The sequence below is a fragment of the Eurosta solidaginis genome, chromosome 5 (genome assembly GCF_040869045.1).
Source record: "Eurosta solidaginis isolate ZX-2024a chromosome 5, ASM4086904v1, whole genome shotgun sequence".
Classification (NCBI taxonomy): Eukaryota; Metazoa; Arthropoda; class Insecta; order Diptera; family Tephritidae; genus Eurosta; species Eurosta solidaginis.
The window spans coordinates 210,507,293-210,651,471 of NC_090323.1; the positions used below are offsets into that span (position 1 = coordinate 210,507,293).

General features: G+C 37.8%; 2 protein-coding genes across 10 annotated transcripts in view; both read right to left on the bottom strand.

The window, feature by feature from the left end:
- Positions 1 to 211: 211 nt before the first annotated feature.
- LOC137252361 (uncharacterized) lies at positions 212 to 70,600 on the bottom strand. Of its 9 annotated transcripts, none has more exons than XM_067787927.1 (7): positions 40,662 to 41,521; positions 23,100 to 23,253; positions 18,406 to 18,573; positions 15,685 to 16,023; positions 11,837 to 12,308; positions 8,578 to 8,899; positions 469 to 6,836 (listed from the first exon to the last, which is right to left on the bottom strand). In XM_067787927.1, exons 3-7 carry the CDS (start codon positions 18,509 to 18,511, stop codon positions 5,592 to 5,594), a joined length of 2,484 nt encoding a protein of 827 aa, XP_067644028.1. In that variant the 5' UTR covers positions 18,512 to 18,573; positions 23,100 to 23,253; positions 40,662 to 41,521; the 3' UTR covers positions 469 to 5,591. The 9 variants fall into 9 exon arrangements, with proteins under 9 accessions (XP_067644034.1, XP_067644028.1, XP_067644030.1 ...); XM_067787929.1 differs by lacking the exons at positions 23,100 to 23,253; positions 40,662 to 41,521 and adding exons at positions 32,169 to 32,302; positions 32,376 to 33,140; XM_067787930.1 differs by lacking the exons at positions 23,100 to 23,253; positions 40,662 to 41,521 and adding an exon at positions 70,313 to 70,600.
- Positions 70,601 to 94,910: 24,310 nt separating this feature from the next.
- Positions 94,911 to 144,179, bottom strand: part of ImpE1 (Ecdysone-inducible gene E1) — a 169,017-nt gene continuing 119,748 nt past the window's right edge. The window contains exons 5-8 of the mRNA XM_067787938.1: positions 98,786 to 103,069; positions 98,525 to 98,721; positions 97,069 to 97,600; positions 94,911 to 96,994 (exon numbers count right to left, since the gene is read on the bottom strand). Of these exons, the coding sequence (XP_067644039.1) occupies positions 96,924 to 96,994; positions 97,069 to 97,600; positions 98,525 to 98,721; positions 98,786 to 103,069 (5,084 nt within the window). The 3' untranslated portion in view covers positions 94,911 to 96,923. The remainder of the gene's footprint in view (positions 96,995 to 97,068; positions 97,601 to 98,524; positions 98,722 to 98,785; positions 103,070 to 144,179) is intronic.

The window sequence follows — 144,179 nt, forward strand, 5'->3', positions numbered from 1 at the left end:
GAGATATCGCCGTAAAGATGGACCAGGGGTGACTCTAGAATGCGTTTGCACAATATGGGCATCAAACGAAAGGTGTTAATGAGTATTTTAAAAGGGAGTGGGCCTTAGTTCTATAGGTGGACGCTGTTTCGAGATATCGTCATAAAGGTGGTCCAGGGGTGACTCTAGAATATGTTTGTACGATATGGGTATCAAATGAAAGGTGTTAATGAGTATTTTAAAAGGGAGTAATCCTTAGTTCCATAGGTGGTCGCCTTTTCGAAATATCGCCATAAATGTGGACCAGGGGTGACTCTAGAATGCGTTTGTACGATATGGATATCAAATTAAAGGTATTAATGAGTATTTTAAAAGGGAGTAATCCTTAGTTCCATAGGTGGACGCCGTTTCGAGATATCGCCATAAAGGTGGACCAGGGGTGACCCTAGAATTTGTTTGTACAATATGGGTATCAAAAGAAAGGTGTTAATGAGTATTTTAAAAGGGAGTAATCCTTAGTTCCATAGGTGGACGCCGTTTCGAGATATCGCCATAAAGGTGGACCAGGGGTGACCCTAGAATTTGTTTGTACAATATGGGTATCAAAAGAAAGGTGTTAATGAGTATTTTAAAAGGGTGTGGGGCTTAGTTCTATAGGTGGACACCTTTTCGGAATATCGCCACAAAGGTGGACCAGGGGTGACTCTAGAATGTGTTTGTACGATATGGGTATCAAATTAAAGGTATTAATGAGGGTTTTAAAAGGGAGTGGTGGTTGTTGTATAGGTTGGCGCATTTTCGAGATATCGCCATAAAGGTGGACCAGGGGTGACCCTAGAATTTGTTTGTACAATATGGGCATCAAAAGAAAGGTGATAATGAGTATTTTAAAAGGGTGTATTCCTTAGTTCCATAGGTGGACGCCGTTTCGAGATATCGCCATAAAGGTGGAGCAGGGGTGACCCTAGAATTTGTTTGTACAATATGGGTATCAAAAGAAAGGTGTTAATGAGTATTTTAAAAGGGTGTGGGGCTTAGTTCTATAGGTGGACGCCTTTTCGAGATATCGCCATAAAGGTGGACCAGGGGTGACTCTAGAATGAGTTTGTACGATATGGGTATCAAATTAAAGGTATTAATGAGAGTTTTAAAAGGGAGTGGTGGTAGTCGTATATGTGAAGGCGTTTTCCAGATATCGACCAAAATGTGGACTAGGGTGACCCAGAACATTATCGGTTGGATACCGCTAATTTATTTATATATGTAATACCTGGCAAGATTTTAAGGGTGTTTTATTTCGCCCTGCATAACTTTTTCATTTTCTTCTACTTAATATGGTAGGTGTCACAACCATTTTATAAAGTTTTTTCTAAAGTTATATTTCGCGTCAATAAAACAATCCAATTACCTTACCATGTTTCATCCCTTTTTTCGTATTTGGTATAGAATTATGGCATTTTTTTCATTTTTCGCAATTTTCGATATCGAAAAAGTGGGCGTGGTCATAGTCGGATTTCGTTCATTTTTCATACCAAGGTAAAGTGGGGTCAGATAAGTACGTGAACTGAGTTTAGTAAAGATATATCGATTTTTGCTCAAGTTATCGTGTTAACGGCCATGCGGAAGGACAGACGGACGACTGTGTATAAAAACTGGGCGTGGCATCAACCGATTTCGCCCATTTTCACAGAAAACAGTTAAAGCCATAAAATCTATGCCCCTACCAAATTTCAAAAGGATTGGTTAATTTTTGTTCGATTTATGGCATTAAAAGTATCCTAGACAAATTAAATGAAAAAGGGCGGAGCCACGCCCATTTTTAAATTTTCTTTTATTTTTGTATTTTGTTGCACCATATCATTACTGGAGTTGAATCTTGACATAATTTACTTATATACTGTAAAGATATTAAATTTTTTGTTAAAATTTTACTTTAAAAAAATTATTTTTTTTTAAAAGTGGGCGTGGTCCTTCTCCGATTTTGCTAATTTTTATTAAGCGTACATACAGTAATAAGAGTAACGTTGCTGCCAAATTTCATCATGATATCTTCAACGACTGCCAAATTACAGCTTGCAAAAGTTTTAAATTACCTTCTTTAAAAAGTGGGCGGTGCCACGTCCATTGTCCTAAATTTTACTAATTTTATATTTTGCGTCATAAGTTCAACTCATCTACCAAGTTTCGTCGCTTTATCGGTCTTTTGTAATGAATTATCGCATTTTTTCGGTTTTTCGAAATTTTCGATATCGAAAAAGTGGGCGTGGTTATAGTCCGATATCGTTCATTTTAAATAGCGATCTGAGATGAGTGCTCAGGAACCTACATACCAAATTTCATCAAGATACCTCAAAATTTACTCAAGTTATCGTGTTAACGGACGGACGGACGGACGGACATGGCTCAATCAAATTTTTTTTCGATCCTGATTATTTTGATATATGGAAGTCGATATCTATCTCGATTCCTTTATATATGTACAACCAACCGTTATCCAATCAAACTTAATTACTCTGTGAGCTCTGCTCAACTGAGTATAAAAAAAAACACAGCTATTGTTACTACAATGTGACAATTAAATTGAACAATGAGTGAAAACTGCAATTTCCGGTATTGCAAATTCACACTTTAACTTTATTTGCCAAATTTTTTCGTTTGCAATTTGGCTTCCCATCAATTTATAATGACATAGCATGTGAAAAAACACAAAATGAAATGGATTGTCAAATACTCTAACACAAAATTTTAGCCTGGGTTTTAACAACGCACAGCTTTGTCGACTTCGAAACAAACGATTTTAATTTTAAAATGCTCAACCCGAAATCAGTACAAACTAATTATCAGCAACATTAGAGATCCGAAGTGACTTGTTATGAACGAGCAGAAGTACTTGTGTCACCCTAGTTATTTCCATAATTATGTGCCAAATTTAGCGAGTCTGCTTCAATTCAAAGTATATGCTATCCGGAGCGGTCTAGGATTAAACTAAATACAAATATTGCTGATAAAAGGATAAACAGCGAATCAACAACGATAACATCGAATTTGGGTAAGTCTTGGAGATAGTTGGCTCCTATATAGTTGCATAGTGCTTTTAATAATAATAGTAAAATATATATATAAAATAATCTATCAGCACTGGCTTAACGCGGCTTTGTCAGTTAAAATCATCTCAATCCAATCTCAATTAAAGTTTTCAAAAAAATTCGAGAAAAATTTTCGAACATTTCGAACCATCAATTTCAGCCCAACAAAGTACTAGTTAAAGTTCTCCCAAAATGTGCATTGTTTTTTTATAATTTTCTTTCGCGTGTTTCAGATTTTCTTCCATAAAAAATAATGTCTTTCACACTTTATATCAATGCGAATCTGGAGAGGCACATTGTCCGACTAAAATTGATTAAGCTACAAAACTGCATACTGAAACAAATTTAAGAACCCCAAATAAAAAGTTCGAAATTTTCGTAACAGTTACTCCAATTTTATAGTTTTTTCGAACAAGTTTTTGAGAATGGTTTGCATTGTTTAAGTTACAAAATTCATAGAAGTTTTTTTCTTAGAATATCGAAAAAAAAAGAATTTAACTGACGAAATTAGATAAAAAGTGCCATTGGTATTTTTCTGTTCGCTGCTGTATGTATACTAGGGTTATCCTTAAAATTAAAATGAACGATTGTTTCAGTCTGACCTCTTCAAACGGTAAGGCAATAGTCAATGATGTAATATATATATTTTGGTCCTTATTGGAGAGAGTTAAGGCGTGTCAAAAAGGGTGATAGTTAAAATCGCCCTGTAACGAGTGATTAATTTATTTCAATATTTTTTTTTTACCTAAGACCAAGTTTATACATGCCCTAATAAACCCTTAATAGAAAATCTTGGCGTTACATATGTATCATCCCTATGAACTTGGTTATTAGCTGTAAAATTTTCACGCTTTTCTTTTATTTCGTGCTTCCATTTAGAGATAACAACCTAAGAAATCGGCATCTCTAAAATTTGTTCCGATTATCGAAAGAAAAAATGTATATGGAAAATCTAGTTATTTAATTACTGATTAAAAGTTAAGTATGAAAATAAAGATAATCTGGTTATATGGTCTAATACCCAAAATGTTATAAAATTAGATTTGGGGCCTCATGCCCTATTATGAAACGAGCGTTCGTTTCTCCTCAGAGACGAATCGCTGGTGTATTTGTACTATGTATTATTAGGCCTGGAGGCGCTGTGCTCCTTGTGTAGATCTATTGCACTACGTAAAACGATGGTAACATATTATTTGACTATTGCTTTCGCCTCAAGGTCGAACGAAAATGATAGACAACACCATTGCTAGTGAAGGCGGATCGTTGCCTCAGCGGGTTAGGGGGTCAGAATATACCCGCGGTAGGTATGCCTTTCGTAAAAGGCGACTAAAATACCAGATTGAAGGGGCAGTGTAGCGCAACCCTTCAGGTTGCCAGCGCAATATATAGCTTCTCCAAACCCAATTGTGAACCTCACCTATCCGCGGCGAATCCTGTTCACTAACGGACGAGGCTCTGGCGACCCCAAGCTCCTCATGGAACTTGTAGGTGGGGAGGGAGGGATGGCCTGAAGGTTTAACGTGGCCATGTAAATCGTTCCAGATATGGTCGGGCTAGCATCTTAATAGTGCTGTGTTACCGGAGCGTACCGGATCTGTATCCGGCAAAGGACCATCACATCGATAACAGTCCTCAAAGCCTTCGGGGAGCAACCTTATCGCTACAACAACAACAACAACAAGACCGTTCGTTCGTCTGAGCTATCGTTTCGCAATACAGAATGAAGCCCTTAATTTTAATTATTCATAATAAAACTTTTTAAAATCACATCCAAATTTCATTCAAAATTGGCGGCATTTCGCAATTTTGTGCTCCACGCTTAACCGTCTCCAGTTAAGACCAAAGTTTACATATTAAAGTATCGATTATAATATGTACTATCGATTTTAACCTTTTCGATACTATTGGGACAATATGTCCCACTTTCATGTTATATGTTATACATTTGATCGTGGTAATAATTATCAAGGGTTTAGAGTGAACACATTGGTAGTTAGATTTTTAGGTACCACCCTAATGTATACTCAAATAATGATATCATTGTTCTACAACATTACAGAATTTCAGGGCCTCAAGAGAAGATGTTCCATAACATTAGTAATACATGTTTATCTTAATATTTGCATGTAACTGTAAAACTCCTAGAAATGCGCTAGTTGTTAGAAAAGTTTAAGATTTAGCAATTCAAAGAAAGGATAAATAGTATCATATAACTGTAGACTACATACTAATTTTCATATTTACTTAGATATGTGAAAAAAATGCCATACTACAGCTAGTCCTTCAGCTAGCCTTCATCTTTCTATAAAAAATATGCTTTCAAGTTAACATCTAAAATATTTCTGAACTTAATTAATAAAGCTAATGTAGGTATACCGTGTTGTATACAGTAAAAATAAAAAAGAAGATACTTAGTCCAAACAGTTAGTTCTTTCACCTGCCACGTTGGAAGGCAGTCCACAAAGATCACTTGGGCTTTCGTGTTGTACTAATTTTGAACGCCGCCACAGGCAAAAGTACTTTTCGCTAAGCACATGAACAATATTTCTTAACAAAACTATCCTTTATACAATGTGAATCTTTTGCATACGAGTCCAAACGACTTATCTCGCCAGTAAAGTTAACATCTTCAGTCTTTGTATTATAACGTAACGTAACCTCAAAATTTGCGTTGTTTGGTTTCGTTACCAATTGCAGACGATATACATCCAAATCACCACCATCTATCGGCTCTTTCGGCCGAAAAGCTGCATTTGCACGATACGCACTTACCACATTTCTCAAATATAAATTACGACATAACTTTTTCATGGTACCGTTTCTAAATTCCATAACCAACTTATTTATATAGTTAACTGCTAATGTGCCCAACTTTTGTACGACATTCGTTTTTTGGTTAACCTTATCATATGGTATACATGTACACCAGTGCTCTGCAATTGCTGCATCGTCACACGAACGACCCAATGGTACAGGTTCCAATAAAGTTTGACAATTGGGACAAGCCTCCGGGCGGCTCAAAACACTCGCCCTATCATTCTTCGCAACGCGTTCCGTTAAATTGAGAAAATGCTTTAGCGTCATGTGTAGATCATAAGGTGTGGTTAAACGATTTTTATTCACACTTAATGCATTTACAAAACTGGGATATTTTTGTTTGAGATATTGTGGCAGCCATATAAAAATGAATGGTAAACGTTCTTCCATATGACCCGAAGGCGTTGCACGTGCGCGCCCAAAACGTAAACCATGATCGCTAAAGAACACAACAGTCATGCGTTCGAGTATGCCTGATTTTGATAAACGTTCTAAGTAGCCAAGCATAACGGTATCCATTGATGATGCATCACTCAGATCATTATGACTAAACGAATTTGCCCAAAAGAGTCCAAAGAGTGGATCATCTTTGTAGCGTGTTGCAAATTCGATGGCATAATCGAGTACGAATTGCGCTGATTGCTGATAGCCAAGACAGAATGTGAGACCAGATTTAATGGTTTTAGATAATTTGTGTTCTGCAGCAAGTTGAAATGGTCGCAGATAATAGTCAACAGGTGGTTTCATAAAACCAACTTTAAAATAGTTGAATGTGCTAATTTCAGCTGCATCTTCACCATAACCTGTCACATAGCCGTGTTCGCGAAATGTTTTCCAGATTAAACTGCACTTATCTAAGGCACCCTTAACATAAGGAGAACATTTAGTGTTGGTTATAGTTTTATTGTAACCAGCAAGTAAAGCCATCAAATTTGGAAATGTATTGTCGTCTATCTAAAAAAAAGCAGAAAAATTATTTAATTACATATTTACATCCATATGAGTAGGTTAGGTTAGGTTAGGTGGTAGCTGCCCTAATAAGGGGAGCTCACTTGGACAACATGAAGTCCGTTGTGATACCACATGCAATAAAATAACGGTGACGTAGATATATGTAGCTACTTGAGACACCGATCTCAATTTTGGATAAATCATCTGGAGATCCAAGTGAGTCGCGACCGAAGTACTTTTGCCTAGTTTTGGCAAAAGCTGAGCAATCAAGCATAACGTGATTTGGTGATACAGCTGCAGCAGGATGGAGTTTCCAGTATATTGAGATGTACCGCATGGATACCCATGGGACAGTGCTCTGTCAAAACCCCAATGACCATTGATAGGTGAGCCTTAGTGAACCCTATTATTTCAGCAGACCCCCTGCTATCCACTTTCGGCCAGAAGACGTGGTGTTCGCCCAACGTTTGCTGAGCTGACTCGAGGCTCAGCTATGACCAGCGGAATCCCGAAAACCCTATAGCCATTTTCATCCGGTTCAGTTGTACCGATGCGGGCTAAGAGAACCGCCTGACAGTTACCCGGGATATCACTATGGCCCGGGACTCAGATAATCTTAATTGTAAAATAATTCGATGCAATCGCAAGCGAGGTCAGGCACTCCCAGAAAACCCTCGATCGCACTGTAGTTGAGCTCAAGGCCCTGATAGCCGCTTGGCTATCAGAGTAGATGTCCATATGAGTATAGTCATATAGATAAGTGTAAAGTTTGTTTAGACTCTGTCCGAATTTGCCAGCGCGATCCCTAAATGTGTACTGACATCCAACTTTAGTTGGCAAGTCTCACCTGGTACTAGGGTCCAGCGTAATGACTTCCAGATATATCATTCTCCTCTAACACCTAGATCATTTTTATCAAAGTTCAATGCCCCTGCGGGTGAAGTCAAACAAGTCAGCCGTGACCTCGCGATGACCGAGCTTCTGAAGCAATTTTCAGTTTCCCAACATATGGCTCACTTCTGCCTTTCCTGGATGGTATTACTCTTAGGATAGAAATCGTCGCTAGTGAAGTAAATTTCGGCTCACCTGAATATCTATAAAATGAGATTAAAATAAGAACCCACAGCTCCTGAAAATGCTTTTAAAAAGGATCCCCATTATCTCAGCATAGACCTTGACCTATTTAGTAGGTCCCTCGTCCTCTGACTGTTGTGATTCGGCCATAATTGCTTGGTTATCTTCCAGGTGTCCGAAGAGTAACAGTTGGAGACTGCTAACTCCTTGAATCTGCTATAAATGATTATTCTGATTGATATAAGTGGACGATGCATCTTGATCGACTCCGCAGCCACTAGCAATGCCCCTGCCACTGCAGGTTCGTCTGGCTTTTCGTTGCCTTCGATGTTCCTGTGACCACGTACCAATATGAGGGTTATGTTTGCGAAGTTAGCTGCGGCTTGAAGCGACCTCTTGCAGCTGCTGACAGCTTTAGACGACGTGATGGGAGAGTTAAGCGCCATGAGCGCTGCTTGACTATCTGAGTAAATGCACACCACTATAGATGTAGGCGATTCACAAGAGTCTAATATTTGTTGTAAGGTCTTATTTTTTAATTTCTTTGCAATGTAAAATTTGATGAAATCATAGTGCTTACGACGAATAGCACATGCAAGGAATAAGAAATCTAGTGCAGTATGTAGTATAAATATAAGCTCCTCTCGTTTTAAAGGCTTCCTGTACGTACCTTATTGTAGCCAGTTAGCTCAAACCAATCATTATCATACAGATATTGCGCTGTCTGCGGCATAGATCTTATCAAATTGACGCGCGATATACTGTCAATACCGATCATAAGTATGCTCGGAGGTTTAGTGTCTGATTGTTTAGTGCGCTTATCATCCTTCTCTTTCCAACTTTTCAAACGCTTAATAACTTCAGAACGTTCGGGTATTAACGGATGCCCATTTTTATATACATTACGCTTATTGGAATCGCATAGTACTAAAATGCTCTCGATTTCCGCAGGAAGAGAAACGTTTTTATTGAAAGGAACACATTTACCAAGTCTAAAATTATAAAAAAAGAAAGAAAAATATGCAGTGTCGTATAGAAACTAAAAAAAAACCTAGTATGTAATACTATTTACTGTATCAAACTTCTTTAAATAAACAAGAGTTAAAAAAACGTCCAAAAAGGCGCAAATCCGAGACTAATACACGGCGCAAATGGATCGAATCAATGCGTTGAGATCAGCCGTGACGCTTATTATGCAGAGTACAAAGTACTTTGTTGAGCTATTGGTAAAAAGGGAGTATATAATCTTTGCGAACTATATTTTGGGGGCTTAAGAATTTCAGATCTGAGGAACTGCTGATTTACTTATTAGTATTGACTGTCAAACTACGAATATATTCGGAGGTGGAACGACTTGTGGGGGCACCTGAAGGCTAAATTAACAACTAAGAGCTTATACGAAGAGAAAGTTGTATTGTTCACTAGCAATTTAAAAAATATTAGAGAATAGGAAAATTATCAAGTTTTCTTATACATCTCGGCACAAAGTTTCTTCCAGGGCGGGTACTGCCTAACAGACTCTTTTCCCCATGGCAGTTTTGTACTAGTAAGCACAAAAATTATTAGTATTCCCAAATAAAGGAATACTAGTAATATCTTGGCACGATATACCTCCAAAGTAAATGTGGGCCAAGCTTCTCTGCCAATTTCGTCGTGCTACTTTTTAAACTTTCTCGGCTATCTTTTCCCTATTTGCCCAGTATTTGTTTGAAGGACGGATCTATATTTCAGTAATGGACTATCTCAGCATGAGTTCATAAGTTTTTTTTTTTTTTTTATTTATGTGAAAGATTTTGGGATAAAGCACTGCTTAAGATTCCTGAGATAGGTCAATTTTGAAGAAAAATACTCTGGCGTCAAACGTTCTTCAAAAAAGTTCTGCGATGCGGCGTTTTAGCATTAGTGGCCGAGATAAGATCATTTTCCCCTCAGTCTTCGATAAAATCAGCAAATATCTACTGTTTTAACACGCTCGACTATGTGCAATGTGGGTGCATAAGTGTCACGACTAGGTATGGCTAAATAAAAAAACTAGTCGATTAAGTAATCGATAATCCTTGCATTACTGGGGAATAATCGATCAATCAAATTTTTTTCTTTATAATAATTTTTTTAAATATGATTATAAAACCAGTAGACTCGCTCACGGTGTTCCACCTGAAATTTTATTTGTCTGCAAGATTTTAAATGTATTAAGATCCGTCTTCTCCTCGGCGGTCAACCCAGCGTCAGTTCATTTCACGTGCACTTCACGAAGCGCTCATTGGCGGGCATATGCCACTTGTGATGTTTGAAACGTGATGTGTATAAGTTTCACTTGTCCAGGGTCTAGCCACCTAGTGATGTTGTAGTGATTATAACAAGCTGGATCGGTTGCATGCTAAGCAGCAGTAGAATACCTTCGAATGGGGTCTATATGTGGCCACGAAAGCAGTAAACAGAGGAACGTTGTAGGGCGGGTTATTGCTTTATCATGAATATGACTTTTTTTTGGAATAGCGTGGTCTCTGGTCAAATTATGGAAATTTAAATATTACTCTAGGAAAAAAAAAACTACCTACATCAACATTACTAAGTTGAGTCAGGCTTGGAGCGTGAGATATTTTTGCGGTAGCTTGCTGTTCTAGACAACTACTGCATTAATGATTCCAAAAAATATTGTGGAGAATGTTAGCATCACTATGCTGTTAGAAAATAATCACAACAACAAAAGCAGCAATCAGCCACACTTATGTACATGTACACATTAAAGCAAGCAGCCACACTTACATATGTACAAGGTAACGAAAAATATTTCATACACATAACCAGCAGCTTGAAGCAGAGACATTATTTCACACACATATATATATCACATACATGCATATAGCTAAATAACGAAGTATGTGATACAACTGTTCCAAAAAGCAATGTCGTGAAAAGAGACCTTAGAAGAAATGTGTGAACGAGGCAACAGAGAGTATAGAAATCAGCGCAAGCTGAGTGGAGAGCACATTACTTGAATTGGAAAGTTGGTAGGAAAGGAGATATTATTAGTCAATCAATTGCGCTCCACATTATATTTTTACTTCTCATAAATATTTTTGCAATTTCTATGTCAAAATTTAAAAATCAAACTTTAATAAGAATATATCTTTATATAAGGAGACATTTTTCGCTGATTTTTGTCCATTTACACAGAGGAAGTGCTTAGAATTTTTTTATTTTCTTTTTATTTTCTCCTTTTCTTACGTTTTCTTACATTTTCTCGGCGTCTTAACCTATCTGTTAAGTTTTACGCTTGTAGCTGAATGAGAACTTACATAAAAATCAATCCCAAAATTCCCTCCGCCCCGTTTGATTTTTCTAAATATCTCAGTCCATGCGTCGCCCAGCGAAACTTTTTGTATTGTGTCATCGGCTGTCATCGACCTCTGAATTAAGCTCTAAATGTTTAGCCTCTAGCTCATCGAGAAGTTACTTATAACCCGGTTTCAAATTTCCAAATTATTATCTAATTTTTTCAAACGTTGCCCCCCCTAACGGAATTTTTTTCTCCTTTTGTTCTTTTGTCACGGTGTCTTAACCTGTCTCTTAGATTTCATGTTTGTAGATCAATGACAAGTTATTTTAAAATCGATCTAAAAACACCAAATTTTTCAATTCTTATCTAAATATTTCGATCCGTGCGCCACCAAACGGATTTGTTTCCTTTTCTTGCATTGTCACGGTGTTCTAACCTATGTGTAAAGTTTCACGTTTGTAACTCAATGAGAAGTTACTTAAAAATCGATTGCAAGATTTGTATGAAAAGCGGACAAACATTCAACCGACCTAATATAAAGGAAGTAAACAATCGATTATTTTCGATCAAATGGTTAACCGTTGACGTCCTTAGACGATAAAGAAATGCTCTATAAAAACTTAAACTTTGTCAAAAGTTGACTTACCTATAACCATCATCTGCCTTCTCCCCACTTCCATTACGATTTACAGACTGATAACAGCATTTTACACGCCCCGATTTACTGTAAGTTTTTATCAGGCTCTCTTCTATTTGTAGCACATATTCGCGTGATGTTTGATTGAAGGCAACTGTTGTTAAGGGTTTCTTATTCGAGCATGGCTTATATTTTTCACGTTTAAAATATTGCATTATATCTGGTGAATGTACGTCGATATCAGGAATACGGCATGCATCACTCCAAACAAGATAACCTGCGGGTGGTCGTAGGATTTTATTTGTATTATTATTTAAAGTGTTAGTAATATAAACATCGTCAAACGAATTTGTAGTATTTTTTGTATTTAAGTCAACGTTTGATTTTTTAGTGGCCTTTTGCATCAGTGCTGCAGGTGATGGACGTTTTGGCTCGAAAACGGCTGGTGATGTCATTTTTTGGTCAATCAATTTCTCAAATGCTGTTTTGGTCCATACATATTTATGTACAAATTCATAGGCATTTGTTTGTTATATCCGGTCATACACATTCACGGACGATTTGGACAGCACACAAAAATGCAAGTGGCAAGGATACGTGGCATCGTGCATTAGAGCAAGTAAAACAATAACAAAACGATATAAAAACGTTGACGAATTAAAGTTGAATATTCCACACAGTTGGAATAAGGTTCCAATAAAGTCATGCAAATTAAACAAAAACAAGAAAAACAAATACAAAACTAATTAAATAAACAACAAACAAAATTGGACAAAACAATTTAAACATAAACATAACATACATGCAAGTTTTTATTTATTATATATTAGGCTAATTATTAAAAAAAAAACACATAATTTTAAAAACTAAATCATAATAATTCTATTAATAATAATATTAATATTGTTGGTATTTAATTTGTTAAAAGGGCCGTACAATTGTACTAACCGGGTGTTCCGGATAGCAGATTCCAAGGATAAAACTTCATTCTAGAATGGCTCTTAAACTCATACTCTTATTTTAATTTTCCGCCTAAACGATTTGAAATAAGCTAACTTTAGTTAATACATATAAATACATACATTCAACCAGTGCCGTATTAACCCTCAACGGGGTCCTAGGCAACCATCAATTTGGGGGCCCTTTTTCACGTCCGCTCCCTTCTTTTTTCGATTAAAAAATACAAATTTATATCTTTTATAATTTGATTGTCACAATGTAATTATATCAATAAAATTACTATCTACATTTTAAACATTTGATTCTTTTTAATTGGGAGAAGGATCGTTCGCAGAACAATTTCTTATCATTAGTGTTAAAAAAATCCGAAGAGCTATTTCTGTGTTAGGAAATACATCGGCTAATTGATCTTCCATTAGAATCTTATGCAAATGACTATAAGTTTTTTGTGCATCAGTGTATCTGGAGTTCACGTAACTGTGGAATTGTTTCATTTCAATGAAAATTTCTTGCAACTCTCTACAATAAAAAATAACTAGGTTATTTATAACTTCGTGGAGGTCTCCATCACTTAGAGAAAAATTGATGAGCAATGCAAATCTCTCTGAAACTTCCATATACTTTCACTGTGAAGATTGTCGATGATTTCGAGGAAATCTTTGGTCCTAAAATCATCGCGAGGCGAAAATTCTACTTCTGGAGCATTTCCGTCATTAGGTTTTTTTTTCTACCGCGAGTACGTTTTACGATTTCTGTATAACCAGGTAATAATTGTTTCGTTTTTTCCTCGAAATTATTGAACTTTTCCCTAAACTAAAACTCTCTTTTAAAGATCCACACAAAAAAGCACACGTTTTCAAATCTGATTTTTCACTTTGTAATGACTTACTCACTGAACGCATAGCAGTCAAAATAGAGTTGAAGACTTTTACACCCTCTGTTCCAAAAATAAGCGAAATTTTTCAAATTAAAAACAACCAGTGTATATTTTGAGATAATTCTTTTTTATTATTCAATATACTCTCCTTTTACTTCGATACATTTCTTTGCACGCTAAAACAAATTCTCTAATGAGTCGGAAATGCCCTTTTTAGGAACCTTGTCTAATGAGTCGAAAATATCCTTTTTAGGAACCTTGTCTAGTTCGTCTGTCGTCGCCTTTTGAATACGGTCAATTGAGTTTTATTTATTTGAATAAAAATTATTTTCAGTTCTGATAATATTTTTCTTTCACTCTCTAGAATTTTATGTTTGTAAAAAAATTTTAGAAGTCTTGTTCATTTTTCGGGGGCCCCCTAAAATCGGGGGCCCCAGGCAACTGCCTATTCTACCTACTTGTTAATCCGGCCCTGTATGCAACTAGTATTAATAACGGACCTGATACTGTTTACCAACAAGACCAAAATATCACATTTTCGACTGTCTTCTCTAAATGATAATGTCCTCACTCCGTCTAGGAGAGTTAAGTATCTAGGCGCCGATATAGACAGCAATCGTAGACCATGTTTGCACATAAACTAATTTACAATAAACTTTTTAATTCAAAAATAAACTTATATAATACATATCTCAATGAGAAAGCGGGTTTTTGTATTCTTTGAAATCGTTTGTTATCCCTGAAAAACCGAGCTGCTTTTCTGGTTAACCGTTTTATGAAATGTCTTGTAATGGGCTACTTTATAATTCTAAGTGTTGAATTTCTGGCGCAAAGTTAATTCAAGTCCCACTATGCTCGGCCATCTTCGTACTTAGTTAAAAATTATTTATTCAATAGATGCTTAGTTTATGGCAGTGGTGTGGACCTCTTATATGTAGGTCTCGCTTATAATTTGTTTAATTCAACAAGGGTCCAGTAGAGCGTGAAGAAAGATTCACATTTTGATTATAGGAGTTCAATGGGTAGAAATCAGGTGCCCTTCTCACAGCATTAACTGTGGAAGGCTGATTGTTGGCATCCGTGAGGATGCAGGCGCTTGTGATCACCGTGAAACTTTACCTTTGGTTATCTTTTGTTATAAATAAATTTCATAATAAAATTAGAAATAAATATTAACACATAGTCATAGTAAAAAAAAAAAAAATTGGTTCTAAATTAGGTTGGTATAAGAGCACGGCGGCCGCCGTGGTGTGATGGTAGCGCGCTCCGCCTACCACACCGAAGATCCTGGGTTCCCGCCCCGGGCAAAGTAAACATAAAAAATTTTAGAAACAAGGTCTTTGAATTAGAAGAAAATCTTTCTAAGCGGTGTCGCCCGTCGGCAGTGTTTGGAACGCACGCCGAGTGTATTTCTGCCATGAAAAGCTCGCAGTGAAAACTCATCTGCCTTGCAGATGCCGCTCGGAGTTGGCATACAATGAGTAGGTCCCGACCCGCCATTTTGTAGGAAACATTAAAAAGGAGCACGACCCAAATTGGAAGAGAAGCTCTGCCTAAGATCTATTCGGAGGTTATCGCGCCTTACATTTATTATTTTTTTATAAGAGCAGAAGCATAAATAACACTTTAGTAAATATTGACTTTTGTCGACTACTAACTGTAATCTGAAGCACCGTATATTTATATGTACATTTGGGTCGGACAGGGTATACATATGAAAATTTTTTTAGTAGGTCATGAAAAAAACCTTAAAAATCAAAGTCGAAAAAAAGTCAAAAACAAAGTTAATATACTCTGTGAGCTCTGCTCAGCTGAGTATAAAAATGAAATTTCGCATGCGTAATGGAACTACTTTTTCCTGAGCACAAATCCTATCGAAAAATCGATGGCGCGATATCGGTTAATAAATCGACCCAGTCTAATGTACATACATACTAGCTATACCTTTCATTGTGTGGTGTTGTTAACAAAGTATATACATATAAGTGAACATTTCTGAGCCACCTGTGCGTATACGTACCTGTCATGCCCGGCACATGTGAATAATGTAACACGGGAATGCGATCATCTGTATAATCGCCAATGTGCATCGTACCACTCAAATATAATATGAACATGATGAATGTGAACAAAAATAATAATTGTTTACGCCTTAACAATCGATATGACCAATTCAATAATTTATTAGTAGATTGTTTATCCGGTTTTCGTGTGTTTGTGTCTTGTAGCGGAGTTTGCTGCAAACAATTTGAAAAGGCGTTCTTCAAGTGATTTTGCCATATCGTGACTATTTTTGGTGGTGATGCCATTGCATCTGTTGATTTTGTTGTGTTGACATTTGACAGTAAGTTTTCTCGTTCTATAATAATACGAATTTTAAATCGTGTTTAGCTTTAAAGTACTTAAATGTATGATTATGAATTTTTAATTAGAAACAATTTATAAACACGCAAGCATGTTACGTGTGCAGACACGGAGACATGCATGTATGTACATATGTATGTGCATATATTACGCTGATCCCTGCAGAGAATGCGGCAGAAAGCCACGCATAGCGACAGTTTTGCACTTTAGGTTTAATGACTACCGCCGAACTTGTGCTAATCGAATGGAGCGTGGGACACTTGGCTGTCATTCTTATACCAACATGGCTTAAGTCTGAGCAATATGTATTTGAATTAATCAATAAACGGAAGCGACTATTTCAGAACTACCTACAACGGAACCAGTTAAGAACGCGTTCTAAAGTTCTGCAAAGAGGATATCACAATGTTAAAAGTGTTACGACTTGACTGACCCTGTGAGGGCAGAGAATAAGAACAATAACCGAGAGACAGTGGTATCCAAGGAGTTTATAAGCGCAATACAAAGCTTTATAATTTCAGAGCTTCAGCAACCCAATTGTCAACCTTACCTACGCGAGTGGAATTCTGTAAGTAATATGAATGGGGGCGGGATGACCTAGAAGGTTTAATGCGGTCATAGGACTTTGAGGATATTTACCTGCAATGGGAGAAGGGAGGAGGATAATATGGCCTTGTGACATGTACTACAGTGATCAGAAGGAGGGAGCGCAAGACCTAGTGGTTGTTGTTGTTGTAGCGTTAAGGTCAATCCCCGAAGGTCTTGGGGACTGTTATCGAGGTTGATAGTCCTTTGTCGGATATAGATCCGGTACGTTTCGGCACGCCGGACCTAGTCATGTTTTTTTGTGGTTTTGTTTTGGGAGACAGTCTTCGCAATAAAGTACTGTCGCTTTTGGCTGTAAAGCTATAAGTGAACATCTCTATGCAATCCGTTAAAAGGGCGCTTAGGTTTCAACGGATGATTAGCGGGAATGCACGATTAAAATTGCGCTTTGGTCTTAGGTCTTAAGGTCAGAAAATTCATCTTCCACGGTGCCAACGAGTTGAGGCTAATCGATTCCGCTGCTACCCGAAATATGGTGATCTGTAGTACATACCAGGTTTCAATATACAAAGATACACCAAGCTTATTACCTGTCTCTGGAACAAAAAAACACAATCAATGGCAGTTATAGCACCAGTGCCCTGAATGTCCATACTCCTATGGATTTCAAATGCCGACACGGAATAAAATTAAGGATTGAGAAGTCTTCAGGGCGACTTCTTATCATGGAATTTCTCAAATCTCATGATTAAGAATTATTATTCTTGTCAACAAGTACTATATTGGCCTGAGTAGGCAAAGTTAAAGTAAATCCTTCCTCAGACAAACAAAAATCATGCTCTACAACTGTATGTATCATATGTCCTGATGTATGGGTCGGACTCATGTACGATGTCGACGGATAATAGGATGGCCGTTAAGGTATTCGAGAGAAATTTTCTCCGGAAGATTAAAGGCACTTCCCTTTATATCAAATGGTGGGCACAAAAAAGAGGTCTAATAATGACCTGTATGACTTTTACGCAGATATGAAGACGAATGCAACGAATAAAAGCTTTCGCTGTTTTGGTTATATAGAGCGAATGGATGACGACACTGCCACACATAAAAGCTCTCCTAACGACACCTGTATTTGGCAGTGGAGGAAGGAAGGCACCTCATACCTAGTGGTTGGGAGAGACAGTGGCGGAGGTCATGATTCCTTTAATAATGATGATGATTGAAGTTCAAGAAAAAACTCTGTTCGTTATGTAACGGCTTTAAGAGCAAGTAAAAAAAAGTGTAAACAAAAGTCAGCTGTTTAACCATTTTTCATGTATTAACGATAGATTTTTGGGATTTGTTCTACACAAGTCAATAAACCTCACAAAATGTGACTTTGAGTTACATTAAAAAAATAAATAAATGTAAGGCGCGATAACCTCCGAAGAGATTTTAGGCGGAGCTTCTCTCCCAATTTGCATCGTGCTCCTTTTGATTTTTCTTACAAATTGGTGGGACGGGACCTACTTGTTTTATGCCGACTTCGAACGGCATCTGTAAAGCAGATGAGTTTTCACTGAGAGCTTTCCATGGGAGAAATACACTCGGAGTGATTGCCAAACACCGCTGAGGGGCGACCCCGCTTAGAAAAATTTTCTTCTAATTGAAAAAACTTGTTTCTAAAATTTATATGTTGCTTTGCCCGGGGCGTGAACCCAGGATCTTCGATGTGGATGACAGAGCACGGTACCATCACACCACGGCGGTACTCCAAGTTAGTTTGAGTTACATTAGTGTAGAGAAAAAAGTGCGATATATATAAGTACATACACAAAATATCAGTATTTACCTTCCTGTTCAGATGTATACTTTTTCTCTGTTAAGTGCTGTCGAGTTTCATCTGCACTTCCAACCAATTGAGGCTTACTGGAATATGTAGTCTTATTGATCGACATTTCGACTTTTTTATTTGATTCATATATTATTCGTACGTGTCACATTATTACTAGTCTTCAATCTGAAAATCAATAGTGGATTTTTAAGAGATATTTTTAGATATTGTAAATGTATATGCATATTAGGGTGGCCCTTATAAACTAATTTGTAAAGTCTCAAAATGTAATACCAAGACAAAAAATATTACATATTAATTTTCATCTCGGGTGGTGACATTAAATGGGTGCCGCGCGAGGATTAAAGCTAAAATATTACTATGGAGACTCAAAAAATTTAAATTATTTCTATTGTTGTCGGTGGGAAGTGTTATCCTTATTACTTAACCTTTGAAAACATTTTTAAAGCATTTTTTTATTTTGGTAAAAATTTAAAAAAACACGAGACATATTGACGGTCAAGGCTACAGCTGTTTCAATTAATACCATGTTAATCTTATCAGAGACCTCTATTCATGTCTTTCAGGTGAAAAGGTGGCCGTGAGGAAGAATTACTGGAGAAAACGTGCTTAAGCTAAACTAGCGCCAATAAATATCACACTCACTTAATCTTCACTTAGGTTAGAGCGTACATCTACACTGGGCTCTCTGTCCCATACGATTAAAGTCAATGAGTTGGCAAAGGAGTGAGCAGTAAGTCATGCATATGTGATATACGCCAAAATCGAATTGACAATAAAAAGGTGGCATGAGCTGCGTATAATTCCTACAGAAAAAAAGGCAGACAGTCATGCAAAGCAACAGTTTCGCACTACAGGTTCAATGATTGCCTCTGAACAATTTCTAATCGGATGAAAATCGGGGCAGTTGGTAGCCACATTTACAACAACAGAGCTGAAGTGTGAGTTATAGGTGATTCAATTATTTATTCAAAGGCTTTGAGTATTTCCTAACCAACTACGACTGATCCAGTTAAGAACGCATTCAAAAGGTTCTCAAATTAGTTAATTTCCATCTCGTCAGTTGAAAGCACTGCAAGGGGACAAAAACAGAACTAGTACTGTCTCTTAATGAGATAGTTGTACCCTAGTTAGGATCCAGTGCAATTGGCAGCACACTGCAAACCTAGAACCAAAGAAATTTATATTGTAAGAATAGGTGGAAATATAATTATTTGGTGGTGAGGTGGTTTTGTCATTTTGTATGGTAGTACAATTTAAAATTTTAAATTGACTGCAATGGCAAGCATGTAATCAATTAAATCGTTTTCGCGTTTATCTTTTTTAAATGAATTTACAGGGATTCAAGCGTTTGATAAGAGCAATACACAGCTTTATAGCTCCAAATATTCCGCAACCCAATTGTCAACCTTACCTACGCGAGGGGAATCCTGTTACAAATGTGAATGTATCATACAAATATTTAGCAGGCGAGGCTCTGGCGATCTCACGTTCCTCATGGAATCAGTGGGTGGGAAGGCGGGATGGCCTAGAAGATTTAATGTGGTCATATTAATCGTTCCCGAGATGGTTGTGCTAGTACCTTAATGGTGATTTGTTAACGGAACGTACCTATCTATATCCGGAAAAGGACCATCAACATCGAAAACACCCCCCAAAAGCCTTCGAGGATGTCTTTATAGTTAATACAACAACAAAAAGAAAAACAAATGAATTTACAATATTAAACAAACGCTCGCCGAGTTCCTTAAGTTTTTCTTTGCGTTTTGCGCAAAATTTAATGTTTGTTTTTGCTCTCTGATTACTTTCTGAATTTTGACTTCTAATATCAGACTTCTGAAACTTAACTTCTGAATTTTGATTTCTGAATTTTTGTGTCTGAGTTGTGACTTCTGAATTGTGGCTTTCTGAAAAAAGAGTTCTGACTAATGTTTTCTGAAAAAATGTGTTTCTGAATTTCTGTTTTCTGGATTTTTGGGAGAACCCTTAAGATGAACAGCAACTAAAGTATCTCCGATAAAAATGTATCATTTTTGGTATTAAATTAGCAATTCTGGTAATCGTGTCTAGCAGGCATAAAAAAGTTGTGTGAAAGAGGTTTTACTCGAAGAGTTAATACTCTTGAACATGTTCGAGTATTGGTGTGCACTGTTATCAATCCATTTGATAACAATTTCATTGACGAGTAGCGTAATATTTATATACATTATAGCCCATACGGAGGTATCTGTCGACCGCGCGGACGTACATTCATGTCCCTCCAATTTAGCTCTGAGTGAATAAAGTGATGACACCTACGGCTGCGTATAGAAATTTAATTATATTACTTGGTAACTATTAGAGATATACTACGCCGATAAACACCGCCGCCGAGTGTGAAACATATCGTCACGGCGGCGCACTATAGAAAATAAAGCCCAGTTTCTGCTTAAAAACCAATAAATTTTTTGTTTCTAATATTATGTTCTAAAACACATATATAGAATACGGCATATAGTTTCAAATGGAACGTAATTTATTATGCCTTAATTTAAAACCATACCTTAAAAGATAAAACAAATTCAAAATTATTAAAAGTATACAATATTTATTTTTTAAAAATGAATACTATTATTTTATGCCTACAAAAACAAAATATCAAATAGTACATGAAAATACAGGTCACTTTAAATAATAAAAACATAAAAAAATGGTGATTGAAATTGAACACAGATTAATTAATTAATTGTAATGTTTACTATGTCTGTCTTCATGAAGTTCCTTCACGTTTTTAGTATACAGTTTTCTAATGCTGGTTATGTAAGGATCTGAAGTATAAAGAAGAGTATGAAATACGTCTTCGTTTGTAGCGGATTTTGATCATTTTCTAGCATGATTTAAACGAAATTTTTTATAATTCTTATAACGGGATTCTTGTACATCTTCCGAAAGTTGACCAATAGGAAGTACTGCAAAATGCTTTATGACACACTTTCTCCATGAATCAAAACTCTGTGATCTGAAGATGGCATGTAGTGTTATTCATAATTGCTCACATATACCCTGGAAGTCTCCATAGCATAACTGCCAAATTTTTCAGCATTTATCATTGAAAGAGCTTGCAGAATTATGTAAATCGTTTAATCAAATTTATATCCACTCCTGTAATTTCAGCAAAAAAATTTCAGCAATGAAAAATTATTCTGGAAATATTGCCGTCATTAGTACTACCACTTACTTGCCTTGGTTTGTCGATGATCAATCCTAGCTCTTCACGGAAACGCCTTTGTGCCAGGGTTTTCTTCTCTTGCTTTAGTCCTTTTTTTCTTCGCTTGTGGATCACCATGTTTGGAAAGACAGATTATAGGAAATATGTAAAATCATTTCCATACAACAAATCTAGGCGTGTAAAGTAGACAGTCCATATTAATAAGAACCTTCATTTTCAGGCCTAGCAGTCACTTTAGTCAAATCGTTCATTTGTCCCGTAGTACAAATATTGTGCTTTCGTTAAATCCAAGTCAATAAATACGCTCAATGCTTTTTCACCGCAAACATTTTTGTCTGCTTTGTGTCTTCTATGAGGTCTTATTTTCACTGTCAGCAAACCTTAATGTTTCCAGAAGTTTAGCTTCTGTTCCTTCTCCTATCGAACGTAACCCTTGAAGATATGCATTATAGACGTTTTCAAATCCATATTAATTAAGTAGCATTGTATTTTTTCTTCTTTTACTGGATTCTGACAAATCTGGATAAGATACGCACGGTCTCCCACGTTTTCCAGAAGAAGTAGATGGTGTGGAGTCGGTTGTAACATCTTCAGATTTCGGTAAAGTTACTGAATATTCTGATTCTAACCAATTACTGTTTTTCATTAAAAATGTATCGTTTTTCCGTGAAGCTTCTGCCCATCGCTTATTAAAAGTATGAATAATATGTCTTTGAAAATCACTGAGGATGAAACATACGTTGTCTTCAGATACATGATAATTTTCTTTTAAAACTGTTGTTAATGCCTCCAATGATTTTCCTCCTTCGATATACGAAAGTATTATTTCACGTTTAAAACACTTGAAAGTAGAAATTTTGAAGGGACTACAAAACACGTAGTTATTTGTATTCGTAACAATTACACTTCTGTTAATTCACTAATATTGTGTTCTGTTTATATACTAATATGAAATATGGGGGTAGTGCGTTGAAACAAAGGGTATTTTGGAAATTCCGTTATAATTGCTTTTAACCTCGTTAATTTCCCACCTAAGGTGTACATTCATAAGTACTCCGTCAACAAAATTTCGACTTGTAGGTATATTATGCAAAAATGCACTTAATACTTTACTTTTTTATTGTTTTAAATAGGATTCAACGCTCAATGTCACACGGGAGAACTGGAAAATTTATTGATAAAAAATAGGTATTTTACATAGCAATAATATATTTCCGCCCACTGAAATTCAAAAATGTAGGTAAAACTGCATTTAGTGTTTTTGTTATGATGTTTGAAAAGATAATGCTTTAGTGTTTTTTATTGTTAAAAGCTGTATTCAACCCTCACGGTCACTCGAGAAAACTGGGATTTTTATTGAGAAGAAAGAAGAATCATTCAGCGCTGTTCTCTGGTGTGCAACTTGTTTATTAATATTTTCACACGCAACATGAGTGCAAAAGAGATAAACTTCCTAATATCAATAAAAAATTATAAAACTTACCGCAAACTATTGATGTACACAGCAACATTTAAAACCCCAATAGATAGCGAGCGGTTTTCCGTTTTCTGACTTATATCACATTTTTACTAGTTACTCCGAAAATCGCAAATTTCCGCAGCTTTTTTTCATTTGATTATGTTTGTGGATAGCTAGGCTATAAATCAGCATAAAATGGAAAGCGTGGGTAAACGTGGACAACTGTCAAAAGACTCGATGAACTTTAAACAACTTTTTTTCACCATATTTTATTTTGCAATTTTGTAAACATAAACATAATATTAAAAACATATTAGTTGTTTCGTATTCTTGAAAAAAACGAGGTTTCCAGAAATATATAATACATCATACCTTTTCATGTAACGTATAACATTGAAATCAATTTGAAAGTGATGAAGGGAATGGGCTTAACATGGACGTCCGTCAAAACTTAAAGTTTGTGATATTGTAAAAAAATCAATAATTTTCCGATATTATAGTCTAGTTTGGTCCTTAAACTACTGATTGAAATAAAAAAAAGGATGCCAGTAGCGACCATTTTTAATCAGCAGTTGTTCTACGATTTTCCATAGTGCGGCGGCGGCATTCGGTGCGTTAGTATATTTTCTGCTCAATTAAGATTGTGTAGGCCGTTTATTGTTCATGTCGAAAATTGGTCCGATACGGTCGAAAGGGGTATCAACGCATCACTGCCCTTCAAAAGTTATTTAAAAAATAAAACCATACCAACTCAACTCGGTTTTTACATCACCGAATTCACCAAGGTATTAAAACAAAACACTAAAAGAAAAGTTATATAATACATTTAGTGCTCACTTCGCATAACTTTTTCAGAAAATTAAAAAAGAACAATGAATTCAAATAAAATGGCCCAACCCAAACAACAAGTTATCCAAAAAAGGCGCAGATTTTTTCAAAATATCTATGTGCCGATTGGCTAAAAAAATAAGCTTAATCGGTGATGCAAATCCTTTAGTAGGTTCCAGGGGTTTAAGTACTCCTTTGAAATGATTCTCACTTCATACCTAAGTTGAAGATATACATATGTAAGTATGAGAAAACTATAATGCGAAACTATAAAATAGCGTCTGAAATAATAATTTAGATTTTCACACTTCATCATTCAACACCCGAGTTTCCTAGTTTTACATTTCTTAACTGAAACTACGCGGTCATCCATAGTAAACACTTATATCATAACGCCTATAAATCTTAACATCTTTTAACTTAAAATTGGTGGACTTTTGTTCTAAAATATCGTTTTGATTTAACGAAGACTATTGCGATTAATGTTTCGAACACAAACGTCAGCAAGCTTTGGCCTACATTTGAAAAAAATTATCCAGGATCCTTGTTAAAATTGAAATTATGTAGATGCGAGTAGTTAGTCCCTAACGTTTCATGGTGTTTATATGTGTAGCTTGGCAGCATAGCTCGACAAAAACATCCGTCATGAGTTCGAAGTCGCAGTCCTATAGCTTCTGTGCTGGCATATGGCATATGGCATATGGTGTGAGGGGTAATAGGCGTGGTAGCGACTGGAAGTCGGGTCTAATACTGTTCGTACTTCGGATATTGTAGCTATTGAAAATAGCCGAAAAAACTGGAGGCACTCTTCCGCGCGATCAACAATAGGCCAGCTTTAATGCTAATTGTGAAAACTATGCCACGAGAATCATTACTATTAGTAGACCATTAATAGTGGCCGTAAGTCGTCTTTGTGCATTAGCAACAAGAAGCCACAAACGACTTAATGTAATCGTTTCGACGACGAGTATTAGCAGTTCGCCCTGGACATCTCCTTCGTTGAAACTACCATTTATATGAAAGAGACATACAGACAAAAGTTTGACAATTTTAAGTATTTCTATTTTTTTCAACAGACGCAGCAGTACCAGTCCCAAAGCCGGGATTAGGTTCGAAGCCCCCCTCCGCAAGGAGCTACTACTGAAATTTTTTTAAAAGATCCGCTAGAGTTTAAGGGAAAAATCCCGGATCTTTCCGAAATGCGCCAAACGTCGATTTCTCTAAATACATATAAACCTTCCCCTAAATATTAATATAAATATCAATTTCCAAATAGAAGATTTTTAAAGTAACTAGGCCGGCGTATACAATGGACTCTACGCCGCCGCCGATAAAGTGATTGGCGTAAATCTCTACTACCTATGGCCTCCAGTGTCTGTAAAGCTCAAGCAATTATTGGAAATTTGAACGAAGTAATATTATTAAGCAACAAATAAATATTTCCTAACATACAGAAATAACAAAAACACCGAGTTTAAAGCTCTTTTTTAACTTAACTAAAATCGCAGCTGATGCGCACAGCAAGTCATTGAATACACTGGATCACAAATTCCATTTTTTTTCTGCACCAGGGACGCCATTATGAAATTCCTATGTAAAATCACCCCCTGATTTCGAAAATCAAGGTTATTTTTAATTCTATGGTAACGTTCTTGAGAAGGATCTCGAAAACTTTTTATTTTTTTGCAGATTTGTTTTTTTCCCTCTAAGCTCTGTTTTATAAAAAAAAAATAAGCTCTCATTCCACAAAATCGATGGAGTAATACAAAAGTTATAAGCATTCAAGTAAATACATCCGTTTAATACTTAAGTACCCTACTGGTACATATGTGTTAATATTCGCTAGCTAACTGATATACGAATACTAACACATATGTACCAGTAGGGTACTTAAGTATTAGATGGGAATATTTACATGAATGCTTATAACTTTTGTATTAGTACATCGATTTTGTTAAACGAAAGCTTATTTTTTTTCAATAAAACAGAGCTTAGAGAGAGAAAAAAAAACAAATCTGCAAAAAAGTGAAAAGTTTTCGAGATCCTTCCTCGCAAAGTACAAATTTTTTTATATTTTTACAAAAAAATGGAAAAAATCCGTAATGATTGTTCGTTATCCTTGAATCTTCAGGGCCTAGCAAAAAGTGTTGTATGCACAGTTTACAGACAATTTTATTACCTTTTAAGAGCTTCAAACCGTTTTGGAATTGCTCAATACGTTCTTGACATATATATGATTAAGTGGACCCTTTTTTTTTTGAAAAAACCGTTATACGTAAATATTTCAAAAACGTTACCATAGAATTAAAAATAACCTTTTTTCGAAACCAGGGGGTGATTTTACATAGGAATTTCATAATGGCGCCTCTGGTGCATTTTGGCTGTAAACCAGTGATATTAGTGTGCCCCAAACCTATTCATTGTTTTAACCCTGAAGATTTCCTCTTATTTGTTTTAAACCAATACTTTTTGTGGTTTTTTAGTTTATTTAATTCATGTGAAGTATTTTTAATTTTTTTGGTAATTGATTTAACTTCCAGCGCTGCATCTGCTTAATGACTAAAAGCAAAGCTGCCTCTCAATATAAATGCTGATTCGAAAACAATTATCTATCTTATGCTGTATTCACGTTCGTTGAATAATTATGAGCTTTTCATACCCATGTTCAATTGTGTTTTTTTTTTTTTTTGTTTTGCAGAAAATTTTACAAGATGCTTGTCTCACGCTATATGCTAATTACTTAAAACAAAAATTTTGTAAAATTTATATTTAAATTTGTATATCTAGTATTAACAAATAAATCATACAAGGGTATGGGAAATTTGCTGCCGTAGATTGAAATACTTTGAAAAAAGTAAGTACATTAGACTGGGTCGATTTATTAACCGATATCGCGCCATTGATTTTTCGATAGGAGTTGGGCTCAGGAAAAAAAAAGTTCCACTACCATACCCAAAAAAATAATTTTCTAGCCTGCGAAATTTCATTTTTTTTTACTTTTTTTCGACTTTGATTTTTAAGGTTTTTTTCATTACCTACTAAAAAATTTTCATTTGATTGTAAAATTTTCATGTATACCTTGTCCGACCCAAAAATGTTCGCTAAAAACGTTGGTGTTAACACTTTTTTGAAAAAAAAAAAAATTTCAAAAAACTGTTATCGACAACGTTTTTAGCGGACATTTTTGGGTCATGAAAAGAACCTCAAAAATCAAAGTCGAAAAAAAGTAAAAAAATGAAATTTCGCAGGCCTGAAAATTATTTTTTTTTTGGGTATGCGTAGTTGAATTTTTTTTCCTGAGCCCAAATTCTATCGAAAAATCGATGCCGCGATATCGGTTAACTTTCGTCCATATAAAATGAACCCAGGTTAATGTACATATATAAATATTAGATATTGCTACTAAGAAGAAGCAAATAGTAAAAAAATTCTCGCAAATTTTAAAACTCCAGATATCAATTTATGTCATGATAGTTTTTGAAAATTTTTTAATCGCGACAGCAACTACCAATTACGTCTATCCATTTTTTCTTCGCTGAAATCCTGGCTTTCTTCACATACAGGCTCAGGAAAAAACTGATTAATTCGTGTTTCGTTTTTCACTTCATTTTTATACCTAACGTGCTTTGTACACAGAGTATATTAACTTTGGTAACATAACCGTTGATTGAACAGGTATAAAGGAATCGAGATAGATATATAAATTTGATTAAGCCATGTCCGCCCGTCCACCTGTCCGTCCGTTAACACGATAACTTGAGGAAATATTGAGATAACTTCACCAAATTCGGTATATGAGCTTATCTGGACCTAGAATATATTGGTATTGAAACTGAGTGAAATCGGATGATAACCACGACAACTTTATATATATTTAACACTAGAAGACCCGGCAGACGTTGTCCTGTCATAAATTTGGCCTATCTGCATACATTTTAATAAGCTTTTTCCGTCTGATACCCTCCCCCCTCTTCCCTTTTTCCTAATCCTTTTATTCCTTCATTCCTAATCCTTCTTCCGTCTCATTCTATCTCTTTCTCAATCTCCTTCTCTCTATGCTCTTCTCTCAATTCCTTCTTATTCTTCTGCATCCCTTATTGGGATGTGGTGGTATGTATTTTATTCCAGTCCCAGTCCCAGTCCCACTCCGAGTCTCAGTCCCAGTCCTAGTCCTAATCCCAGTCACAGTCCGTCTCTGGATAATATATTACTCTGTACTAAAGCACTCATCAACACCATTCATTTGATATCCATATTTTATAAACGCTATCTAGGCATTCACTGGCCCACGTTTTGGCCTATATCTCGAGACCCTAGTCACCCAGGGGTATGAAAATTACCCTCTACTAAAGCACTCATCAACAGCTTTCATTTGTTATCCATATTCTATAAACACATTCTAGGGGTACTCGGGTCCACGTTTCGGCCTATATCTCGAGACCCTGTACGTCGATCGCAACCAAACCTATGTAGTAACCACCGCGTGAGGTTTATGCAACTTGTGTGAAAGTTTGAACAAAATCGACCGCCGCATCTTTTCAAACAACGGCGACCAACTAACACACATTTTAGCCTTCCTTTTTATACATATATATAGATTTTTATTTTTCACACTTCACTATAATATTAAAACAAAATGCAGATCTTCGTTACTTTTGAAATTCGGTTTAAAAATTTTACATGGAACAACTAAAGACTCTCCTGAATTAAAAAAAATTTCCTAGTACCTCTAAATCGCGGGCCCCCTCAGAAACCACTTGTGATAAAATCAATTTTACAAATATTTTAATCATAAATAAAAAACCGTTAAACCTATCATAACAAAATTCAGCAGAGAGCTTGTCATTACTATAGAGAACGCTTCGAAGAAAAATTAACGAACTCGGTTAAGGACCACCCACATTTATATAAAAAAAAATGTAAGGAGCGGTAACTTACGAAGAAATTTTAGGCCGAGCTTCTCTTCCAATTTGCGTCGTGCAACTTTTACTTTTCCTACAAATTGGCGGGACGGGACCTACTTGTTTTATGCCGAATCAGAAGGGCATCTGCTAAGGCAGATGAGTTTTTACTGAGAGCTTTTCATAGCAGAAATATACTCGGGGTGCTTGCCAAACACTGCCGAGGGGTGACCCTGCTTATAAAAGTTTTCTTCTAATTGAAAAATATTGTTAAAATTTTGATGTTGCTTTGCCTGGGGCGTGAACCCAGGATCTTCGGTGTGGTAAACAGAGCACGCTTCCACCACACCGGCGGCGGCCACTGAAGAGCGGTTGCTTGGATTAAAAATTGAGGTGATGGCATATCACTGTCCCCATAGGAATTTGTACCTGGTGGCACCCCTAAGCGGCTGGTGGTGCTTAGTTTACGGGCGGCTACAGGTTCTAACTGCACATAAGGTAATTTAAACGAAGCCCTTCTCTCTTACAGCCCTTGGCCAAAGGTGGCTTTTTGGTTATTCGGAGCTAACAGACCTGGGCAGGCCGAACGCTTTCTGCCAGTAGTGACTCCATTGCTTGATATAATATCTAATAAAATGAGGATGTATGAGTCAACTCCTCGTAAAAAAATATGTCTGAGAAAAACTTTTGTACACAAGTCATCTTGCATAGTCGTTGTCAATCAAGTAAGATTGCTGGGAAAGAATACTACACTAAACAGCTGTGAGCCTCGAGGCTTTAAACTAACACTGTGCCCCAAAAAATCAGAAGTAATAAACAAAGAAGAAATAAAATATGTAGTTCATTATTTATGTATATTTCTAGCAATATTTCTTATCATACGAGTATTTCCGTTAATTATGTTTCAAGGCAAACTAACATTTTTATGCATGCGAATATGAGCAGATGTAAAGAAACCTAACACATTAATGAAGTATGGTACATATGTATTTTGATATAAATCCGATATCTACCCATATATATTACAAAATAGGGAAGTATATAATGCTAAGCATACATACGCGGGATACTCTTATATTTCGAAAATTCAAACTCTGACAGAATAAACTTAAAAAAAAAAAAACAAGTAAGGAAGTTTAAGTTCGGGTGAACTCAACATTACATACCTAGCTGTACACTTGAAATGCTGTTGTTTATTTTGTGTGCTTAATAGTGTTACAAGGTTGCGCAATAATACATATGCATATGGTTCTATTCTGATCTAATTTTTCTTCGAGTTATGGAATTATTATTATTATATGAAACATAGAAAATTGCTTAGATATAAAAGAGGCGGTGCCACGCCCATTTTTTTAAATTTGAATTTTTTTCCTATTTATTGTTATAAATCCACTTGGTAAATCAAATACCGTTGATAAAAAATCTATTTTTGCAAGGATAGAGCTTATTTTATTCGTCGACGACCCTTTTAAAAATCTTTTATATAAAAGTGTGCGTGGTCCTTAATCGATTTCGTTAATTCTTCTTCAAAGCATTCCTTATAGTAAAGGCAACCTCTCTGCCGAATTTTGTTACGATAGGTTTAACGGCTTTTGATTTATGATTAATATTTTTAAAATTGATTTTATCAGAATTGGGCGGTGCCACGCCCATTTTAAAATTGTTTTCAAATTTTTATCCAGAGTCTCAATATCCACACGTGAAATTTCAACATTCTAGGTGTATTATTTACTAAATAATCAGGTTTTTTGTGTTTTCCAAAATGTTATATATATAAAAAGTGGGCGTGGTTTTCATCTGATTCCGCTCATGTTCAATACCAATCTATTCTGGGTCCAGATAAGCTAGTGTACCAAATTTGGTGAAGTTATCTTAATATTTACTAAAGTTGTGTTAACGGACAGACAGACGGACGGACGGATGGATGGACATGGCCCAATCAAATTTTTTTTCGATATTCATGATTTTGATATATGGAAGTCTATATCTATCTCGATTCCTTTATACCTGTACAACCAACCGTTATCCAATCAAATTTATAATACCCTGTGTATAAGTACAGCTGGGTATAAAAATTATAACATTTTTTACCCGCTCTTGCTCCAATGATTGGTTTGAATTAGAATAAAATGACTGGTATCAAAAACTGACTCAAGCTGACCCGCTCGTAATTTCGTATCAAATTCGTTTCCATTATGTCACATAACTGATTCGGGGTTGATTAATAAGTGTGTTGTCTAAATCTAACCTAAAATTTTGGGTTCATTTATAAATATATGGGATGCCAGCTAGCAAACGAAAAAAATTGCCAACATGTTGGCAAATGTCAAATTTTCCATGCTGGTGGGCAATAGTCGTTTTCGCTTATTTGGCATTCTAATTGTCAATTCGTAGTCCAAACGTATGGCAAGCTTTTACATTGCTTGGCTTGTATTTGGCCAAAATGACTGACATCAAAAAATGCCTCATACTGTCCCGCTGGTCATTTAGTGTCAACACGTTTCAACTATGTATGTCACATAACTGACCTCGAATTTTATGTTCATGTATAACTGATGCCATCTGGCATCGATGGGAAACAAAGTAAATTGTCAACACGTTGGCAAATGAAGTTTTAATGTAAAACTTGCCATTTTAATGGCATTTCGCAGTCAAAGAAGATGGCGAACGCAATTGACTTCTAAAACCAAGCATTAAACTATGCCAAACGATAAGAATTTAGCCTACATATTGGCAAATGAAGTTTTAATGTCAAATTTGCCATACAGGTGGGCAGTTGTCGTTTTCACTTATTTGTCATTTTAATTGTCCCTCCATAGTCTAAACGGGCGGCAAACCAGATTGTCGTATAATGATAAGCCGTTTACATTTATGCGATAAGGTTTGCGGTCAAATTTTATCTAGTGAAAACCAATAGTGGCGTTTCCATTCTGTCACATAACTGATTAGAGGTTGAATAAACAGTGTGTTGTCTAAATCTAACCTCAAATTTTGGGTTCATTTATAAATTTATGGGATGCCAGCTAGCACACGAAAAAAAAATTTCCAACATGTTGGCAAATGTCATATTTTCCATGCTGGTGAGCAATAGCCGTTTTCACTTAGTTGAGATTTTAATTCGGGAATTCGTAGTCAAACCGAATGGCAAGCTTTTGCCTGTGTTTGGCCAAAATGACTGACATCTAAAAATGCTTCATACTGTCCCGCTGGTTATTTAGTGTCAAATCGTTGCATCTATGTCACATAACTGACCTCAAATTTTGTGTTCATATATAAACTAATGCAATCTTGCATCGATGGAAAACGAAATAAATTGCCAACATATTGGCAAAGGAAGTTTTAATGTTAAATTTGCCATACATACATGTGGGCAGTTGTCATTTTCACTTATTTGTCATTTTAATTGTCACTCCTTAGTCTAAACGGGCGGCATACGAGGTTGACGTTTAATGACAAGCCGCTTTCATTTATGTGACAATGGTTGCGGTCAAATTTTATCTAATGAAAACCAATAGTTACGATTAAAAGTGCGGAAAATGTAAAATATTTGTCTGAGCCAGGGCTTACTCACATTCTTCCAAACTGTCACCAGAATGTAAACCGAATGCCATTGATTGGTATCGTCATATTTTTCTTCTTATTTTTCTACATATTGTGATGTTTTGGGGAGTTTAATCGATAATGATGGTCCTTTGCCGGATATAAATCCGTTATGTTTCGTCATCTTGGAACTTTGTTACTATGTACAGGATGGGCGGCCACTACCTCAGGCTCATTTGTCATGAGCGTTTATTTTTTGACGGGCAAGTTGAGGTGGTTGGTCCGTGAGGATATCACATAGACTTAATGAGTACATTGTGTTGACGGGTAAATGTCCAAACGAAGTCCGTGTGGTATGTCTCAACATAATGGAAACTACCTCTCGCCGCAATTGCATGGAGGATGATAAGGACTTATGTATGCAGGCTATCGCTTACGTCGCACGTATCTTATTTGCCATCACAACGAAACTTCATGTTGCCCAAGTGAACTTAATCTTACCTTCCCCTTGTAGTTGTAAAATTAAATTGATAAAAATTGTATAAAAATGCAATATGGGCGATGGCTTTTCATTTTTCATTATATGCATATTACTCGCGTATCTATATACGTACCTATGTACACATATAATACCTTTTTATATAAATATGTACATACAGCAGCGAACGGAAAAATAGCAGCGGCAATGTGATCGAATTTCGTCAATTATATTCTTCTTTTTCGATATTTTAAGATAAAACTTCTATTATTTTGTAAATGAAACGATGCAAATTGATCTCAAAAACGTTTTCGAAAGAATTCTAAAATTCGAGAAAATTTTACGAAAATTTCGAACTTTTTATTTGGTTTTTTCAAATTTTTTTTCTATGCAGTAGAGCTGTGAGAATCCGCGTATTCGAAGATCTGGATATCCTTATGGATTATCCGTTGATTCGGAAGCATGGATATTCGGTTAATATTCGTTTGTGAAACTATCCGGTTAATAACCGTATTTTCGAATATTGCTTATAACTACACAAAGCTAACAACTACAGTGTTTCAAGTGCACAGGTGGGCATGTAATGTTCGGTTTCACCCAAATTTAGACTTTCTTACTTATTGTATGTATGTATGTATGTATACATTCATAGAACTGTAATAAAACTTATTCAATGTTACCCTGGCCGAAAATGAACTTTCCTATATTCAAAAAAAAAAAAGTTCTCTTTGACTCCTATTTCTGAGCTCGAAAATCCCTCTGATTTTATTTTTTATCCTCTTTTTTCATTTCTCGCTTTTCTTACCTACCCTATGCCGTTATCTTTCATCCTAATTTCTCTCTTCTCTCTGCATTTATCTCTGTCTCTTGCTTTTTGTATTACGACTTCTTTTTGTTTGTAAATAGCATTACAATGTTAACGATAATTATGAAACACACTATACTGTATAATACCTTTATATATTTACATATATGTACATAGCACTTAGCATTTATTTAATTCATTTATTGGTGTAGGTATGTATGTGACGTTCGAAAGCTACGTCACATGCCTGAATGTTTTGGCACGTCAATACATTGCTGAGAATATTTTTTTTTTTTATTATATGTATACTATTTATTTTGAGGGTTTGTGCATTTTATTATCTACAGGTGTACGATTTGCTCATATAAGCAAATTTGTGAGCTAAAATAGAAGTGTCCCAAGAGCAACACAGTTAAACACAGATCGATGAAGCATTCTCAATAAGTCCATCTTCAAAGTATTCCTTTCGGCACCTATAAACTTGTCAGCTTGGGAAGGGAACGACCTACATTCAGTTGGAAAGAAAACCCATTGTTGTCAATTATCGCTAAGAACGAATGACTGGGGCTAGCTTAGGTTAACTTGAACTAAATAAAAATAAATGTAAGGCGCGATAACGTCCGAAGCGATCTAACGCCGAGCTTCTCTTCCAATTTGCGTCATGCTTCTTTTTTTTCCAACAAGTGGGCGGAATGGGACCTACTTGTTTAAATACCATGACTTGTTTTATAAAATGATTTCGCTCTCTTGGTAAATAATAGAAATTTTCTAGGTCCTAACTTAACCTTAGAACCGTGAGTTGGGCACTCAGTGCCCATATTAGGTTTTGATGTTGAATTACTGGGGACCGGGAAGTCCAATTAAATTTTTTTTGCAGACTGATAAATTGTAGAAATGTTTATAAGGTTTTAAAATTCCAGGTGTATAACTGTTAAAATAAAAAAGTAACGGCATTTCATATGGTTCGTTCTCTGTACGTGAATTAGGGAATTCAGTGCCCATAATAATTCTTCATATATTTTGTATGGAAACATATAAATTTCTAACGGATTTTGGAGGATATTCTCCATTTTTATCAGTTCTGCCTAAAAGTTACAAATGAACAGTTTGATTTCATATTTCATAAAAATTTTGTTTGAAATGAGTGACCAAATAGCAGTTTATTTGGCAAACCTACGCCGTGAATTGACTGAAGAAGAAGAGGAAAATCTTGCAAATTATTTCTATGCTCACGAAAACGTTTATGAGGATGGTGGAAACGACCCTACATTTGAAGGCGATGTTGAACCAATACCCAGCGACCAGTCTGACTTTGGAGACGAAAATGCACCGCCCATTCCAGACCACGTTTTGAAGAATATGACCACGAGGAAGCACCACTAGATATGGATCCCACTATAAACGTATATTTTTCAAGTTCATCTATTGGGAGAAACCGTGGAGAAAAATATTGTGGCCAAGGAAGGAACGACCGAACTGTATGGTGGTCAGTGCCAAGTCAAACTGAAGAACGGCAAACAGAAATGGCATTGGAAATGCGCAGACAATCAACGTCCATATGCACGGAAAGATTTGAGTCAAAAAGGGACGCATTCATACGCGTTTTCCCAGTGTCTCTTGTTGAAGGTATTGCTCTTGATACGAATGGGAAAGCTAAAAGAGAAATTGAAGCCCATATGCGTCAAGCAGTTCCAAAAAAATTAAGATATGGTAGGACACGAATGTTGATGAAATATATGCTTTTATTGCAATAATTTTATGATGCTGAAAAAGCAAACTTAGTTCAATCTAAGGATCTTTTTCACAAAATGAACATGCCCTTTTATAGAGCAGTGATGTCATTGTATCGGTTTGAGCAATTGTGCCGCTTTTTACGCTTTGACGATTCCAGGACTCGCGCTGAGAGATTGCGGCACGATAATTTGGCGACTATTCGTCATGTATGGACATTATTCTTGGAGAATTTGACGACACCCTACATTCCATATAAAGAATTGACAATTGGTGAGCATTTACTTTCAACAAGAAACCGATGCAGTTTCCGCCAATATATTCCATCTAATCCTGGAAAATATGGCATAAAAATATTTTGGCTTGTTGACGCAAAAACCAATTATCCGGCTTCAGGAGAGGTATATTTGGGTTCACAGCCTAATGAACAGAGGTCTACTGGCATCGCGCGCAGTCTCGTAATGCGACTCAGTAATCGCTATTTGGACAACTTTTTCACAAGCTACGACTTGGCAGATATATAATTTCAAAACAATTTCATTATTTTTCTTTCCCAGGTAAACACTTTGAAACGACGGTGTGAAACCTGCCGAACTGCTAAAGTCGACAACAAAACAACGGCAGTTTGCCACCATGGTCTTACTCCGACCTGCACCAAACACCATATAAGGACTTGCGAAAAGTGCCACTTCGAAAAATACAATGCCAATGCTGATATTGGCCGGACTCAGATATTGGTGAAGATGAGGACAATATTCCAACAACGTCAACAGCAAATCAAAATGCATCAAAAAGACAGCAGAGAACTTCACCCATTTGAGAGACCCAAAACTTAAACTTTATACGATTTTTACTTTTATATAAAATAAAAAAATATCTGTTTATAAAAAAATAAATATGTTTCATTGAATTATATAAATAAATATGCGAAATATTGGCTTTTTCATAAAAAAAAACCTCTTAAAAGGCTTAAATTTTCATACAAAATACATTACTGGGCACTGAGTGCCCAAGTCACGAGATTAGGTTGTATGGCCATGTCACAGTTCTAAGATTAATTGCTACCTCGAGATCTGGCAACTGTAACTAGTACCTGGAGCCTTAGCTTCGCGAGCGCAGGACACGAACGCAGAACGTACTCAACCGTTTCTTCTTGCAGCTCGCACTTTTTACATCTACTATGGCTGCCGAGACCTAACTCATGTGACACCAAAAGGCAGTGTGCAATTAGTATGCCACTCACTAGCCATAAGACTTTTCTCTTTAAAGATATGAGCAACATTGTAAGTCTAATATCATAGAATTTTTTTGCCACACCCTTCCTGCTTGATGGATCATCTCTTTTAACCAGGAACTCCCCTCCAAACTAGTGAAATTACAGCAAAACATCGGTTAAAATTGACGTAACCATATGAAACAGTATATCCGAGCAAAATTAAGTTAAAGTGGATAATGGATTACGAGCCGGACCCGTGCGCATCTCACGCAACCAATATAAAAATGTCTTATCAAATATCAACAGAAATCAGCTGTTCTATCCATCAATTAAAACTTACAGCTTGCGCTGCCATCTGGCGTATTGAAGCAACTGCCGGTAATGCAGTGCGAATATTCACAATAGTGCCATAGTACAAATAGATTTCTTTGTGTGCTCACAATCGTTTATTTTTCAAAATTTATTTTAATAAAATATAGCTGTACAAAAGCACTACGACCAAAAGAGCGAAAAAGGGACCCGTACATAAAAACAGCAACTAGAAATAATATACATATATGATGATTGGTGACAAACCATACCAAAGCCAATCAATTGGTTTTTGTTTTTCCGCAATATAACTATAAATTATGCAGTTTTTAGTTAGCGAATTTATTCACTTTTTGTAGATTTGTTATTTCTTTTTTTATACGTTTGGCCTATGTGAGTCTTTCTCTGTGTAATTTGTTAATTAATGAAATTATCGGCACGACATTCAATTATTTAAGTTGAATTAAACAAGAATTTGTATGTGTTATCGTTAACAGATACTTCAATTGACATGTAATATATTAACATGTAAAATATAGACAGCTTTTAACTACTAAACATAACATATATACATACATACATTGTAAAAAGTGATTTAATACAGTCATTTGGTTTCCGAAAACAAAAATAAATTTTTTTTATATTCGTTAGAAAAGATCATAACTTATAAAGGCTGTTCACAAATTTTTATATTGAAGTGCAGATCACAATACATATACAAAATTATACCTACAATGAAACTTAAAAAAAAAAAATTTAAATGTTTAAAGAATTTTGATGTATACCTTAATGAATAAATTTTGAAATACAATTTTTCTCAGTGCTATTTTTGAAAAAATTGTTGGTGTCAGTTTGTTAGTGTTAATTTGAATATCATACCGAAGTGCCTTGGCTTCATATGGAAGTGCTTTTTCTTTACACTTTCATATGAATTTTAGACACTTTCAAATGAATCGAATTTTTATGTGAGTGCTATGAAACTTTTTTTTATATTCAAAGTGTGAATTTGTATCTGTGCCTATTCTTCAGGGCAGAACAAACACAAAAGTGCTATAAGTGTATAGGGGCTGAGCAGCTCTGATTATAAAATTTCATAAATTTTTTTCATGTTACTGATATTAGAGGTAAGTTACAAAATTTCACACGGAAATATGTACTAGACTTGTTTCTGAGTTACACTTCCTCACCAGGTAGCTTTTCGGGTACTGAAACTTGAAATGAGGTACCTGTATTCACATCCTTAAAACTAAGGTTAGAGGTTAAACAGCGACAAAATTAGCTTTACCAGAAAAACATAATTTCGTGCTTTTTAAGAAGAGCTACATCAGCTTCATATCGGTCGCAACCGATACAGACAAGTTATTGTTTTACTCTCTGCCGCTGTTCGGTTTCTTACTAATTTTTTAACGACTTTTTATAGACGGGTTACCTGTGTCAACCATTTAATATTTGTTTCATAATAAACCGATGGGACGTCGTTAACAAATCTATAACAAATTGGAAGCACGAAGATAAGAAATCGATAACTTTTTAATAACAAATCAATAAATTTTGCTATATCAATCCATGACACGCCGATAACAACTTGGTAATAATCCAATAAAAAGTCGGCTATTTTTCTATACTTTTTTGATAAGAGATCGGTAAAATTTCGATAAATAATAGATAAATTTTTGACAAAAAATTTAAAACTTTTGGATAGCTAATCGATAGTTTTTTTGATAACAAATCACAAACTTTCCGATAACAACTCATATAAGCGCCAATAACAAATTGATAAAACTGCAATAATAAATCGATAACATTTTTATAACATATCGATCACTTTTTGATAATATCGAAGGCTATTCGATTAATAATCGAAAGCTTTGCGTTAAAAAACCGAGAATACGAGAATCGATATCCCATCACCATTGTTGTCAATAGCAACTTCAAAACAATTCTAACTCATCTATACCGCGTTAATAACATACCTATTGAAACCGCTCCTATTTTTTCCTTCCCAAAAAGGGCCTCATTTTAATATATATTTTTTTTTTTTTTTGAGTCGAAAAATTCCGGGAGATCCCCATCGCATTTTAATGGCTAATCATGCATCCTTTTTATTTTGCGTCGCTTTATCCGTCTTTGGTAATGAATTATCGCACTTTTTGGGTTTTTCGAAATTTTCGATATCGAAAAAGTGGGAGTGGTTGTAGTCCGATTTCGTCCATTTTAAATAGCGATCTGAGATGAGCGTCCAGGAACCTACATACCAAATTTCATCAAGATACCTCGAAATTTACTCAAGTTATCGTGTTTACGGACGGACGGACGGACATGGCTAAATGAATTTCTTTTTTCACCCAGATCAATTTGATATATAGAAGTCTATATCTATCTCGATTAGTTTATGCCGTTACGGATTACCGTTATGCGAACAAAGTTAATATACTCTGTGAGCTCTACTCAGCTGAGTATAATAATAATATTATCCTTAAGAAAAAAATTATCATAATTGTCTACAAACCGCAAATCACCCGAGTTATGAATAGCGTAGGCGATGTACGTTACAATGGATCATCCCTTAGGGGATTCTGGATCAAAAATATGGAATCCGTGACTTCATCTATTCGTTTTGGAATCGGATGAGCACGCAAGGCCGCTGAATGCGGTGATAGGGATATCATCAAGATAGCACATTTAATATTGCTGAAAAAATTGCCACGGATTTGCACGATAGTATAGACATGAAAGTTAAAATCGCAACTTTTCACCACAAAAACCGACAGGGAAAACTGACAACGATACATATTCTCTTATGAGTTCAAAATAATTTTTATTCAGTTAAAAATACAGGAATATTGAGTCACAACTGCATGTAATGGTGTGGTACGCAATAGAAACCATGGGAATTGCTAAGATTTTGTTAATGGAGAGTGACGATAATTCCACCGCAACATTGGCTGCGTTAAAGACGGTTTTTCCTCAAGTATTGGGAGGCAATTCGAGCACAGTAATCTGAACGCAGTTGTGAACCCCAATTTTTTGTATTTTTGGGACTAACCGTAGGGGTACGGTTTTTTGTGGTAGGAAGCTGGTTTTATTTTAGTCAGGGACCATTATTAATTATTTATTTGAAGTGATGGTGGACCAATGGGATTATTGTTTTCGTGTTTGTATTATCCTTCAATTCCGCGGAACTTTTTGAAGCTGTTTTAAATGTATTAAGAAGAGATACCTGATGATGCTCCTATTCTTCACTTCTGCGCTTTCACTTCGATAACGAGGGGATCAAGTCAGTTTTTCAATTGATTTCATCCATTATCTCCTTAAGAATAATTCATTGCAATGTACTCCGCCTACGCGTTTCATATTTTGCGTGAAATGCTTTTTGTAGACAATTATATACATTTTTTTTTTTGCAAGGAAAAACTATTAATTTTATGAAATATAGCTGCTTTTACGAAAACTGCTAGGGACATTCTAACTTTCTTGCCTTAAGTTACCACATAATGAGTTAAGGAATTACTGACTGTACTGTCCGTGGAAATGCCGTAACAGGAAAACAAATTTCGTTGGCTTTTTATTTGACCGTAAGTGTATGTCATTAATTTAGTGCCGCTTGCAAGGCTTTCTGGGCCACTGTGATGCATGAGAAAAACAAATACATACCTACCAAAAGGTCGAACTAAAGCATTGCAAGTCTAGAACAGGAGTCGGTTTTGTCCAAGCGATTCTACTAATGTAGCTGTCGCCGTTAGACTATAATACGACACATTTTAACTTCAATAGGTACCTTCTTGATACTTTTTAATCGGCAAGTCTCTTTAGAATTTATGAAGATAATTCGATTCACTCAATTGACTTTTGTGCAATTTTAATTTTATTTTTGTTGAAACTGCCTAAGCTGTGCTGCAATTTTTCCGTGAATTCACTCTAATTGATATTAATAACAAATTCACTTTATATACATATGTTTAATTTAACCACACATATTCGTATTTATGTGGAACTGCACAAAAAATTTTTAGTTTTTGTTGTATTTTTAGTATGAATAATGGTTTTTATTGATAACGATACGAATTTTATTTCATAATGAAACCTTAAGGCTTCAAATATATTTTTCGCGCTAATAAAGTTACGACAAATTTATTCTATTATCAATGTATATTTTTATTATTTATTAGTCCGCGCGTGTGAAAACAAAACAAACAATTAGATGCAGCCTGTGACCGCAGCACAGAGGAGACTGAATAGCATAAAATAGAATTTGCTATTGGATAGCGATTTTAACGGCGATGATAGCCGACTATGTATGAATGTTATATGTAGGGACTTGAGAGCGTGCAGATTGTTGTAAAAATATATACGTTTGTATATATATGCAAGTGTGTGCATATGTACGTATGTAAATATGAATAGTCTAACGTACATACTAAATAGTATTAAGTAAAATGTGTACTTAATTTGTAATTAGTCAGTTTTTGATTTAAAATAAGTAGTTTGTTGTAATAAAAAGGCGAGACTTAGCCAAGGAACTAAAGGGGCCGGCTTTTTATCATACATATATAAATGTATCCAGATACTAGAGTTCGCTCAGTTGTTCAAATTAAACCACTATAGATGCCACTATACCTTTATTTATTTTTTGTTCCTTTCCCTTCAATTTCTTTTCATTTCCTTTCTTTTCCTCTGGTTTTTTTCCTTTCCTTTCCTTTACTTACCATTCATTTCATTTAATTTTTTTTCTTTCTTTTCCGTTTTTATAAATTTCAATTTGTTTTATTTTATTTTATTTTGTTTTGTCTTATTTTATTTTATTGAATAACATTTTTTTATCTTTATTTTTATCTTTATTTGTTTTACCTTATTTTGTTTTATTTAACTTTTTTATTATATAATGTAATAATTTCATTTTATTTTAATTTTTTTAATTTTTTATGTTTTATTTATTTTTTTATTTTTTTTTTATTTTAATTTATTTTATTTTATTTTTTACTTCATCATGTTTTTTTTATTTTATTTGATTAAATTTTTTTGTTTTATTTTATTTTACTTTAATTTATTTTATATTATTTTATTTTATTTTATTTAATTTTTTATTTTATTATGTTTTTTTTCTTTTATATTATTTTGTTTTTCTTAATTATTTTATTTTATTTTGATTAAATTTTATTTTATTTTTAATATTTAATTTAATTTAATTTTACTATGTTTTGTTTTTTGATTTTATTTGATTTTTTTATTTTGTTTTATTTTATTTTATTTTATTTTATCACATATTTTATTTTGTTTTTCTTTATTGTTTTATTTTATTTTGATAAAATTTTATTTTATTTTTAATATTTAATTTAATTAAATTTTTTAATTTATTACACTTTGTACTTTTATTTTATTTGGTTTTTTATTTTTTTTTTTCATTTTTTTTTAATTTCATTTTATTTATTTTTTTAATTGTATTTTATTTTATTTTATTTTATTTTTTCATTTCAGTTTATTTTATTTTATTTTCTATTTTATCCTTTTTTTTGTTTTATTTTATTTCACTTTATATTATTTTGTTTTATTATATTATTTTGTTTTGTTTTATTTTTTGTAATTCCCTGAATAATAATAAGTTAATTTGTATGGCTGCTGATTTTCCAACACAACTATATGAGTAGTGTGAGTGTAAACATTCTTATAATTTAAAAAGGTGTTTAGAATTTGAAGTAGTGTTATTTTTAAATTTATATTTTAGCGCGACTCATTCAGTCTATGCGAGGTCCTCATACACCGGCCAGTTCAACCTAAAACACGACATGTCGTTTTTTTCATTCAAACTAAGACATTTTGCGACTATTTCCTGAACACTTCGGGATAACCGCAGTAACACTTCAGGAATAAATTAAAGTTTTAGCTTTGTTTCCGAATTAGTTTCGGAATCACATCGAAACTATTTCAGGACCCATTTGCAATGGTTTCAGACCCACTTGGGGATTATTTTAGGTATTATTTCAGAATCATTTTGATACTATCTCGAAACCATTGCAGGACTATTTTCGGAATTATTTCGAGTCCATTCCGAAACCAATTTGGACGAGTTTCAGAATCACTTCGAGACTAGTTTTGGGATAACATCTGATCCATTTTGAAAACATCTTAGGTTCCGAAACAGTTTCGTAATGATCCCAAAAACAATACCGAAGTGATGCTAAAATATGATCCAAAATTTTGTAAAATTTATTTATATAATTTATATCTTTCTATAAATTTTATAAATGTTGCCAAGGTTTGTCCAAATTTGTAATCAGAAAGTTTTTGGCAGGAATGATCCCGCAATAGTCCCAATATAATTGATGTTGCGTATTTATTTAACGAATATTCGTGCAATAAGGTCATAAGGTCCTTTAGTAGCAAATAAATTTAGTTCAATTGGCCTTTTCTATTGAAAGAAGTCAGACAGCAAAACTGAGTTTTAATTTGTTTATATGTATGTATTTAAGCTATGTCAAGCTAAGTAAAATATGAATAAATGGTGTTTTTATTCCCGGTGTGCAATTGTACAAGAGGGTATTATAACTTTGATTGGATAACGGTTGTATGTAATGCATTAATGCATAAAGCAATCGAGATCTAGACCTCCTTATATCAAAATTATCAGGATGCATTTGATGCACACGTTCGTCTAATAACTTGATCAAAAATAAAGATTTATTTATGAAATTCAGTGTATTGGCTTATCTGGGTCAAAATTAAAATGGTTGAAATGGAACGATAGTCAAGCCCACTTTTTCGATATCGAAAATTTCGAAAAAAATTAAAATATTTCCATATTAGGGTTGATTTAATTAATTCGGATTTCGGAAAGTAGGCGCGGCACCGCACAGAAAATTTAAAAGTTTTTAAGCCATAAAAGCGTCGAAGATCTATTGTTTTATTCCTGCCATGTTGCAAGAATTGAACGAATCCAAAAAGTATTCGTACACTTTGCATTACGCAGTCTGCGCTTCTCGGATCATATCCCGACTTATAAAGCTCGTTGCTTATTGACTAACTTAAAATCATTGCAGGACAGGAGGACAATTTTATCGCTGTCGTTCGTTTTCGATTTGTTACGTGGGGTTGTTGACTGCCCTGTGCTCTTGGAGAGGATTTTCTTTAATATACCGGCTAGAGCTCTTCGTGCTTCTGAGTTTTTTCATATTGGTGTTCTTAGGGCTCTTTATGCGCAGAATGCTCCCATTACTAAAGCCTTAATTGAGTTCAATAGAATTTTTAATTTTGTAAGATAGATTTTCTTGTTCGAAAGATGGCTTTCTGAGTATTTTAAATACTTTTTATAAGGAAGGTAATTTATATTAACATTGTTAACTACTTTACACTTTTATAATTAGCCTATAAGATTATTTTTAATTGGCTTAAATAAATAAATAAATAAATAATACTTAAATAGAGTCCAGATTCGAAAAAGCATTGAAAATAAAAATAGGCGTGTTAAAGGGAGAATGCTGGGGAAATTTTGTTTTTCATGGAGCTACCGAGACTCCCTGTCAACCATCAGACACCTGAGGAGTATCCAATTTCTCGCATTTAGCTACTGTGTTATATCACATCTCAAAATCATTGACTTCCAACTAATGATGTGTTCACATCTTGATGAGTCAAGGGCATAGCGTGTAACATGATTGAAAGGTACATTAATCTTGTGCGCCAATCCGGAGTCAAACATGCTGTAAACAACTTACACGTAGCTGATGATTGGAACTATAAGATGTATGGCAAGTTTTTTTCTTATTATAACTAGTGTTTATGTAGCAAAAATCTCGAGTTTCTTAAAATTGATTGCTAATAACAGAGTTGACGTGATCATCACGTATTACGCCAGAGTTGATGACATAACCACGACCAAGATATTAGCTTGTGATAATTGTAAGACGACAACGCAGAGCCCAGGTTCTATAGATGATAGGTCACTATTAAGATCAACACACAGGTCTTCTGTTTTCTCACAGGATCCAATAGTGGCTTGAGTTTAGAAAGGTTAGGAAGAAATTTTACACGCTGAGACCTTTCTTCAAGGTAGCGCTTCACTTAATACACTAGCTCATGGTATAGAGTATTCTAGGCGTTTAAGAAATCTTGTAGGCACAACATTGGAAGCTAAATGCAAAAAAACCAAGTAAGGAAGGGGTAACCGAACATTACATACTCAGTTGAGAGCTATGGTGACAACATAAGGGAAAATAACCATGTAGGAAAATGAACCGAGGGTAACCCTGCAATGTGTTTGTATGACATGTGTATCAAATGAAAGGCATTAAAGAGTATTTTATGAGGGAGTGGGGCATAGTTCTATAGGTGGACGCCATTTAGGGATATCGCCATAAAGGTGGACCAGGGGTGACCCCAGAATTTGTTTGTACGATATGGGTATTAAATGAAAGGAGTTAATGAGTATTATAAAAGGGAGTGGGCCTTTATCGCCATAAAGGTGGACCAGGGGTGACTCTAGAATGTGTTTGTACGATATGGGTATCAAATTAAAGGTATTAATGAGGGTTTTAAAAGGGAGTGGTGGTAGTTGTATATGTGAAGGCGTTTTCAAGATATCGATCAAAATGTGGACCAGCGTGACCCAGAAAATCATCTGTTGGATACCGCTAATTTATTAATATATGTAATACCACGAACAGTATTCCTGTCAAGATTTCAAGGGTTTTTTATTTCGCCCTGCAGAACTTTTACATTTTCTTCTACTTAGTATGGTAGGTGTCACACCCGTTTTACAAAATTTTTTTCTAAAGTTATATTTTGCGTCAATAAACCAATCCAATTGCCATGTTTCATCCCTTTTTTCATATTTGGTATAGAATTATGGCATTTTTTTCATTTTTCGTAATTTTCGATATCGAAAAAGTATGCGTGGTCATAGTCGGATTTCGGCCATTTTTTATACCAAGATAAAGTGAGTTCGGATAAGTACGTGAACTGAGTTTAGTAAATATATATCGATTTTTGCTCAAGTTATCGTGTTAACGGCCGAGGGGAAGGACAGACGGTCGACTGTGTATAAAAACTGGGCGTGGCTTCAACCGATTTCGCCCTTTTTCACAGAAATAAGTTATCGTCCTAGAATCTAAGCCTCTACCAAATTTCACAAGGATTGGTAAATTTTTGTTAGACTTATGGCATTAAAGGGATCCTAGAAAAATTAAATGAAAAAGGGCGGAGCCACGCCCATTTTGAAATTTTCTTTTATTTTTGTATTTTGTTGCATCATATCATTATTGGAGTTGAATGTTGACATAATTTACTTATATACTGTAAGGATATTAAATTTTTTGTAAAAATTTTACTTTAAAAAATTTTTTTTTTAAAAGTGGACGTGGTCGTTCTCCGATTTTTCTAATTTTTATTAAGCATACATATAGTAATAGTAGTAACGTTCCTGCCAAATTTCATCACGATATCTTCAACGACTGCCAAATTACAGCTAGCAAAAGTTTTAAATTACCTTTTTTAAAAGTGGGCGGTGCCACGCCCATTGTCCAAAATTTTACTAATTTTCTATTCTTCGTCATAAGTTCAACTCACCTACCAGGCTTCATCACTTTATTGGTAATGAATTATCGCACTTTTTCTGTTTTTTGAAATTTTCGATATCGAAAAAGTGGACGTGGTTATAATCCGATATCGTTCATTTTAAATAGCGATCTGATATGCGTGCTCAGGAACCTACGTACCAAAATTCATCAAGATACCTCAAAATTTACTCAAGTTATCGTGTTAACGGGCGGGCGGACGGACGGACATAGCTCAATCAAATTTTTTTCGATCCTGATGATTTTGATATATGGAAGTCTATATCTAGCTCGATTCCTTTATACCTGTACAACTTACCCTTATCCAATCAAAGTTAATATACTCTGTGATCTCTGCGCAACTGAGTATAAAAAGATTACTTGATCTAGCTCCAAAACACAAAAATATCAACTCTGATTGCATGCGACCATCATATCACATGGTGATCTGATATTTTTGTGCATTTGCTCTGGTTATGATGTGCACATGATCTAGTAATGATATGGTTCCTGTGGAGCTTTTGAGTTTTTCATAGAAAAATTAATTAATCATTATCGATGATCCCTGATTAAGAGACTGCAAACAAAATCTTGCACTTGCTAAAAAATGTGTTGAGTTTAGCAGTATTGTAGTTGTTTATACATATAGTTGTTTGTACATATGTATTTAGAATTGTTATTAAAAGTCGTTTAGGGCTAATTTAAGTACGTCACCGTTAGGAAATACAAAATTTCTGCTTTATTCAGCTTAAAAAACATTGTATTGACAAATATGTGACCCGGTCTATGAAAAGGTGGCTTATGACTCAAAAAAGAAATTGCGAAAACAGCTGTTAAAGATAAACAATGCATTTCTTCAGGACGTTTGTGCTCTTCTTTTTTTTTTTTTTTGAGTCATAAGCCACCTTTTCATAGACCTGGTTACATATAGCAGTATGAAAATTGTTTGTCGTGAAATTCGTGCGTTTTATTCTTATGACGGGGCTTGGAGTTTATAAAGTGTGGATACTGTTAGGTTAACTGATTTCAAATTTTAATTTCTATTGCACGAATGTAAGATCTCTTGTTTGACTTTTCTGAAAAAAGATACTGTTACGATCCCTTATATTCATAAGTAGTATGGTCATCAATTTTATTTGGAATACGTACATCTTTACCTTGAGCAACTTTTTATTACAAGTAAAACTTGAAGTTTGAGAATACAATGAAATGAAATCTATACAAAAAATTTCATCCATCATTTATACATATACATATTTACATAATACTTCTTGAAACTATGAATTTGCATATTATACATATAAACGCTAAATGTTTATTTTGTTACCCACGAACCGTAATTTTGTAAACTGTGTAAACAATTGTGTATTCATAGTTAAGATTTTATAAACCTTTCCGTGTGTTTGTATGTATATTTATATATGCCAAAATTTGCTAATCCAATATCGCATTAGTGTGGTTAAAAAACTCAATTTTTTTCTTTTGAATAAGCCATAGTGCGAAGATCTTGAGCTGCTCACGTCGGAATAAGGTCCGCAAATTCCACAGAAAAACTCGGCAACAGACGGAAAGTTTTAAGCCCGGGGCAAACTCCTGTAAGAACGAATATGTCGACCTGCGAACCGATACCTAGATTATGGAGAAGATGGGGAACCTGATCCCACAATCGACCAGAATAAAAAACAAGATTGCGGTCTGCGGAGCTATTCAAACACGATGGCGAGGGGTTGGTAAGGCGCATGCGTCTACTTCTATGGAAGATATGTTCGGACGAGTGCATGCGCGACGATGGAATCCAAGTGTTCTTTGCCCTGACCATATAGGCTTCTAGCAAGTGTTTCATTCGAAAGATTGAAGCCCACTGTGAGTTGGCTTCTTCGACCTTATAAGAGCGTCTTCAGGCCTGATAAATCGACCATCAACCAAATTTTCACTTTGCGCCACTGGGAAAAACCCCGCGACAAAAGAATAGATACACATCACCACTTCCCCGACGACCGAAGATGGTCCTTAACACCATGAAAAGCTTTTGTCAATCATATTGGACATACACGCCCATGGCATTACGCTACTGACTATTTTACATCCAAAAATACTTGGTGTGACGTTTAATCAGAATCCAGCAGCACTTGGGCCACGATAAAGAAACGCTCACAACCACCTTGAAAGCAGTAGCCCGGAATGTATGCTACGCGCCTCCAATATGGTCACCTAGCCTAAAAGAAACACACTCGAGGGTATTGTACGCCCGTCAAAACACCGCACCCAGAACTGCCAAGGGATGACTTATTATGTTCCCAGAACGTCACCTACACAGTGAATACTCCCTGTAAAGGAGAGATATGAAATGCTGAACACACAGTTTTTGCTAAATACCCAGATACCTGGACATCGTAACATACATCGTGCTACCTCCCAGCAACTTCTGAAGCCATTTCCGTAAACAATATGAAGAAATCCGGCACTTAAGAATTCAGCCGTATGCAAAGAAGAAACACGGCAAAGCCTTCAGAGACGTCCGTAGAAATGCGTTGGCCTCCTATGCCAGGGATTGCCCGATGAACCCCGTTCTTAAAGGCAGATACCCTAAACTCGCAGCTAATGAAAACCAACCTTTCCATGAGGTCGCGCGGTATTCTAGATCAACTTCGTTCTGGATACTGTAACAGGTTGAACTCTTGCCTATCCAAAATCAAGGCAAACATCCATAACGTATGTCCTGCTTGTAACACGTCCCCACATGACCCCAACTATCTTTTCAGTTTCCATGTGGAACCAACGTTTCTAACACCCCTTTCTCTCTGGCCCACCCTGTTGAAACTGCAAGTTTTCTAAGACTCCCGTTAGAGGATATTAATGGATACAACAACAACAACAAACGCGCATTTTTGTCTTGCCTAGCCCGAAACTGTTGACAGCAATAGTTTCGAAAAAGAAAACATCTCCGTTCTTGCAGAATAAAAAAACGCCCTTTTATATGTCGAAGGAGCATGGACGATGACAGCGTCTAGTGTGTATTGTCTGGGAGTATTTGAGTGAAAAGTTCTCCGAAAGATTTACGGACATCTACGCGTCAGCGACAGCGAGCACCGAGGTATATTTAAGATGAGCTGTACGAGCTGGAGGGATCAGGTGAAAAATGATTTGAGTTCCTTTACTGTTACCAATTGGCGATTGTGAAAATCATAGGTGGCTATTAACAAGTTTTTGTTAAATTTTTTTTCGCCCACCTTGATGTATATATGATTACAGCTTTCATGAATGTGAAATATTTGGTCGTATTGTTTACACTGTAAACTTTACATCGAGAGAGTTATGATAATCTTGAAACTAATTGCTTCACTTGCTTTAAGTCGGCAATATGACTGTATACATAGGAGTTGCGAAGAAGTTCACGGTCTCCACTTGACAGTTGAGGCTTCGTAGATTGTATTAGTTGTTCAAAAGTATGAGAAGAAAATATAGACCCACAAATAAGTCTACATCAGTGATCAAGTGAGTCAATTTAGTCACACCCGCTCGTTTGTTTGAAAGCATTTCGATTGCTGAGTGGCCTGCCGTTTCGATAACGCCCTATGGCCGTAAACTCTTGAAAAAGTTCCATAACCGAATATCATATTTTGTTACTGGCTGCCAAGATTGGGGTCTATTCCACTAAGCCGTCGGTGTAATTATTATTATTATTAGGTCGGAAGCACTGCAACCTTTGTGCAGATCTATAGTGCGTGATCTTTCAGCATAATTTTGTATGTGGAGGCTTTTGATGTATCTAAGTACCTCTTCAAGCTTTTTACTCCATATCACATAGGGATTAAGAGTCACACCTCTAGATGGGAGAGTCTCTGCCTTGCCAGAGCGACGCATTTACAGAGGATGTGAATCAGCGTTTCAACCTGCTTAGATTAATGAGTTTGGTTGATACTTTCGTTGCCGGAAGTAGAAACAGTTTGGCCTGTCTTTGCCCTGGGCAATCAATCCAGTGACGTATGCATTGTTTAGTTTCCCAGTTACTTATGGATGCCCTGGTATATGCTTTTGTGAGTGTACAGAAAGGCTCTGGACCATAGAATGCTGCTATAGCACCCTGCTTTGCTAGGTAATCTGCATATTCATTACCTTCATGTCCCTGATGTCCGGGAACACATCCTAACAAAACCTAAGGATTTCAGTGCAGTCATCCACTAGCTTAGATGTAACTGTGTAGGATTTTAAAGGCAAGTAAATCCGCCTGGCTGTCCGACATAATGTAGATGCTCTTCGAGGTTGAGCCTCTCCGCAGACATTCTCTACCGCAGACTTCTATTGCATGAATTTATGCCTGAAATATGGTGGGGTAGCATCCCATGGGTATAGATTTCTTGAAGTTTGGCCCATAGATGCCAGTTCCCGTTCTTCCGTCATCAAATTTCGATCCATCCGTTAACCAGACCTCTGAGTCTGGGTCATTATAGGGATTCCGTGTTTCCCAGTGGGTCCTGCGCACAATGAACACTTCTAAGTTCAGTGAGATTCTGAGCTTAGGCGACATTACGTCGCGCAGTTGCAATTTGGGATTTCCTATGAATTTTCTTATTACTTTCATATGCCCTATCATATTTCCTGGCTTCAATTCCGAAATATTTTGAAGTCTTAGAGCGCCTAGTTTTGCCTCTTTCTCTATCAGAATAGGGAAGGGAGATATTCCCACTAAAGCACTAAGTGCATCAGCAGTTCTCATCGCACCCGTTATGCCAATGCAAACTAGTCGATGCAGTTTGCTTAGTTTTGTTGTTGCCGTTATTTGGTGTCATAAAATGTATTAAAGTCACCGCATAACCCTAGACAACTTTATCTCCACTTCTCTATCTTAAGAGTGTCCAATTTACTGAAGCGCAGCTTTTCATTGAACATACATACATACATATATAAAACGATTGATGTCATACATACATACATATGTTTATACTTTACTTGGACTTGATGCCGTCATTGAAGGGCACAATCCATAATTTGAATGGGTTTGCTTATTTATTTTTGCTTAAAAATCACTCGCATATAACTTTTCACGCCTCGTAATCTTGCTTCCAAACATCCGTTACTCCAACCTCAATATATATCAGGAAAACAAATAATACTGCGAGTGCATATTTGCAACATAGGCTTTTGTATTTTGCTTTACAGTAAAATATTACTATCAAAATTTGAAAATAACAAACATAGAAAAAAATATTGGAAAAAAAAGATAAGATAAAAAGTGATTAGAGAAGAAACTGAAGTTGATATTTTGTTTAATTTGTTTGAACTTAATAAATATACAGTTTTATTGCTGCACAGCAAAAACTCAAATAGTATTTTAGGTATATGGTTCATAGTTCTTTTGAAACCTTCATTAAGCTGCGACTCTTAATTTCATAGAATAACTCGATGTTTTTTTCTGATTTTTTTGTTTGACAAATTCGTTTACAGTAAATTGTTATTGTAATGTTAAAATGTGATATAATTATGTACATTAGGGTGGCTCAAATTTATTGTTGGAAAAGCACATGCAGTTTCTGTATCTATGGGTCATATTGAGTAATATTGAAAATAAATGTCAAATTCGGATTCGAATTGGGATATAAAATTTTCTAACAAAATTAGGGAGGCTCGAAATTCATTTCGGACCTATGGTCCCATGGACAATATTACTCAGTATGACCCATAGATTCAGAAACTGGATGTGCACCTGAAGTTTTTCCCCCCATTTTTCCCTATACAATTTGACCCGCCCTAATGTACATATAACCAAATGTTGGGAATAAAGACTGTTACATTTATTTTAAAATCGGCAGACTTTGTCCTGCCCCAAAATTAGTTTGTCTACATTCGAAGGGAGCCTCGTTTCACCCCTTCTCGCTATATAACAGTATGTTGTTGTTGTTGTTGTTGTAGCGATTAGGTTACTCCCCGAAGGCTTTGGGGAGTGTTATCGATGTGATGGTCCTTTGTCGGATACAGATCCGATACGCTCCGGTAACACAGCACCATTAAGGTGCCGGCCCGACCATCTCGGGAACGATTTATATGGACACATTAAACCTTCAGGCCATCCTCCCTCCCCACCCCCAAGTTCCATGAGGAGCTTGGGGTCGCCAGAGCCTCATCTGTTAGTGAAACGGGATTCGCCGCTCGAAGGTGAGGTTGACAATTGGGTTGGAGAAGCTATATATTGCGCTACACAACCCCTTGAATCCCTATATAACAGTATCGTCTACTACAACGCTAAATCCCACCCCCTCTCGCTCATCCATTCTCAATCCCACTCCCACTTTCGCTCACACTACCACACCCAGTTCCAATTCCATTCCCTCTGCAACTCCCACTTCTATTCTCACTCTTAATCGCACGCTCAATCCCACTCCAACTCTCACTCCCACCCGCATTTTGGTCCGACTTCCACTTTCGCTAACACTACCACTCTTAATCCTACTCCCACTAACTCTCCAACTGGTACTCCAACTCCCACGTCCACTCGAAAGTTCACTCTCACTCCAAATCTAACTGCCACTCCTTCTTCCAATTTTAGCTCTCACTCCCATTGTAACTCCACTCATATACGGAATATCGATAGCAAATTTTGGAACCATCTTCAAGTAATTACTGACATAAATCGAATTAAAATTTTTCCTATTAGAGGGCGTGGCATCGCATTCTTTTGCAAAATAAAATTTGCTAAACAAACCATCCTTAAAACACAGCGAATGAAAAATAAGATTTTCCAAATCGATCGCTCCCACTCGCACGCTCACTCTGACTGCTTATTGAGAAAAATTGTTTCTAAAGTTTTGATGTTTCTTTGCCCGGACTTGAAACCAGGACCTTCGGTGTGGTAGACGGAGCATGCTACAAACACAACACGGCGCCACCTGGTGATAAGCCTGCCATCAATCACATCGTGATAAATTGGGTATCGTATTACCTGATTAGGAGGTACGCCAATGTATTACAATCCAATAGGATGAGCTTGTTGTACATTGCCACTGGAGAATTGCTGGAAAAATATTGGACCTCGCTTGAAATAGGTTTGTTATACCACCTTAAAAGCTCGGAAAATTGTGAACTAGGCTTTTATGTATTCGGCATAAGCATCCGCGATGATTCAGTCGTACCGACGTCCTAACTCATGCGGCATCTTCCAGTCGGAGGACTATAGGATAACAGCTAAACTAATTCAAGACAGCGCGGTTTCAGACACGGTCTTTGTCGACAGATAGCCCGCGTAAAAGGCACGAGCATCGAACTTGTTACAATCGGGCATCGTGCGGAATTCGCAGAAGAGATGGCGAGGAAAGGTTCGAAAATGGACATAAGAGTGGCGGATAGCTTCTTAAGACCGCCACTGGGTTATTTCCTAAGAAAAATCGAAGAATATAGGATTAGAATGATGAATTTGCTGTATACCAACTAGGATGATTGCGAGGTCTTCAGGTCTTTAAGGCCATGTTTGGTTATGAAATGGACTAGCTTCGTTTTCAAGCTACACAAATTGGCAAATACCAACCAACAAGCACTCTCTGCAGAAGCTGCCCGGATGAGGAGGAAGTGTAGTCGATTCATCACTTTCTCTGCCGATGTTCAGGACTGCAGACAAGATGACTCAGATTTTTGAGCGCATCGTGCTTCCACAATCTGGCAGAGGTTGGGAAGGCGGAGCTTTCGCCCCAACTTAAGTCCATTAGAGTATGCAAGTGCTTCCTTGAGGACCACTAGCAATCAATTTAGTTGGACGATGGCGGCACACGCGGCACTCACTGGCATCATTTACAATGGATCGAAATGTTTCCGGGGGAAAGTAAATGAAGCTCCAATTCGCGGCCTCTGTATGGTTTCGAAAATATGGTAAAATGCTTAGTCTACAAGGGGTGGTGCCACCCCCATTTCCAAAAAATTTTAATTTACAAATTGTTAATATTTTAATTGAATTTCACAAAGAAAAGTGAGAGATGGCTTAATCAATTCCTCTTTTCATAAATATGGCAGTCTATCTCGATTCGTTTATTCCGTTAAATGGCCCGCTTCGGGAGCCGTTAGGTTAAAAAAATATATACTTGACGCGATTTACCTCCGAAGAGATTTAGGATGAGCTTTTCTTCCGATTTGATCGTGGCGTCTCCGAATGGCATTTGCAAAGTAGATGAACTTCACTGAGAAACTTTTCATGGCAGAACTATACTCGGGGTTTTTGCTAAATCAATGCCAAACTGCCACCCAGTTTAGAAAATTTTTTTCTAAATTTTAGATGTTGCTTTGTCCGGGACTCGAACCCAGGATATTCGGTGTGGTAGGCGGAGCGTGCTACTACGACACCAAAGCGCCCGCACCGTTAGGCTATTAAAATTAACATACTATGTAAGCTATGTTAAGCTGAGTATAAAATAGAACACCCTAATGCATATCTTAAAAAATTTAACAAAGTATAAATGCTACAGCGTTCAGCTAGTTTCCTTGAAAAGTACAAATTTACTATGTTGTGATGTAAATTAAGTAATTAATCACGTCGTGCGGTGGTGAAAATTAAATAAATAATAGTAATAAACAAGTAAGGAAGGCTAAGTTCGGGTGTAACCGAATATTACATACTCAGCTGAGAGCTTAGCTGCGTTGGTTTCGTAGGGGTTTTTAGATGGTTTATAAGTGGTTTCTAATTCCATATCACATAAGTTTGAGAAATATCGATCAAATTGTATACCAAGGGTGACGTTTTTTGGAACGATTTTCCTTCATCCTTTGTCAAATAAGGGAAAATCACCATGTAGGAAAATGAACCTAGGGTATCCCTCGAATGTGTTTGTATGAAATGATACGAAAGGTTTTAAAGAGTATTTTAAGAGGGAGTGGGTCTTAGTTCTATAGGTGGACGCCTTTTTGAGATATCGTCATAAAGGTGGACCAGGGGTGACTCAATAATGTGTTTGTACGATATGGGTATCAAATGAAAGGTATTAATAAGGGTTTTTAAAGGGAGTGTCCCTTAGTTGTATATGTGAAGGCGTTTTCGAGATATCGACCAAAATATGGACAAGGGTGACCTAGATCATCATCTGTCAGGTACCGCTAATTTATTTATATATGTAATACCAAGAACAGTATTCCTGCCATAATTCCAAGGGCTTTTGATTTCGCCCTGCAGAACTTTTTATTTTCTTCGAACTAATATGGTAGGTGTCACACCCATTTTACAAAGTTTTTTCTAAAGTTATACTTTGCGTAAAAAAACCAAACCAATCACCATGTTTCATCCCTTTTTTCGTATTTGGTATAGAATTATGGCATTTTTTTCATTTTTCGAAATTTTCGATATCGAAAAAGTGGGCGTGGTAATAGTCGGATTTCGCGAATTTCTAATACCAAGATAAAGTGAGTACAGATAAGTACGTGAACTAACTTTAGTAAAGATATATCGATTTTTGCTCAAGTTATCGTGTTAATGGCCTAGCAGAAGGACAGACGGTCGACTGTGTATAAAAACTAGGGGTGGCTTCAAACGATTTCGCCCATTTTCACAGTTATCTTCATAGAAGCTATGCTCTTACCAAATTTCACAAGGATTGGTAAATTTTTGTTCGACTGACGGCATTATAAGTACTCTAGACAAATCAAATTAAAACGGGTGGAGCCACGCCCATTTTGAACTTTTCCTTTATTTTTGTATTTTGTTGCACCATATCATTACTGGAGTTCAATGTTGACACAATTTACTTATATACTGTAAAGATATTAAATTTTTTGTTAAAATTTTACTTTAAAAAAATTATTTTTTAAAATGGGGCGTGTTCTTCATCCGATTTTGCTAATTTTTATTTAGCACATATATAGTAATAGCAGTAACGTTCCTGCCAAATTTCATCATGATATCTTCAACGACTGCCAAATTACAGCTGGCATAACTTTTAAATTACCTTCTTTTAAGAGTGGGCGGTGCCACGCCCGTTGTCCAAAATTTTACTAATTTTTTATTCTGCGTCATAAGCTGAACCCACCTATCAAGTTTCATCAGTTTATCCGTCTTTGGTAATGAATTATAGCATTTTTCCCGTTTTTCGAAATTTTCGATATCGAAAAAGTGGGCGTGGTTACAGTCCGATATCGTTCATTTTAAATAGCGATCTGACATGTGTGCCCAGGAACCCACATACCAAATTTCATCAAGATACCTCAAAATTTACTCAAGTTATCGTTTTAACGGACAGACGGACGGACGGACATGGCTAAGTGAATTTATTTTTTCGCCCAGATCATTTTAATATATAGAAATATATATCTATCTCGATTATTTTATGCCATTACATTACGGGATACCGGTATGCGAACAAAATTAATATACTCTGTGAGCTCTGCTCAGCTGAGTATAAAAATGTATACATATATGTAATATGACTGATGCAGTTTGCAGTGAAGGCCATTCGTTTTACAAATTCTCCTATGCCTTTTTTTGGAAGGCAGACTCATAGCTTCTAAAATCGAAGATTAATAATTACTATAATGTGCATGTCACGAACGTATTTATGTACATACGGACACACGTACTCATACAGCCCAAATCTCGCCAATTTGTAAAGAGTAAGACGCAAATTGGAAGAGAAGCTTGGCCTAAAATCTCTTCGGAGGTTGTCGCGCCTTACATTTATTTATTTTTTAGTAGCTAGCGCGGGCTTGAACTGGCGTTCATCTCTAATAGGAGCCGTAAGCTCTTTATGTATGAATATAAGCACATTTCTGAACATCATTAAATGATTGTAAGTGCGTAAGTTTTTATTATTAGATATTGGGTGAGGTATGTACATTAGAGTGATCCTTATCAATAAAATTTCCGGTAACACCGAAGCCAAAAATATCATAGTAATTTCAGTCCCTGTTGAGGACAATTAAGTCCTTCTTCTTCATTGCACCGCTTACAACATTCGACGATGACTTCAAACAAAAGTCGAAATATTGATAACAAAACATCAATAAATCATATTCTAGTATTTAACTTGGAAACTGACGCTTGCGCTCAATAAAATGGAATAACTCAAAGCAGTCAAAGATAAAAGCAGTTTGGAATACTGTCCAATAGTAATAGTCTATTTATTTTGCCAACACTGTATCAAAATATGAACTTTAACCATTGCCCGAACTCCCTTGACGAACCCAATAACGACCAAAACGTATATTAACACGATATAGGGATTCAGAGAGTTGATCAGCGCAATACAAAGCTTTATACCTTGAAAGCTTCCCCAACCCAATTGTCAACCTCACCTACGCGAGAGGAATCCTGTTACAAATACGAATGTATCATACAAATATTTAGCAGGCGAGTCTCTGGCGACCCCAAGTTCCTCCATGCAACTAGGGGTGGTGCGGGAGGTGGGCATTGTGGTCTAGAAGATTTAATGTGTAGCTAAAACGAACTGGCTAACAGCCTTTGTACAACTTACTCAAAACTCTTTAGCGATTAAGCTGTAATAACAAATGAAAATATAATTAATTAAACAGGTAGTGGGTGTAATTTTCTCTGATGTTTCTATAATTAACTAATTGCAACAATGCAGAAAGTTAAACAATTATTCACTGTTACAGTCATAACTTTACAAAAAAATTAGTATTAAGGAACTAATGTGATGTCGTAAATTTTTTAAATAATAAAATTTGCCTGTAAATAAACATATATACATATGTTTATATGTATGTTAATACCCTCTAGTGAAACACCAAACAAGTTGAAAAACTACTAAGTTGCAACTTGAAATATCTTGGCTGAGGCAAAACTAGACCAAAACATGTAAGAAAGTCTAAGTTCGGGTGAAATCGAACATTTCATACCCAGCTGTGCACTTGAAACGCAGTTGTTTGCTTCTTTGTGTGGTTAATAGCAAAGAGGCTAAATATTGTAACGATTTTTGGGAAATTCCGCTTATTTGAAACCTTCTGCAAAGGTTCGAATCGCTAAATTGTCGAATAAATATCTCCAATATTCACTAATGCAAAATGGTCTTTATTAGACTACTCTGAGAGTACTTCACAATAACACTTATACTTCAGAACTAATTGCGTGTTTAAATCAAAACTGATTAGTAATATCTCAGCTTGCGCTGCTTATATACCCTCTGTTGCCTCGTCTCATATTTCTACTAAGGTCTAGACGTTTCGCCTTCTAGATCAATTGTATCTCCTACTTGGTAATTTCTATACACATGTATATGTGTAGTTTAAGTTTATCTTATAGCCATATGCGTGTGTATGTGGTAGTAATACTTCTTACATGTGTTTGTGAGTATCTCTTCGTTGCCTTGTATGTATGTGCGTAAATGATGATTGATTTGTTTACGTACACAAGAGTTGCAGCTTGTTTTATTGTTGTTGTGCCTTTATTTACTAACAGCTTAGTGATGCTAAAATTCGCCACAATATAATATGAGCCACCAGTATGCTACGAGTGGCGAGTACCTCGCTGGAAATCAAAAAATGTATGCCTAATGTTTGTTTTCTATGAGGGACATTTTTGAATTGTTTCCCATTTATCCATGCGGTGTAGGTACCTTATGCAAATGTGATTTTTGGAAAGAGAATTAATTAAATACAGTCGGAAAGATAAACACAAATACCCCACGAAAATGTATAGAAGACATTTTATGCACATTTCGCCAAAAAAAAAAACCAGCGACTACCTCATAGAAAGCATTAAGCAAATGGCTACATTTGTGTTAATAGTGTTATAAGGCTGCGCAATAATACATATACGGTTCTATTCTGAACGCACTTTCGTTCAAAAGGAGCAAAAAGGATTCAGAGGCTACTACTAATGAACTTGAGCGGTTTAACAGTTGTAGTTTTGAAAAAAAAATGTTTATGTCAAATTTCGTTCGGATTGGGAGATTTTTGTTCGACTTACGGCATTAAACTTATTTTGGAAAGAGTAATAAAAAAGGGGCGGGTCACGCCCATTTTCAAAATTTGTTCAAGTTTTGTTGTTAGCTTAACCATACCACTACTGAGGTAAAATATCAGCCAAATGTAGTTAAATACCATAGATTTATTGCAAACTCGATTAAGGTTAGATCATTAGAAAAAGTGGGCGTGTTCTTTAACCGATTTTGATGATCTTCACTCAGTCTATATAATTTGGTAAGGATAGTGTCTCTGCCAAATTTCAATGTCATATCTTTAACAGATTTTGATTTTCGGCTTGTTAAACTTCAAAATTTTCTTCTTCTAAATGTAGATGGCGCCACGCCCATATTCCAAAATTTTTTGGAATTTATGTTTTGCGCTATGAAACCAATCCAAATTTCATTAGCTTAGCTGTTTTCGCTTTGAATTATGGTTATCGTCTGATATCGCTCATTTTCAATACCAATCTGTTCGGTCGAGATAAGTCCGTATACCAAATTTGGTGAATATATCTCAAAATTGGCTCATGTTATCGTGTTAACGGACGGACGGATATGGCTTAATCAAACTTGATTTCAGTTTCATTTTTCGATACTGATAATTTATATATATATCTATCTCGATTCCTTTCTACTTTTACAACCAACCGTTATCCAGTCAAAGTTATAATACCCTGTGTACAAGTACAGCTGGGTATAAAAACTAAAGTTGTACGAAGTTTTTGTTAATCTGCTGTGCCTAGGTTGGAAAACCCTGATACATTTTTTTTTACTATGCTTAAACTAGATGGAACAGTACGATTGGTCAATTTTTAACTAGTTTAAACCTGGTATATAAGATACCAGTTCTTCGCAAGGAAAAAAGGCTAGTTGACGTGATATTCATTTACTATGTAGTTATGAAGTAGTTTACAGCTCGTTGATTCCACTGCTGTGGTAGTGGCAACGCACATTTAAAAAAAGTATGCAAAACTTCGTGGCAGTAAAAATAAGCCAATTTTATTGTCGCGGAAAACCAACTTGGGACGTCAATTTGAAATTGTACGCTACACTCAGAAAAAGTATGTACATAGTTTCTAAAAGGATAACTTTACATAATTTAAATGATTTTTTTTTGTTTTCTTCTTCTAAAGATAGTTTTTCCTATAACCAAGAAGGGGCTACATTAGGTCCCTTTGACCGGTTAATAAAGACCTCACACAAAGTGAATGTTTCCATAGCCTTACTAACTAGAATATGTTTAACGACGAAAGGGAAAAACCCCAATGTAAATAAAAAATGTAAGGCACGATAACCTCCGAAGAGATTTTGGGCCTCGTGTCTCTTCCAATTTGCGTCGTGCTTCTTTTTTAATTTTTTTCTACAAATTGGCGGGACGGGACCTACCTGTTTTATGCCGACTCCGAACGACATTTGCAAGGCAGATAAGTTTTAACTGAGCTGTTTTCATGGCAGAAATACACTCGGAGTGCTTGCCAAACACTGCCGAGGGGCGATCTTGCTTAGAAAACTTTTCTTCTAATTGTAAAACCTTGTTCCTAAAACTTTTATGTTTTTTGTTTGCCCAGGGATCTTCGGTGTGGTAGGCGGAGTACGCCACCATCACACCACGGCGGCCGTCCCCGTTGGTAAACGCAAGAAGTTTTCTATTACGTAGCTTAATAGCTGCCTCGTGATCTGGAAAATTTTCACCTCTAGTACCTGGAAACTCGCGAATGCAGGCCACGAATACAGCACGTACTCAGCCGTTTCTTCCAGAAGCCCGCATTTCCTACATCTGATGTTATAAACAAGGCCTAATTTGTATGCATGTGACACTAGTAAGTATTAGTTTATCCGACTCCAGAATCCTGGTATGTACGCCTGATCCATCAGAGAGCTGATTGTCAACACATATATCATACAGTAGCTAAAGGCAAGTATCATTAAAACTGAAAGTGCTTCAAATGCTTATTTGAACATGCCTTGAAATTCTTTAGTGGAACTTGGCGCTCCACACCACCCCTTTCCAGGTATTCATATCGTTTAGTCGGTTGTTGATGACAAGCTTACTACGGTGCTTTTAGGGTTCAATAAGGCTTGTCTTGAATGGTGATTGGTGTGTTAGCATGGCACTAGCTGGGTGTCTATGTAGTGGTGCCAAAACACTCCGCGGTTTTAGTTGCATCATCATTCCTCCCTAGATACTTATCGTCGGCATCATGGACAGGGCCTTAGCATAAAATATATGCTCGGGATTAAATATTAAGGATCAATATTTGCCTAATATGACTGAACGTTGTTAGCAAATATGGTATTATAACACACCGTGAAAGTGTATACATACTTAAATATGCTGTTTCCTCACAGTTCGAACACCTGTAACTCAAATTAACTTGATATAACCTTATTACTGTTTCCGTTCGAGACAATTAATTAGTAACAATAGAAACAAACCAATCAAATTATAATTAAGTATTATTGCTTTAGTAACATTTAGAGGATTAATATCAGCAATTAGTATTGACGCCTATCATCAGCTTATCATGTAATCAAGAAAGCTGCCAACAGCAACAGGACAAAAGCTTTTTATTAGTTCGCCATTCCTTAATCTGAGTACATATATACTTATATTGGCTTTAAAAATAACATGCATATGTACACTAGGGTGGTCCTTATTTTCCAAAGTGTTCCGATTCTCGATCTCACCCCCTAGAAATATGCGAATAGCCTAAAAACTAGAATATACAAAGTGTTTGGACAATCGAGAAAGGGTTAGAGGTGGCGCAAAGAGCTTGAAGTCCTGAAAAATGACGAATTTTTAGAATTTCTTAAATTTGGCCAACCCTACTTCATTTGTTATGGGCGAACGTAATTTATCCTATTATTAGTAAGTTCAAGAGATATTTGATTTTCAAATAAATATAAAACAACAAAAATTGGTCAAATAATAATAAAGTTATAAAATAAATTATGCCTTAAACACGGTGTCATTACTTCAAGAATGTGTATATAATGAGTATATGTAAATGAGTTTGTTTCAAATTTGTTTTCCCCCAATTGCCTTCTTGGAGTTCTTGTTTGGTGGAAAGCCACACAAAAAACAACATACCTCAAAAAATTAGAGGGGGTATGCAGACTATCGATGCTTAGCATTACGGGAGCCCTGAAAACAACCCCGACGGCTGCACTATATGCCATTTTGCACATCCCACCTGTAGACCTGGTAGCAAAGAACAAAGCGTTAACGACCGCAACCAGGCTCGGTGCTTCGGGGCAGCTTGGGCGCCGACCATATGGCCATAGTAGTATAGCGTCATCAATCACAAGACGAACATACTACATGATTCCCTATCTGCGCTTCGAGGGAGATCTTAAGGCCACAATAGAGGTGGACGGTTGGCGCAAGGGTGCGCAAATGGCGGACGAGGCGATACATGTGTACACCGATGGTTCCAAAGTAGTGGAAGGAGTAGGGTCTGCGGTATACTGCGCTGATCCGGAAATAAGCAGATCCTACAGGCTGCCGGATTACTGTAGCGTTTTCCAAGCGGAAATATTAGCCGTAACCAAAGCAGTAGAAACCCTGGAATAGAATAGCTTAAGCTGCAACCGTGTTTTCTTTTATATTGACATTCAAGCAGCAAGTAAGGCAATAATCTCGCACAGCACAGCATCTAAATGCGTGTTAAAGTGTAAGCAGTCTCTGGAGAGAATCGGGACAGGAAGAAGCATACATCTATATTGGGTCCCAGGGCATATAGGAATAGATTGGAATGAAAAAGCAGATGAACTAGCTAAAAAGGCCGCATCCCTTGAAGCTTGCTCCGTAGATGTCCCAATTAGATTGGGCGAGATTAAGCGAAGGCGAGAGGTGCATATGACCGACCAAGCGGGAAAGGCGTGGGTTCAAGCGCGGGGCTGTAAAGTGTCGAAGATTATGTGTAGGTCTTACAACCTTATACTAACACAGTTGCTCCTATCATTAAAAAGAGAGGATTGTAGACTCATGACGGATATTCTGACTGGACACTGCCTTCTGGCGTCACATGCCTTTAAACTAGGCTTGGTCAGTGATAGCAGATGTAGGAAGTGCGGGTTGGAGGAGGAAACGATCGAGCACGTTCTGTGCTCGTGCCCTGCACTTGCCAGGCTAAGACTCCAGCTATTAGGAGTGATACAGCTGTCAGATCTAGAAGCAGCAAGTGGCTTAAGTCCTAGGAAGCTTCTAGTATTTGCCAAGAGGACGGAGTTATTTTATAACATAGGTCCTGTTTTTTGATAGGGTTTTGCAGATTGGTCGTTAAAACAAACTTCTGGTAACACGCTGTTCTATTTATAGAACTACAACGAATTAACCAAATGTTGTCTGTTTGTATGAGTTAATCGGGAATTGCCCGTATTGCTTTAAATGTATGAAAACATTTATTTCAAGCAATTTTTAATTTTATAATTTATTTAATAATTTGGGAAAAATTTAAACAACGTGACATCGGGACCGGACAAGGCGACAGCTGTAGAAGATCAATATATGCAAAAAAAGGCAATTGGGGAAAAACTTTACAACAACTAAGGCATGACGTAGCTGAATGCGTTTGTAACCATTTCAACTATCGTAGGAGTGCGGGTTCGAATCCCACTCCCGGGAGAAAAGGCTTTGAAGAGATTTACAAGGTATAATCGAAACAGTTGTCGCCTTGTCCGTCCTGATGTCACGTTGTTTAAATTTTTCGCGAATTATTAAATAAATTAAAAATTGTTTTAAGCTAAACGGGTTTATTGAGAACAATACTTACATGAAGTAATAATAATTCTAAAAGCTATAAAATAATTAGGTAGGTCCTAGGTACTAGTCATCACACTCCTCATCAATCTGAGGCGTTGATCAGACAATTAAATAAAAGCGTTGGGCGCGTGAAATTTTTAAAAATGTGAGGCGTAGCATAACCTTATTAAGGTTCAGTTGGTCTTATATATGAATATCAATAAAAATTTGACACGTCCAATGCTCTTATTTAATTGTCTGATCAACGCACTAGATTGATGAGGAGTGTGATGACTAGTACCTAGGACCTACCTAATTATTTTCTAGCCTTTAGTCTTTATTTAATTGCCTATTATTTCTCATTCTATTTAGTTCATTTAGTGACTAATTATTACAAGGACTCCTTCCTGACAATTTGTTACAATCTAAGTCCTCAATACGTAATCCTTCCAAAGACTTTACTCGACTCGGCGCCACGTATGATTGTCCCTCCGCGAACTCCAATGTATTTTGATGTCAGTTTTACCGCACTGTATGTATTATTTCTTCCAAATATGAGCCAAATCGGACCAACAAATTTTTTTGTTAATATCTCGATCCTTGCGCCACCTGGCGGCGATTGGTCGCTTTCTATTCATGTATGTATTGTGTGTTCCAAATATGGACCAAATCGGACCACAAATACGATTTTTTTGAATATCTCGATGCCTGCGCCACCTAGCGGCGCTTTTTTCATAGGTCGCTTTCTATTCTTGTATGTATTATGTGTTCCAAATATGAGCTAAATCGGAACACAAATATGATTGCGCCACCCAGCGGCGATTTTTTTTCATAGGTCGCTTTCTATTCATGTATGTATTATGTGTTCCAAATATGAGCCAAATCGGACTACAAATACGATTTTTTTGAACATCTCGACCCTTGCGCCACATAGCGGCGATTTTTTTCTTATTATTGCATTGTCATCGGGTTCTGAACTATATTCCAAGTTTCAAGCTTGTAGCTTATCGGAAAGTTACTTAAATTTCAATTACAAAATTCGTGCCAGCCAGCCAACCAACCAGCCAACCTACTAGCCAACCAGCCAGCCAGGCCAAGTCAAGTCAAGCTAAATAAAACTGTTTAAAAAACAAAAGGTGCCTTATATTTTGTATGCCTCCCATTCTTAGATTAAAGCAAAACCTTTCAATTCAGAATCGAGTACTAAGCTGCCACTACACCTTTAGAGTATATGGGCTACACGGCCATGAGTTCAGTTGGTACACATATGTTTTTCTTTTTGCCTGGTTTGAGCCCGGTTAATTTTCTGTTGGGAGCACCCTAGTTGGTATTGCGGGTTATACTAGCTGCAAGGTTGTTTTTAGTACATATATATGTATATACACACATCTATTTGACTGCATGTTGTAGGCTCATATATGTGTAAGAAATAGAGGCTTACGCCGATCTCTTTATCGGCGGCGGCGGCGTAGGCCGGTATTCTTACTTTAAAAAGCTTGATTTTTTCATTTAAAAAAATAATATAAAATAATAGGAAAGGTCTTGTCCACCTACAATTCCCGATGTGCGAACAGTAGCAATCCCGACCACCAGTCGCTACCACGTCTCCTGACCCTCACACCATATGCCAGCACAGAAGCTATAGGACAGCGACTTCGAACTCATATGTACCTTCGTCGATGTCACTTTCCTAGAAGCTCTAGGTGTAGCTCCGGACACTTTCTAACGGATGTTTTTGTCGCGCTATGCTGCCGAGCTACACCAGAGAAAGACCTTGAAACGTTAGGGAGTGACTATTCGGATGTCATTGCGTAACTCATGGGTGAAAATCGTATAATCCTCGGCGCATCTACATAATTAAATTTTTACAAGGACCCTGGATAAAATTTTTAAAATGTAGACCAAAGTTTGAAGACGTTTGCGTTCACAACATTGATTTAAACGATATTTTAGAATGAAAATCGAAGGATTTTAAGTTGAAAGATGTTAACTGCTGTTTTCCGACCTTATGATATAAGAGCTCATTATGGATGATCGCATAGCTTCAGTTTACAGACTAGCTCGACTGTTCACTACGTTAGGATAGTAGCACACACGGTAATTAGTTCGACTATCTTGGGAAAGCTCTTGCTTCGCCACTTTAAGCGTTCTTGCGAAGGACAGAGCCTGACCTGGTAAATATATGTGCCTACGTATTCACATTTGCGCTGGCATTTGTAGTTTGGCAAATAAACAACAGATCTTTGAATGTAAGCCCAAGTGATTTTTCAAAGTCTTATCATATATCTTCAACTTGAGTATGAGGTAAGAATTATTTCAAAGGAGTGTTTATGCCCCTAGAACCTACTAAAGGATTTTGCATAACTGATTGCGCTATTCTTTCAGCCAATGGCAATGTAAATTTTTTAAAAATCGGAACTTTTTTTGGGTAATTAGCTTTTTTTTTTAACAACTTGAGCACAATTTGAAAACATGTTCGCCTTGGGTCATTTTATTGAAATTCATTGTTCATTATACATTTTTTGAACAAAATATGCAAAGTGAGCATATAAATTTATTGCCACTGCGCTGGCAACCTCAAAGGGTTGCGCTACACAACCCCGCGAATCTGGTATTTTAGTCCCCTCTAACGACAGGCATACCTACCACGGGTGTATTCTGACCCCTTAACCCGCTGGGGGATGCGCATCACTGCTAGTTATAAGAAACTAATTGCGAAATTTAACTCTTTCTAATTGTTCAAAAGTTATGGAAAAAAACCCGGCGCTTTCGGAATAGCTTCTCCAAACCCAATTGTCAACCTTACCTATCCGTGCCGAATCCTGTTTCATTAACAGCCTAGACTCTGGCAACCCCGAACTCCTCATGGATGTAGGGGTAGGGAGGGCGGGATGGCCAAGAAGGTCGCATGTGGTTATATAAAAAATCGCTCCCGAGATGGTCGGCCTTGGTACCGGAGCGTGCCGGATCTGCATCCGGCAAAGGACCATCAACATCGATAACACTCCCCAAGGCCTTCGGGGAGTGTCCTTATCGCTACAACAACAACAAAATGCGCATCCGTTGATACCACTTTTGACCATGTCCGACCAATTTTCAACATGAACAATAAATGGCCTAAACAGTCTTAAATCGGCGGCGGCGGCGGCGTTTGTCGGCGGCGTATATCTCTAGTAAGAAACTTATTCTAGACATTACAACGAGGCTAGTAGGACAAAAATATTAAGGAAACAAGTAGAAGTAATGACGAAGCACAATGACACTCAGCGCTCATTTACTACGTCAGCACTTAAACCCTACACGAATGATTTCATTCAACCCTTTTATTTAGTATGCGTTTTTGCATGAAAATGGAATTTTTACGCCACCACCCAACTCATTCAAGTTCGGGTAATGCAGCAAAATATTTACTTTTTAGTGGTGAATAATAGATGCCTATTTGCCTTAATGCGCTCAAATCTTCACCCAGTAGGAAGATGTGGAAAGAAAAACAATAACAAGAGTGGTTCTGTTGTGCCTACCGGGATCGTAATAAAGTGCTTATAATATCGTTAGCTTTCCTTTTTTGCTTATATGTAATTGACTCTTTAATACAAAATAATAATTTAAAATAAAATGCGCCGAAGACCTCATACATTTCGCAGGCTCGAAAATTATTTTTTTGGGATGCGTAGTGGAACTTTTTTTCCTGAGCCCAAATCCTATCGAAAAATCGATGGCGCGATATCGGTTAACTTTCGTCCATACAAATGGACCCACTTTAATGGACCCATATGCTATAGTGGTACGACCAGACAAAAGATTAATCGGACACCAAAATTTACCAGCTCACCAAATTTCATTATGATATCTTATTAATTTGGTTGTAATTGTTTCTTTTTAATAAAACAACGTGGTTATTGTAATTATTATTGCTTGGCACTAAATTTTTCTTTTTTGAAAAAATTTTGAATTATAATAGGGGAAAGAAAATTTAAGACGACAGCCAGAGCTGAGCTCACATAGACTGATGTGTCCACAGTGTTATCATAATTTTTTTTTTTTTAAACGAAAGAACCCCAATCAGATACCAGAACTTATATTATAGAATTAATCCATCCTCTTGCCAAATACTAGAAGTTTTCTAAGATCTAGCTAAATTGCTACCTCGAAACTCTGCCGCCTCTAATAACTGGAGCCTTCACCTGGCGAGCGCAGGACACGAACACAGAACGTGCTCTTCCTGCAGCTCGCACTTGCTGTTACTGATGAGGCCTAGCTTATAAGCATGTGACGCCAGAAGGCAGTGTCTAGTTAGTATGCCTATCGTCAGCCTTAAGTCTTCACTCTTCAGAGATATGAGTCACTTTGTGTGGTCTAATATCGTAGGCTTTGCATATGATCTTAGAAATTTTGCAGCCCCGTGCTTTTGTCCACGCTTTTCCTGCTTGATAGATCATATGCAACTTCTGCCCCCTTTTAATTTCTCACAAACAGATTGGCACGTCTATCGTCATTTCGGCGAGTGTTGCACCCTCCTTAGCCAACTCATCGACCTTTTTGTTACTTTCTATCGCTTTATGGCTGAGAGCCCAGTATAGATGCATGGTCCGGCCTGAGCAAAGTTTTCCTAATCCTTCTTTGCAATTCCAGAACACTTCTTGATGAAGTACTGTGTGCGCTTATTGACTTAATGGCCGCTTGACTATTTATATACATATTGGCGCGACTGCAGCTTATGCACGCTTCCTTCAGAACTTTTGCTGCTTTCTTCACGGATATAATTTCCGCCATAAAGGCGCTGCTGTAATCTGGCAGCCTTTATGATCCATTTGTTTCCGGATTGACACAGTAAACAGCAGACCGGACCCCTTTCATTAATTTGGAGCCATCCGTATACACATGTACAGTAAGTTCTGCCATTTCTGCACCCTGGCACCAACTCTCCGGCTCAATTGTGGCTACAAGATCTCTTTCGAAGCTAATTAAGTAAGTAAAAATTTGTTAGCAAAGGTGATTTATACGGCTATCTTGGAAATGGCAACTTCCTCGAAGCTGTTAGATTATCCCATCACCTCCTTCCGCAAGGACATTCACCAACACACAGCAAGGTGAGTCAGAATCGTAACAGATTCACATCTGGCAAAGGAATGCATAGTACTTCTTTCAGCTTAAGCGAGGCTTTTTGCGGGTACAACAATTAAAATAATAGCAATCTATATACATTAGACTGTGTCGATTTATTAACCTATATCGCGCCATCGATTTTTCGATGGGATTTGGGCTCAGGAAAAAAGTTCCACTACCCATATCCAAAAAAATAATTTTCAAGCCTGCGAAATTTAATTTTTTTGACTTTTTTCGACTTTGATTTTTAAGGTTTTTTTCATGACCTACAAAAAAATTTTCATTTGATTGTAAAAAATATTTTTTTTTTCAAAAAACGAACGTTTTTAGCGGACAGTTTTGAGTCGGACTGGGTAATTTAATTTTTTTGACTTTTTTCGACTTTGATTTTTAAGGTTTTTTTCATGACCTACAAAAAAAATTTTCATTTGATTGTAAAAAATATTTTTTTTTCAAAAAACCAACGTTTTTAGCGGACAGTTTTGGGTCGGACAGGGTATACATATGTCATGAAAAATATCTTGAAATCCAATGGCGCGATATCGGTTAACTTTCGTCCATAAAAATCGACCCACCCTAATATACATATCTACGAGTTTATTCGTCTAACGAGTGGCACCGCCAAAACACTTCACAGAAACATCACGAGCATATTCACTTATCATAATCTACAGACATATTTCACACTTACTTTTAATTGATTGGTGAATTGTATTATTTTCTTGTTATTCTTTATTGATTGCGTTGTTATAGTCCTGCCCGCAATACAAGAACAATGCGCTCGATAACAGTTACTGCAGTTGCAACCCATCCGACTATATAGCAAAGCAGCTGTGCTTAAGAGGCGAGCTTGCACGCTCCACAAGCCGAGGTCTGAAGTTCGAAGCCCACTGAGCCGCTTAACATTTAAGGGTTTCGGAATTTGTTTCTACCAATGGTCGCTAAACCCTTCAACTAACTATCTTTACCCAATAATCAGCTACCTTATGCTGCACTCCCCGTCCATTTGTAGGAAATCTAAAAGTATTGCACCGTTTATTGGAAGAAAGAGGCTAGGCCTTAAACTTTTCATCGTTTGATTCGCGCCATGCACTTATTACTAATACATAGATATTACTACATATGTATGTACGTATGTATGTACCTTAATACGCACACTTGAAATAATATGTCTTCAGAGCACAGCAGCTTCAGACATACCGTTTTACGCCTCAACTCGACATAAATTTGTGCACTTTTTTCTAAGACGATTCTGCATTAGCTTTTTTGTTGTCTGGATTTTGACAATTTTTTTAACACTTTTTTGTGGCACTTTTATAACATCAATAAACTTTTTATTATTTTACTTTTTATATGAGAGAAATATGAATTTAAAGATTAATTTATTGGTTGCAAACAAAACCGCCAGCAGCCAAGCCTTTAATAGTAATATAGTAAAATATATTTACGTTAGTGAAAATTCGCGTAATTGCGACTGTTCACTAGAATGAATTACAACAATGTAATATTTGAGTAATATGTATCCTTGCTATTCGCAAGGATATTTCGTTCGTTACACTCAGCATATTTGCCGACTTGAGCGCTCTCACTTTTAGCAAACGAGCACAAATGAAAATGGTGAAAAAGCTCGTAAATAAAATACTCTGTTGGAAAGTCAATGTGAATTTTGTTGTGTAAATCTTCACGTCGTAGTGATGCCCTAGTATTTCCTTCAATTTAACAGTTAAAATTGGCCGACAAAATTAAAAAAGACGTCCAGTTCTAAAAATGAGTGAGCAGTTTTTTAAACTCTCTGAATCTGAATATCGAACATGACTAGAGCGGTCAAGTCAGTGGTATATCAACAAAAATTTGACGGCCCTCATAATCCGGTCATGAATTTTAAAATAATAGGGAGGGAAAAATGCTGGTACTATTTTACTGATTTTATACTAGATAAGAAATGTAATGTGCGGAAAAAAACTCAACTCGATAGATTCTAATATTAGAAACGGGGATATGAAAGAAAAGAGAAGGGGAGACAGATGAAATGGGGGGAAAAGTAAAGGAAGTTGGCAAAAGTAAGAATAAGGGTAATGAGAAGATTAAGAATAAAAACAAGTAAGGAAGGCTAAGTTCGGGTGTAACCGAACATTACATACTCAGCTGAGAGCTTAGCTGCATTGGTTTTGTAGGGTTTCTTAGATGGTTTATATGGTTATGGTTTTTAATTCCACATCACATACGTTTCGGAAATATCGACCAAATTGTAAACCAAGGGTGACTTTTCTTGGAACGGGCTTCCTTCATCCTTTGTCAAATACGGGAAAATCACCATGTAGGGAAATGAACATAGGGTAACCTTGTAATGTGTTTTTATGACATAGGTATCAAATGAAAGGTATTAAAGAGTATTTTAAAAGGGAGTGGGTCTTAGTTCTATAGGTGGGACGCCTTTTCGAGATATCGCCATAAAGGAGGACCAGGGGTGACTATAATGTGTTTGTACGATATGGGTATCAAATTAAAGGTATTAATGAGAATGTTAAAAGGGAGTGGCCCTGAGGCTTTTTCGAGATATCGACCAAAATGTGGACCAGGGTGACCCAGAACATCATCTGTCGGGTACCGCTAATTTATTTATATATGTAATACCACGAAAAGTATTCCTGCCATGATTCCAAAGGATTTTGATTTCACCCTTCAGAACTTTTTCATTTTCTCCTACTTAATATGGTAGGTGACACACCCATATCACAAAGTTTTTTCCAAAGTTATATTTTGCGTCGAAAAACCTATCTAATCACCATGTTTCATAAATTTTTTTGTATTTGGTATAGAATTATGGCATTTTTTTAATTTTTCGAAATTTCGGTTATCGAAAAAGTGGGCGTGGTCATAGTCGGATGTCGCCCATTTTTAATACCAAGATAAAGTGAGTTCAGGTAAGTACGTGAACTAAGTTTAGTTAAGATATGTCCATTTTTGCAAAATTTATCATGTTAAGGGCCGAGCGGAAGGACAGACGGACGACTGTGTATAAAAACTGGGCGTGGCTTCAACCGATTTCGCCCATTTTCACAGAAAACAGTCATAGAAGATATGCCCTTACCAAATTTCACAAGGATTGGAAAAATTTGTGCGCCACTTATGGTATTAAAAGAATTTTAGACAAATTAAATGAAAAAGGGCGGACGCCCATTTAGAAATTTACTTTTATTTTTGTATTTTGTTGCACCATATCATTACTGGAGTTGAATGTTGCCATAATTTACTTATATACTGTAAACATATTCAATTTTTTGTTAAAATTTTACTTACAATTTTTTTTTTTTTAAAGTTCGTCATCCGATTTTGCAAGTTTATATTTAGAACAAACACAGTAATAGAAGTAACGTTCCTGCCAAATTTCATCATGATACCTTCAACGACTGCCAAATTACAGCTTGCAAAACTTTTAAATTACCTTCTTTTAAAAGTAGGAGGTGCCATGCCCATCGTCCAAAATTTTACTAATTTTCTATTCAGCGTCATAAGGTCAATCCACCTACCAAGTTTCATCACTTTTTCCGTCTTTGGTAATGAATTATCGCACTTTTTCGGTTTTTCGAAATTTTCGATATCGAAAAAGTGGGCGTGGTTAGAGTCCGATTTCTGTCATTTTAAATAACGATCTGAGATGAGTGGCCAGGAACTTACATACCAAATTTCATTAATATACCTCAAAATTTACTCAAGTTATCGTGTTAACGGACAAACGGACGGACGGGCATGGCTAAATTAATTTCTTATTTCGCTCAGATCATTTTGATATATGGAAGTCTATATCTATCTCGATTAGTTTATGCCGTCACGGGGTACCGTTATGCGAACAAAATTAATATACTCCGTGAGCTCTGCTCAGCTGAGTATAATAAGACTAAAAGTAATAGTGAGAGTTAGACTTAGATGAGAGCAAGAGCGGGATGTGTAAGAGTAAAGGCGAGAAGATTTTCGGAAGAATGAATGGAATAGGGAAATTGAATGAGCCGATTAAGGTAAACTAGGAAATGCAGAGGTTGCACTGGACTTCACATAGACTTAATTATTCCGTAGAGGGAAAGAGGAAATATACGTCCGGCCATTGACAATAATAATACCGTGCTCGTGATTTTGGATTTCTAAAGAGCTTTGTTGATTTTGAAATACTAATTCAAAACTTGAAACTAGTTTTAACTTCAGCCCATATGCCATAAAGTTAATGCAAAGCTACCTCTGTTACCGGTTTCAACAAGTAAAATGTGCTGATAAAGTCACAAATTTAAATTCCATAACATCTGGTGTTTCGTAAGGATTTATCTTAGGTCCAATACTCTTTACGCTTTTTATTAACGACATAGGCGCCTGTTGTCGCAATGCCTCCAATTTATCTTTATGCCGATGATACTCAAATATACATGTCTCGTCCGATTGGTCTTTCCGAAGACTTATTTTTCAGGCTGAATGAATACTTAACACGCATAGGAGGTTGGGCTAAATTAAATAAACTATCTCTTAATGCAACTAAATTAAAGGCAATAGCAATATCGAACGCCTCGCATGACTTAAACAACCTACCTGAAATAATGCTTAATTTCCTACAGTGAGCTTATGTACGGTAACCTTGACTCGATATCGCTAAACAAATTACAATGGCCTTAAACAATGAGGCCTGGCTAATTTTTTCTAAAAGGCAGTATGAGCATATATCTTCATTTTCCACACAATCGGATGCGATGTATATATATTCTTAAAAATGAGAAATCTTTGCTTTTTGCATAAGCTTTTGTTATGCCAAAACCCACCTTATTTATTTAAAAAACTAAATTTGTGTCAGTCTACTCGAACTATGAATCTTTTGGTTCCTAACTTTAGGTACTCAGCATCATCCAGAATGTTCTTTGTCAGTTCAATCCGCCTATGGAACTCACTTCCATCTAAGACAAAAGCTATACGAAAAGCAGAATGTTTCAAACAAGCAGTAATAACTTTCCTCAGCTCTTAACTTATCTTAAACGATAGTTCGATCTTTGATTCTTAAGCTATGTACAGAAAATATTTCTATGTTAAAATGTATAATGCTATTTTTAAGATATTAATGTTATTAGTATCTATTATTATGGTTTTCTTCTTTACTATTTGTTTGGAATTATATTTATATGTGTCATATTTCCTTTGTAATCTTTAAGACTGATTGATGTACTACCTAAAAGACTTGAGTCTTACTTATACAAATAAATGAAATGATATAAATGAGATAAGAAAGGAAGTGGTTAGACAGAGGAGAGGCAGATGGATACATAGAGAAAGTCAGAACAATGTCTGTAGGCTGGAAGTATTTCATCTTTGTCTAAACGTTTCCAGGGTTAGCCAAGCTGTTTAAAATAAAGTTGTGATAAGCCAAAGTTTTTTATAGCCATCAGATAAACCTATAAGCTCTAATTTGTTGAAGCATCATTACTTTAAAACCTCTGTCACTCTTTATTTTAACACCAGCCACTTATTTCTGCTCCATGTTCTTTACATCGATAAATATTGAGTATTGGGACCGTATGCCGTCAACGCCGAGTTTTCGTATTACAAGTCTTCCAGACACTCAAACGCAACTTCATGATATTGTTCCAGATCGTTAATGATCTGATTGATGTCAGCAGAATGTTTCCATATTCCTTAGTTGTAAACAATGTGATACTTAAAAGACCCAGCTATTCAGTTCCGTTGACTAAAACTATTAAATTTCCTCTCAAGAAAAGAAAGTAAACCATACCACAAAAGGAAATGCAGACCTCGAACGTTATTTTTCTGCACGTTACTCATATCTCAGAAAGGTATAATTGTAGTATTTTTTCATGATACTAAAAAATCAATGCTGCAGAAAAATAAAGGAGCAACACTTGAATTTATGAGGGCAAGTATTATCCAATGCGTCCCAACTTTGTTAAATTAACTTCACCTGTCAAGTTTATTGCAGAATGATATCGAGTGGGCTTTTTTTAAATTTGTTCTGGTTATCGAAGTATTCCTCGCACAAAGGTAGGAAAAACACGTTAATCGGCTACATTCACTACGAAAACAAAATTTAATACGACGGGTCCTAAGAGTAACATTAAATGCATCTTAAGTGGCATTGCAAATAAATGACCTGACCTAAGGGATATTAAAGCATTTCTAGGCTTTGGGCTGAACTTCCCTTTCAGAAATATATGGCTCCTGCCAATGTGTGCAAATAAATTAAGTTTGAAAAGCATCATGAGAATACTTAAGTTAAGTTGAACTGACCTTCCAACAAAGACCTCACATGGACTGAATGTGCCCATGTTGTTACCAGAATTTGTTTGATGACCAAACGGAAAAGCCACCATGACGACGCCAGAAAGCAGTGTTCAGTTAATATACGCATCTTGAGCTTTAAGTATTCTCTCTTTTGAGAGACGAACAACTCTGTGAGGCATATGATCTTAGAAATTTTGAAGTATGCTTGGTGGATCAAATGCAAATCCTGTCTCCTTTTGACTTCTTCCAAACAGATTGGGATGTCTACCGTCGATTCATCACATGAGCACCTTCCTTTGAATTCCCGAATACTTCTTGATGAGCTACTGTGTCAGATTATTGCCTCTATCGTCACTTGACTACCAATATACATATTTACACGACTGCAGCTTATTCCAGAATTTCTGGTGCTTTCTTCACGGCTAAAACATCCGCCAAAAATGCACTGCAGTGACCTGACATCCTCTAAAACCTGCTCATTTCTGGATCTACACAGATAACAGCAGACAGTCCGTTAGACACAGGATTGGAAGGTACTTACTGTATCTCGGCCTACCTAGGATGGTCAGTTCTACATCTTCCAAATAAACAAGCAGGCGGAGGATATTTTGTACACGCAGCTTGGTAAAATGTCCTTTGGCACTGGCAAAATTTACATGCGACTCAGGAAAATAAGTCCCGAGGATAAAAACCTTAACACGCCAGAGGTGGGCGAAGTTGAAAAGGACCTCAAAAGCCTAAGGGAAAAAAGACAGGTGGAGGTCCCCCGACGTCACCACGAACGTGCTAGAAGAGGACCAACCGCTAAATAGTGCTGTAACTCGCACAGAGGAACACCCTGCACAACAGTCACGAGAGGCTGAAGGGGGACTCGAATACTCTAAACCAAAAGGGCAAGGGGAGGACGACGACGTCAAGACGAAGGTACTGGAGGGGGGCAAACAGCCCAATGGTGCTGCGAGTCCTACAGATAAACCTCCAACACAGTAAAGTGGCGTCGAGCGAACTCCTTATAACCCTTGAGGAGGGTTCGTTTGAGGTGGCGCTGATCCAGGAGCCGTGGCTCTTATCGGGAGGAAAGGTTTCTGGACTTAGCGCGCGCGGGTTTGGCGTTTACTACGCGCAAACGGAAGGACGGGTGCGAGCTGTAGTAATGGTAAGGCAACAGCTGCATTCATATATGAGGATCTCGTAGCGGTGGCCGTTGAGCAAAAGAATAAGCAGGCATTTATCCTGGCGTCCTGCTACATGGCCCATGCTGCGGAGGTCCCACCGATGGAGTGCAAAGGGCTAGTACAGGAGGAAGGGCGCAAAGGGCGGTTGGTCATAGGCGCAGATGCAAATGCGTACCACAATGCGTGGGGAAGAGCAGATACGAACGAGAGAGGCGAATCTCTGTTTTGTTACATCCTGCAAACCAATTTGCAGATAGCCAACAGGGGAAATGTCCCTACATACATTGGTCCAACATCCAGCAATGTTCTGGATATTACATTGAGCTCCGAGCGTGATATATCAAGGTATGATTGGATGGTTCTTGATAGACCATCCTTCTCCGACCATGCGTATATCAGTTTCAACATCCCCCTAAAGAGGGTAGAGAAGGAAGGAACCTTTAGAAACCCTAGGTCAACGAACTGGACTAAATTCCAGAAACATGTAGAAACAAAACTGGGACAACCCAAAGAGGTTGCTAATGTAGAGCAACTGGAGGAATCGAATGAATTCCTAACAAGGACGCTTATGACTGCGTATAACAAAGCTTGCCCTCTAAGAAGATTCAGAGGAAAAGCAAAGCCACCATGGTGGAGCAATGAGCTGAGTCTTCTAAGAAGACAGGTAAAAGAAATGTTTGAGCTCGCAAAGACCGCGGAAATCGAAGCGTGTCGGGACGAGTACAGGGATCTACTGAGGATCTACAAGCGTGAAATTACCAGGGCGAAGAGAAACTCATGGAAAAGTTTCTGTACGGACATAGAGTGCTCCAGCGAAACAGCACGGTTGAAAAAAGTCCTAGAAAAGGGAAACATAGTCCAGGGACTAATAAAGAAAGAGAACGGGAAATGGTCACGTAATAGTGAGAAATCCCTTGAGGTGCTTCTCGATACACATTTCCCCTCGGCAGACGGTTTAGAGGAGCCAGCAGACATCACTCACACTTCGATCACGGAGCTAGTAGTGCCGGGCTTGGTGACCGATACCAAGATCGAGTGGGCAGTGAAGACGTTTTCTAAGTTTAAATCGCCGGGCCCAGATGGTATATTCCCGGCCATGCTACAAGTCTCAAGTAGGGCGGTCGTGGAATGGCTTAAAATAATATTCGATGGGTGCATACGACTGAATCATGTACCGCACTCTTGGAGAACTGCTCGTGTAGCTTTTCTACCAAAGGCGGGGAAGATCGGTCACGTGTATCCCAAAGACTATAGACCCATTAGCTTAACATCATTTCTGCTCAAAACCTTTGAGAGGCTGATAGATGTGTACATAAAGTCCAACGTGGATGAAAAGCTGCTCTCCACAACACAGCATGCGTACACCAAAGGCAAGTCGGTAGACACCGCATTGCATAGGGTGGTAATAAGAGTAGAGAAATCCCTGGAATATAAGGAGTATGCTCTAAGAGTCTTCTTGGACTTTGGCGGGGCTTTCAAAAATGTTGCAAAATGGGCGATTATGGATGGTCTTAATTACATTAAAGTACATCCTGCCTTAATCAGATGGTTCGGCTGCATGTTAAATTGCAGAAAGATTACATCACAATGGGGATTGTACGAGGCCACGAAATCAGTGGACAGGGGCACGCCGCAGGGAGGGGTGCTATCACCTCTGGTGTGGACGCTGGTCATCAACCAACTGCTCAGGCAATTCGATGAGGGACCCGTAAAACTTACGGCTTACGCAGATAACGTTGCAATTGTCATAAGTGAAAAGTGCCTTCCAACGATTAGTTCTTTGATGGATCGGGCGCTTCGCGATATTCATACCTGGGCATCTAATGTCGGGGTTGAAAGTCAATGCGGAGAAGACGGATATGGTCTTGTTTACAAAAAGGTACAAGGTCCCAAATTGGACCAGGCCTAAGTTAGGAGGGGTGACCTTACTGGAGAAACCTTGCACAAAATATTTAGGAATCATCCTAGACAGTAAGCTGTCATGGAAGCTCAACGTGGAGGAGAGGGTCAAGAAGGCCTCAACGGCACTCTATGCATGCAAAAGAATGCTGGGGTGTACGTGGGGCCTATCTCTCTCTCTTTCTCATTGGATTTTTACAGCGATTGTAAGCCCTATTGTATACTATGGAGTTCTTGTTTGGTGGAAAGCCACACAAAAAACAACATACCTCAAAAAATTAGAGGGGGTATGCAGACTACCCCGACGGCTGCACTGAATGCCATTTTGCACATCCCACCTGTAGACCTGGTAGCAAAGAACAAAGCGTTAACGACCGCAACCAGGCTCGGTGCTTCGGGGCAGCTTGAGCGCCGACCATATGGCCATAGTAGTATAGCGTCATCAATCACAAGACGAACAGGCTACATGATTCCCTATCTTCGCTTCGAGGGAGATCTTAAGGCCACAATAGAGGTGGACGGTTGGCGCAAGGGTGCGCAAATGGCGGACGAGGCGATACATGTGTACACCGATGGTTCCAAAGTAGTGGAAGGAGTAGGGTCTGCGGTTTACTGCGCTGATCCGGAAATAAGCAGATCCTACAGGCTGCCGGATTACTGTAGCGTTTTCCAAGCGGAAATATTAGTCGTAACCAAAGCAGTAGAAACCCTGGAAGAAAATAGCTTAAGCTGCAACCGTGTTAACTTTTATATTGACAGTCAAGCAGCAATTAAGGCAATAATCTTGCATAGCACAGCATCTAAATGCGTGTTAGAGTGTAAGCAGTCTCTGGAGAGAATCGGGACAGGGAGAAGCATACATCTATATTGGGTCCCAGGGCATATGGGAATAGATTGGAATGAAAAAGCCGACGAACTAGCTAAAAAGGGCGCATCCCTTGAAGCTTGCTCCGTAGATGTCCCAATTAGATTGGGCGAGATTAAGCGAAGTCGAGAGGTGCACATGGTCGACCAAGCGGGAAAGGCGTCGGTTCAAGCGCGGGGCTGTAAAGTGTCGAAGATTATCTGTAGGTCTTACAACCTTAGACTAACACAGTTGCTCCTATCATTAAAAAGGAGGACTGTAGACTCATGACGGGTATTCTGACTGAATACTGACTTCTGGCGTCACATGCCTTTAAACTAGGCTTGGTCAGTGATAGCAGATGTAGGAAGTGCGGGTTGGAGGAGGAAACGATCGAGCACATTCTGTGCTCGTGCCCTGCACTTGCCAGGCTAAGACTCCAGCTATTAGGAGTGATACAGCTGTCAGATCTAGAAGCAGCAAGTGGCTTAAGTCCTAGGAAGCTTCTAGTATTTGCCAAGAGGACGGAGTTATTTTATAACATAGGTCCTGGTTTTTGATAGGGTTTTTCAGTTTGGTCGTTAAAACAACACGGACTCAATCAATCTATGTGAGGTCCTCATGGACCGGCCAGTTCAACCTACCTACCTACCGTTAGGTTACAAGCATCGATATTCCCTTATTATAGTATGTTCTGCCATTTCCACACCCCAAGGCCTTGTATTAGAAGGTTTTAACCCTTGTTGCAGTTGCTAACGCTATATTTTTGGACATTATGTCTGCAGACGTTTTGTGCAGAAAAGCATGCTGTGGTAGTTTTTGGAGCTCCCGTTAGGGTAATTGTTTTATAATCTGTCTATGCCTTATAGTTCTTTGGTACACGTAGTGGCTGTCCGCGAGACGAGGACCCTCTTGAATGCATACAAAACCGGGGACGGCATCTTCGCTCTCTCTTCCACATATAGTTCCTCCGTTTAGCTTATTAACCTTTTCGTCTTTATTTAGTATGCCACCATTGCCCTCCTCTTTCGCATTGCAGCTTTTGTGGTACGTGGCTTTTCAGTATTTAGACTTCGCTCTGTTTTGTACATTTGGTGGTGTGATTTCCGTTATTCCAGCAAGCTAACTTTTGCTCTTCTCCTTCTGCCTCTTAAAAGCAGGTTTGTCGGGTTCGTCCGATCGCGTCTCAGGACTTCTTCGTTTATATGGTTGCAAAATAATTCCATTTCCGCTGCGGCCAATGCTACGCACTCTCTTTCGCGGTCACTGCACCCAAGCGCTGCATACTTCATAATGCTGCCTGGTATTGTGAGACGTTAGTTCTTTGTACGAGTTAGCAGATCGCTCCTTTGCACCACTTCCGCATACGAATCATCCCTATTCTTTTTACCTGTTTGCACCAAAATCGCCTTTTCCTACTCATCCTTGCTTAGATTTGAAGTTTCTGAGTTGATCTTTACCACCTGCTCGACAAGGTGGGTCTTATATTAAATGTGGAGCCGAAAACTCAAATCGTCCAATAGGATAGGATAGGATAGGTTAGGTGGTAGCTGCCCTGATCAGGATAGCTCACTTGGGCAACACGAAGGTCCGTTGTGATACCACATACACCAAAAATAACGGTGACTTAGATCTAGCTACTTAGAGAATCGTTGGCTAGCAACGATAAAGCTCCGAATGATACCGATCTCAACTTTGGATATATCCTCGGGAGATCCAAGTGAGTCGCGACCGAAGTACTTTCGCCTAGTTCTGGCAAAAGCTGAACAATCAAGCTTAAAGTGATTTGGTGAATCCACCTCATCATCCTCCATACAGCTGCAGCAGGATGGAGTTACCAGTATATTGAGACGTACCGCATGGATACCCATGGGACAGTGCCCTGTCAAAACCCCAATGACCATTGATAGGTGAGCCTTAGTGAACCCAATTATTTCAGCAGACCTCCTGCCATCCACTTTTGGCCAGAAAGATCTTGCTACCCTGCAAGACGTGGTATCCGCCCAACGTTTGCTGAGCTGATTCGAGGCCCAGCTATGGAGGAACAATCCACAGGTGGCCAGCGGGATCCCGAAATCCCTACAGCCCTCTTCATTCGGTTCAGTTGTATCGATGCGGGCTAAGAGATCCGCTTGACAGTTACCCGGGATATCACTATGGCCCGGGACCCAGATAATCTTAATTGTAAAATAATTCGATGCAATCGCAAGCGAGGTCAGGCACTCCCAGACCACCCTCGATCGCACTGTAGTTGATCTCAAGGCCTTCATAGCCGCTTGGCTATCAGAGTAGATATTAAATTCCCTAACCGTGGTACCACTGGATAGCATTCCATCCACCGCATCCTTAATCGCAGCAATTTCCGCTTGGAATAAACTGCAGTGATTAGCCAACTTAAACTTGCGGCTTAAATTTAGCTCTTGACAAAAGACCTCCCCACCAACCTTTCCATCCAGCTTTGACCCATCCGTGAACAAGTGAACCGGTCCCATGCCCCAGATAATTCCTCTTCCCCAATCCTCTCTCTCTGGAATAACTGGGGTGAAGGTTGTATAGGGAGCAGTTATCGGCATACAGTAGTCCGTTCTGTCCGGGATAAAGTCGAAACTGGTAAGAAGGCTAGAGTGTCCGCGGTCAGAAAGTCTATATCCCATATCACGAAGCCTGACCAGCGACCTTGTCGCGGCCGCCTTTCCCGCAATATCTACTGGGTATATGTTCAGCATACGTTCAGTGCCAAGGTAGGTGTTGTTTTGAGAGCGCCACTGATACCGATCAGCGCCGTCCGTTGCACTGACCCTAACATTTTGGAGGTGCTCGCCGTGTCCAGTGCTTTCCACCAGACCAGCACCCCATATAGCAGAATGGGTTTGACCACCATCTCATAAAGCCAGTGTACTATTCTTGGCGAGAGTCCCCATCTCTTTCCGATAGCTCCTCTGCAGCAGTACAAGGCAATGGCGGCCTTCCTGGCCCGATCTTCCACATTGGGTCTCCAGGACAGTTTCTTGTCCAAAACAATCCCCAAATATTTAACCCTATCAGAAAGTACCAACGGTACCCCTCCAATCGAGGGAGTTCTGAAATCGGGCATCTTATATCTCCTTGTGAAAAGGACCAATTCCGTTTTTCCCGGGTTGACCGCCAATCCACATGATTCAGCTCACCTAGCCACAGTATCCAGGTAGCCCTGCAGAACATCGCGCAGGGTGCCCAGAAATTTGTCTCTGACTAGGATAGCGAGGTCATCTGCATAGGCAACCACCCGACAACCATTGGCTTCCAGCTCCACAAGAAGCTCGTTGACTACCACAACCCAGAGGAGAGGAGATAGGACACCCCCCCCCCCGTGGTGTGCCCCTGCACACCTTCCTCTTAATTATGGCCCCTCCCCACTCCGCTGCGACAATTCTGCCGCATAGAAGTTTGCTAATAAATTCAACCAGAGCCGCCTCGACTCCTAAACCCACCAGAGCTCTTTCGATTGCCCCCGGTAAGACATTGTTAAAAGCTTCCTCGATGTCTAGAAAGGCACCCAGAGCATACTCTTTGTGTTCTAGGGACCCCTCTATTTGCTTTACAATCGAATGGAGAGCCGTTTCCGTCGATCTGCCCTTGCAGTACGCATGCTGTGAAGCCGACAGTAACCCCCGAGGTATCCTTTCCCGTAGGTACAGGTCAATCAACCGCTCAAACGTCTTAAGAAGAAACGACGAGAGACTGATTGGCCTGAAATCCTTAGGTGATACATGAGAGCTTCTGCCGGCCTTCGGAATGAAAATAACCCTAACCGTGTGCCAAGACTTCGGGATATAGTTAAGCCTGAGGCAGTTAGTATATATGATTGCCAACCAGCGACAGGAAATCCCCAAAGACCTTTGAAGCTGCGCGGGAATGATTCCATCCGGACCCGGAGACTTATATGGCTTGAACGACCTTATAGCCCAGGTTATTTGACTTTCCCGTATTGGAATGGCAGGCACTTCTGCATGGCAAACGACCGCCGACCATGCAGGCGAAGATCCCTGCGCAACTGGGATATCGGGAAAATGATTGTCCAGTAAAAGCCTTAGGGACTCCTCGCTACTCATCGACCAGTCCCCACCATCATCTCTCAGATACCCCAGAGGAGCGGGGTTCCTAGAGAGTATTTTTCTAAACCTCGCGGATTCATTGCAGCCTTCTACGTTTTAGCATAAGCTTCGCCATGCATCTCGCTTGGCTATCCTTATTTCATATTTATAAATCCCCAGACACCTTATAGAGCTCCCAGTCCGAGGGTAATTTACTCCTCCTGGCTCTGTTGAAGAGCCGCCGACTGGACGCTCTTAGGTCGTCAAGAGAATCCGACCACCAGGACGGCTTGCCCTTCCCCCTGTAAGTTTTCAATGGGCAGAACAGCTGAAAGGCGCTATTGCTTGCCGAGGTGAAGTTTTCCACCAGAACGTCTATCTCAGATTCGGACAGGCCCAAACTAATGATAGGCACCGCAGGCAGTAACTCTCCCAGCTTCCTACAATACAAGTCCCAGTTAGTACTTTTAGGGTTCCTAAAAGATATTTTACCGGGACGTTCTTCGTTCACTGAGAACTGAATATATCGGTGATCAGAGAAGGAGTGCTCGTTGAGAACCCTCCATCCAGATATCCGACCTTCCAGTTCTCTACTAACCAGGGTGAGGTCCAGGACCTCCTCCCTTACCGCAGTAATAAAACTCGGGTCATTCCCCCTATTACATATACAAAGTCCCTCATCTACAATAAAAGTAAATAAAGACTCACCTCTAGTGTTGGTATCCGAGCTTCCCCAAATGATATGATGGGCATTAGCATCGGCACCGATGATCACGCCAACACCTCTCCGCCCTGCTTCAGCGGTGAAATTGGAGAGAATAAAAGCTTTAATCTCTTTTTTAACAAGCACACAGGATCTAGGCCTACTTGCCTCCCCATGCACCAAGGTGTTGAATTTTCCAGTCCTTAATCCAGAAATCTTACTGCCGTTACTACTCAGCCACGGCTCCTGGACAAGGACTATATCCACTCCGCCTTTTTCAAGGCAGAGCACCAAATTTTCGGAAGCCGCCTTAGAGTGCTGAAGATTGATTTGACGGATTTCCATCAAAAGCGCTCTTCTTCCGCACCCCATCCTTGGCGGATTCGTATTAGTCTTGTCCATTCTAAAAAAAAAAAACAAAGAAAAAAACAAAAGTCCCCCCCTCAAGGCCGCTATCCGGAGCCGATTGTGTAGTCGCCCTTTAATGGTCTCGTGGTTATCTATGCTACGCAGGGAGGCCACGCGAGGGTTGACGCATTACCTTATGAGTAATGCGTTCAGAGCCAGACCGGACGCGAAGCGGGAAAATCTTCAACCGCACCTACACCACCAACTTAACGGCGACGGAGCCGGAACGTACCTTGAGGCCCGCCACGGTTTTAACGGGACGTGGGCAGGTGCAGCATTAGCCTACCAGCCATTTTGGTAGGGTTTCACCCCGACCTACTAAAGTGGCAGAATACCGCACCTACCAGCCCAAAGTCATCAAGTCAAAATGTAATCTCAAATCAAAGCCCTAAACAGTCCAGTTCGTCACCGTTGTGTACCGATCTTGACTCTTAAAGAGTACTCCCTCCCCTGAGCTCGGCACAATGACTCAGGGGTGCGGGTTTTATCGAGTTGTCCTCTCAAGATCAGCCATTATCAGTAGAAGCAGGGGCACCTCGTGCAGGACGTGATAACTAATCACGCGTGACATTCGTCACTATGGCCGGTCTAATACTGATATCAGTCCCTGATCCAGAGCCTGAAACCACTTATGATATCCAAGCCCACAAACAAATATACTTGGCAAATCGTCCAATAGTCCGCATAACACACCGGATTAAGAGGTTGATAGTTCTTGAGGCGAAACGGCGTAGATGCAGGCACCTAAATCACTCAGCCTCATAGTTGGGCGCTATAGAGTTCGGCTAAGTCCTCATACCAACGACAAGGTATTTTAAATTTTATTTGAAATTAAAAATAAAGACGCATCTGTTTCACATTGCTTTAGGATCCCATAGTCGGTGGGCCTGCGAGGTGTCCGGATAGCCTTTTTTATTCTCTTTAGCGCATATACTAAGCGAATTGGATTTGCTTGGCCATTCATGTTCGATATTAACCATTGATACGTTTGCTTTTTCGGTCAGCCATTCTGTTGGGGCCCATATTTAACGGTGAACTCGTTGCGCTTGTCTTCGGATTTTTTGCAGGTGTATTTACTGCTGTTTTCAGTATGCAAACATTTTGTTTTCTTTCCGCTTTCGTTCCCGACCAAGCGTATCAATTCTTCATCCTTGCTCTTTGAAAAAAGTAGTAGTATAAGCTACATTCGTAACAAGCTTCGAGCACTGGTGTATATTATTAATGCAAATTGCATATGAATGTACTTTCTCTAATGCTCCTTTAGTACTCGCACTTTTGAGCATGAAATTTATAACTCAATACAAACAATATTCGTCTGGCGTTGCAATTTATTTACGTACAAAGTACAAGTCGTGCGAATTGAAATATATTTTGTTTTGATTGCCTCCATTGTTGTTGTTATACGACAAACAAAATATTTATTTTTTTGATTTCTCTGTTGCGCATGCTAACTAAGAATTGGCTCTCTCGCTATCTCAAATCTCATCTCACCACAAAATAATAACGTTGTTAATTACCGAATATTTACATTTAGATTAGCTAAATTTTTAATTAATTGTTTTGATTGGCAAATCAGGAATATTGTTTCATTATCGCAATAAACAAATATTTCTAACATAGTAATACTTTATGGAATAAATGAGGATAAGGCACTTAAGATAGGAATAAGAGTCTAATAAATATAGCGAAATTTTGCCTGCTTCTGAATACACCAAAGCTGTGAGGTAGGTTAGTGCAGGTCGAAATAGCCGGTCAATAAATACCTCATCGAGACTGAATGTGTCAGCAGTGTTTCTCTCTACAATCGATCGTTTCTTCCTACAACTGCCTTAATCTTTAGCATATGTCTCCGGAAAGAAGATTCATGAATTTTCCCGTGCTAAAAATGGTGTTTAGCGATAGAGGTGTAGGAGAGGCAGATGGATGAAGACTAGTCTCCTTGGATCTCACAATAGTGTCCTGTTTTTAGATCTCCCAACCGGCGAATCCTGCAGCGATGTTCGACAACGCATCAGCCATTTCATTACGTTTTACACATTATTTCCCAGTACAGATGAAAGCTCCTTCCAGAACAGGTTTTCTACAAAGCTTTTTGGACCTTCATCACACTTTTGGACGGTGTAATGGCTTAATGGTCGTCTGGCAATCAATATAAGTGAAAATTAACGCGACTGCAGGTTAAGAACGCTGTCTCCGGTGCTCTTGATGTTTTCATAATGGGTGCCATTTCCAATAGAAAAGAAGTAAGGAAGGGACTGCTTTCGGCTGAGCCTATTTAAAGAGTAAATTTGGTAATATTTCAAGATGATAACAGGAATTTATTTAAAAATAAATGTAAGCCGCGATAACCTCCGAAGAGATTTTTTGCTCCTTTTTAATTTTCCCTACAAATCGGCGGAACGGGACCTACTTGTTTTATGCCGACTCCGAACGCCATCTGCAAGCCAGAGAAGTTTTCACTGGGAGCTTTTCATGGCAGAAATACACTCGGAGTGCTTTCCAAACACTACCGAATGGAAACCTCTCTACTAATTGAAAATATTTGTTTTTAAAATTTTGTAGTTGCTTTTCTCGGGGCGTGAACACAGGATCTTCGGTGTGGTAGGCAGGGCACGCTACCATCACACCACGGCAGTCATCGTTCATTTGTCATTGAATATTGCGGATGTAACTCTCTCCTATTTCCAAATGCTTGCGTTACAATTTCGGAATCTTTTTTGGGAACTGTTCCGAAATTAAATTCTTTGCTCTCTCGAAAGTGTTTCCAGGATAATACCGCAGTTTTATCGCAATAATTTTGTATTTTATTTTACTCGTCCGGACGAGGCAGCGGGTAAAGGCTTTGTGGCTATAAAAACCGGTCTCCAGTTCTGATTTGCTGCTGCCAAACGAATGGCGAATAAATTACGAATGCGCCATGTGCACAAACTGTGTACTGAACTATTCTGAGCCTCAATTAGGTGCAATGTGAACATGATTAAATAGCTGTGTTTTTTTTTTTAACACGCTTTTATTAGGCCTGTATGTAACGGAATCTGTGAGCTTAATTTTCACCGGTTCCTAGAAGTCTGATTAATTTGAAACTTTGCATACGTATCACGGACCGATGACAATGCATTAATGTGGTGGTGTGGTGACATAAGGCCAACGCCCATAAGGTCAATTGGCCTTATTATCACTTTGAATGGTCATAAGTTTGATTGCAACTTTGCACACGTATCAAGGCTCGATGGCAATGCATTAATGTGATGGTGTGGTGACATAAGGTCAACGGCCAGAAGGTCAATTGGCCTTATTATCACTTTGAATGGCCATAAGTTTGATTTAAACTTTGCACACGTATCAAGGCTCGATGACAATGCATTAATGTGAAGGTGCGGTGACATAAGGTCAACGGCCATAAGGTAAATTGGCCTTATTACCACTTTTAATGGTCATAAGTTTGATTGAAACTTTGCACACGCATCAAGGCTCGATGACAATGCATTAATGTGATGGTGTGGTGACATAAGGTCAACGGTCATAAGGTCAATTTGCCTTATTATTGCTTTGAATGGACATAAGTTTGATTGAAACTTTGCACACGTATCAAGGATCGATGACAATGCATTAATGTGATGGTGCGTTGACATAAGGACAATTTTCCTTATTACCACTTTGAATGGCCATAAGTTTGATTGAAACTTTGCACACGTATCAAGGCTCGATGACAATGCATTAACGTGGTGGTGTTGTGACATAAGGTCAACGACCATAAGGTCAAGTGGCCTTATTACCACTTTGAATGGCCATAAGTTTGATTGAAACTTTGCACACGTATCAAGGCCCGATGACAATGCATTAGTGTGATGGTGCGGAGACATAAGGTCAACGGCCATAAGGTCAATTGGCCTTATTACCACTTTGAATGGCCATAAGTTTGATTGAAACTTTGCAAACGTATCAAGGCTCGATGACAATGCAATAATGTGATGGTGGGGTGACATAAGGTTAACGGACAAAAGGTCAATTGTTCTTATGACCACCCCAAATGACCATAGATTTGAAACCTTGCACATAATTCGAAAAACGCATTCCTTTATTAATGATAGAAGTGGATGCACGGCACATCTAAGAAAGAGCATACTGGAGCCCTTTTTAACACGCTTTTATTTGCTTGGCCTGTATCTATCTATGTATCTATGTATCCATGTATGTATGTAACGGAATCTGGAGTGGAGCCGAGAGCCCCGGTAGTGCAGAGCTCCGAACTGCGTTGCACCTTTTGAAGCATTTTAAGATAGGTACTTTTAGCTAGTGCAGGCCACCAGACCAAGGCACCATAAAGAAGAATCGGGCGCACAATGGCTGTGTAAATTCAGTAGGTTACCTTAGGTGAGAATCCCCAGGAGGTGGCAATTGCCCTCTTGCAGGTGAACAGCTCTGCTGCTGCCTTCTTGGATCGCTCCACTATATGGTTCATATCCAACTTCATTCTCCAATCACTATCGAATCTTTGCGACATTTTGTGAAATGTATATTTCTCGGATTGATCTCCACCGTCATTCTCAAATTATTTTCCGACCTTTGAGAGGTTTTGAGAAATGTACAGCTGGAAAATGCGTACCCAACACATTTCTCCATTTAAAATACTGGGGGGACTCATGAAAGCAATAAATTTATAAGGTGTAAAATTATATCCATTTACACACGCTGTTATATGAACGCACCTAGTAATATTCTTGATAAACTTAATTGTTTATCAGCTGTATTATTGGCAAACAAAATTTTTTGATTGTTATACAAATTAAAAAATGCCAAGATTGAGTGAAAAATCAAAACTAAAACGTCTTTACCAAGATATACTTGTAAATGACTTGCTGATGTTGGAGATTTCTGATGAAAATGCCTGCTGTAATGTCTGCAAGGTTGCATTCCTTTGAGTTTACCGTGTTTACACAATCAAATGTGCGCGCAAATTTATACAAATTGTGTAAATGATTTTTCATACAAAATTTGAGAGCTCGTTTACGCACTAGATAAATTTATACGTTTACACACTTTATAAAGCATTTATAAGGTTACATGACTCCCCCTACTATAATGGATATCGAGTTGAGGTGGATTGAAAAAAATCTTCCCCGAGGGGATACCACCAAAGCCAACAGATGTTTACTGTGAGAAATAAACACTTGGTTGATAGTAGTAAAGAAACGCTATTAATTAACAAGTAAAGAAGGCTAAGTTCGGGTGGGTGTAACCGAACATTACATACTCAGCTGAGAGCTTTGGAGACAAAATAAGGGAAAATCACCATGTAGGAAAATGAACATAGGATAACCCTGGAATGTGTTTGTATGACATGGGTATCAAGTGGAAGGTATTAAAGGGTGTTTCAAAAGGGAGTGGCCATAGTTCTGTAGGTGGACGCCATTTCGGGATATCGCCATAAAGGTGGACCAGGGGTGACTCTGGAATGCGTTTGTACGATATGGGTATCAAATGAAAGGTGTTAATGAGTATTTTAAAAGGGCGTGGGGCTTAGTTCTATAGGTGGGCGCCTTTTCGAGATATCGCCATAAAGGTGGACCAGGGGTGACTCTAGAATGTGTTTGTACGATATGGGTATCAAATTAAAGGAATTAATGAAGCTTTTAAAAGGGAGTGGTGGTAGTTGTATATGTGAAGGCGTTTTCCAGATATCGACCAAAATGGGACCAGGGTGACCCAGAACATCATTTGTCGGGTACCGCTAATTTATTTATATATATAATGCCACGAACAGTATTCCTGCCAAGATTTCAAGGGTTTTTTATTTCGCACTGCAGAACTTTTTCATTTCATTCTACTTAATATGGTAGGCGTCACACCCATTTTACAAAGTTTTTTTCTAAAGTTATATTTTGCGTCAATAAACTAATCCAAATACCATGTTTCATCCCTTTTTTCGTATTTGGTATAGAATTATGGCTTTTTTTCGTTTTTCGTAATTTTCGATAACGAAAAAGTGGGCGTGGTCATAGTCCGATTTCGACCATTTTTTATACCAATACAAAGTGAGTTCAGATAAGTAGGTGAACTGAGTTTAGTAAATATATATCGATATTTGCTCAAGTTATCGTGTTAACGGCCGAGCGGAAGGACAGACGGTCGACTGTATATAAAAACTGGGTGTGGCTTCAACCGATTTCGCCCTTTTTCACAGAAATAAGTTATCGTCCCAGAATCTAAGCCCCTACCAAATTTCACAAGGATTGGTAAATTTTTGTTCGACTTGTGGCATTAAAAGTATCCTAGACAAATTAAATGAAAAAGGGCGGAGCCACGCCCATTTTGAAATTTTCTTTTATTTATGTATTTTGTTGCACCATATCATTACTGGAGTTAAATGTTGACATAATTTACTTATATACTGTAAATATATTAAATTTTTTGTTAAAATTTGACTTAAAAAAATTTTTTTTTGTAAGTGGGCGTGTTCTTCATCCGATTTTGCTAATTTTTATTTAGCACACACAGAGTATTAGGAGTAACGTTCCCGCCAAATTTCATCATGATATCTTCAACAACTGCCAAATTACAGCTTGCAAAACTTTTAAATTACCTTCTTTTAAAAGTGGGCTGTGCCTCGCCCATTGTCCAAAATTTTACTAACTTTCTGTTCTACGTAATAAGGTCAACCTACCTACCAAGTTTCATCGCTTTATCCGTCTTTGGTAATGAATTATCGCTGTTTTTCGGTTTTTCGATATCGAAAAAGTGGGCGTGGTTATAGTCCGATATCGTTCATTTTAAATAGCGATCTGAGATGAATGCCCAGGAACATACGTACCAAATTTCATCAAGATACCTCAAAATTTACTCAAGGTTTCGTGTTAACGGACAGACGGACGGGCATGGCTCAATCAATTTTTTTTTATTCTCGTGAAAATACTATAGCATTGGAATCTGTCCATTCAGGGGACCACAGATAAGTAGGTACAAGTTGGGAATCTTTTTTTTAGCTTAAGTACCAGCATTTTTTCTTCATAAAAAATATCATTTTTTGCTGAGAACTTTATGATTTTCACTGTTTCGAAACAACTTTTGAAAAGTTATCAACATGAGCACTAATGGTACTCAAGCAGAAATGCTTCTTGGGTATATTCGACGCCGTTGCCAATGAACACAAATAACTGATAAAAACGGCCGCTAAAGCTCATCTTAAACTTAAGTTAAAATGGACTGAAAAACTTAAGAATACGTTTAAGCGTAGTTTAACTGACAAACTGAGTTGAACTTGTACTGAAAAACCGGGCCTTACATAATATTGTAACGAATTTAGGGCATTTCCGCTTATTTGCAACCTTCTGCTAACGCTCGAATCACTAAATTGTTGAATGAATAACTCCAATATTCAATAATGCAAAATGGTCTTAATTAGACTACTTTCACAATAACACTTCTACTTCTCAACAGATAGCGTGCTTAAATCAAACTGATTACTGATTCTCAGCTTTGCATCATTTTATACTCTGTGATTTCGAGTTCGCATACTTCTAGGCGTTTCTATTTCTAGAATTTTCTACTCGTTTACCAGCTATAAATTTCTCAGCTATAACTACAGATGCACGATTTTAAAGCTTCTCGCATAGCACATGCGCGTGTATATGTGTGTGATACTTCCACAGATGATTGCCTACTTTTGGGAGTATCTCAGATACATGCATGTGTTTGTGCGTTGCTCTCCGCTGCTTGTATGGAGATATGTATAGACATAATGATTCATTTGTTGTTGTGCATACAAGTCACTGCTTAGTATTGACTTAGAGATGATAGTATCCCTTAGTTTTGCTAATATTCGTCACAATATTTAAGAGGCCCATCTAGCGGCAATTACTGAAGACAGGCGGCAGTGGCTTAATAAACTCGCTACAAAACGAGTACTGCTTAATAGCGGAGACACGCACCTCTGTTGGTCATAGCGTGTAACCGACAGCTGAATCGGTTGCGATGAATCGTGAACCCACACAATTTTCGGTCATAGAAGTGGATCATAGTGTAGAGATAAAATGGAGAGACACATTTCAGTTGCAACTGAGTAAAATGCATATTGAAATTAGCAGTACTAAATTGCTGCGCAACAATTTCATAAGTTTATATAAAGTTATGCACGGGGCAGTCAATATAAAACTTAAGTGCATATAGCTAATAATTCCTCTGACGAAAACATCGTTGCTAAAATATGTGTAATTGTTTTAATTTTTTTTTTTTGTAATTTTATTATTAATAAATGCAATTGATATTTATTAACTAATTTTTAATGTATTACATTTTTTTAATTTTAAATACATAACCTATTTATTTACGCTGTTTGGCGATCTGAGCTAATTTAATTCAATAAATGCACATTTCAAAAATGTTTAATTCATTAAGAATAAGCTTAAATAGTGCGCTAAATAAATGCATACATTCTTATGTCTTACATAATTATGTTTTTATATTTGTAATAGGCTTTCATTACTTACTATTTACAAATTATGCTTCAGTAATTTAAAAATTTAATTATCAACTGAATATTAAAAAAAGGATTGCATTGGCAATAAATAGAAAGACTGTGTTTACTAATTTTATTTATAAGAAAATATTTTAAAATTACTTTAAATTATATAAATAGGTATTTAAATATGTATATATGTATAAATATTAAGAAAAAGGATCGGTTCTCTGTTTCAAGTAAATATTTGATTGCCCGTCTTCACTTAAATCTAAATAAAATTTTTTATAAAAAAAAATATTAAAATGAAAATTTTTATAAATAATTGTTCAAATAAATAAAGGTATCGTGAATGATATGCGTGTGTATATTTGTGCATAGATGCAATTGCCAACATCACTGGATCAAAGAATTTTTGTATTTCAATTTGTACACAAATGTCAACGCTAATTCCGTTTAACAAAACATGTAATCTGAATCAAAATCAACTCTGACTCATGTTAATAAGAATTTCTATCAAAAAACAAAAATTTTACGTCCTTTTGACTTTAAAAAATGTGTAACCGCTACATAGATAAGACTGAGTAATTAAAACAGCTTACCACATTTCCTACATTTTTTTAAATTTTAGTTCAGAAAGCTGCAAATGAAGTTCAGAAAAATACATTTGAAGTTCAATGTTTTCAACTGCAGTTAAGGAAATTACGTACCAGTTCAGAAGGTTACAATTTAAGTTCAGAAAATTACAAATGAAGTTCAGAATTTTCAATTTCAGTTCAGAAAATTACAACTGAAGCTCAGAAAAGTACAACTGAGGTTCGGGATTTTCAACATTAATTGCAATTTGCTGAACTTCAATTGCATCTTTCTAAACTACACCTTTAGCAGTTTAAGTTCAGAAAGTTGCAAATGAAGTTCAGAAAAATGCATATGAAGTTCAATATTTTCAACTGCAGTTAAGAAAATTACATACCAGTTCAGAAGGTTACAATTTAAGTTCAGAAAATTACAATTGAAGTTCAGAATTTTCAATTTAAGTTCAAAAAATTACAACTGAAGTTCAGAATTTTCAATTTCAGTTCAGAAAATTAAACTGAAGTTCAGAATTTTCAATTTAAGTTCAAAAAATTATAACTGAAGTTCAGAATTTTCAATTTCAGCTCAGAAAATTGCAATTGAAGCTCAGAAAAGTACAACAGAGTTTCGGGATTTTCAACATTAATTGCAATTTGCTGAACTTCAATTGCATCTTTCTAAACTACACCTTTAGCAGTTTAAGTTCAGAAAGTTGCAAATGAAGTTCAGAAAAATACATTTGAAGTTCAATATTTTCAACTGCAGTTAAGAAAATTACAATAACAGTTCAGAAAGTTACAATTTAAGTTCAGAAAATTACAATTGAAATTCAGAATTTTAAATTTAAGTTCAAAAAATTACAACTGAAGTTCAGAATTTTCAATTTCAGTTCAGAAAATTACAACTGAAGTTCAGAATTTTCAATCTAAGTTGAAAAAGTTACAACTGAAGTTCCGAATTTTCAATTTCAGTTCAGAAAATTACAGAATTTTCAATTGAACTTTGTTTATAATCTTCTGAACTTCAATTTTAATTTTTTTAGCTGCAATTGTAATTTCCGGAAATTCAGTTAAAACTAAAAGTGAAAAAAGTGTAGCGTTGTTCAGTTCACTTTTTAGAGCGCTCATTATGGAATTCTTGAAAGACATTTGCTCAGTAGTTGACTTCACCTCGCTTTTTTGATTTCTTTCCCTTCCTTTTTTAAACTCTTTAACTACTATTTCTGTTTAGTTTCCGTTTGTTTTGGGTTCTTATCGGCATTATATCAAGATCCTTTCAGGATTAATACTGGATTATTCCGATATTATTTTGAAACCATCATCGGTATAAACGCAAAGTATTTTCGGTATTGTATTAAAGTCAATTCAAACCAAGTTCAGAATAATTTAGGAATTATGTTAGGGATAGTTTCAAGATAATTTCTGAACTGTGCAGGTATTGTTTTAAGAATCATTCCTGCATTGTCTCCAAACCATTTTATCGGGGTTATTTTGAAATAGTTCTCGAGATATTTACAACATTTTTGGAATTACTGGTGCCCTAACCCCTACACTTAAGTCCGGGATTATTTCAACGATTTCAGGCCTAGGATAGGTTGCTCAATGACAAATTTACCAAAAAACAGGACCTTTATTATAAAATAACTTCGTCCTTTTGGTGCAATTTTCTGATTATTTAGAAATCTGTTAGGAATTATTTCAGGACTGTTTTGCGACCAAATCGATATATTTCTGAAAAATTTCTGAAACATTTCAGAACCCTTTTCGGGATAGTTCAAGGGCTCTTTTAGAATTATTTGCGAATAGTATTCGTGATATCTTGAGATTTTTTGGAGGCTGTTTCGTAGTCGATTCGAACCTATGCCAGGATGATATATATCTCGGATAGCTTCAGTATAGTTGCTAGACTGTTTCGCCATTGTTTTTATAACAATTTTGAGACGGGCCTGAGTTTTTCTTCAGTAGCATTGTTTCGAGACCATTTTAAAATAGTTTTTGAGACTTTTTGGGTTAACTGCCCTAATCACCTATGTACATTTTATTTGTTGTAGAAATCAAAATAACAAATGCCTTTGAATTCTAATTATACCGAAAAATGCAGGACCGATCCGCGTCAATATGCAGGGTGGTATAAAAGTATTCACTCGATGTTATTTTAGCATGTTTTTTATGAGAAATGTTTGTTCCGCTTGTGAAATATGTTAATGTAAACTATTAGAATTTATTCTATCATGTCGTAGAAAGCCAGAGTTGACGATCATACGGTCCGGTCTTCTGTAATTCTTTATCACTCTTGTCAGAGTCTGAGGCGAGACTACAAAAACCCCCATAAAAAAAGTTTGTAGCGAATAAATCGATTGTGCTTGCCAACTACTGCAAATCACTAAATCGAGTGTATAATCGGCTTGAAAATGCTTCCTTTATAATATCAGTTATGGGATGAGGCTTGATCGGTATGCACCGATGCACCGTCCTGTTGTTCCAGTCTCCATTCATACTATTGAGGATGATAAAAACTCGACAATCATGGCTCTGTGGCGCGCTTTCCAAAATACCTTACCTATCTACTTGAAGAACATTGTCGCGACAGATGCGACCAAGAGACGTTACTACATGACAATTTGTACAGCGATCGACCGATTCATTATAAAGTATGCGGTACTACTTGCGTGCCCCCAAATCAGTGGAGTATACTTCACGCCTCAAGAATGATATTCCCAAAGTAGCTATAGTACTTTTCACCACACTGCATCCAAAGGTATCACGGTTTATCACGTAAGCCAGTAATGTTGTTCTTGTAAAATTTTATTAGAGTCCGTAAAATAAGATCAGCGAGACATTGTAAATAGGTATTTTGTTGTGTAACTGTTGTTTCCGAAAATGTTTTGAATTATCCGACAAACCTAGTTTATGTACCGTAAATTTGTTTATCCAATTTTCGGGGTGGACATTCCAGCTAATTTGCATTCGAAGCGTATATTTGGCACTAGATTAGTTAGATAGTCTCTATCTATTCCCCGACAGCAAGGCGGCAATTGCATTTGAAAATTTAATTGTATTATGATGATGTAAAAAAAAAGAGTAGAATTTCTATGAATAGAATAAATAAGCTTACAAACTAATTTTAGGCGTATAAAATATCAAAGTCGTTGTTATTATATATGGGCAGTATATTGCAACGGCTAGACGTGTTGTCTCATTAGCTTAACGCTTTCGATCACTTGCAAAAAAAGCAATCCGAAAAATTGTTTTTGTGTTTTCATCGAATCAAAGCTTAATAAAGATTTTAGAAATCCATTCAAGCTTTCGAAGGAAGTTTTCGTTTTTTGTTTAGCGAGTTTTAGTACTCAGATCTACCACAACGGCATTGGACGATGTGTGGCAAGGTAATTTGGCAAGCTATTGATATGCGGCGCCGGACATCCTGCAATGCGAAAGAAGTTTATTATTTAATTTTTTTTCAAATTTTAATAGCTTTTCATTTTCTATCAAACTCACTACAAACAGAACATGTCTTCTCATCGGTACCATCGCCACAACCATCACGACCCGAGCAAACAATCGCCGTCGAACGACAGCGACCATTACTGCAACGATGTGGACAATATGCATCTTCATTCTCTAATAGACCACCAGCATTTAACAGACGCAGGAAGAAAGTCGGCATTGAACGTGAACCACACAAATGTGGTGGCTCATCGCTACCATCTCGACATGAAATGATTGCATTACAATATTCGTATTCGGGCAAGCATTCGCCGCTTTTACAGCGGAATGTATTTGGCGGACATTGACCACTCTTTAATGCATTACAACCGAACTCATCCTCACCATGTGGACACTGCTTGCGACCATCGCAGCGTGCAGCACGTGATATACAACGACCACTACGCTCACATTGGAAAGCTTCTTGTGGGCAGATTTGATTTAGACGCGCATTAAATGTGCATTCCTCATCAGAGTCGTCATTACAATCCGGACGGCCATCACATACAAAGAACCATGATATACAAACGCCACTCGAGCGACACTGCGGAAGAGAGTAGGAGGAAAAATTTGAAAATTGAAATGATTTTTTTATTAAACCTGAAAAGTAAGTCTAAATGGTTTGCTGAGTGGCATATAGACCTATCTCGGTTGCAGTTCCGAAAACGCCGTATCTCAGCAAACTTTTGAAAAACTCATAATTTTTTTTAAGAACGCCCTACTTTAAAATCTTTTTTTCAAAAACCCAATGTGGGAGTGGCAGTCGAAGTACGAGTTTGATTGGGAGTTGGTGGGACCAATTGGCGCCAGTTGACAGAGCGAAGAAGCGACTGGCGCGCCTCGTTGGATGGTCGTTTAAACGGTTAAGCGCCAATTAAGCAAGTAAGTAAGGGTGTAGGACAATGGGTGAGAGTGGGAGCAGGAGTGGGAATGGACGTTAGAATGGAAGTGGGAGTGGGTGTGGGAGTGAGGATGAGTTTAAGAAAGAACGCAAGTGGGAGTGAGAATGAGAATTTTAGTTTGAGCGAGTTTTGAAGTGGAAGTGGGAGTTTGAGGGGGATCGGAGTGCGAACGTTAGTAAGAGTGGGTGTTGGAGTCGAAATGGGAGTAAGAGGGGGATTGGAAGTAGAAACGTAAGTAGGAGTGGGAGTGAGAATGGGAGTATAAGTGGGATTGCTTTAGGTGTAAGAGTGGGAGGGGGAAGAAAATAGAATAAGGCAAAGGCAGGAATGATAAGGATGGGTTAGAGTGTTAAAGGAGAAAGGGACAATCACTTTTGAAATCTATGTAAACCAATTCTCAACAGTACAGGATAACATCTGCCGGGGAAGCTAGTGGATGATTAAATTTTGAACGAGTTCGAATTTTCTTTAAACAAATTCTGAGATAGGACGTTTCATAACTGACAACTGAGATACGATGAGCCGAATTCAGGCTTCGAATGGTGATGTTAGAGCGTAAAGTATACCTGGAAGGTGCCGGGTGCACAACCCGTCCGTTGCGCACTACACTGCGCTTCTGTTGTCAATTCCGCTGTAGCGCAATCGCAAATGCCACGTACGTTACATATTGCATTCGGATCAGCCAGCTGACATTGTCGATTGTGTATGCAGCTTAAACCAAGCGAAACTGCTTCCGAGCCCAATTCGACGCGTTTACGTATTTCTGTAACAAAAAAAGGAATAAAGTACTACAGCGAACTAGATAAAAAAACGCTTCCAAAATTTACCTGAGCTAGCTTTCGTCGCTAGTATGCTTTCAGTATCCGCTACTTCCTTAACCGGTTCGGGTGTGTATTCATTCTCCGGCGTTGCATCTATCATTAATGGTTTCAGTGTTGTTACAATTGGTGCAGCCGGTTCCATAAGCGTTACACGACTTGCCAAACCCATCAAAGTCTGTGTGGTTATTTCAACAATATCAGCCGGTTCAGCTGTAGCTTCATCAGCGCGTACATCTAGTTCGGCGCCTGCGCCAGAACCATGCGCTTCGTCGAGCTCCGCGGCAGACAAAGTGCTGCTTTCCATTATCAAACTATCCGATTCCAGTGTATGCGATTGTATGTTGCCAATCGATGTGTGATCCACTTCAGCAATCTGATCAACCAAATTTGCTGAGTCTTGTATCTCATCTGGTTTTTGAATATCATTGCTTGATTGCACACTCACATCCTGCGTTTTTGAATGGTTGGATATTAATTTTTCTTCATTACGCTCGGGGCGTTCAGTTACTTCGGCGGTTGGCGCAAGGACCGTTGCTAGCTTCTCTTCAGCAATATTGGTATCGGCGGCAACTAAGTCTGCAGTATTTTGAAAAGCGATCTCCGGCTGTACAATATGATTTTCATTTTCACTCAACTCGGTAGCGGACTCAAATGGTGTGATGGTACTTTCAGCATCATCGGTCATCAAATCGCTTAATATGTCTGCAATCGATTGTTGTTCTTCAAATGGACTCGACTCAGGCATTTCCCCATTTTGGTTACTATAACTGATGAAATTAGAATCAGTTTGATCGACGTTATGCTCGTTGGCGTCTTGATCAACCATTGTAGCTGTCGAGAGGTTTTCATCGTCTTCAGTTGTACGAATTGGCTCGTCGATATGAGGCGTTTGGTCATGGTCAACGTGGTCGGTTTGGATGGATTGCTGTAACTGATTGGGCTCCTCGAAGCTGCTACTAGTTAGAAATTGATTTGATTCCTGCGCGATCTTCATTTGTTCATCAGTCAGTTGATTTGTTTCCTTTACGTCATATATCTCTGAGTAGGGCTTATCAGTGGACTCGTCGTCTTCCAGCATGTATGTGTGTTCATCTAATGTGCTAGATGCAAGAGAAGCCTCATGTGATGGTGTGTCCTCTTTCTCAGCTATATTAACTTCTTTAATCCACTCTGTTGTGCCTTCAGCCGTGCGCACATCAGCTTCATTTTCTTTTTCAACGTGTTCCGTTTGACTTTCGTTTTCATTTTCAAAAACATCTGCATTATTTGGTTGCTCTGCGGATTGACTTTCAATCTTTTTATCAGTCTCAAATGCAGCTTCTTGCAGCAAAATTACCTCGGTTGCTGCTATAGTTACTTCTTCAGGCTCTTGGTCTCCCACGTCTTGTTTCACTTCATTTTCCTCTACTCCATCTTCAATATCATGTAGCGGTGGCTCACCATTTGGCGCATTTGTCACCTCCAGTTCACTCGCACTGTTAGTAAGCTCTGCAGGTTCTTTTTCTGGGAGGTGTTCATCCGTTTGTGGCGCAGCCAGCTCTACAGTCTTCACTACCACATGTTCGATATCACTAGCTGCTGCCTCACTGTCATCTACATCACTTTCCTCAGTTGGATCTGTTGATGATCCCACTGAGTCTGAGTCTGCTAATTGCGTTTCTGCTCTCTCTGTCATTTGCTGGTTATTCTCCTCGCTCCCAACACTCTGTTCAATAAGCCCTGCAGCATTCACATTATCATTTAATGGCACTTGTGTCACATCCAAAATGCGTTCATCATCATCAATGCTTGGATAAGGTGCTGTGCTCTCAGATGCAGCAACATTTTCTATCTCTGCGTCATTTTCAATTCGTTCCGTTGTTTCTGCCGCAGCTATTTCAGTCGGATCAGTGAATTCGTCATGACTTGCATTGTTGCTACTATCTACATCATTGATTTTGTGCTCTTGTTCTACCTCAAGTGCCGGCTTGGTATCCACATTATCTACGGTTAATTCATTATCAGTTATGTTGCTTTCATTTTCTACTCTTTCTGTGGATTCTGCTGCTACATCCGAAATACTTGCTGCTGGCTGTTGTGGTTGTTGTTGTTCTAATTCTACTTGAGTTTCACTTTCACTATCGCTTTCTTTGTCTAGTTTGTTTGACTCTTCTTGCAATTGCTGGTCAGTGATTTCATTTTTATTCTCAACTTCATGCACATAAAGAGTCGGTTCCTTTTCTGCCATGTCATGCTCTTTAACTACAGAGTCTAAGTTTTCAGTGATCTCAGCTTCTTGTGGAGCTTTTTCAGTTTCTTCTAAAGCGTTTTCAGTTTTTGGTGGAGCTTCCTCGGGTTCTTGTGCAGCTAGGTAAGTTTCTTTTAAAGCCTCATCACCTTCATGTAAAACAGCGTTTGCTTCTTGTGCAGCTACGTTCGTTTCTTGCGGTTCCTCTTCAGGTTCTTGCAGGTTTTTGTCAGCTTCTTGTTGCTCTTCCTGACTTCCTTGCTGCACTTTCTCAGGATCATGCAGTTCGTTCTCAGCTTTTTGCAGCTCGCTGTCAATTTCTTGCTGCCCTAAATCAGCCTCTTGTGGCTCTTGCTCAACTTCATGTGGTGGGTTAAAAGCAATACCTAATTCTTCGTCCACATCGCTCGCTTCAGTATTGTCGGCGTTCATATCTTCCTGTGCTAGTTCATAATCAAATTTCATCGTTTCATCAATATTGCCCGATTCCCCTTCACCACCTCCCAAGTCCTCGTACATTTCGTCAGCCGTCAAGTGATTTTCTGAATAAAGGTTTTCGGACGGAAATCGATCTGGTGTTTCATTTTGGTACGTTTCTTCCAAAGGCTTATTTGACACAGGTTTTTCCACAGGCACTCCTCCTTCCTCTAGCTGTTTATTTGGTAGCTCTCCTAGCTTATGTCCATTTTCACTCATTTCTTGTCCATAATGATCTTTCTCCTGAGAAATGTTTCCTTCACTGATTTGCGGCTCTGGAAGAATGCTATCTAGTTCCGCGCCTGTAATGTGTTCAGTTTCGCTAATTTTTGCCACTTCCTTAGCAACATCTTCCGCTTCAGCGACATGATCCTCAGCAACATCTTCTGTTTCAGCAGCATGTTCCGTTTTAGCAGCATCTTCCTCAGCAGCATGTTCCGCGTCATGACTTTCTTGCTCCTTAATTGTTTCGTTATCCTCGTGCTCTTCTTTAATATGTGCTTCGGTTTGCTCATGCCCAGCCTCTGCTAAAACCGCTTCGTCCTCCATCTTACTTTCTTCTTGCTCAGTTGCTTCTGGAGGGCTCTCAAATGCGTGTTCTCCAGTTAACGCTATATGATCAGGCTTAATTTTATCTTCTACTTCTTGTTCATCACCTAGTTCCGGCTCATCATGTTCTGCATCTTTTACAGGAACTTGTTGCATTTCATGGGCGCCCAATAGCGGTGCAACAATATCAACGTTCTCATTCACACTTTCAGCAAAATTTGTGTCTTCTGCTGCTACATCTTCATTTTCATCTACTGGCTGCTGTACTGCACTTGTTTCTAGCTCTTCTTTTATTGGCGCTACTGCCACAACCTCTTCCGGCTTTTCATCTTCAACCCTCTTTTCCTCTTCCACCATTTCATTTTGATTATCTAGCATTTGTTGTTGCTCTTCATCTTGCTTTTCCATAATTTGTTGATCTTCTTGCTCTTGATCTTCCATTGTTTGTTGTTGTTGTTGCTCATCATCAATTTGTTGTTCATATTCTTCATCCATCTTATAGGGATAATCGTCGACGACAGCAGCGACCGGCGTTGCTTCTTGTGATATTATTGCATCACCATTGTCACCGGCAGCCGCCAGCGCTTGTAAATTGCCATCAGTTGCTGCTGGTGTTAACTGCTGTTGTGCCGGTGTTGTAGGCAAATCCATATCAGCATCCGAGTTTGCTGGTGAATCATCAATTTTTTCTTCGAAAAATGATTGCTCTTCAACACTGTCAAAGCGCACGGGTTCGGTTGATGTTGGCGCTTCTTCTGTTTTAGTTGTTAGTGGAGCTGGCGTTGAGGTAGTGCTAGTTGTTGTTCTTTTAGTTGTTGTTGTGCTGCTTGCTAATGTTGAAGTAGATGACGTAGTTAATACTGGTACTTCGGGTGCAAGATTCACATTGCCCTCTACACAAAATCCTCCAACCAACCTGGTTGGAGCTGTACATTGGCAACGTCCAAAGAGATTTGGTATAAGAAAATCGCAATGTGAACGTTTATCGAACATCTCACAGTGTGCATGACTGTAGCAAACGGAACCGGGGAGAGCAGCTGAAAATAGAATACGATAAGAATAGATTAGTTGGATAGACGAGTACGAGATCTGTCTGTGATGAATTAAAATATAGTTTTCTAAAAAAGATACATCATGGGTTTTGATGTTAGTATACATAAAGGCAGGATATTTTGAATTCAAACTACGCCAATTCTAAAAAGTCGTTAATACTGTTGAAATTCGATGAGTAAACATAGAGGTGAACGTCTAGAAAACTAAAGCTTGCCCAAGAATTAAATTAAACCACAACAGAGTCAACTTTATCAGAAACAAATAGTTTCGGCTTTAGCCGGATAGCCTTGCCGTTTTTTATCTGTAACAATCGATACCGACAGTTTATTGTTTTATTTCGGCTACTTATCGACATCGAATTATTACCGTTGAGTTATTGTATTGTAATCGGGTTGTTATCGCCGAGTCACCAGCTTCTTATTGGTTTCTTATAAGCTAAGCGGTATACGTTTCATAAGAAACCGATGATCTACCGATAACAAATCGTTGACACGCCGATAAAAATGTGGCAACACTCCCATAAAAAATCGGCATCCCTTCGATATAAAATCGATCACTTTTCAGTAATAAAACGATAGAAAATCGATAACTTTTCGGAAGAATATCGATAACAGGCCGTTAACAAATTAGTAAGAATCCGAAACAAATCGATAACTTTTTAATAACTTTTCGATAAAAACAGATACATTTTTTGTAATATATCGATAAACTTCTGATATTAAATTGATAACTTTTTGTCAACATAGCGATAATAGATTGATAACGTTTCGATAACAACCTAGCAGCTCGGCGATAAAAAATCAGTAACTCATTCAACTTTGTTATCGAAAGCAAACTGATAACAAATCGATAACTCATCTATACCTCGCCGATAACCCACAATTGACAAACCAATTACTAAACGATAAGCTTCGGTTTTGTCTTCTAATCTCTCCGTCCCTGTTCGCTCCTTTTCTTATTTCCTTTCCTTTCGTTTTCTTTCCTTTCCATTTCTTTCTTTGCCTTCCCTTTCTTTTCCTTGGCTTTCCTCTCCCTTCCACTCACCACCTCTAAAGACTGCGCTTACGCTCGCATTCTGAATCCGCCATAGCGGAAGCGAAGATATTTACAAATCAAAAATCTAAGCAATCGGTCCTGTACGCTCAGTTACGCTGGTCCAGTCTATTCATGTGTTTCTTCTCTCCAACAGCCACGTCTTTTGTGTTTGGAGCAAGCGCAAAAATACTCACCGAAGGTTTGGAGCAGCACGCTCCGTTACAAGAACCTTCTAGTACTAGTCCGACTCCCCCAACATGCGTGCCGACCCCCTTTGTAAAGGTCCAAGGTCATTTCGATCCGAACGGTACAGGGTGAAAGTACCCAGCCGCACATACTCCTTCACCACTCCATTATCTTTTTGTGGTTAGCCTCATCAAAAAGCATGAGTCAATGACGACGAAGGGGTTGTGGATACTACTGCCAACATCTAGTCTTTTTCATGCTTAAAGCATAACTAGGAGCTGTAAGGCTTATCTGATTTAATAATTGGTCTTGAATAAGAAAGCTTATTATTTTGTTACCAAAAATTTTATCGAAAGCTTTGACGAGTTCTACAACAAGCCGACAGCTTCCGATATGCGGAAGAAACTCAATCAGGTTACGATACGCATAAATAAGTGGATAGGCTCGCGTCTAGCTTCACCTGGCAGCAGAAAAAAAAAAATAGTTGGTACTCCAAACAAAAAAAACCGCTGAAAGTTGGATTTGAAACCTACTATGAAAATAAGGTTAGACTACCGACTAACATGCTCCGTTTGGCGTTCTGCATCAACAGTACAAGTAAAGAGCGGAAAAATCTCCATCCTATTAGCACTGGAAAGAATAGTGTAATATGACGCAAAAAAGCAGACGCATGGTAGTCGTTAGCAAACAGAGCAAGGTAGAAACTTTAAGGTTGTTGCGAGAACGGTGACAGGTGGACTGCGAAATTAAAAACAGATGTTGAAGAATAGAATACCAAAATACCCGTTTCTCCTTCTTCTTCTTCTTCTTTTTCTAGCGATAAATAGACAATCCAATGTTTTGTAGAGTTTAATCGATTTTGATGGTCAATTGCTGGATATTGATCTGGTACGTTCCGAAATATAACAGCATCAAGGTACTAGCCTGGGACCGATTTGATATGACCATGTTGAACATCCTACGTCGTCCAGCCGCCTCCTCCTGTAAGTCAAGTAGAAATAAAACGCCATAGGATATCATGTTCCTGCGTTGCGAATAATTTGTGGTAGCAAACAGAATTCCTTCCCAGCGTACCTTTACATACGTGATCTGGAGAACCTCTTGGAAGTAAGAACTTCTTCGCCTTTTTTCAATTACACTAATATTGCGATTAGCTTTATCTTGCAAAAGTTTAACGTGCATTATATGCAATCTGTGCACGAAACTATAGGAAATGAAAATACATCTCGACTTCAACCGTATGCCTCTCAATCCTTTCCTTTCCATTACAAACAGATTGAGTAATTGTTTTTTTTTACAATTTTTCGTCTTATTATGTTTTTTGATATGCCAATTTTACGGTTCGTCTTACAGATGCACCCAATAACTCTACAATGGGGTGCTCTCGTCGTCTTGCGTATTTTGTCGTATGCCGCACTGTCTCCGCAATCCGGGCACCTTCAAGACAAACTGAATCACCCTATTACATTACCAAATTAGTTAGTTTTGCTATTAACTGCAAACTTTTTCCTTATTATATATTTTGTTATATGTAATTTCATTCTTTACAAACGCAATATTAATCGAACTACGTGCTTCTCCTCAATTCTTCCTCTTAAGCCATATGATCCATTAAGTCATAGTTATATGTTCAAAAGCCCGAGCGGAATGGCTCGTAGAGATGATGTTGGATATCGGTCAAACCAATCGTATGACGGTGGATGCAATAGTCGATCAGACGAAATGCAGCCAAACCCTGGAACGTGCCGATGAAGCACGTCTGAACATTTTGACTAGCGGCGGTGTTTAGATGGGCAGAACCAAAGCATCAAGTAACGATTGACTACAAATACAGACAGGAAAAACGGCAATTTACTTGAATAAAAGTGTGACGAGATTGCAACCATTTGCGATCCGCGGTGAAAGACCATTTACTGTCAGCAAAATGCTTGTATATATGTTTATTAGGGTGTCTGTTATTTTCAGAGTCGGGCTTATAGCAAGCAATTAAGCAAAAGGATTGTTCAATGAAAACAAACTTGCAAAACCGTCAATATAACCCCTTTATGTCGTGAGACATTTTTTTATTAAAAATTCTGTGCAATTTTTTACTTTTTGTATTGCATTTCCTATCAAACGTATGTACATATAAGAATATACTTTTTATTAACTATCCATTTCGCTCAGGGTTCATCCATTTGGGTCCCTACGTATATATATGAGCAAACCGTTGCCAGGCTAGGAGTTTTTGGCTTTCGTTTATGATGTTCACGAATGAGTTTGCGGTCCTTAATTCAGTCATGGTATCCGTTCTCTTTTCCCTGAAAAAAAACGCCTGAATCTGTTTCTAAACTTTTTCCCTATTTCGATTTGAATTCATCGCAAAAAAAACATTTGAGGTTGTATCGGTGGAATTGGCGACCTTTTCCCTAATGGTCTTGCTCGATTGGAACCCATTGTGTTCATTTGAAAAATTAACTAGTCTAAGACACGGTTAAATCCTCTAACGTTATGTTGAACTAGCCGGTCCGTGAGGCGTTGGCTGAGTAGTCATGCTACCCGCATCCTTGGAGCAAATGTTTTGGCACCTACGACCGCGGGATGAAGGCCCAGTATTTAGTAAAGTGTGAAGTAGTTTATATTGCGAATGTTATATTAGGTATAGTTAAAGTGGCCGCCATCGTTTCACTTCTGCAGAACGTGGTTCATATACCCATGAAGCTAAAACAGCACATTTGCCTAATATTTGCCTATTCTAGCCCCGCAATACACCCAAAGAGGTGTCTGTGGAGGCATCGGGACCTGGTCTTCGACAGAGCGGGACAACGGCTTTTCTATCTCTTCCGCGTCCCTGCAGATCAGGCAGAATTCCATTGCTTGGAGGCCTATATGAGCCACACGTCCGCCCCTAAGACAGTGGACCTGTTAAAATACCCACTGATGGGCTAATAGAGAGGCGATTCCGAAGTATGACAGATTGCTATCTGTCCAGATGAGTCAGATTTGCCTGGACATACTACCTGTTAGTTCCAAGGTCCATCTTACGTTAGCTTGTTCCGCAGCAAGTGCTTGCAAGTATTCAAAGGAGGCTTAACCCAGCCATCAGAGGTTATGGTTTGCAAATTGGTGCTTTCCTTGCTAGCTCATTAGCAGCGCAGTTTTCCGAAATGTAACTGTAGCCCAGGACCCATATTATGCTGAGGTTGCACTTATTATCTAGCTTGTTTAGAGCTTCCCTACACTTAAACGCCACTAGTGACGATGTATCACTACTTTGCAGGGATGCTTTGGCAGCTTAGCTGTCGGAAAAAATGGTAACAGAGCTAGTCACCGGTATTTTAATTAGATAGAGAGCAGCATCCCAGATAGCTATAAGCCCAGCTTGAAAAACACCGCAGCGGTCTTGTATGCGTAGGCGCTTAGAGCTAATGTTACAAATGGAGTAAAACTATCTCTAGAATGTCTAGTATCACATGAGGCAGAATGAAAGTTGACTTTTCGATTGGGATAGGTCGATAAATCTTTCCTATTTTTCAAACTTCACACATTGTCAGCTTCGCCCGCAAGACTAAAAAGGCTGTTGCTCCGAGAGCTTGCTCATCTAATGTTCTCAATGTATATGCTTCTGACTGAGTTCGTGATATAGCTAAACGTTATTAAACACTTGAAAGTTATTTATTGATCTACGGTGGGCTTTCAGTATGCTCCACAAGATGGGATCGGGATCAGCACCTTCTCTGAGTGCTTCGTTGCTGCATAAAGAGTGCAGTAAATTTTATTTCCTTAAAGTAAGCACTCTCTTCATATGAGGAACTTAGAAAACAAACAGCTTTTCTTGAAATTTACTTAGGTACTGAAAGTTCTACCTAACCTTAACTTTTACCTTCAGTTGCCAAAGCCCTTAAGTTATTTTTTGCGGATATGAGCAAGAGATGAATGAATAGAAAACGCGATTGTATAAAAACGAAAAGCTTTTTCAATAAGTTTTTTTGGTTTACTGAGTTATGCTGATTGGCAGCTGAACCTTGCATATATTGCCAGGTCACAGTTTTCTACAAGAATTCACCCCTTTATTGAAATCTGTTGACATTGGCCTTTTTTTTTACTTGGTCACTATTCCTGTTGGCTAGTTAGTCTAGCTTTCTGCATTCGCGTCTTTCTGCGCCTACTTTTTACTATTTTTCAAAAGCCCCCTCGCTTCCTTCTTTAACTTTCAGTGGTAAAGATACTCCGCGAAGGTTTTAGGGAGTGTTGCCGATGATGATAGTCTTTTGTCGTATATTCATCCAGTACGTTCCGGAAACTAGTATCATCAAGGTATTAGTCCCATCATATGGGAAATGCTTTAATATGCCCAATAGAAAACTTCAAGATATGTGAGTTCGTATTTTACGGTATGTTTGGCTACGTGAAAATATTCTAAACTACTCAACCCGCGGTTTGTCTGCTCCCACTTGAAAATGTTCGTCAGATGCCTTAATTTTGGCAAATGAAATGCTTGGGATGAATTCTAAAGTGGCTTAAAATGCTTGACATACTATTCTCAACGTTCAGCACTGTCAATTTTTCGGCCGCAACGCGGCATTACATACCAGGTATTCTAATTGCACGACCTGTTCTACTTATGCTTTCAGATGTCAAGTGTGCGTGGTCTTTGGTTGCTGTCCGTCTATCAAAACATGATCGATATAGCAGCATTTTTCGATCGCAAGAGAGTCATGTAGGTTGATAGTTCTGTTTAGTTTAAACCGTAAGCTGTATTTGACAGTTTTCTGGCACTATTGAAGTAGATCAGCTTCAAACTCCACCCAGCGGGTTAAGGGTAAGGCGCGATAACCTTCGAAGAGATTTTAATCCGAGCTTCTTTTCCGATTTGTGTCGTGCTCCTTTTTCTAATTTTTCCTAGAAATTGGGGGAATGGAACCTACTTTTTTAATTCCGACTCCGAACCACTGCCGAGAGGCGACCCCGCTTAGAACAATTGAAAAAACTTTTTTTCTAAAATTTTGATGTTTGCTTTGCCCTGGGCGTGAACCCATGATCTTCGGTATGGTAGGCGGAGCACGCTACCATCACACCACGGCGGCCTGTCGTAAGAGGCGATCAAAATATCCAAATGATTCAAGGGGCTGTGTTTCGCAATTTATAACTTCTTCAGCCCAATTTTCAACCTCAGCCACCCGTAGCGAATCACGTTTCTTTAGCAGCCGAGGTTCTGACGATCACAAGTTCCTCAAGGAAGTAGGGGGTGGGTCGTTCTTGAGATGGTCGGGCTTGTACCTCAATGGTGCCTGTTACCAGAACTCGTCGCATCTATATCCGACAAAGAACCATCAACATGGATAACATTCCCCCAAACCTTCGGGGATTTTTTTTCATCGCTACAACAACATAAAGATCAGCTACAATCTAATAATAAATGTCTGGAATAACTTTGTTTTTATTTCTATGAACCGTAAAAATTTGTTTCGCCTATTTCTTGGACAACGATTTTAAAATGTAAAGTTTAAATTGAGGACCTGCAATAGATAATAGTTTGGAAATAAGGAACACCCTAAAGAGCATACATACAAATAAATGCATTGAAGTTAGCCTGGTCGCAAGTATGGATTTTGTCGATATAAGTGTTGTTGGTGAATTTTTGTTGTATTTTTTTTTTTTTTTTTTGAACTTTCTGTTGTTGCTTTTACAGTGACGACATTTTCTCAGCCAATTGATGTTGTTGCCCGCGGTTGTCGACGGCTCGCCACAATTGAACTTGCCACATTGAACCAATAACATTAACCACAACAATAATAATATTAATAAAATCAGCAAGAAAACACTATAAAAAAAAAAAAAAACATACGAACAACAATTACAATAATGCAACAGAAAACAAAAAGAAAATTTTTTTATTGAACGATGCGCTTGAATTTGCCGGTGAAAACAGGTTGTTTGACTTGGTTGACTGGATGGGTTAGCTGCTGGATCGGTTAGTTGTACATTTCATAAAGTGGGTCACCACAATCATGTACATACATATAGACATATATACATACATACATACATACATACATACATATATCTAGTTAGATATAATGAAATACCACATATGGTTGCATTGTTGGCTTTGGGTTTGTTGCTAAGTTGCATTCCATTATTGTACTGGTGGTGCAGCATCCATAAGTAACCAATACTTATTTGGATATATGTGTTGTTGTAAATTGTGTGCTCAAATAAGCAGCGCTTAAACGAGAATTTGTTTGTAAATATGAAAAAATTGCAGTATTTGGTATGCAGGTGCAACATGCTTTTTGTGTATTCAAAATTCTTTGTTGTAACTACACATGTAACAAATCGTTGGGAATGGCATTTTTATATTAACTTTGCAGCATGAGAAAGCCAAATGCTTCGCACTCGTGACAGGAAGGATTAACTGTTTACAGTTTCAAAACGGAACATCATTTTGCTGGTGAACATTTAAGCATTTTCAAGTTTCATCCCTCCCAGTCAGAAGACTTATTTTCCATAATTTTTTAAATCTTTTGTGGATTCTCTATCCCTATTCGCCGAGGTACCAGTAGACTCTATCAATTCAGCCTACACAGTGCAAAAGTTTTTTTTTTTGGTGTGCAGAAAATATATTACATTCACTACATCCATTGCCACGTTGTCGTGTTTCAAATAACGAATATAATGTAAGGAGGGTTCTGGATATAAAAGAGGTTCACTGGTTGTCTCCTAATATCAATCCTTAAGTAATCAGTTACCCTTGCGAAGGGCAGGTTTATGGAGATTAATAAATTTACGTAGTTTGTCATGTATTCTGATCACAACCACAACAAGTAAGGACGGCACTTTCATGAATGGGGCTGAATAATAATCTTATCCGATTCGTAATATCCAAATAATCGGCTGTATAATATAAGAAATATATAGCGAACAGATGTACATACCTAAGCGATTTTTAAGAAAAATAAAAAATAGGTACAATGAAAGAAATGGTGTTAGTGAAATCAACAAATCGGTTCTGTTGTTCTTGACTTAACGGAGATTCGGTCAAAGTGATCGAATTATGGTTGATTCGACCGAGTTCCTTGTCAAGCGAACAAATTAGTTTAGTCACTTCAACAGAAGAGAAATTGTCGGTCTTAAGTTAACAAAATTCTGTAAAATTGACAGATTCCTAATCAATCTAACTAATTCTTTTGTTAACACAACTGATCTCAACAGTCAATACAAGATCAAATTTCAAAGAGAATTTTACGCTCACTGCGCTCTCTACTTTGTACTTATGTATGCTGTGTACTATATGTATGCACATATTTACATATGTATATGGCGGCCGCCGTGGTGTGATGGTAGCGTGCTCCGCCTACCACACCGAAGACCCTGGGTTCACACCCCGGGCAAAGCAACATAAAAATTTTAGAAATAAGGTTTTTCAATTAGAAGAAAATTTGCCTAAGCGGGGTCGCCCGTTGGCACTGTTCGGCAAGCACTCCGAGTGTATTTCTGCCATGAAAGGATCTCAGTGAAAACGCATCTGCCTTGCAAATGTCGCAACATAGGTACTTTCGTACGAAACTGTCGCAACAACTTTTTTTGTTCATTTGACTACTAAAACGGTCAATTACGAATCAACGATTTGTGCACAGTTGATTCAACATCTTGTTGCGATGGATAAAAATTTACAGAAATTTCGGTTGAATTGACCCGTATTTCGGTTGATTTTACCAGTCTTTTTCTTTCAGTGTAAGTACTTTGTGTGAGGATGCAAAATTTGCCGTTTTTTGTGGTCTGCATGAAATAGCTATGACTATGAATCACTTATATCAACAATATATGACGTAAACGTAAATATTTGATGAAATTTGAAGCTGCTAGACATTTAAAAGGGGGCAGAAATTACAGTTTATATGGGGTATATGCTATATATGGGGTATTCCATCCCATTTCGACCAATTTTGAACCCGCCCCTTTAGAATTGGCTGAAAGTTTTTCTTCTTTTTCTAGCTTACAAAAGACGTTTTTCAGAAGTTTTTCAAATTTTTTCATCCAACTCAAAAAAAATTATGAATTTAAAAAAAAACACCGTTTTTGTTTTCAAAATGCTATAACTTTTTGAAAAATTGACCGTTTGGGATCGTTTTAATTTGTAAAGTTTTTTTTTCAATTAAATAGAAAAAAATAATTCTCGGCCCACTCCGGGATTAGTGGGGATGATTGCAGAACTGAAAAAAAAAAAAAGGCGAAATTCGAAAAATCTCGAAAAACTGAAAAATTACAACAAAAAAAAAAACTTTATTTAAAAAAAAAAAATGATCCCAAACGGTCAATTTTTGAAAAAGTTATAGCATTTTGAAAACAAAAACGGTGTTTTTTTAAAAATTCATAATTTTTTTTGAGTTGGATGAAAAAATTTGAAAAACTTCTGAAAAACGTCTTTCGTAAGCTAGAAAAAGAAGAAAAACTTTCAGCCAATTCTAAAGGGGTCGGGTTCAAAATTGGTCGAAATGGGATGGAATACCCCATATATATGCTATATACGTAAGCATTTGGTTAAACTTGAAGCTTCTAGCTGTTAAAATTGTGTAGTAATTGTGAAAAACTTTCTTATCTGAACAATCGATTGTGGGGGATATATGCTATGTATACGACCGATCTCATCCATTTTCTCAGACAAAAATATGTTCAATATAGGAAAGTATATGGTGAAGGTTTAAGCTTCAATCTGATAAATTGAGTAAGATATGACAAAAATCCTCTTTTTCTGAATAATCGGGTGTATGGAGAATATATGCTATAGTGGTCCGATCCGGCCGGTTCCGACAAATGTCTAATCGGACACATAAATATACCCACTCACCAAATTTTATTAAGATATCTCAAAAATTGAGGGACTAGTTGCATACAAACATACAAAGGGACAGACGTATATGGCTAAATCAACTCAGCTCTTCGTCCTGATTATTCCGGTATACTTATTGGTGCGTCTATCTCTTACAATATTAATATTCGTTATAAACTTAATATACCATTTCATTTTCATGAAAGGTATAAAAAGTGCACCTCAGCAATCAGTTGCCCGCTAGCCAGACCACCTTACCACTTTTTAATGAGTGTCAGTACCGACTAAACGAAATATTAAAACCGTTTCTGACTCTGTCTGGTCATCAAAAGATGATCCGATTTCAAACCCAAAAACGTATGTTGTTCTTCTTTTTTTTGCAGCGGTAAAGAAACACCCTGGCAGCCACGTCAGTGTTGAATAAATAAATGTAAGGCGCGATAACCTCTGAAGAGATTTTAGGCTGAGCTACGCCACCTACGTGTTTTTTATGCCGACTCCAAACGGCATCTGCAAGGTATATGAGTTTTCACCGAGAAGTTTTCATGACAGAAATACACTCAGAGTGCTTGCCAAGCACTGCTCCGTTTAAACAAATTTTCTTTTAATTGAAAAAGCTTGTTTCTAAAATTTTGATGCTGCTTTGCGCGTGGGCGTGAACCCGGGATCTTCGGTGTGGTAGGCGGAGCACGCTACCATCACACCACAGCGGCCGTCATGTCACTGTTAACAAATTCAAATTTGAGATTGTGAAGGACTTCCCTTATCTGGGAACTAGCATTAGCAACAAAAATAATGTCAGCTAAGAAATCAATCGGAGAATAACACTGGACGTAGTAGGCAATAAAAAAGTAGAATCCTATCTCGATGAACAAAAATTACGCTCCACAAGTCGCTCAAAATAAATTTACTGAAGTATGGCTCAGAATCAAAGTGACGAGAGAATATGAAATAGCTCTTAGAGTTTTGGAGAGAAAAATTCCAAGGAACATTTAGGAAGTAAGGAGGTATAAAGATAAGCTATATGAGATTTATGCAGATATGAAGTCAGTGCAAAGGTTTCACAAGCAATATCATGTTAAGCGAATTAACAAAGATGCTCCGTAAGAATGTATTTCTGTCGACACCGCCGTTTAGAATCAGTGAAAGGAGAAACCTCCACTGCATGCTGAGAGGCAGGAGGAGTTAGACTTGACCTCATTTGGTGCTCCCAATTGACGTCAATTATCGCGAAATAGTGATATGAAACGCCAAAAATCGCTTAGACTGCAAATAACCAATTAATGATGATGATGACGTTCCGGGAAAATGCGAATGATTGTTACATTGGGTATCGGCTCTGGATTTGCTCAGCAGGCTCCTTGTCCTGCTCTCACTATAGTTTGGTTTGGTCTTGATATTACTCGGCTCGTGATACTCTTTCACTTTTGCTAAGCTTTGTTCACGTCAAAATTTTGAATTTCTCTTTTGGCAGCTCATCAGTCATCTCGTTTCCTTTGAATCTCTTATTTCTCGGAACCCATCTAATTTTTAGAGTTCAGATTAATGCAGCTTAAATTTGACTACTTATCCCTACTAGTTTTGCTGCTTGGCTATCAAAAAAAAAAACAAAAAGAATACGCGAGGACTTCTGCTTAAAACACACTACAATATGACAGCACTTTGTATGATATAGGAACCTTTCGGGTATACGTATAGATTAGAGCTCCCACATATGAGTTCATCTTGTTGCAGTCGCTTTAAGCTCGTAGGCCGTTGTGAGCTCCAACCGTACCCCTATGCCTATACCTACTTGGAAGGATAGTGCTAATGCTGTCCTCAAAATGGTAGTATTCTATTTCGGAACAAAATTTTTAGATGAGATCTTGCCGCCATGGGGCAAGTGCAACAAGCTCTGGCGGCACTAGCGCACACCGTGCACTGAACTGTCCGAGGCTGTTGAAATTATAGTTCAAACTTGAAGCTTCCCACTCCACTTTAGCGCTACACGTCAGCACCGGTCTTAGCATTGCCTCATACAGCCAAAGCAGAGTCTTTAGTTTGATACCCCATTTCTTACTGACATACGACTTTCCGTACCCATTCTTCAATGCATTCTTTCCAGCTGAGTTTACAATCGAATGTCAGCCCTAGATACTCAATACTATTTGTTATGGTTTATTGCTGGTCGTTTTTTAGTGGTAATTAAGAGTTAGGTATTTCAAATCCTGTCGCGAAGAGTAGCAGATCCGTCTTCCGAAATTTTTCCTCAGGCCACATCTCTGTGCTTCCTATCTTCTTGGTTTTGCCATCGTTCATTCCATGACTTTACTCTTTACAACTCATCACGGCGGGGAATGGAGCTGAAGTCAGGATCGCCACATCATACGCTACAATCATCATACCATTTGTGTCGAGTTTTGCTGGGACACCATTTATAAAGTACCTATTCATACCTGCTTAATAACTGTCACTCCCCATATCTCAGCTGACATGTCACAGCTAAAAAAAGACGCGGGATCCATTTCCTCATTGATTCTTTCGTCCCTGCGCTACTAAAGGTGGTCTCTATCGCTTAACGGCATGAAAACTTTTTCAGCTCATATCCACTGAATTTGGTATGTAGACCTCCCTTGTTTTCCTCCACGAGAACGGACTGTGACTGTAGCGAATAGACGCAGTGACAATGTTTTTTAGTTTCCCAGCCAAAGATGCAGCATAGTGGGCATAATACTATCTACCTCCGGTAGTTTATAAGGCGACAAGCTATTCATTTCCCAGGTAATTTTCGCTGATGCCAGAGCAGCATGTAGTTAGAGACGACTAAAATCTGTAGACCCAAAGTTGGAGTGGTAAAAAGAAAAATCATTATTCCCGAGCCAGTCGGCATAGTACCAGCAGGTGCTAGCACTGGCGCATATTGAGGTCATAATCCTTCTGCTATCCTTTATGTAGTTACAATAACAACAACAACAACAAACACGTTTTTCCGGAGGCGTTGCAAAAGCTGCAATTTTCGAGTTAAATCAGCTCTTAACCAAGTGAGAGTAGGTGATAACAAACAAAAAATATATCCACGCTAAAATTTTCTAGAGTCTTTCACCCTATTAAGAATATCACAATTAAAAAATGAAATTAGTTCAAGTACCTAAATACAATACTTTCCGTTTTAGCTAAAGCTTGTCAACTATTCTCAGAGACGAGTTCAACAATGTGGATCATTTACCTTGAGGCAATGTCTTACGAAGGTACTCATTAATGCAGTGAGTTTTAGATTCATTACTTGGCAAAGGCATCACATACATACATACACAGATACAGAGATAAACACATACATCTAAACTTCCTATCTTAATGATTTATTCATTGCAAAATTCAACTCTCTGATTGCAAATACCATTACTTCTTTTATTGCGGTTGAGATTATGATAGCGATTTGTGAAAAATGTATGAAAGTATGTTGCAATAATTTTCATTGCTACATTTGTTGCATAGTTGGGTGGTGGAGAAGTTGCAATGTCACAAACAAGTTAGAAGTCATGCAATATAGCAGTCAGTGCAAAGATGCATATGTACCAGAGAACTGCAAAAATCACAATTTTCTTGATTTAACCAACCACTAAAACTTGCATTCACATTCAATCATGCGAATAAACTCATATTGAATAAACTCATAATTGAATAAACTCATAATTGAATAAACTCAGCATCTGTCTTTACTAGACTCCGTTAGCATGATTGCGATCGAATGACAGAACAGGTTTTGCGTACGATTGTATTGATCAGACGAAGGCAAGCGGAGACTAAAATGAAAGCGCGAGAATTAGTATCGTTTAAAGCGGAGCCATTGGTGCCGTTTGTCGTATCGCTATAGTCGTATCATAACGTAACCCTATACGATACATTGTTATCGATTATTGGTGCGGTAACCTAAAAATCGTGAAAATTTCATAAAACGAAGAAAACGCAAAAAATTACAAACATATTCCACAAAAAATAAGTCTCATAGTCTAAACGTATCCAAAACAATGAATAAAATCTACAAAAAGTTATTAAATTCATTAATTCAAATATTTTTAGGTTATGGATATGGCGAGAAACCAAAAACCAATTGGTTGGCTACGATACGGTTACGACCTTAGCGTTACGATATGGCACCAATAATCGATTACATTGATTCCCATAAGGTTGGTCGAATCAGCTGTTATAAGGTTACCGATAACGCACCAATGATTTAGTTCGGCAAACAAACAGAATCGTAAGCAATGTTTATATGTATGTTTATATGTATATTTATATGTAGCTTGTTGCCGTGGCGTAAGGGCAGAAGAATCATGCAAATATTCAGACGCATGGAGTTTTCATATTTGCCTTTTCATTCCGATGAACGTAATCGCTGTTGAGGCAAAAGAGCAAACGCCTGAATTGATTATATTTACGCATGCAATAAGTTGGTTGATTTTAAATCAATGTCGATTATGTTCGTTTAAGCAAGTTGGATCATTGAGCATGATCATGTTGCCGAATGTAATCGAACGTTGTTGTGTTCGATTTTTGCTGTTCTCTGATATGTACATATAAACAAGTCATAGACGCTACGATCATTTGTATATATTTTACAACTATCGCAATCCACATTACAAATGCAACCACATAAAGATATTTCTACATCCAAATAAGTCCATACATGTTTTATTGTCGATTGGTTTTATTGCAACTGGTATTTGACTAGTAATTCTACAATGGGCCATATTTAATATATAACACGGGTCAATACAAAATTTGACTTTGATTTCAAAGCAGTAAATTTCAATTCTTTAGGTCCTATTTAAGAAACCGCTTGAACGAAATTTTTAAAAATCTGTGGTTTTAATTTTTACTTGAAAATGAAACAATTCAAACAAATATTTTTATTAAGTTTTAATATAGAAATAACTTACAAAAAAATGGAAAATTATTTAAAAGTGTACACTTTTACTTTTTCTTTATGTTCATAGGTGCTATCCCTCAATAAACCCCAAATATAATCTCCCATCATGTTTTCATTATATTGGCCTTGATAACGTTGTTCGAGGAAGAGCCTAAAAGCTCTGCTCTACTTTTTGGTAAATTTAAGTCTCTAATCAAATCATTAAAATCTTCAGTAGTGATTAAATGATGTTTTGGTTGTTCTTGTGTCGGTAAAAACTGCTTTTCGGCATTGCTTTTATAAGAACTAAGAGATGAGCCACTTCTATGCGATAATTTTTTCGGTGGATCTGGTACTCATTGCATCAGATCGTGTGCGAGAAGAAGATTCAAGATCAGGATATTCGATAGGTTTTGCATTTTTACCTCTACGTCTCTTACTCGGAGTCACATTGCAAAAGTAGCAGTCTTTAACGTGGTCTCTTGGTTCTCGCCAGGTCTTTTCTCACCTCGATACCAACCTAAAATATAGAAAAAGAAATCAATATGTCTACTTTATTTAATTTACTATTTAAATTAATTATGCTTACCTTCCAAATATATTTTACAATAACTACAAGCAACATGTGGAGCCCATGTCTTGTCTTGATTCCAAACAGTACAGCCAAAATATGCTTCGTAGGCTTCACAGAGGATGAGAGATGTATTTAGTTCATATTTTATATCTCGAACTTTAATTAATTGCCCACATATATAACAAAAAGCATCAGCTTCATACTTACACTTTCGCGACGACATTTTAGGTTATTCTAGATTTGTACAAAACACCTGATCGTTGTGATAACTATAGCGCCATGAGTATTGTTACTATAACTATTACGAAAGCAAACTTCATACGGAAAAGAGGTATATTCTTTTCGCTTTTGTTTATATTGTAACGAATTTAGTGAAATTCCGCAACCTTCTAGTAACGTTCGAATCACTAAACTGTTGAATAAATAACTCCACTATTCGATAATGCAAAATGGCGTTTATTCAAATACTTCACAATAACACTACTACTTCTCGACAGATAGCGTGCTTAAATCAAACTCATTGCTGATTCTCAGCTTTACCTCCTTTATACTCTCGAACGAGACATTTCGCATACTTCTAAGCGCTTCTTTTTCTAGAATTTACTCGTTCACCAACTATAAATGTCCAGCTATAACTACAGATGTGCGTGTATATGTGAGTGATAGTTGCACAAATTATTGCATACTTTTGTGAGCATCTCAGATAAGATATATGCATGTGTTTGTGCGTTTGCTCTCCGCTGCATGTACGTACATATGTGTAGACATAATGATTGATTCGTTTATGTAAATACAAGTGACTGCTTGCTTGTGAGTTTTCATTGAGAGCTTTTCATGGCAAAAATACACTCCAAGTGCTTGCCAAACACTGCCCAGGGAGAGAACCCAGGCTCTTCGGTGTAGTAGGAGGAGCACGCTACCATCACACCACGGCGGCCGCTAGTATATTGATGGACTATCCGCAGATCCTTTCCAGCATGGAGAGAGATAGACACATGATTAAAGCAGTTTTAGGTAATCCTTCTATTCGGTTGGTTAGTGATTATCTACTAATCATTTGATTTTTGCATTGAAGTTCCTTATAATGGGTTTTCTCGAATGGTATTGCCAACTCAGTAGAAGAATTTGGAAAAATATACCACCACTCGTAGAGTTGCTGGTCGAATCGCATATGATTGAGCATTTTTTTTTCAACATGTCGAACGCTTGCTAAAGTAAGCAGTGTAAGGCACACGAACACCCTTCAACAAATAAACAACTAAGAAAATCAACAAACGCACAAAAAACGTCAAACGACTTAAATTACTAACTTCTACCTACCTCAGCTAACCACAATACCCGCTATGAACTATAAGTATAAGACAAATGGCAACAACAGATCAGAACGAAAAATGTCACTGATGATGGCACAAAGCCGAAACTGGTGTGTCTCCAAATCAAATTGCAAAAGGGATGACGGAAAATCGTTCCAATATACATCAAGGGTGGAGCTATATAAAACCTTCGATGCCAGTTTTTACAAACTTGATGTAGATTTGAAGTTTCCCCTTTATTAAACCCTAGGCGATTGAGAGAAGTAATGGTAGGTGGCAGAGCATTTTGCTGGCGATGGATATATTAGCTGATTTGTATCAATGATAATCTATCGGGAAATTGGTGATAGGGGGTAGGTTAGGTTAGGTTGAACTGGCCGGTCCATGAGGAGCTCACATATTACCAAAAGTTTATTTAACGACCAAACTGAAAAACCCTTTCAAAAACCAGGACCAATGTCATAAATAACTCCGTCCTCTTGGCAAATACTAGAAGCTTTCTAGAACTTATGCCCTTTGCTGATTCTAGTTCTGACATTTGTATCACTCGTAATAGCTGAAGACTTAGCCTGGCAAGCGCAGAGCACGAGCACAAAACGTGCTCGATTCTTTCCTTCTCCAACCTGCACTTCCTACATCTGCATCTAGCTATAAGCCTAATTAAAGGGCATGTGACGCCAAAAGGCAGTGTCCTGTCAGAATACCTGTCATGCTTCTACAGAGCTCTCTTTTTATACCAAGTTGAGCAGAGCTCACAGAGTATATTAAGTTTGATTGAATAACGGTTGGTTGTACAGGTATAAAGGAATCGAGATAGATATATACTTCTATATATAAAAATCATCAGGATCGAAACAAAATTTGATTGAGCCATGTCCGTCCGTGCGTCCGTCCGTTAACACGATAACTTGAGTAAATTTTGAGGTATCTTCATGAAATTTGGTATGTAGGTTCCTGAGCACTCATCTCAGATCGCTATTTAAAATGAACAATATCGGACTATAACAACGCCCACTTTTTCGATATCGAAAATTTCGAAAAAGCGAAAAAGTGCGATAATCCATTACCAAAGACGGATAAAGCGATGAAACTTGGTAGATGAGTTGAACTTATGACGCAGAATAGAAAATTAGTAAAATTTGGACAATGGGTGTGGCACCGCCCACTTTTAAAAAAAGGTAATTTAAAACTGTTGCAAGCTGTAATTTGGCAGTCGTTGAAGATATCATGATGAAATTTGGCAGAAACGTTACTCCTAATACTATATATATACTTACTTACTTAATTGGCGCTTAACCGTCTAAATGGTTATGGCCGTCCAACAAGGCGCGCCAGTCGCTCCTTCGCTCCGCCAACCGGCGCCAATTGGTCACACCAAGGGAGTTTAAATCGTTTTCCACCTGGTCCTTCCAACGGAGTGGGGGCCGCCCTCTACCTCTGCTTCCATAGGCGGGTTCCGATAGAAACACTTTCTTGGCCGGAGCATCATCTTTCATTCGCATAACGTGGCCTAGCCAGCGCAGCTGCTGCGTTTTAATTCGCTGGACTATGTTGATGTGTGCGTATAGCTCGTACAGCTCATCATTAAATCTTCTTCGGTACTCGCCATCGCCAACGCGTAGAGGTGCATAAATTTTTCGAAGAAATTTCTCTCGAACTCTCCCAAAGCCGCTTCATCTTCTGTTGTCATGGTCCATGCTTCTGCCCCATAGAGCAGGATGGGTACGATAAGTGACTTGTAGAGTATGATTTTCGTTCGCCGAGAGAGGGCTTTACTTTTCAATTGCCTACCTAGTCCAAAGTAGCATTTATTGGCAAGATTGATTCTTCGCTCGATTTCAGTGCTGATGTTGTTGCTAGTGTTGATGCTGGTTCCCAAATAAACGAAGTCTTTTACTATTTCGAAATTATGGCTACCAATAGTAGCGTGGTTGCCAAGACGCATATGCGCTGACTCTTTGCTCGATGACAGCAGGTACTTCGTTTTGTCCTCATTCACCTATATATATGCTTAATAAAAATTTGCAAAATCAGAGAACGACAACGCCCACTTTTAAAAAAAAAATTTTTTTAAAGTCAAATTTTAATAAAAAATGTAATAATTTTACAGTATATAAGTAAATTATATCAACATTCAACTCCAGTAATGATATGGTGCAACAAAATGCAAAAATAAAAGAAAATTCCAAAATGGGCGTGGCTCCGCCCTTTTTCATTTAATTTGTCTAGGATACTTTTAATGTCATAAGTCGAACAAAAATTTACCAATCCTTGTGATAACTGTTTTCTGTGAAAAAGGGCGAAATCGGTTGAAGCCACGCCCAGTTTTTATACACAGTCGACCGTCTGTCCTTCCGCTCGGCCCTTAACACGATAACTTGAGCAAAAATCGATATATCTTTACTAAACTCAGTTCACGTACTTATCTGAACTCAATTTGTATTGGTATACAAAATGGACGAAATCCGACTATGACCACGCCCACTTTTTCGATATCTGAAATTACGAAAAATGAAAAAATGCCATAATTCTATACCAAATACGAAAAAAGGGATGAAACATGGTAATTGGATTGGTTTATTGACGCAAAATATAACTTTAGAAAAAAACTTTGTAAAATGGGTGTGATACCTACCATATTAAGTAGAAGAAAATGAAAAAGTTCTGCAGGGCGAAATAAGAAACCCTTGAAATCTTGGCAGGAATACTGTTCGTGGTGTTATATATATAAATAAATTAGCGGTACCCGACAGATGATGTTCTGGGTCACCCTGGTCCCATTTTGGTCGATATCTGGAAAACGCCTTCACCACTCCCTTTTAAAACCCTCATTAATACCTTTAATTTGATACCCATATCGTACAAACACATTCTAGAGTCACCCCTGGTCCAGCTTTATGGTGATATCTCGAAAAGACGTCCACCTATAGAGCTAAGCCCCACACCCTTTTAAAATAATCTTTAACACCTTTCATTTGATACCCATATCGTACAAACATATTCTAGAGTCACCCCTGGTCCACCTTTATGGCGATATCTCGAAAAGGCGTCCAACTATAGAACTAAGTCCCATGCCCTTTTGAAATACTCATTAACACCTTTCGTTTGATACCCATATCGTACAAACAAATTCTAGGGTCACCCCTGGTCCACCTTTATGGCGATATCTCGAAACGGCGTCCACCTATGGAGCTAAGGATGACTCCCTTTTAAAATACTCATTAACACCTTTCATTTGATATCCATATCATACAAACAAATTCTAGAGTCAACCCTTATCCTCCTTTATGGCGATATCCCTAAATGGCGTCCACCTATAGAACTATGGCCCACTCCCTCATAAAATACTCTTTAATACCTTTCATTTGATACACATGTCATACAAACACATTCCAGGGTTACCCTCGGTTCATTTTCCTACGTGGTTATTTTCCCTTATGTTGTCACCATAGCTCTCAACTGAGTATGTAATGTTCGGTTACACCCGAACTTAACCTTCCTTACTTGTTAATTAAAGAAGCAACTTTGTTAGTCTAAGGTTGTAAGACCTACACATAATCTTCGACACTTCACAGCCCCACACTTGGACCCACATCTTTGTGCACCTCTTGCCTTCTCTTAATCTCGCCCAATCTAATTGGGACGTCTACGGTGCAAGCTTCAAGCACTATGCCCTTTTTAGCTAGCTAATCCGCTTTTTAATCCCATCTATCCTCGTATGCCTTGGGACCCAATACAAATGTATGCTTATACCCGACGCTATTCTTTCCAGGGATTGCTTGCCGTCTAATGCACTTTTAGATGTCATGCGAGAATACTGCCTTAATTGCTGCATGGCTGTCAATATAAAAGTTAACGCGGTTGCAGCTTAAGCTATTCTCTTACAGTGTTTCTATTGCTTTGGTAACGGCTTATACTTCCGCTTAAAACCCGCTGCAGTTGTTGTTGTTGTTGTTGTAGCGATAAGGTTGCTCCCCGAAGGCTTTGGGGAGTGTTATCGATGTGATGGTCCTTTGCCGGATACAGATCCGGTACGCTCCGGTAACACAGCATCATTAAAGTGCTAGCCCGACCATCTTGGGAACGATTTATGTGGCCACGTTAAACCTTCAGGCCATCCCTCCCTCCCCATCCCAAGTTCCTTGAGGAGCTTGGGGTCGCCAGAGCCTCGTCTGCTAGTGAAACAGGATTCGCCGCGGATAGGTGATGTTGACAATTGGGTTTGGAGAAGCTATATATTGCGCTGGCAACCTGAAGGGTTGCGCTACACAGCCCCTTTAATCTGGTATTTTAGTCGCCTCTTACGACAGGCATACCTACCGCGGGTATATTCTGACCCCCTAACCCGCTGGGGGGACCCGCTGCAGTAGTCTGGCAGCTTGTAGGATCTGTTTATTTCCGGATCAGCACAATATACCGCAGACCCTACTCCTTCCCCTAATTTGGAACCATCTGTTTACACCTGTATCTCCTCGTAGGCCATTTGAGCATCCTTGCGCCAACCATCAACCTCTATTGTGGCTTTATTAGCCCCCTCGAAGCGCATATAAAGAATGAAGTAGTATGTTCGTCCTGTAATTGATGACGATATACTACTATGGCTGTATGGTCGGCGCCAAAGCTGCTCCGAGGAACTGAACTTTGTTGCATCGCCACATATGTCCTTCTTTTCTTCCCTTCCATGTATTTTCTCCTTCACATTTTAAGTTTTAATTTTCTCTTACCCAATTTTTCTTCCCTTTTTCTCCAAATATTCCAGTTAATCCCTGAGTCGTTCTCCTGATATCTAACTGGGGTCATATCACCTCCGCCATGCAGTGGTGCATATCTCGCTGGACAGGGAGAAGTTGACACATGAAACACTAAAATCCTTATCAAATTATTTTATCTAAAAACAGTTTTGAATACTGTACCATTTCGTTTGCAAGTCACTGTACATTAGTATGTCAGCACACATACACGGACCACATTAAGCGGCCGGAATAAGTCAACTTTGCTCTGAACGGCAGCGTGCCACAGCGGGAAGGTAAATACATAACTCACATCGTTGCAAGTGGCAGCACACAGCTGATTGACACACGTAGACGCCATCGAATGGGGACAACATTGATAACAACAGTAAGAGCCGACATTGAAGCAACGGCAATGACAACAATAATAACAACTACATTATATTAAACAGCCCCAATATTTTTTGCTATTATTGCTCAGCAACAACATTTTGCATTGGTACAAAACTACACATGTATGTATGTACAAACATACTCATCTATAAGTGTGCATTCATATGTGGCAAGTAAATATTACGAATGTGGCATGACACAGCCAACATTTCTAAACTTGGTACGATGCAAAGTAGCATAAAGTCATATGACTTGGTGGCTTGCTAAACAACATAAATGGCAAGAGCAGTTGCAGCCAATTTTTTATGTTGTCGTTACTTACCACATGTGCGTGCAACAGTGCGGTAGATTCCAAGTGACAATGTGTTGCATGTTCGCGCATAGATTTTCAATGCCACATTTACCGGCATCAAGAAATGTGCAATAGCAACCGAGCGAGTATAATTAGTTCGATATAATTGAACCTGATGAACCAGAATAAATTGCTTGTTGTTGTCAGCATAGCTAGACAGATTTAAATGCATGCAATATGTACCATGTGTACAGTGTTGTGCAAAACAAAAGCAAGAAATTCAATACAAATATATAATGGGCTGTATTTTCACGCTAATAACTTTAAAGCAATGGGTTTTTCAAAATATGTTATAGTCAGTGACAGAATAACTATTTATAGAACATTGACTAACTTAAAGCAGATACCAGTGCGCACAACAACAAAAATGTGTATTTTGCCTATCATGGAGCTGTGCAAAACTAAAGCAAAAAACCAATACTTTGGAAACGAGCCTTTCTTTCATAGTAGGTGAGTGAAGCGCCAACCTAAAGGTGTAATTGGGCTTCGAGTAGTGATCTAAGATGTCACTTCCCATTGATGTTTTGTAGCTGGGAGTAACGATTTCGCAACAAAATAAGCTTAAACTGGGAATATTCCGTTTAAAGAGACCGGTGAGGGTCCCAGGGGATTCAATGATGTCTCTGGGTCAAGATGATAATTTGATTATTCCGTTTCGCATTTTCTAATGCACCTGCAATTTTTTCTTATATTAAAAACTGTTTTTGAATTAAGGTTAAGTAGTGATATAAGCTTTTTATTTGAGAGGGTAGAATAACTAGTTCCAGTCATAATTTGGTTACACCTGTAAGAAACATTTATTTTGCAGACTAATTTTTTATGACATCACTTGTCTTAATAGCTTCGATTCTAACACGATCGTTTTATTTATAATATAAAAATCGCCTTTTGATTTCATTATGGCTCTACTAAAATCGAATCGAAAAAGTAATAAATAATGCAAATTTTGTACGGTAACCTTAAACCTTACAATATGGCTCCCAGATCAACTTTGTTAAAGCAATTATCTTGACACATTGTTGGTCTGCAAAATAAATATTTCCTACGGCGGGGGTAGCCAAATTTTAATACGAACTAGTTTTCGCGCCTGTGAGAGACCTTCTACATGAAATAGCTTATATCAGTCGCTAATATAATTATAACAAGTAAGGACGCAGCTATCTTCGGCTGTGCCGAAGCCTTCATACCTTTCATGAATGTGGCTGAACAGTAATATTATCCCATTCGTAATATCTAAATAATCGGCTGTACAAAATAAGAAATATATATTGAACAGATGTACATACCTAAGCGATTTTTAAGATGAAAATAAAATGAAAAAATAGTTAGGAACTTTGTGTGAGGATGCAAATTTTCACTTTTTTTGTGGTCTGCATGTAAAAACTATGACAAGGAATCACTTATTTCAACAATATATGACGTAAACGTAAGTATTTGATGAAATTTGATGAAATTTGAAGCTTCTAGCCGTAAAAAAGGGGGCAGAAATGACAGTTTATATGGGGTATATATTATATATACCACTGATCTCTATGATTTTTTCAGACAACAATATATGTGACCCGGTCTATGAAAATGTGGCTTATGACTCAAAAAAGAAATTGCGAGAAACATCTGTTAAAGATGAACAATGCATTTCTTCAGTTTCTTAGTAGTTTTTCTTTTGCATTATGAACAGTCATGCCCAAAAGGCAAAGCATAAACCAGTTTCTGACCGATATTTGTGCTCCGTTGCCATCGAAAAAATGCTATCAAAAAATCTGAGGATGCTTCACCAGCCACCAAAGTGGCATCGTCTTTTATTTTTGCTCTTCTTTCTCTACATTTTTAGTACACTTCTAAGCAAGTTAGGACTTTCTAGTTTTCACCACGTGAAAGAGCGTCTCAAAAACTATCGAAACCAGAAAAAAGTGGAACATTTCTGTTTGAGTCATAAGCCACCTTTTCATATACCGGGCCAGATATGCTATATACGTAAGCATTCGGTGAAATTTGAAGCTTCTAGCTGTTAAAATGAGGCCAGAAATTACGAAAAGTTTCGTATCTAAAAAATCGGTTGTATGAGATATCTTAATATATAAAAACCACGTGTCACTATGTTTGAGGCCAATGGACTCCTAAAATACTGAACCGATTTTGAATTTGTTTCGCACCCCATGTGTAGTTTGATCTAACTTGAAATATAGGATAGGTTTATACGTAATAATAAAATGTTACGTATACGCACCGGCAATCACATTTTCAGGTGGTGCGGATATACTTCCGTGTAATTGGTTGGTGCTTAATTAAACAACGTGCATATCAATAAAAAATATTATAGCGAATGATATCAAGTATAGCCCGGGGTTTCTGAGGGGCCCGTGATTTGAGGTACTAAGACATTTTTTTTAATTCAGGAGAGTCTTTAGTTGTTCCATGTGCAATTTTTAAGCCGAATTTCAAAAACAACGAAAATCTGCATTTCGTTTTAATATTATAGTGAAGTGTGAAAAATAAAAATCTATATATATAAAAAGAAAGGCTAAAATATGTGTTAGTTGGTCGCCGGTGTTTGAAGTAATGCGTCGGTCGATTTTGTTCAAACTTCCACACAAGTTGCGTAAACCACACGCAGTGGTTACTAAATAGGTTTGGTTGCGATCGACGTACAGGGTCTCGAGATATAGGCCGAAACGTGGACCCGAGTACCCCTAGAATGTGTTTATAGAATATGGATAACGAATAAAAGCTGTTGATGAGTGCTTTAGTAGAGGGTAATTTCCATACCCCTGGGTGACGAAGATCTCGAGATATAGGCCAAAACGTGGGCCAGTGAATGCCTAGACAGTGTCTATACAATATGGATATCAAATGAAACTTGTTGATGAGTGCTTTAGTATAGAGTAATATATTATCCAGAGACGGACTGGGACTGTGATTAGGACTAGGACTGGAACTGAGACTCGGAGTGGGACTGGGACTGGGACTGGAATAAAATACATACCACCCTCTGGGACAGGCAATAAGGGATGTAGAAGAATGAGAAGAAATTGAGAAAGAGATAGAATGAGACGAATATGGAGATAGAGGAAGCGAAAAAGACGGAGGGTGGAGTGAATAAAACGATTAGGAAAAAGTGAAGAGGGGGGAGGGCAGAGTTAGACGGAAAAAGCTTATTAAAATGTATGCAGATGGGCCAAATTTAGGGCAGGACAGCGCCTGCCGGGTCTTCTAGTATACTATATACACCATCGACCTATACAATTTTTTCAGACAGCAATGAATGATCTATACGTAAGCATTCGGTGAAATTTGAAGCCTCTACCTGTTAAAAAGGGGAGGTGATTACGAAAAGCTTCTTATCTGAAGAATCGGTTGTGGGGGAAATATGCTATATATATGACCGATGTCATCAATTTTTTCAGACAATAATATGTGCAATATAAGAAAGTATATGGTGAAGTTTGATAAATTGAGTAAGATATGACAAAAATCCTCTTTTCTGAAAAATCGGTTGTATGGGGGATATATGCTATAGTGGTCCGATCCTGCCGATTCCGACAAATGTCTAATCGGACACCTAAATATACCCGCTCACAAAATTTTATCAAGATCTCTCAAAAATTGAGGGACTAGTTTGCATACAAACAGACAGACGGACAGACGGACAGGGCTAAATCAACTCAGCTCGCCATCCTGATCATTTCGGTATACTTATTGGTGGGTCTATCTATTTTCCTTTAAGGACTTACAATTACGAGATTCGTGACGAAGTTATATACCATTTCTTTTTCATGAAAGTTATAAAGGTAAAGCTTTAAAAGAAAAGAAAATTGCAGGCGCAGTAGAAAATGCGGAAGTACAAAACGATTCGTAATAGTACTCCAAACTAGAAATCGACGAGATCTTAGTCTCTTATTACTTAACCCTTGAGTTCCTTTGGTACCCTCACTGGGCTATTTAAACGTAATATTCCCAGTTAAAGCTTATTTTGGCACGAAACCGTTACTCCTCGCTACAAAGCATCAATGGGAAGTGACATCTTAGATCACTACTCGAAGCCCAATTACACCTTTAGGTTGGCGCTTCACTCACCTACTAAGAAAGAAAGGTTCGTTTCCAAAGTATTGGTTTTTTGCTTTAGTTTTGCACAGCTCCATGCTAGGCAAAATACACATTTTTTTTCTTGTGCGCACTGGTATCTACTTTAAGTTAGTCAATGTTCTATAAATAGTTGTCCTGTCACTGACTATTACATATTTTGAAAAAAACATTGCTTTAAATTTATTAGCGTGAAAATACAGCCCATTATATATTTGCATTTTTTATGCTGCTTTTGTTTTGCACAATACCGTACATGTGTTCGATAAAGCTATATTTATCTATGCTATGTTGTGTTTTTGTGCACACTTCCATTTCTGTGCGCCATCGTTGAGCAATTTACACACTTTACAGTTGGATTATATTTCATGCATGTGTGTGTGTGCACATATATAAGTGCAATATATGATAATTATATATACGAACAGTTGCACGTATAAATAGTTGTTTGAGATAAACGGAATGAATCCAGGTGAACTGGTCCAAAAGTTCATGTCAACTTCTCACTCATGAAATGAAAACACTGATAACGAAGGAAATGACTTGATCTTTTATTATATACATGTAAGTATGTAATTTTGATGTCAATATCGACTCATTTCGAGTTAATTGTATTTTCATATGAGCGACTATTTTGAGTCTTTATAGCATTTTTAAGCAACCGCGCACCGCAATGGAGCTCTTATCCTTCATATGCTGGAAGATCCGGGTTTCAATCCTTCTGAGCGGAAAAGTATTTATGCATGCTCTTCAAATGACCTTCTTCGTGACTCCGAAGCCTACATCAGGACAAACATGATAGAAGACTTTGTAAGGAAACTATTTTTTGTCAGAATGGGAATTTAACTCTCAATAGGGATGCATCAATCAATATATCGACAACGATGGAACAGCTCCGAAGTTCATCAAAGTTAAGTCAAAATAAAAACCAAAAACAATATATGTCACCCGGTCTATGAAAAGGCGGCTTATGACTTATGACTTCATACCTTTCATGAATGGGGCGGAACAATAATCTTATCCCATTCGTAATCTACAACTAATCGGCTGTATAATATAAGAAATATATGGTTAATAGATGTACATACCTAAATGATTTTTAAGATAAATATAAAAAAAATGGCAAAAAACCCCCTTATTTGAACGATCGGTTGTATGGGATATATATTATATATAGTTCCGATCGAAATGATTTTTTCAGGAAATCTTCTATGATATATTAGAATGAATATCACCAAGCTTAACGTTTTTATATTGGAAATTAAATGAGAAATGGCCAAAAATCTTACTATCTGAACGATCGGTTGTATGGGATATAACTATATATAGCTCCGATCAAAGTGATTTTTTCAGGAGATCTTCTATGATATATAAGAATATATATCACCCTGTTTCACGTTTATACTTTCTAAATTGCGGCAGGAATGACCAAAATCGTCTTATCTGAACGATCGGTTGTATGGGAGATATATGTTATAGTGGGCCGATCCTACCGGATCCGACAAATGTCTAATATAATACAAAAATACATCCTTGTGTCAAATTTCATTGAGATATCTCAAAATTTGAGGGACTAGTTTGCGTTCAAACAGACAGACGGACGGACGGACGGACAGACGGACATGGCTATATCAACACAGTTCGTCGCCCTGATCAATTCGGTATACTTAATGGTAAGTCTATCTTCTATATTTCTCAACGTTACAAACATCGGACCAAAGTTAATATACCATTTCATGTTCATGAAAGGTATAAAAATAGGTAGGTACTTTGCGTGAGGATGCAGTTTCACGTTTTTTGTGGTCTGCACGTAAAAACTATGACTACGAATCACGTATCTCAACAATATATGACGTAAACGTAAGTATTTGATGAAATTTGATGAAATTTTAAGCTTATAGCCGTAAAAAAGTGGCAAAAATGACAGTTTATATGGGGTATATAATATATATACCACCGATCTCTATGATTTTTTTAGACAACAATATGTGATATATACGTAAGCATTCGTTGAAATTTGAAGCCTTTAACTCTTAAAATGAAGCAGTAATTACGAAAAGTTTCTTATCTGAACAATCGGTTGTGGGGAATATATACTATATATAAAATGATCTCATCCATTTTTCCAGACAACAATATGTGCAATATACGAAAGCATATGGTGAAGTTTGAAGTTTCAATCTGATAAGTTGAGGAAGATATGACAAAAATCCGCTTTTTCTGAAAAATCGGTTGTATGGAGGATATATGCTATAGTGGTCCGATCCGGCCGGTTCCGACAAATCTCTAATCGGACACCTAAATACACCCGCTTACCAAATTTTATCAAGATATCTCAAAAATTGAGGGACTAGTATGCATACAAACAGACAGACGGACAGACGGACATGGCTAAATCAACTCAGCTCTTATTCCTGATTATTTCGGTATATTTATTGGTGGGTCTATCCATTTTCCTTTAAGGACTTACAATTTTGAGATACGTGTCAAAGTTAATATACCATTTCATTTTCATGAAAGTTATAAAAATGGAGGACTATATGCTCATGCTGGGATTCACATGCTTTTAAATTAGGCTTCATCCGTGATAGCAGATATAAGAAGTGTGGGTTGCAGTGTCGGTTATTTGGAGTAAGCCAGTTGCTAGATTTAGAAGCAGGGAGTAGGATAGGTCATAGTACTTGCCAGGGAACCGATTTACATTTAACTACTGGTACTACTATAAGCACATGCAGTCCATTCAACCTAACCTGTCACCCCCTTTAATTCCTTTTCCTCTTTTACCATAACCTCTTTAAATTTCGTTGTTCCTTTTTCTCTTCCTCCCATCGCCCATTGATTAGATTCAGATATTTAGCGAAATTGATTTTTTCCAAAGTGGAACCTGATGCCGCCCCATTTAAAAAACAAAAAGACAAAAACTACAAGGTGGGTATGCACACCTCTGAAGAGATTTAGGTTGAGCTTCTCTTCCAATTTGCGTCGTGCCTCTTTTTATCTGCAAAGTAGAAGAGTTTTGACTGGGAAGCTTTTCATGGTAGAAATACACTTGGAGTGCTTGTCATTGGTATGACTTCCGAGGGGGTACCCCGCTTTGAAAAACTTGTTTCTTAATTTTTTATGTTGCTTTGTATTGGACTTGAACGCAGAATTTTTGGTGTGAAAGGCGGAGCAGGCTACCACCACACCACCACAGCCGCCATTATTGGCAATATATGAATGTGCATTATCCATTACAGTTTTACAACATGAAGCTAACCAAATAACCTTAACGGTACAATAATAAAAGTTTTCGATTTACGTTTGATCAAATTGCAACATATTTATAAGAAAAATAAATCCATTAAAGTAATCGCAGGCTTAATTCCAGGAAGTGGTTGATGTTCCTTCCTTACAAAGCAGTAAAGCATTCGTGCAACATTGGCCAAATGGCAAGCTGGCGCCAACTTTGGCAATCGCTTAACAACAATCGCATATCTCTACATCCATTCTACTTGCTATTATTGGTCATTTAACTGCTTGGGATTCATACATTTCTACATACATATTATTTAGGTTTGATAGCAATGCACTATGGGCCAGGAAACTAATTTTTGTAGAGGAAAAGGCAATTAACACCGAAAGTTACGAAAGCTGAATGTTTTACTAATTATATTTACTAGTAAACGTATAAAACTTCTTTTAGCCATGTTCGTCCGTCCGTCAGTCCGTTAACACGATAACTTGAGTAAAATTTGAGGTATCTTAATGAAATTTGGTATGTAAGTTCCCTGGAACTGATCTCAGATTGCTATTTAAAATTAACGAAATCGGACTATTACCACGCCCACTTTTTCTTGGTAGGTGGGTTGACCTTATGACGTAGAATAGAAAATAAGTAAAATTTTGGACAATGGGCGTGGCACCGCCCACTTTTAAAAGAAGGTAATTTAAAAGTTTTGCAAGCTGTAATTTGGCAGTCGCCCAAAAAATTTTAAAAGTAAAATGTTTACAAAAAATTTAATATCTTTACAGTATATAAATTATATCTACATTCAACTCCAGTAATGATATGGTGCAACAAAATACAAAAATAAAAGAAAATTTTAAAATGGGCGTGGCTCCGCCCTTTCTCATTTAATTTGTCTAGAATACCTTTAATGGCATAATTCGAACAAAAATTTACCAATCCTTGTGAAATTTGATAAAGACCATAGCTTCTATGACGATAACTGTTTTCTGTAAAAATGGGCGAAATCGGATGAAGCCACGACCAGTTTTTATACACAGTCGACCGTCTGTCCTTCCGCTCGGCCGTTAACACGATAACTTGACCAAAAATCGATATATCATTACTAAACTTAGTTCATGTACTTATCTGAACTCACTTTATCTTGGTATTAAAAATGGGCGAAATCCGACTATGACCACGTCCACTTTTTCGATATCGGAAATTTCGAAAATGAAAAAAAATGCCATAGTTCTATACCAAATACGAAAAAGGGATGAAATAAGGTGATTGGATTGGTTGACGTAAAATATAACTTTAGAAAAAAACTTTGTAAAATGGGTGTGATACCTAATATACTAAGTGAAAGGAAATGAAATTAAAAGCCCTTGGAATCATGGCAGGAATACTGTGCGTGGCATTACATATATAAATAAATTAGCGGTTCCCGACATTTGATGTTCTGGGTCACCCTGTTCCACATTTTGGTCGATATTTCTAAAACGCCTTCACATATACAACTAAGTACCGCTCCCTTTTAAAACCCTCATTAATACCTTTAATTTGATATCCATATCGTACAAACACATTCTAGAGTCACCCCTGGTCCACCTTTATGGCGATATCTCGAAAAGGCGTCCACCTATAGAACTAAAGTCCACTCCCTTTTAAAAGACACTTTAATACCTTTCATTTGATAACTATGTCCTGCAAACATATTCAAGGGTTACCTTAGGTTGGTGATTTTCCCTTATTTGACAAAGGATGAAGGGAAATCGTACCAAAAAACATCACCCTTGGTCTACAATTTGGTCGATATTTCCCAAACGTATGGGTAATGGAATTAAAAACCACTTATGAACCATCTACGAAACCCTACGAAACCAACGTAGCTAAGCTCTCAGCTGATTATGTAATGTTCGGTTATACCCGAACTTATCCTTCCTTACTTGTTTAAAATAATTTCGTCCTCTTGGCATATACTAGAAGCTCTCCAGGACATATGCCACATGCTGTATCTAGATGTGACAGCTATATCATTCATAATAACCAGAGCCTTAGCCTTGCAAGCGCAGGGTACGAGCACAAGACATGCTCGAACGTTCCCTTCTCCAAACTGCACTTCCTACATTTGAATCACTGACCAAGTCTTATTTAAAGGAATGTGACGCCAGAAGACAATGTATACAGTCCTCTCTTATTAATGATTGAAATAACTTTGTTGGTCCATATTTGTAAGACCTGTAAGACCTACACATGATTTTCGACACTTTGCAGTCCCACGCTCGGGTCCACGACTTTCGCGCTTGGTCGATCGTGTGCTCCTCTCACCTTTCCTTAATCTCGCCTATCTAATTTGGACCTCTATGGAGCAATCCTCGAAGGATGCGCTCTTTTTAGGTAGCTCATCCGTTCTTCCCATCTATTCCCTGCTTTGCATTGAACACCTGCATATCACCTCTAATTTTTTTAAGGTAGGCTCTTTTTTGTGTGGTTGTCCATTCAACAAGGACTCCGTAGTATAGGATACGCTTTACACTGGCTGTTAATACCCAATAACAGAAAGAGGGCGATAAACCCTAGGTATACCCCAGCATTCTTTTACATGCATAAAGTGTAGTAGAGGCCTTCTTCACTCTCTTTTCAACATTAAGCTTCCGCGACAAATTACTGTCCAGAATGTCAAATTTTTAACCAAATTTTGAGGTAGTTAATGGTAATATGTTATAAAATGACGCATTTCTACTCCTTTCCCTACTCTATTGGAAAAAGAGGCAAAGGGGAGGGCAAATTTTATTGAGAAAGGGGCAGGTGCATTTGCGGAAAGGGCAAAGCTTGTCCGGTTGTCCTGTAAGCTGCAAGTTCAAGTTCCCGTATCTCTTCACGTCTTTCAGACGAATTTTCTGGGATTAAGAATGCGGCGGATGGGGTGCTATACAGTACTACTATAGTAAGAAAATTTAGCATCTAGTCCGATAACCCAACGACTATTAAAGCACTAAGTGCCACTGTGTTACAATCGAGGATGGCATGGGATTGCCTGACTTCGCCTACGGTTGCGTCAAACAATTTTAAAATTAAGATCATTCGGCTCCAGGGGCATAGCAATATCCCAGGCTATATGAGTTGCATATGACCCATCAAGCAGGAAAGGCGTGGACCAAAAATATTGATGGTCTTTGTCGTATATAGTTTCGGCACGTTTCCGAAAATCTCGGAAAGGATTTAGTATGGCCACATGGAACCTTCTTGGCCAAGAGATCCATGAGGAACTTGGGGTAGCCAGAGCCTCGGCTGCCAATAAACAAGATTCACACGGGTAGGTGAAGTTTTACAATTGGAGAGGCTATAAATTGCGCTGGCAACCCCTTGAAAGGATTGCGCTACACAGCCCATTGAATCAGTTTGGTAGTTTAGGCGCCTTTTGCGACATGGATATAAGTTACGTCTCGTCAGTAACAGTATTTGTAAGAAATGCGAGTAGTTGAGCACGTTCTGTGTTCGTGTCCTGTGCTCGCCAGCTCAAGGCCAACGGACCTGTTGTTGTTGTTGTTGTAGCGATTAGGTTACTCCCCGTAGGCTTTGGGGAGTGTTATCGATGTGATGGTCCTTTGTCGGATACAGATCCGATACGCTCCGGTAACACAGCACCATTAAGGTGCTGGCCCGACCATCTCGGGAACGATTTATATGGCCACATTGAACCTTCAGGCCATCCCTCCCTCCCCACCCCCAAGTTCCATGAGGAGCTTGGGGTCGCCAGAGCCTCGTCTGTTAGTGAAACGGGATTCGCCGCTCGAAGGTGAGGTTGACAATTGGGTTGGAGAAGCTACATATTGCGCTACACAACCCCTTGAATCCCGGCCAGCGGACCTTGCAGTAGTTTGTGTAAGAAACATAAATTTCTAATTTTTTGGGAAATTACAAATGTCGCTATCGAGAATTTGGGCAGCGTACGAAGATATATGATTAACTGGCCAGCTTTTCCAGATTTTGGTCTCGGTTCACTACTATATAAGCTGCTATAGCTTACTGGCGGCTGCCGTGATGTTGTGCTAATATTCTTCGTCTACCACACCAGATATCCTGGGTACAAGCCGCGGGAAAAGCAACATCAAACAAAAAGTTTTTCTAAGCGGGGTCGCCCCTCGCCAATGATTTTGCAAGTACTCCAAGTATATTGCTGCTATGAAAAACTTCTCAGTGAAAACCCATCTACCTTGCAGATGCAGTTAGGAGTAGGCGTAACAAGTTTAGATCCCGTCCCGCGATTCATCCATCGACCACCACTCAACCTAACCTAACGCTTCTCAACAAAACACAATGGTTTTTACTGATGGTAACGAGAACTAAAGAAAGCCTCTGGTCCGTAAACGGCTATTTCTCCAGTTTCTCCACCTAACTATGCTCCTCTATCTTGACTATCAAGTCCGCTGTCATCTTTTCACGATGATATTATGCTGCCTAATGCCATCCCCAACTGCCAAATATTGGATGAAATCTTTGGTAATATGCTCATTAAATGGCCTCGGGATGTCTGACATCGAACACCCCTTCACATGTCTCTTAAATCAACCGGATCTAACACCAACATACCAGCATCATTTTGGTTTAGTTTAATTAGGACAGCATGGTCGCTGGAACTATTATTATATGGTCCTCTTTAAGGTACGTATAGGCTACAAAACCACTAAAAAAGGGTTAACGAAACTATATTCATTATAACTGCCTCAAATAGTACTGACTCTATCTAGTTTCCTCGCCCAAAGTGCATTGGAAGTATGTTTTGTCTCATATCTGAAATGCAAATGCCAATTTCCTATGAATGAAGCAAGCTGGTTAACGCATACATATGTACATATGGTATATGCACCTGCGCATGCCACTCCCAACTATCTATGAATTACTCCTTAAAACCCCAATTTCCCATTAAACCTTACCTCAACACCATTAATGCTATCAATTGCTATCTTGCATTTAGTTTTGCTCTTTCTATTTAATTTCTGTTTTTGTTTTTGTTGCCTTGCACTTCCATTTCTAATTTTCATTTCTTGTTAGCGTGCAATTTTCTTCTATACCAATTATTGTTGCAAGCGAATGACAATCAACTATTTTATTTATATGTGTATGTGTCGGTATTTATTTATATAAATCAACTTCCACTTTCTATTTGTGGCAATTACAATCGGATTTTGCATTTTCTCTTTGTGGTTTTAATTCTTGATAATTAGCGCACTAAATGAAGTGACTAAGTATTTAGTGAATTGCTCATTTATGTGACTATTAGCTTTGGTTTGATTCGATTAGTGCAATGTACCAATTCAATTTGGAGGGAAAATAAATCTTTGGCATGAATGTCAATTGAAAAGCTCGTCTGACCACTTTTGATCAATAAATGGATTTACTAAGCGAAGTTAAGCATTTTGTTTTTAAGTTACTGACCTTTAGATTTAGTTAAAAGAAAAACGGTTTATCTCGATGTCTTGCCATTAGGCAAATCTTTTTAATGAGTTCTAGATATTTCTGTATAGTCCAAATATCTGTATAACTTCTCAGGGATGGATATGGTTGATCCATTATAAAGTGGGAGGTAATGAAAAGTTCTCTCATAGGTAGTTCAGTATGACAGCGGCACATCATAGTGAGTATAGCGTCGTGCGATTGACCAGAATCAGAAATCAGCTCTTATTCTTGTTAGATGGCAGACGAGCCGACCACCCTCTGAAATATGAACTGCTCAAATGACCTTAACCGCTCAACTAACCGCACTCTCACAGAAAAACTTTTTTATTTGTAAACACCTTGGTGCACGGTATGTCGAGATCCAGTATATAGTAAGCTAAATCTAAGCGTGAGATTCGAATTCAAACCCCTAAATTGGAACCGAAAATGGACGGAGTGGTATCAATTTGCTGTCGAAGTGCTAACGGTTTGTTATCGAAGAAGTATCGGTTGGTTATGAACGGGTTATTGGAGTGTTATCCACTTCTTATAGATGAGTTATCAGTTTGCTGCACACAGATGCGTCATTGACCAAGTAGCGACGAGTTTTCGATTTGTTAGCAAAGTTTTACAAATTCACAACGATAACAAGAATTATCAATGAGCTCTTAGTTTTTTAAGGGCGAGTCATGGATTTTTAATTGAAAAGTTATCGATTTATTATCGAAAATTTTCGATATGTTATCAACAAATTTTTGATTTGTTATCAGACAGATATCAATCTATTTTTTATAAAAAAGTTATCAATTATTTATCGAAAACCCAACGGTGTGTTATTAAAAAGTTATTGATTTGTTTTAAAAACTTGTAGATTTGTTATGCTACCAATTTCTATCGGAGTGTTATCGATTTGTCATCGAAACTTTATCGATTTGTAAACAAAAAGTTATAGATTTAATATCGAGAAGCAATCAATTTCTTATGGGAGTGCTACAAATTGTTTTACCCATTTTTTATCGACGACTGTTATGAAACCGATAAAAAAAATGTTATAAACCGATAAATAAATAAAAAGCCGATGACTGGGTTATAACAAGCCCATGTCAAACCGATAACTCGACGTCAACAATTCGTTATCGATTAGAAGAGAATGAAACAAATAACTTGTCGGTTGCTATTGATAAGAAGCCGCGCTCTTCGCAAGATGCTCGAAATTATTTTCTTATAGCAAAGTTACCTCAGTTGTGGTTTAACTTCCACCCTGAGGCGAACTCTAGTTGATTTGAAGAGATTGGTTTTCTTGACGTTTACCCATTCAACTTTTCGAGTATTTGGAACTCACACCTTTTATTTAGCTTGACTCTGTGTAGCGAGCGGCCGGCCGGCCCGTCCTTGCGAACGAATTTTGTAATTTAAATTTAATAACTTATTATTAACGATAAGCAACAAGCTTGAAACTTGGAATATAGTTCACAACTCGATGACAATGCAATAATAAGAAAAAAGCTCCGATAGATTGCGCATGGATCGAAATATTTAAAAAAATCGTATTTGTGGTTCGATTTGGCTCATATTTGGAACACATAATACATATGTGCATGAATAGAAAGCGACCTATGAACAAAAATCACCGCCAGGTGGCGCAAGGATCGAGATATTCAAAAAAATTGTATTCGTGGTCCGATTTGGCTCATATTTGGTACAAATATTACATACAGTCCGGTAAAAGTGATATTAAAATACTTTGGAGTTCGTAGAGGGACAAGCATACGTGGCGCCGAGTCGAGTAAAGTCTTTGGAAGGATTATGTATTGAGGACTTAGATTTTAACAAATTGTCAGGAAAGAGTCCTTGTAATAATGAGTCACTAAATGAACTAAATTGAATGAGAAATAATAGGCAATTAAATAAAGACTAAAAACTTGAAAATAAAATAATTTTAAAAAAAGTTTAAGTTAAACGGTTTTATTGAAAACAATATTTACATTAAGTAATAATAATACTAAAAGCTAGAAAATAATTAGGTAGGTCCCATGTGCTAATCATCACACCCATCATCAATTCAAGGCGTTGATCAGATAACTAATTAAATGCGTTGGGCGCGTCAAATTTCTAAAAATGTGAGGCTTAGCATAACCTGATTAAGGTTCAGTTGGTCTTACTTATGACTATCAATAGAAATTTGATGCGTCCAACGCTTTCATTTAATTATCTGCTCAACACCCTGGATTGATGAGGAGTGTGATGACTAGTACCTAGGACCTAACTAAATATTTTCTAGCTTTTAGTATTATCATATTGTAAAGATTTTTGGGAATTCCGCTTATTTGCAGTCTTTTACTAACGTTCGAATCACTAAACTGTTGAATAAATAACTACACTATTCAATAATGCAAAATGGCCTTTATTAAAGTACTTCACAATAACACTTCTACTGCTCAACAGATAGCGTGCTTAAATCAAACTGACTCCCCATACCCCAGCTGGTGTTGCTTTTATACTCTTTGGTTTCCTCGTTGACATATTTTTAGGCGTTTCTCTTTCTAGAATCTGCTACTGTAAAATTAGCAGCTATAACTACAGATGCAGTTATTGTTTCCCCTATGCGCGTGTATATGTGAGTGATACTTCCACCGATGATTGTCTACTTTTGGGAGTATCTCAGATATATGCATGTATTTGTGCTCCCCGCTGCTTGTATGGACATATATAAAGACATAATGATTGATTTATTGATGTGCATAACAAGTCACTGCTTAGTATTGCTTAGAGATGGTAGTATCTCCTAGCGTTGTTAATATCTGTCCCAATATATATTATTTCTATATACTGTTTTTATGTACAAAAAATAAACGATTGTAAGCACACAAAGATATCTATTTGTACTATGCCACTATTGTGAATATTTGCACTGCATTATCGGAAGTTGCTATCATACGCTAGATGGCGGCGCAAGATGTAAGTTTTAATTCATTGATAGAATAGCTGATTACTGTTGATATTTTTAAGAGACTTTTATATTGGTTGCGCAAGATGCGCACGGGTCCGACTCGTTATTACTTAATGTAAGTATAGTTTTCACCGTTTAACCAAAGATTTTTTTTTATTATTTTATTTGTGTGTTTTGTTATATTACACTTAGAACAACTAAAGGTGAAAGCACCTGTTACACATTAAATAAGCCCATTGGTATTCCCTTATTACCCCGCACAACTCATTCCCGACATGTAATTCATTGCATCATGTACAAGATAACAAAATAAGTACAGCCCTAATGTGTGTCACAACACAAAGCAAAACCCAGAAAAAACAAATGTGGAAAAACGTTAAACAGCTCATGAGTTCTGAATCAGTCCACTGTGCTCAACATTATCGGCATTTTTAATCGCGATCTATTTCAGTTGAAAATTTTACACCTTTGCACTGCACGTGAATCGCTTACACGTATGTGAGTATGTAAGTGAACCTTGTTCCGTTGTAACGCTCGTGACTGGGACATTAAAAGGTGTTTGGTATACTTTACGTGTTTAACCACTTTAAATTGTTGTCATTTCTATGGCGTTTCTGAGATAATTAATCTGTTATCTGCATAATTAGTGTAAAGATACTTTTGACTGCTTAAATAAACAGACAAACAAAATCGTTTGTTTGTGGTTTTAATAAGCAGCCACTTGTTTTCAAGAAGTTTGTTTTCTTTTTTTGTTGTATTTTTGTATTTTTCGTTTTTCTTCAGATCTACATAGATACGAGTAGTATGAAAGTGTACGCCAAGTGCTGCATATCGCCGATCGTGTGTAATTTAGTGGCTCTCGTATGGCGCATGCGTGTAGCACGCAACTCGTTTTTTTTTCAATGTAACTGTAACAGAAACTTTGTACTGTTAGTTTACATAAGTGTCCTGCATGTTAAATTGCAGGTCACAATGGGGATTGTACGAGGCTACGAAATCAGTGGACACGGGCACTCCGCAGAGAGAGGTGCTATCACCTCGGCTGTGGATGCTGGTCATCAACCAACTGCTCAGGCGATTCGATGAGGGACCCGTAAAACTAACGGCTTACGCAGATGACGTTGCAATTGTCATAAGTGGAAAGTGCCTTCCAACGATTAGTTCTTTGATGGATCGGTCGCTTCGAGATATACATACCTGGGCATCTAATGTCGGGTTGAAAGTCAATGCGGCGAAGACCGATATGGTCTTGTTTACAAAGAGGTACAAGGTCCCAATTTGGACCAGGCCTAAGTTAGGAGGGGTGAACTTACAGGAAAAACTTTGCACAAAATATCTACGAATCATCCTACACAGTAAGCTGTCAAGGAAGCTTAACGTGGAGGAGAGGGTCAAGAAGGCCTCAACAGCACTCTATGCATGTAAAATAATGCTGGGTTGTACGTGGGGCTTATCGCCCTCTTTCTCATTGCGTTTTTACAGCGATTGTAAACCCTATTTTATACTATGGAGTTCTTGTTTGGTGGAAAGCCACACAAAAAAGAACATACCTCAAAAAATTAGAGGGGGTATGCAGATTATTGATGCGTAGCATTACGGCAGCCCTGAAAACAATCCCGACGGCTGCACTGTATGCCATTCTGCACATTCCACCTGTAGACCTGGTAGCAAAGAACATAGCATTAACAACCGCAACCAGGCTCGGTGCCTCGGGGCAGCTGGAGCGCCGATCATATGGCCATAGTAGTATAGCGTCATCAATCACAAGACGAGCATACTACCTGATTCCCTATCTGCGCTTCGAGGGAGATCTTAAGGCCACAATAAAGGTGGATGGTTGGCGCAAGGGTGCGCAAATGGCGGAAGAGGCGATACATGAGTAGGGTCTGTTTTTATATTGACAGTCAGGCAGCAATTAAAACAGTAATCTCGCATAGCACAGCATCTGAATGCGTGTTAGAGTGTAAGCAGTCTCTGGAGAGAATCGGGACAGGGAGAAGCATACAGCTATATTGGCATATGGGAATAGATGGGAATGAAAAAGCGGACGAACTAGCTAAACAGGGCGCATCCCTTGAAGCTTTCTCCGTAGACGTCCCAATTAGACTGGGCGAGATTAAGCGAAGGCGAGAGGTGCACATGATCGACCAAGCGGGAAAGGCGTGGGTTCAAGCGCGGGGCTGTAAAGTGTCGAAGATTATGTGTAGGTCTTACAACCTTAGACTAACAAAGTTGCTTCTATCATTAAAAAGAGAGGACTGTAGACTCATGACGGGTATTCTGACTGGACACTGCCTTCTGGCGTCACATGCCTTTAAATTAGGCTTGGTCAGTGATAGCAGATGTAGGAAGTGCGGGTTGGAAGAGGAAAAGAACGAGCGCGTTCTGTGCTCGTGCCCTGTACTTGCCGGGCTAAGACTCCAGCTATTAGGAGTGACACAGCTGTCAGATCTGGAAGCAGCAAGTGGCTTAAGTCCTAGGAAGCTTCTAGTATTTGCCAAGAGGACGCAGTTATTTTATAACATAGTTATGATAGGGGTTTTCAGTTTGGTCGTTAAAACAAACTTCTGGTAACACTACGGACTCAATCAGTTTATGTGAGGTCTCATGGACCGGTCAGTTCAACTTAACCTAACCTTACAGAAGTGTCGGAAATAGTTGTAACCATGGTGGAACGATACAAGGTGGCAGCATGGTGACATACCTACAAACATAAATAAAAATCCCATGTACTTTGTTTTTGTGAATTCGATGGACAAATGTCAAAATCGTACGCGCCGGAAGTTGATGTATCACATCAAATAAAAAAAGTTTATAATCAGCTGTCCCATGCTGCCACCTTGTATCGTTCCATCATGGTTGTAACTGTGTTCTACGCTTTTGGTGGCATTTTCATTTAAGATATTGGCACATGAATTTGATATTTCATTTTTTTAGTGATTTTAGAGAAAAATTACAAAATTTCAAATGGCGATGGCTACTAGGGCATGTTTCTGAATTGCACTTTCTCAGCAGCTAGTTTGTTGTGAGTTGAGTATTGAACTCGAAATCTCCAACATTCATACTTTATACTAGTGTAAATACAGATGCCTTTATCTACTCCGCCATATGAATGTCCCGCTCCTAGTTTT

What these genes read in the sequence shown, in the direction of transcription:
- LOC137252361 (XM_067787930.1), bottom strand. Translation starts at nt 18,511, where the DNA reads ATGTCGATCAATAAGACTACATATTCCAGTAAGCCTCAATTGGTTGGA. An exon ending in AAGGCAGATGATGGTTATAG is followed by an intron (nt 8,900 to 11,836) that starts GTAAGTCAACTT and finishes TTATAATTTTAG; the next exon opens with ACTTGGTAAATGTGTTCCTT. An exon ending in AGCTAACTGGCTACAATAAG is followed by an intron (nt 6,837 to 8,577) that starts GTACGTACAGGA and finishes GCTTTTTTTTAG; the next exon opens with ATAGACGACAATACATTTCC.